The sequence below is a fragment of the Hippoglossus stenolepis genome, chromosome 12, assembly GCF_022539355.2.
Source record: "Hippoglossus stenolepis isolate QCI-W04-F060 chromosome 12, HSTE1.2, whole genome shotgun sequence".
Lineage (NCBI taxonomy): Eukaryota > Metazoa > Chordata > Actinopteri > Pleuronectiformes > Pleuronectidae > Hippoglossus > Hippoglossus stenolepis.
The window spans coordinates 23889625-24029738 of record NC_061494.1 but is presented as its reverse complement, the minus strand read 5'-3'; the positions used below and the strand labels follow the sequence as shown (position 1 = coordinate 24029738).

At 44.7% G+C, this 140114-nt stretch overlaps 9 protein-coding genes across 25 annotated transcripts in view; 7 read left to right on the top strand and 2 right to left on the bottom strand.

Moving 5' to 3' along the window:
- The window catches only part of slc8a1b (solute carrier family 8 member 1b), a 113946-nt gene extending 99426 nt beyond the window's left edge, over positions 1–14520 (top strand). For both annotated transcript variants that reach the window (XM_035172713.2, XM_035172714.2), the window contains exons 8-11: positions 1857–2042; positions 2387–2476; positions 7352–7455; positions 7659–14520. In XM_035172713.2, coding sequence (XP_035028604.1) covers positions 1857–2042; positions 2387–2476; positions 7352–7455; positions 7659–7931 — 653 coding nt within the window. In that variant the 3' untranslated portion in view covers positions 7932–14520. The remainder of the gene's footprint in view (positions 1–1856; positions 2043–2386; positions 2477–7351; positions 7456–7658) is intronic.
- A 5488-nt stretch (positions 14521–20008) lies between these two features.
- LOC118118599 lies at positions 20009–24836 on the bottom strand. Of its 3 annotated transcripts, none has more exons than XM_047342195.1 (7): positions 24751–24818; positions 24186–24458; positions 23209–23403; positions 22895–23061; positions 22611–22760; positions 21518–21693; positions 20009–21441 (listed from the first exon to the last, which is right to left on the bottom strand). In XM_047342195.1, exons 2-7 carry the CDS (start codon positions 24447–24449, stop codon positions 21008–21010), a joined length of 1386 nt encoding a protein of 461 aa, XP_047198151.1. In that variant the 5' UTR covers positions 24450–24458; positions 24751–24818; the 3' UTR covers positions 20009–21007. The 3 variants fall into 3 exon arrangements, with proteins under 3 accessions (XP_047198151.1, XP_035027626.1, XP_035027627.1); XM_035171735.2 differs by having other exon boundaries at positions 20010–21441; positions 22895–23064; positions 24186–24461; positions 24751–24836; XM_035171736.2 differs by having other exon boundaries at positions 20010–21441; positions 22895–23064.
- Positions 24837–30035: 5199 nt separating this feature from the next.
- thumpd2 (THUMP domain containing 2) lies at positions 30036–35868 on the top strand. The gene is made up of 11 exons (XM_035172818.2): positions 30036–30209; positions 31060–31198; positions 31477–32004; positions 32109–32245; positions 32745–32822; positions 32902–32954; positions 33257–33344; positions 33684–33755; positions 34084–34198; positions 34733–34853; positions 35419–35868. Exons 1-11 carry the CDS (start codon positions 30099–30101, stop codon positions 35735–35737), a joined length of 1761 nt encoding a protein of 586 aa, XP_035028709.2. The 5' UTR covers positions 30036–30098; the 3' UTR covers positions 35738–35868.
- Positions 35869–37118: 1250 nt separating this feature from the next.
- Positions 37119–73068, top strand: map4k3a (mitogen-activated protein kinase kinase kinase kinase 3a). 12 transcript variants are annotated; one of them, XM_047342252.1, is made up of 36 exons: positions 37119–37366; positions 48489–48546; positions 49280–49370; positions 49570–49634; positions 49759–49814; positions 50085–50132; positions 50587–50629; positions 50870–50942; positions 51478–51609; positions 51973–52035; positions 52174–52255; positions 52429–52545; positions 52991–53065; positions 54741–54819; positions 54945–55003; positions 56555–56617; positions 58817–58869; positions 59391–59429; positions 61062–61136; positions 62795–62846; positions 62968–63169; positions 64624–64730; positions 65104–65145; positions 65408–65492; positions 65605–65684; positions 66086–66146; positions 66250–66367; positions 66470–66528; positions 66723–66826; positions 66945–67116; positions 67203–67271; positions 67406–67498; positions 67589–67659; positions 68042–68097; positions 68197–68250; positions 68962–73068. In XM_047342252.1, exons 1-36 carry the CDS (start codon positions 37271–37273, stop codon positions 69047–69049), a joined length of 2880 nt encoding a protein of 959 aa, XP_047198208.1. In that variant the 5' UTR covers positions 37119–37270; the 3' UTR covers positions 69050–73068. The 12 variants fall into 12 exon arrangements, with proteins under 12 accessions (XP_047198208.1, XP_035028697.1, XP_035028699.1 ...); XM_035172806.2 differs by having other exon boundaries at positions 62968–63346; XM_035172808.2 differs by lacking the exon at positions 52991–53065 and having other exon boundaries at positions 62968–63346.
- A 207-nt stretch (positions 73069–73275) lies between these two features.
- Positions 73276–79240, top strand: LOC118119110 (galectin-related protein B). Its single transcript, XM_047342407.1, has 6 exons — positions 73276–73737; positions 74253–74333; positions 74452–74540; positions 75119–75305; positions 76491–76648; positions 79156–79240. Exons 1-6 carry the CDS (start codon positions 73705–73707, stop codon positions 79238–79240), a joined length of 633 nt encoding a protein of 210 aa, XP_047198363.1. The 5' UTR covers positions 73276–73704.
- Positions 79241–82035: 2795 nt separating this feature from the next.
- On the top strand, positions 82036–83995 carry LOC118119171 (zinc finger protein 184-like). The gene is made up of 3 exons (XM_047342406.1): positions 82036–82574; positions 82606–82733; positions 83082–83995. Exons 1-3 carry the CDS (start codon positions 82036–82038, stop codon positions 83897–83899), a joined length of 1485 nt encoding a protein of 494 aa, XP_047198362.1. The 3' UTR covers positions 83900–83995.
- Positions 83996–84475: 480 nt separating this feature from the next.
- LOC118119108 (aftiphilin) lies at positions 84476–92161 on the top strand. 2 transcript variants are annotated; one of them, XM_035172816.2, is made up of 10 exons: positions 84476–84625; positions 85504–86933; positions 87045–87223; positions 87435–87561; positions 87790–87846; positions 88278–88400; positions 88487–88547; positions 90649–90723; positions 91244–91367; positions 91487–92161. In XM_035172816.2, the coding sequence occupies exons 2-10, from the start codon at positions 85539–85541 to the stop codon at positions 91608–91610; spliced, it is 2265 nt and encodes a 754-aa protein (XP_035028707.2). In that variant the 5' UTR covers positions 84476–84625; positions 85504–85538; the 3' UTR covers positions 91611–92161. The 2 variants fall into 2 exon arrangements, with proteins under 2 accessions (XP_035028707.2, XP_035028708.2); XM_035172817.2 differs by lacking the exons at positions 88487–88547; positions 90649–90723; positions 91244–91367; positions 91487–92161 and adding an exon at positions 88691–90356 and having other exon boundaries at positions 88278–88382.
- A 351-nt stretch (positions 92162–92512) lies between these two features.
- LOC118118826 (actin-related protein 2-B) lies at positions 92513–104752 on the top strand. 2 transcript variants are annotated; one of them, XM_035172237.2, is made up of 10 exons: positions 92513–92669; positions 95453–95563; positions 96165–96179; positions 97413–97628; positions 97824–97896; positions 98971–99107; positions 99450–99599; positions 101190–101335; positions 101782–101914; positions 103197–104752. In XM_035172237.2, the coding sequence occupies exons 1-10, from the start codon at positions 92622–92624 to the stop codon at positions 103365–103367; spliced, it is 1200 nt and encodes a 399-aa protein (XP_035028128.1). In that variant the 5' UTR covers positions 92513–92621; the 3' UTR covers positions 103368–104752. The 2 variants fall into 2 exon arrangements, with proteins under 2 accessions (XP_035028128.1, XP_035028129.1); XM_035172238.2 differs by lacking the exon at positions 96165–96179.
- A 5434-nt stretch (positions 104753–110186) lies between these two features.
- LOC118119230 (sprouty-related, EVH1 domain-containing protein 2) lies at positions 110187–130703 on the bottom strand. Its single transcript, XM_035172985.2, has 6 exons — positions 130344–130703; positions 117374–117566; positions 117125–117293; positions 116733–116797; positions 112004–112162; positions 110187–111810 (listed from the first exon to the last, which is right to left on the bottom strand). The coding sequence occupies exons 1-6, from the start codon at positions 130367–130369 to the stop codon at positions 111022–111024; spliced, it is 1401 nt and encodes a 466-aa protein (XP_035028876.1). The 5' UTR covers positions 130370–130703; the 3' UTR covers positions 110187–111021.
- Positions 130704–140114: the final 9411 nt, after the last annotated feature.

The following is a 140114-nucleotide window of genomic DNA, read 5'->3' as shown; positions in this document are numbered from 1 at the left end:
TCTGAAAAGGGACTCGTTTGTTTTTAATTACCTCCACCACGCTACATGAGCCCCCCCCCCCCGAGGAAGTTTACTGGCCCTTTACTGCAGCACATTCATTTTTGTGTTAACTCATGCTAACGTGCAGTAATTGCACGAGACAAAATCTTGGCCGTGGTTCATGACTTGATATTTCAGTCATGAAATATCAAGTCAGTAACGTTTCTACTTACAACAGAAGGTCAGCAAAGTGTCTCTAAGCATCCTGGTTATAAATCGAGCTGAGGACGACTCAACTGTTCAACTGGCCTTTCTGCTGATGTGTTATTATCCTGTCTGTGATCTCGACTGTATTCCATCCCAGAAAGGACATATTTCAAAAGACTGTAATTTATCCATCTGGGAAACTGAAGGATGCTCGAGAGAGAGAGAGAGAGAGAGAGAGAGAGAGAGAGAGAGAGAGAGAGAGAGAGAGAGAGAGAGAGAGAGAGAGAGAGAGAGAGAGTCTCAGTTTGGTTCTTATTTAAGTTCCAGTTTCTACATTTTCAATTTCTTCACAGTAAAATTGTTGAGGGTGAAATTCTTTTCGGAAAGTTATCCAGTGAATAAAGATAAATATCTTTACTGGCGGTGCTATAATATAAAACCTAAAGATAAAGGAAGACACAAACTGGTCTTTGGACCCCAGCAGACCCGTAGACCCGCTTCAAGCCGAGTCATCGCTTGCCGTCCTGACAAGCGCCAGAATCTCCGTCCCTTCTTGTGGTGCCTCATCAGTGAAGGAGCCTGGAGGTTGTCAGATGGCTGCTGGAGGGAGATCACAGAGGCTGCTGGCAAAGACGAGCGATTCTGCAAGAAACTATGGAAAAACTACAGCAAATAGTTTGACAAGACAAAAAAGTTGCTCTTGGAGGAAACAAGCCAGAGCCCAAACCGTCCTGTTTGCAGTTCCTCTTCTTCTTCTTCTTCGCCTTTTTTCCGGGAGAGTTGTGTATTTCTCAGCGGCCTAACGTTTAGAGAAAGAATTCACAGAGTCACCTCGAGCCCAAAAGGGAGAGGTGTAATATTGTCTTCACAGTTGGCGACCGATCCATCAAGCATGGCCGCGGCTTCAGGAAGATAAACAGTTGTGCTGGTTGAAGGAGGTTCTTCAAACGAGGCCCAGTTCCCAGTGCAGGTGCCTGGTGGGTCAGTGTGGGATTAGAATGCATCGTCTGTTCTTACGAGGTCAGACGCTGGGGGAAGTCAATCAGAGATCAGGGCTCTCACTGGTTTCCAGCCAGTCAGCGCGGTGCAGGTGATCTCCTTCACTCGTTCACTGAACTCATTTAGAAGCAGAGCAGAACCACAGCCGAGCACAGGAGCGCAGGGAATGCTAATGATGTGTGTCTGTGTGTGTGTGTGTCTGTGTGTGTGTGTGTGTGTTGCACTTTCACTGAGTGAAAAAAGTCATTTGAAATTCATGATTCAACTATTCCCCGTGTTCCGTAGACATACGAGAATCAACACACAAACACACATGCACATCACAACAAACCCAAACAGGACGTTGTTGGCTGTTGTCCACGTCCTGAGGCTGTGATTACACTTTGATACTGACATTACACACACACACACACACACACACACACACCGTCTGTCAAAGAGAGTGTTTTTATCTCTGTATAAATGTCTACACGGGACATTTCTGTCCCTGGACTTCTACTTTCATTTGCACTTCAAGCGTCTCTGGTCGGTCGTGGACAGAAACATCAGCTGCCACCATCAGCTCCTCTTTCCCGGGAGGCTGGAGCTGATTTGGTCAAATCAACGGTAGATTAAACAGCTGCTCGGGCAGAACTCCACCTTTAACCTTTAACTCCTCTTCCAACCCGCAGGTGAGGACGATGACGACGACGAGTGCGGGGAGGAGAAGCTGCCGTCATGTTTCGACTACGTCATGCACTTCCTCACCGTGTTCTGGAAGGTTCTGTTCGCCTTCGTCCCGCCCACAGACTACTGGAACGGCTGGGCCTGTTTCGTCGTGTCCATATGCATGATCGGCCTGCTCACCGGCCTCATTGGTACGACCAGTTCACCAGTTTACTTTAAAGACCACAACAATCACATCTGAGACGAGCGCTTAGTGGAACTCTTTAACTGAGATCCGTACCAAATTACACACACTTATCAGTCCCCTGTACGTGTCTGATCCATGAATTGTTTTAGGAAAATTATGTAAAGTGCCTCATCTTACAATGTTAAAGAAAGAGAAACCAAAATGAACCTATTCCTCATCCTTCCAGCACAGTAGTCTGTTTGGACAGGGGTGAAAACATAACCTCCTCTCTGGAGGTCGTTACAGAATTATGTTTTTCATTTGTAAAATCTTTTAGCGCTCACGTTCCTTCCTGTTCTTTTGCTCCAGGGGACCTTGCTTCTCATTTCGGCTGCACAGTCGGCCTGAAGGACTCCGTCACAGCCGTCGTCTTTGTTGCCTTGGGAACCTCTGTACCAGGTAAGTGTGTGAGCACAAACACTACATGTTCAGATACATCTGATAATTCAGCTTTATCTTAAATATCCTGCTGCGTTCTGCCAGCTTCAATCGAAGACCTGTCTCTCTCCAAAAGGCCCTTATGAGCAGACAACACCCAGAGGTGTTCAATTTAGAAATAAATGTGCGTTAGTCAATGATCCCTTCAGGGTTCATACTCTGACATTTCCAATTCTTTGCTTCGGTTTTTAGAAGCTTTATTCGCCTCATTTCTTTTCTACAGTGTTTAAGCTGACTCACTGTTTATAAAATGCTCTCTAAAGTTAGTGTTCTTCTAAAAAACAGTCAAATGAAACAAATCAGCCGTGGTTTATAATGTAAAAAGGAAAAAGAAGGAAAGTTAAACTAAATGTAAACTCTCTTTAGCCAGTAAACTTTTACTGAACATTTTGTGGCAGCGGCCAAGTTGCAGAAAAGAACTAAAGTGAAATATGTTCAAAACTGAAATGATTAAATATCTGTGTAGAAACTAGTGACGCACGATGTCGCAGGCTGCAGGTGAGACGCGTCAAAAGGTGACCAAGCAGCACAATTACTGAGAGCTGAGGTTAGACTTTATACATCTGCTTTCATCATAACTTTATTAAGAAAATCCCCATACAGATAAAGATTAGTGTGGTTTTTATTATCTAGGAAATCGATCAAATAAGCTCTTTTGAGATTGTACGGTTATTATGGTTCATTTCTAATCTTTAAATTAAAATTTCTTGGACTTGATCATCAGATCTCTTGTGTCATGATAATATTCTAAATCTGCTTTGGGTGTAATAATCACTTAACTGCAGTTTAGTGGAGGCGAAGTCAAACCTACACAGCAGATGGAAGAAATAGTTTCACAGTGACTCCTGTTTTCAGGGAGCATCCTCTGGCCCCTCGGTTAGATTCAGATATTACACAGAACCAGTGGTTTTCAGTCCGTGCAGTGTGTTTGTATATGTAGGAGCCTGTTGGAGGAAGCAGCTCTGCAGACAGCAGCATGAATCATCCTCAGCTGCTTAAATGGGTTTTAACCTTGGCCCCAGTCTCCTGACTCACACACATATATACACATAAACATACATACTCTCATATACTCTACGTGTACGACTCAAAGCTTAACATACATAGGTGTACACACACACACACACACACATCTATACTGTGGCCACCGGGTGTTATTACCATAGGGCTGTTTGTCATGTCAGACTCCAGCGGAACACAGAAAGATGCTCACACACACACACACACACACACAGACTCACAACCACAATGTGTGCAGCTGCCGAATGGAAACAAAGTGCTTCGGCCTTTCAGAGGCTCTCAGCCTTATTAACACAACCTCCCGTGGCCCACACACTCACACAAAGAGTCCCACCTCCAGTTCTGTGGTTATTACGGTTAATAAAACCCATCCTGAGCTGTGGTTCCATGATGATTAACCTCGTTTATCACAGTTACCCTGGTGAACGCACACACACACGCACAGGCGCGGGGGAATGGGAAGAAAACAACAGGGGTAGAGCTCGGGAAACTTCAGCTAGAAGATCGGAGCTGCATCACTTAAAGTGTATTTAAAGTGGGACTGGTATCGACAAGGGAAGATCAAAAAATACATTTAGACTTTAGAATTCAACCACCCAGGATCTGGAGAACTCAAATGCACGAGTCAGACACACAGATACCAAGTCGCAAACAATTCATCTTTATTCAGTCGCGGCAAACAAAAGAACAAACAAAGACAAAATCCACTCGAGACAGGCAGAGATAGAAAAACAGTGGATCAGGAGGTTTCAGGACAACAGGGACGTTTCCAGAGCAGCAGGAGGCAGGACAAGACGTTTAGGTATCAAGGTATTTATCAAGGACTGATGTCCAACATTTGCTGGAACACTAGATCAAGAAATCATTGGTCGGATTGATCCATAATCTAAATAATCATTCAACTCAACCATTATCAGAGTATTCATTAACTATCAGATTTTTGGATTTGGAAGGTTAATAAGATTTGATTAAACCTTCCTCAGATTCTGGTGACTATAGTTTTTCTTTTCACCAACATAAATCCCTATCTATCAATATCATTTGTAACTATATTATAGGACCTGCTGAATATTTGCCCTCTGACCAACATGTTGGTGTCACAAGAGCTAAAGGCCACAAGTCGCCGGTTTTCTCACAAAAACAAAGATCCTCACATGTAGCAGGATGGTCCGATTTCCATCAATGCTGCACAGCAGGTCAAGCAAGAGACGACAGGATGGAGAGAGTAGAAGAGAGAGAGAGAGAGAGAGAGAGAGAGAGAGAGAGAGAGAGAGAGAGAGAGAGAGAGAGAGAGAGAGAGAGAGAGAGAGAGAGAGAGAAGAGAAGGGAGAAGAGAGGAAGAGAGAGAGAGAGAGAGAGAGAGAGAGAAGGAGAGAGAGAGAGAGAGAGAGAGAGAGAGAGAGAGAGGAGAGAGAGAGAGAGAGAGAGAGAGAAGAGAGAGAGAGAGAGAGAGAGAGAGAGGAGAGGGGAGGGAGAAGAGACAGAGAGAAGAGAAGAGAGAGACAGAAGAGGAAGAAAGAGAGAGAGAGAGAGAGAGGAGAGAGAAGAGAGGAGAGAGAGAGAGAGAGAGAGAGAGAGAGAGAGAGAGAGGAGAGAGAGAGAGAGAGAGGAGAGAGAGAAGAAGAAGAGAGAGAGAGAGAGAGAGACAGAGAGAGAGAGGAGAGAGAGAGAGAGAGAGGGGAGAGAGAGGGAGAGAGAGAGAGAGAGAGAGAGAGAGAGAGAGAGAGACAGAGAGAGAGGAGAGAGAGACAAGAGAGAGAGAGAGAGAGAGAGAGAGAGAGAGGGAGAGAGAGAGAGAGAGAGAGAGAGAGAGAGAGGGAGAGAGAGAGAGAAGAGAGAGAGAGAGAGAGAGAGAGAGAGAGAGAGAGAGAGAGAGAGAGAGAGAGAGAGAGAGAGAGGAGAGAGAGAGAGAGTGATTGACAGTGAGGCAGAGGAAAAGGGCAGTAAACTCTCGAGGGAGGCTGACATTCACAGAAGGAGCTGCGGAGTGGAACCTGTTCCACACACACACACACACACACACAAGCAACCATGCATTAACCCACTCAATCAGGCACACAAGCTCTCAAAGACTAATTGATGCACACACACACACACAGGACTTTGCATCACTCCCTCACACAAACAGACACACAAACAGAGTCTACACACCCAGTTAAGCCCAGCAGGCGGCTCCTCGGGGCTTTAAGGTGTTTGGGGAGATTTATCTTTTCGGGACTTGTTGGCACTTTGCCTCGTCCGTCCTCTCTCTCCTCCTCCTTGTCCTCTTTTCCACGGCCAGATCGGCCTCCACTTCAACAAAGCTCCTCCACCTCCCATTCTCCTCCGCTCCAGGTTTTTATCTCCTTTAGCTGCATCCGACAGCTAAAGGCAAGAGGACAGAAATCACTAATGACGAGTGGACGGCCAGAACGTTAGCGAGGGAGAAAGAGGACTAACTGACCATTGTGCTCTCAGCGAAGAGCCCATTGTTGGGACTTGGCTCGGAGTCCAAAGCTCCTTTCAGCCCGGTCCGGAGGAGCATCCCTTTGGAGCGGCTGCAGTTTGGCAGACATGAAACCGAGGGAAATTTGGGGCCTAAAGCAGCACAATGCTGATTAGTTGTCAGGCCAAGATTTGTTTGCCCCTGCAGACTGAGATTCAGCCTCGTAAAGTAACTGATCTCGGACCAAATCTGTCCCGTGCTGGCTGCCAGCGACGGATCTCTGAAACAGGATTAAAGATCGTGGTTTCTAATTTAAGGTTTTCAATCTGAATGTGGAAAACAGGATTTGCACTGTGTTGTGTATTACTGGTTCTAAGGGTTCTGCATTTATGAAGCGCATCCTTCAGTCCAGCTATGGTTCCACGTAACTGTAGATGTCAGCATGCCGAGTTCTGGAGGTCAACAAGAGTGAATCTGTTTCTACTTTCAGTCAGTAACTCTCAATCTACACAGAATAACCGTTTACGTTCATGGTCAGTGCTGCACTGGTTAAATGACAGTAATATAAGAAGAGTGTGGACTGATGGTGGCAGAGGCAGAAAGGCCAAGTTGTCCCCAGAGTCCAGATGTCTTATTCCTCTTGTCATCAACTAAGTGGTCCGGACAGGTTCTTAATAAGAATCTGGACTAATGTTGGCTCAGGAGAAAGGTCAACGTCTCAGCAAAGTCAAGGGATTCATTTTCTTTTAGAGACATTTTTTTAGGATAATTTTCGGACATTTTGCCTTTGTTGAGAATAATAATGAAATGAGCAGAGAGAATTAGGGAGGATACGCACCACAGGGCTCGGAATCGAACCTGTGGACTTAAGCCTCCGCTTTAGAGGTGCGCACTGGATTAGAGACATTATTGTCCTGAACAAATTTCATGCCAACATGTATATTACTACGAAAGAAATGTAAAGTAAAACTTAGAGGCACCGTGTTCGGACAAAACGTTGAGATGATATTTGGGTTCTGGTCGATCTCTTTGGCTCAGCTGGTTTTTTAATAACCATGCGTGAGAAAAGCTGCTTCTCACATCAGGTGCATCCGGTCGGGTTCGAACACAAAGAACTGATCGACTGGTTCGTGTCGAGCTCAGTTTGTTTTCTTTGAGACACAGTCGGCTGTAAAACATCTTTTATTACTTCAACCTTTTAAAAGTCACTTAAACAATCATCCCTTTCCTCTCTGTTGGATTCAGAAATTATTTTACGATCTAAATCTAAAACATGAAAATATTCTGACTTGAAAAAAGACAGTGATGCTGCTGATAATGTTTATATGACCTTTTGATCTGTGGAGTTGAATGAGTTGAATTGATGTTCTGATCTCCCTCTGTTCACTCAGATACCTTTGCCAGTAAGGTCGCTGCGATCCAGGATCAGTACGCAGACGCCTCCATCGGTAATGTGACGGGCTCGAATGCTGTCAACGTGTTCCTGGGCATCGGGGTGAGTAGCAGCTCGTCCACTGATCCACTGACCGGTGTAAACACAGGGTGGCTTGTCTTCCATAGAAGTAATAGCTCTCATGTGTATAAACATGTTGGTGTATGAATTCTGTGGTTGAGGCAGTGACTGTATATGAAGATGGACGACACGTCCCGTTGTACCAATGTCTCATTACTCACTCGTATTCTGTTGATGCTCCACAGGTGGCGTGGTCCATCGCAGCCATCTACCACCAAAGCAATGGGGAGGAGTTCAGGGTGGACCCCGGCAGGCTGGCCTTCTCCGTCACCCTCTTCACCATCTTTGCCTTTGTCGCCGTCGGCACACTGATGTACCGACGGAAGCCGGAGATCGGTGGCGAGTTGGGCGGGCCTCGGACTGCGAAGGTCCTGACCACCATGCTGTTCGTCAGCCTGTGGCTCCTCTACATCCTCTTCTCCTCACTGGAGGCCTACTGTCACATCACGGGCTTCTAAGATGACAAGGAGACGACGAAGGAAAGGAGAACATGGAAGGAGAAGCCAAGGGGAGGTGGGTGAAGGGATGGATTTGCAAATCAAGACTGTCTCATAGATCTATCACTCCCCCCCCTTTACGCAATAGATTGAATGAGGGATGAATGGATGGATGTACAGATGAAGGAATGGAGGACGCATTAAAGCATCTTATAGCAGAATCTGAAGGAGTATGGAGACATTGAAGGATGACAGCAGACAGGAGAATCGTGGGATCAAGAGAAATGGCTCAGAAGATGGAAAAATTGTTGGAAAATGAATAAACTAAGGAATACATGTTTTGTCTCAACCTATAAATCCAAACCAATCAAGCTGTCTTGAACCTGCCCCTGTTCGAGAAACGAATCCGCAAAGTCACAAACACAGAAATAAACACACAGCTGGTTCAACGTACTGAAATCGAAACAAGTCTTAATAAAACGAGGAGCGAGAAGAATTACCAACGTACTGACGCACCGGCGCGGCTCCCGGGAGGCGTGGCTTCAACAACGGCGTTCATCCTCTGTCACGGGAGCTGTGCAGCTCCCGCATCCCGCTGCAGTGAGAGGAGACTGCATCAGTGTGTACATGCATGACCAGACCAACCTGAAAACACAATCAGAAGAGGACGGACATATTGCCATAACTGTTTAATGACAACAAACTGTGAGCGTGCTGCTGTGTGACTGTGTGTTTCTGTGCTTGTGTGTGTCGTGGGAAGATGGTGAAGTACTGTGATGAAAAAAAAAAACTCCTCGTTTTTCGCTGTCTCAGCATGAGACGTGCTTTTCGTATTCGAGGTTCTTTCTGGCTCTCGCCTCAAGAAACGCTGAGTAATGCTTTGGGGGCACATTCGAAGAAGCGAACATCACTGAGGTTAGAGATGTAAATAAGAGCTGGACGTACGCCGCAGCTCCACGACTTTCCATCTGAATGTCTCGGTTCCGCCATGCGCTCCTGAACGGGCCCTTTTCCGTTGCTTCGTACTGTAGGTGTAACTGATTTAAGGTCTAATTTTAATCGAGAAGGGGTTAGTGTGCTTTTACCTTTAATAAGGCCGCGTCTGAGGACACAAAATGGCCGCTCTACCGTTTAAAACTGTTAGAGAAGCTATTATCATTGCATAAATATCTAGGTTAATATTACGTGTTTTGTTTTTTTTTAAACTGTGGAATTCTGTTACCTGGTTTTCCACCAAGGAGATCGCCACCATCATTGTCCATCGTAACATTGCAATAGACTTTTTAACGTTAAGTACCGCCCTCAGTGAAACGTCATCCTTGTTGTAGCTGCCTCTTGTCATCGTTTCTCTCACGTTGATGCCGATTTTCTATTGGTTCACTCGACAGCTTCGGTCATTACCCCAGTGTGTCTTAACCACCTCCCGCTGGCTGGTCAGTGGACCAATCAAAATCCTCAAGGGCTTTGTAAGAAACAACCACTAATCCCTTTTCCTGATCCCTGATTTATGATTCTTCGTACAGATCGAGCCTCGGTGGGCTATTTCACAGGGATTTGTATTCCCCCGACCTCATACATCACTCGCTTAGTTGGTAGGAATTTGCTTCAGTGCGGCTTTAAGAGAAAAATCTACAAAAAAAAACAAGACGATAAAATAAGTAACACAGCTTCATTTAGTGCAGACATCGACCGGCCAAGTATCCAGAGTTACACAAATATCAGAGCCGCAGACACAGCTTCTGATGGGAGAATTTCCCAGTTGATTACAAAGTCTGCTTATAAATCGCAATAAGCCTTATTCCAAATTACACCTGCTATGGTTTTCCCCCAGGCGGCCTCCACTACCTTTATATACAGGCCCTGGAAACCAACGAAGTATTGGCTGTTGGTGTGGAGGTAGTTTGACTAACCGATAAGGTACCGACAGTAACATGGGGTACATCTTTATTTATCTCTTTTTATAAACTCAGAGGTTTGACAACCACTCGTACACACCCGCCCTCTGTGACCTGTCTTACGAAGTGAGTTCATCCACTGTACGTTGGGCTCTCGTGATATCTGGCTCTTTATCCAGCTTTGAGCAAGTTCGTATGAAAGTGTCTTGACTTTTTATGGTGTAGTTTAAAGGCTCATTTATGCACAACATCAGATACAGAAGCAGATAGAGCCTGCTATCCGTCCTATCCATTCATTTAACACACATCTTCTGAAAGCTTACGGATACAGACCAAACAGCAGTACTACACGAAACCATGGGGGGGCAGTGTAGTCCATAGTTGAAGCGAGACGTGAGGGAGATACTTCTTCAGTTGTTCAGAAGGTTCCTTGTAGGGAGAACATCTAGATTCTCACTATGCCCTCGAGTGTGGGCAGCGACGGATCCTTGTTTAAAACAGACGCTTATCTCTTCTTACGTAAAAGTAGCATAAATGAGCCTTAAGCTGATGCTAATTCGTCGTGTAGCCAAGGTGATCTACGCTGGTGAAAAGTTAACTAAAGTGTAACTCACTTTATAATACAGGCCCACACAGGTTCTAAGATGAGTTCCCTGTAGTGTAAGTTATTCATTTGAGGTTTTAACAACGAGCTCTGTTTCTACGCCCTCTTCGAACTGACGTTTGAGCTGGGATGTTACGAAAGGTTTGTGCATGAGGGGACAGGGTCGTTCTTCCAGCCCGATTAATGTGGGGATGGTTTGAAAGGCAACTTGAAAATACTCAGAGTTCTGTTTTAAGACAAAAGATACCAAACATGATCTCACGCAACAGCCGGGTACCTTTGAAAACCAATTTGCCGAACACTAGACGAGCTAGGAAACATGAATCAATACTGGAACACTGGCAACACCAGAATATTTAACTTTCCAAATCAACCACATTTTAGTGCAAACGTAACCAACTGTCATTATCACAGGCTCCGAGTCACTGGCAAAGAAATACATCCAAAGTTTGTGTTTTTTTGCACAAATGAAAAGTATCAAGTCTCCTGAATCACGTGCAGAACTTAAATCTTCAAGCCTACAGCGACTATCAGAGAGTTCACGCTCCAGACTGTTAACTACTTTACTCGTTCAGCCAAAATACCTAAATCTCAATGTTCACAAACCTTACTGTATATGTAGGCATTCGAAAAGTCCATAGTTTAAATGGCACTACACTGTATGCATCTGAATTGGCCAGAATTTTCCTGCTGATGTTGTGTTTTTTTACTTGATGTATTATATAATAAGTAGTGTTTTAAATGTCATCTGTAGAGTAAGTAGTCTGGGCTCGATCCACAGACAGCTTTCAACCCCTGTGAGAGAGTAGAGCTGAGCAGAGCCCTGGATTGGACGAGTTTGGCAAATCCCGAGTATCTTGAAGAGGAAGATAACTTTAAATTCTGTCGCACCAAATCGTGCACTTGGGACTCGAGAACCACTCCAGGACGACCGGATAAAAAATGTCAGTGTCCCAGTAAAACATCAAATAGATTTGAAATGTGGCCGATCTCACAAATTCCAACGAAAACGTTCTAAATGCTGCAAATGTCGAGCGTTTGTGGAGGAACTCCAGAATGAAATGACCCTTTGGCAGCCGAAAACTGAAGAATAAGTGAGATGTCCGATTGCTTGCATTTGCCAAACACTGCACAACGTGTGGCTCTCCGTTAGAGTAGCTGTTCTCATGTGAAGGCCTTGGAGTGGCAGTTTACCCCTGTTTTGCCAAAGGGAAATCTTTCTATCACAATCTTAATATTTGCAGTCCGACCTGTGAAGGGTTTTATAACCAGTGGAACTTTCTTAAAACACCAAATATTATTCATACTTCATTACCACTCTGAAAGGAGACAAACAGACGCCTTGATATTGTTTAAGCGCTAACTAGAACCTTTCTATTTAAATTTGTATGCATTTGTCTCTTCACTGGCATGGGGCTGAAGGTTTATACACTGTAAAAAGTTAATGCTAGCTTGCGCAAAAAAAAAAAAAGAAATAATGTAGAAGCAGATTGCATCACTTTTTGAGTAACTCTAACAATTTATTATCTTAAATATAACTAAATCATGTTGGATTTACTTAAAATCGCCTGCTGCCTAATTCGTCAGAGTGAACTTGTGGAGGAAGTAAAAAGCTTCGCAGTAACGTAGTTGTTAGCATCGAGCTAGTTTGCTGCATAAATTTTCAAGAAGCTAACTTTTCTTTTTCAGTTATGGGAGTTAGCTCTTTCGCTACGCCAGCTTTGTTGCACCACCTCTCTCTACCTTGACTCAAAGGCTAGTCTTACGCGGCGCTAATGACAGGTTAGCCGTTCAAAGTGTTCGTACCAAGTTGGGAAGTTTGTCACAACTGCAACGTTTGTTTTTTCTAACTCGTCGAGGAAAGGAATTGCAAATGCACTTCGACTTAGCTTCCTACCTTGGTTGGGACGGCTCAGCGGTCAGACAGGCCATCGCTGTACATACGGTTTTACACTAAGACCAAGCGAGGAGTAGAAGAACAAGCTGTAGATCGCAGTAGTGTTTGATCTGATTCTTCTTTGGTGGGGTTTTGACGAAGTGGGCAGGGTTTCAAATGAAGGAAAAGCACTGGTTCTTTTCGCTTTGCGTGAAACGGCTGCTGCGTTGTTTCCTTAACAAAAGTTGCTTCTGGTGTTAACAGCAACAGAGATTTTGTTGTTTTTTTGGACTCACAATAATAATGTTGTACCTGATGTAAGAAAAAAAAAATACAATGGTGTTGAATCAGTTGTGTACCATTAGCGACGTTGCTTCTGATGTAAAGATTGATGATTCGTTCGTTGCCTCGTTCGCTTCTTGACCGACCGACTCCCAACAGACTAACGGACTAAAGGAAGGACTGACGCCGGTGCGAGCCGAGCGCCGCGTCAGCATTTAACGTACTGTTGGGGAAAAAGAAAAAGAGAAAACATTACCGGAGCTATTCTCTACGCTTAAAGTAAAAAAGGAGGATGATGAAGAGAGGAAGAAGGAAGACGAGGAGGAAGAAGATAAAAATTTAAAGACAAAAAAAAAAATGAAGTTACAGCCATACATTGATTTCTGGGTCAGTGAGACAGAAATGGACTCCTCCTGCCCAGCATGTGTATTGTTATGGTGTCTATCTGTCCCTCTGTGTCTCTAACCCGTCTTTCTCCGCTGCCACATTAACCAAACGGGCAGCAAATCCTTTTTGTTCCGTCTTTCTCCTCCCAGATGCCCCTCCCCCTTTTTGCCCTCCCTCTGCCATGTTTTCCATATTTTGGAATGTCGATGTGCTACTTGTTGATACTGTGCATGAATGATAACATGTCTGTATATAGTTATAGAGAATCGTATCCCATTCCCCCTGGAGTTGACAAAAAAAATGGTTTGAATGTTGTACAGATTCAGGCTTTTATTCAGTTTTTTGTTTCTTTATGTACGTAGAGCTTAACGACGGTTTGTTTTTAATTTAAACGAAGGCAGTGACGTCTTCTCGTTTCGAGTAACTTGCACATGACTAATTAATTAAGGGTTATTTTTGGTAAAAAGGCAATATCTGCTGTTATTGATTGAGAGATGAGATCTTTAAGGAGTTATATATCTTAAATAAATATTCTATAGGGGAGTTGCATGGGTTATTTGTACAAAAAAATAATAATAGACACTGCTTGCTACTTCAAATACCGTGGCTGTATTCTCAGAGAGAGGGCGAGGAATACTGTATGTACATCTAAAGGTTATTTTGTCATTAAGGAGATAATAATGATGATGATGAATATTGTGTATATACTGTACAGTGTTAAAAGTGAGGTGGACTACATGGCCATCTGACCGTAGAGAGTTACTTCTACATATTTATTTAAAGGAAACTAAAACACTCGCTACACTCAACAATGACATATATTGCCTTTTTTTTAGAAGTTGTTCGCTTGTTTCTCTCTCTCTCTGCCTCGCTCTCTCTTTTCTATCTGTTCATTTATCCGTCTCCTTTCTTCCCTCCATCGCTGTGGACGTATATCAGATGGACTTTTGTCAATCTTGTCACTGTTTAATTCGTCGGCTCTGTCCGTCTGACGTTCGTCCGTCTGACGTTTGTCCGTCTGACGTTCGTCCGGCAGCTTCACACCTTCTTGTCGTTTATCCCTCTTTTGTTTTTCCATCTTCATCCATCCATACTTACACTCAGTATATCTGCTCCACCATTTGTCTGCACTCGAATCCCCGTGTGTTCGATTCCGAACGTCCGTCATCTTTCCAAACTCAATCCCCTCTTTTGTTCTTCTTGATCCTTTCTTCCACCTCCACTCTTTGCCTCCATCCATCTCTCCCGTCTTTCTTTCCTCTCTCTCTTCTTCTCTCCGCTCTCACAGGGTGTAGTCGGGGGTTTCATGTTTGTCGATATGATTTGGTGTGTTTTCTTTTTGAATGGAACAATAACCACAAATTAAAATGTTGGGTATAATGAAGATTTTTTTTTTTGCCACTGTTAATTTTCTTTTTGTTTGGTTTTTGAATTGATTTGTGTTGATCAACATCTGAACGGAGGAACGTTGTGTGTGTGTTGCCACTAACTGTGACTGCTCTCCATGGTACATGGTACTTCTGATAAAACCAATAAAATAAAGTTTGGGATACCGTGTTTCAGAGACCCTGTGAGTCCGTGTGTGTGTGTGTCTGTGTGTGTGTGTGTGTGTTACATTGAATCTATAATGGAAAGCTTTAATGTAAAAGCTCAATTATTATGCAAATTTACAAGTTAAATCTTTATTTAAATGCAACCGGCATCGAGCTCTTGTCTCATCTCGCTCCCTCCGTCTTTCTCCCTTGTACAAACAAACAATTCATTTACTTTCTTACGTTCAGGCTATTGATGGTGACAATGACATTTGTCTGAATGACATCTCATTTACTGTCATCTTGTTCTGTCATTGTGTCGGAGACGCACACTGAGTGACGGCTGCATAGCTGCTGATTAATTGTCTATGAAAATAATAATTCATGTGCATTGCGTTTTCACGGCTGCTTTCCCCCTTTAACATATATAATCAACCCGTCTTTGTCTAAGAACATTCGCAGGAGATCAATTATTTAATTTGTATTAAAAGCTCATTTTAACCTCTCAAAGAAAAGAACATTAGAGAAAATTAAATGTTTGACGAATGGTCTAATTAAATCTGCTATCTGCGTCGCAGCAGATTCAAGAAGTGGTAATGAAGATCTCGTTTTCAGCAACTGCTCAGCTTTGGTTTGGAGCGGCTCACGGTTGTGTTGCAGCTCATCATGTTTATAGTTTGATGAAGGTTATGTTCCTCTGCACCTTATGGAGCACAACGACACTCAAGGCTTTCCAAACAAAACATAAAGGATGAGTAAAGTTCCACAGCTGGTCAGAAGAAAGCCGTCACGTCACAGCTGACCGACGGATGAGCGGCGTCTCCTCCTCCTCCCATGATGCCACTGGGATGGATCGTGGTCGTTCTCCGTGTGCGGAGTGATGGATTCCTCCCGTTCCAGTCGAACCCTCTTCCTGTTCACAGGCAGGACTTTCTTCTTTAATTATGAACAAGTTTGTTTTGTATTCGTTCATTTGAAAAGCAAGAAAATGTGATGAGATGTTCTTTTGTTCTAATATTTGCCGCAGCGTGTTTTATGCTGATATTGCTGTTGATGCTCGTGTGTGCAGGTGTTTGCTCGACTCTTTTCATTACCTGCCTTCTGCCGTTTCTGTCTGGAATCCCATTATGCTGTCACTTTTGATTTCCAGACAGCTTGGCGTGTGGAGGGCCTCCGCTCGCAGCGTGGCATGCTGGGAAATTAGTGTGGATTTATGACTGTGTATGTGCATGGCTGCTCCTGACTGCTGAGTAAAGCTCGGACTGTCAGAGAGTCTGCGCCGACTGTCAAACTACACACAGCCACTTAGTCTCAGACAACAGGAGCAGCCAGCTCTCTGTCAGTGACGACCACGGTCTATACATTCAACAGAAGCTCAGTGTATTCTTAAGAAGCTTTGGACTTAAACTATACTTGCTCTTGTCTATATTCAATGATATTCATACAACCGTACTTTAATGAAATGTGTCAATTTAAGACGGCAGTGGGAAGACATGTCTCTGCTCATTAAACATTCCTCACAAATCACTTTTTGCTTTGAAAGGAAAATGTCCGAGAGGTTTTTCTTTTCCCGATGAGCTCCCAGTCGGTATGCAGCTAGCGTGGGCGTGGCCTCCGGTTCCTGCTCCTCCCACCAGTCTCTCCACTCACCTGTTTCCATTCAACGATCCACCGCTCACCTGATGAAGAACTGAAGCTCGGAGCCGTCACCAGTCGCCTCTTTGCCAGAATATCATCTCACATGAAATCTAAGAAACTAATGAACAAGCTCCAAATTCGATCGTGTTCCCAGGTGCTGTGTTCTCAACATCTGACACCTTCTCTGTGTGGGTGGATTTTCCCTTTGTCTTCATGTGCGTCTGTTTGTGTATTTGTCTTAACGCTGCACAGGATGAATGACTCTGCTCTCGTTTCCTCTGGGCTCTTAGTGGGAAGCTTTGCCCAAGTCTACAACAAGGAAAATGTGCAGCGACTCTTTGTTCAATATGTCAAACTAACATTGTTTCAGTGTCTAGACAGTAAATTGTTGCTCATGCCACCTTCGTCTCTGTTTTTATTGTTCATGCTTTAGTTCTGTCTCTGAGTCAGACAGTGTTCCATCTCGTCTGGGAAGTCGTAGAGGACAGATCGGTCAGATCTGATATGGAAGGTTTGAGTGTAGATGGAAGAAAACCAGTCACACCAAGTTACTCTATTTTTAAGATTGAGGACGCACAACTCGATATAGACTATGATTTAATCTGGAGAGGTTCAGAGGCTGTTTGATAATATCTGGAACTGCACATTTTAATCCTATCTGCATGATAAAAGATTCAATGTCCATGAATGTTATGTATCTTAATCAGCCCTATTAATGTGTGGTGTGCCACAGGGCTCTATTCTTGGTCCCTTCATGATCTTTGCAAACAAGAGAATTTAATTTGCTATTTGGAAATCTATCAGTTGTTATTGTTATGCTGATGATAAACAGGTTTATCTCATCATTGTATATAAATGATTATATTAAACTAGATGCAACACAAAGCTTCATGATAAAATAATTAAAATAATTAGATTTCCACTGAAAATCCTAAAATATGCCAATGTTTCACTCATCATCACAATCTCAAAATGTCTCAAGGTTATTACTATTGTCTTGTTTCTTTTAAATTAAAAAACAGTCAAAATCTTAAATTCTACAAGTCCGCAGTGAAATTCTGTTGTTGTCCCTCGACTGTGAAAAAACCTCAACATGTGCTTGTTGTCGCTCACATTCGCCCTGGATGGTTTTTCTTCTGTGTTTTGACAAATCTCTTTAAATGATTCTGTGCCTCTGATATTCTGCTTTCTCTCTCCAGCCCTGTTGTCCCACATCCAGCAGATCAACTGGCATTTAAATGGTAGAAAGGTCAAGCATGTTGCAGAGCGAGAGGAAGAGGAAGAGGAGGAAGAGGAGGAGGAGGAGGAGGAGGAGGAGGAGGAGAATGTCTGGGTGTCTGGCCAGAGGTTAGGTTTTAGTCATGAGACTTTTTCCTCCTGACACCAAAGGTTCAGGTTGAATAAACACATAAAGTTCATGAACACAATCAAGTGAAGTGATTTTGTTAGTCAGGCATTTAGTTGTGATGGTTCAGGTTAGTGTCGGGGGGTGAGGGGCTGGCAAATGCATTATTCACTAAAATACAAGTGAATACACAAAAACCAGCAGCAAAATGGGTTTCACATTTCACTAATGTAGCTGATTTGTTTAATTTCATGTTACTAAGTATTTTTAATTTTTCACCCAGTGGACTTTTTGAGAGACAAAATAATCCTGATTATATTTTATAATCTACCTAAAACAAATCTGGTTATGACTTTGATGAAAGTTAATCTCAAAGTCTGTTGTCAGCACCTGCGTCTCAGTCTCTCAACTGTTGAAGCTGCACAAGTCAATGTTGTTTCCTGATGACTAATGTGAAGCTGGAACCCACAGAGACTCAGAGACTCAGAGACTCAGAGACTCAGAGACTCAGAGACTCAGAGACTCAGAGCTGTGCTGTCCCACTCGTCTCCACGGAGCTGGATGTGGAAACACAAGATGGATTTGTTTAAACTTTGATCTGATAATATTTCAGTTTTCAGTTTGCTCCATTGTTCCCAAGTGGGACAGATGGTTTAAAAATGAATTCAAGGAGATTCCTGTACAGGAGGTCTGGTTTCCTTCTGCAGTCGACCATGACATTGGGTGAAAGGATGAAGAATCGGTCAGGGGAAGAACTCAGGGAATTCTGGTGCAGATCCAGATCAGGAGGCAGATAATGGAGTTTTAATATTGAGTGTTTTTTAATTGATTTTCTGGATTCATGGATCTTGATGGATTAAAAAACGACATGTTCAGGGAACTGATATTTACGGGTGTTTGCAATTTGGTGCCGATCGAAATGAGAATCCAGATCTAGTGAAATGAAATGTGGTTTCATCGGGAGGAGGCACTCGGTGTCATTCTGCTTCTTCTTCTCTTCAGACAGCTGCTGTTTACAGAGCTGGATCAGCTGATTGATAAATAACTAAAACTCTGAGTACATCTGTCTCTTCTCTCACCCATTCTCTCCTTCTGTTGGTCTGTCACCTCCTCCCCTCTCCTCCTTCCTTCTTCATTTCTCTCTCCCTACACCTCCTTGTCTCTCTTTCACTCCCTTTCTGTTTCTTGTCTCTCACCCTTTCTCTCTGTGAAGTTTTTGACCGAGTCCTCCTCTATTTGACTTACGCACACACACACACACACTCGACAGCAGGTTACTTACTGTGTCAGCGACTGCTCCCTGCTGAGAGGCTGTGGGCGGCGTGATGATGTCGAGTTACTGTGGTGATTTTCTGTTGCCGCGGCGACGCATTCACTACAATCAACTGCAGTATCCAGGCACGCACACACACACACACACACTGTAACATGCTCTCAATTACACGTGCACATAGCTCCAGACACACGGGCTCTTGACTTCACCTGCACGTACACCCACATAATCACAGGCCATCGGGTAGTTAACCTTCTTAAAGGAGCTCAGAGCCTCGTCGGCTTTCTTCACGTGGGAGTCGTTCTCTGAACTTCTGTCCATGAACGTTCCTGAGGGAGGAGGACGGAGCGAGAGGAAACCAGGAAGACGTAAAGAGCTGGACATCTCACTCCAGCAGAGGATGACCCTTCATTCAACCCCTCACTTATATAAAAGCATGTCACAGATTTATAAAAGTCCATCAAGTTTAGTGAACACAGAACAAGGCCGGAACACTGAAGGTCCCATTTTCAGAGTTGTTCACGTCATCGCTCTGACTGTGTTCATGTTCATGTTGTTTATACAAATTGGCAATTAAATAAAAACTGTGATGAATTGAAATCACTTATTTCATTATGAGTTCATATAGCAGCTTGTTTGTGTTTAACTCGTGTTTTTTTTGTGAAAACCCACAAAGAGACGTTCACCTGTTTCCTCACAGTCCAGTGAAGCTCCTCTCAGTAGAACTGAAGAAGCTGTGGCTCGTATGTTTTAGTGGAGTTATACTTTTTCCTTTTGGATCCTTGTTATTCCGTCTTTTTTCGGTTTTGAAATGTTCTTTCTTGATGTTGTTTTTATTTTATTGATTAATCCATCTGAGTTTCTATACGAGTAATTGACCAGGACCAGTAATGGAGAGAGAGCAGTTTCTAAAGATCAGGAAGTAGATGAGCTGTGTGTGTGTGTGTGTGTGTGTGTGTGTGTGTGTGTGTGCGCACAAAGCCGGTCACATCTATGAAATAACAGTCATTTTAATCTTGACGGCCAGTGGGAGAGAACGGAGTGAGGGAGGAAGAGAATAAAAGAGTGAGAGAGTAATAACACCAATCAGACAGCATTAGCAGAGCAGAGACCAGTAATTGGAGCTGTGAAGTGTGACTCATCGACAGCAAGCAGGACCTCACACACACACACACACACACACACACACACACACACACACACACACACACACACACACACACACACACACACACACACACACACACACACACACACACACACACACACACACACACACACACACCATCTCCATCATCTCTTTTCTTTAAGTAACTCACACACTTCTAATTCACACACAATATTTCACGTCTCTTCACATGTTGTTCCTCAATTTTTTATTTCTCAAATTTAGACACCAACAAGCATGTGATCACACACACACACACACACTCTGACTCTCTCACACACTCACACCAACACACCCACGTGCAGAAATCCACACACACTGGCTTGTTATCCACACAGCGCTGCCAGCTACACCCTTTAGAGCTCCTTCCTGTGCCGCTCGCCCACCTGCTGCAACAGAACGCCGAGAGAGAAAGCATCTTTTCAACCTTCCTGAGGGAGACGCACTCTAACAGAAAGTGCAGACTCTCCTGTCACTCAGAACGTCCTTTCCCCCCCCACACACACAGGCGGGAGATGGACCCGTGCAGGTGATGGACAGGTCGTTGTCCTGCTGGTGACCTTTTCCAGAGAGTCAGAGGTGTGACTGGAGCACGGACACTGGGAGTCCAAGTTAAAGTCATTACCAGTGCAAGATGGCGGCGCCCGCATCCAAGGTATTCTAGCTTCATTTTTGCAGGAAGTGGCGAAGCTTCTTCCATCTTTATTTACAGTCTATGGTTATAACTATAAGATTCTTGGTACAATAGTTGTGAGCAAATGTACAAAAACGTTTCCAGCTGAAAATGAGCGACTCACACTTTGAGTCGAGTATTAAGCTTCTTTACAAATAAATACTTTTCTGACATCTTCTAAATATTTACCAGATATACTGACTTCACATGTTAACTTATTAAATATAAAGCTATTTGGGTTCATATGTGGACAGAGCTGATGTCATCCTGCAGTAGAGCTGCTCTTCACCTTCCCTCAGCCTCTCTATCTCGTCCTCAGTCCTCTGCTTCCCCGGTGATAAAAGGTTTCTGAGTTCCTCTCTTATTTCCTCTACAGTGCTGAACTGACATCTTTAATATGGCGGCTGGCCAGTGTCCATTGCTTTTATGTACTTGACGCTCCCTGATCGAGTCTTTCCTCCGGCTGCGTCTCTGTGATGCTCAGTTGCAAACTTTCATCTCTTTGATCGAGTTCCTTCATCTCCTCTCCTCTTCCTCTCCTCTCGGTCTTGTCTTGTTCATCACCTCTGGCCCGGTCCACTCGTTGCTCTCCATGTCCTCCCTCCGCCTGCTCTTTAGGTTCCCCCCCGTCGCCTCCTTCTTTCCCGTCCCTCACCCCGGGCTGGTCTGTGGATCCCGGTTGAGTTCTAAGTGATCGCAGATGGTCGCTGGCCTTGTTGAAGTAGCTCTGCAGCTCGGCCACAGGTCCCTCAGCAGAGAACAGATGCTCCACATAGACCTGGGCGTATTGATCTGAGGTGATCAGGTCCAGGTTCATGGACGAGGTCACAAAGGAACCGTCAGGTCTCCTCCTTCTCCCTGGAAAGTTCAGCTCAGTTCAGTTAAATGCAACTTGACAGACATTGTGAGAAGTTTTCTTTAAAACAACATCCACCTGTTTCTGTCTCCAAGGTGGACAGAGGCAGCGTCACACTCTTTCCTGTCTCTCTGTCCGTCACAGTGAGTCCCGTCATGGATCCGTCCTCTGGCATCTCATTGGAGGGGTCACATGACGCAGGGAGACCCCCCCCTCGACATTTCACCACACACACCGTGTTGGACTTATACCTCCTGTAAGAAGAGATTCAAAACAGATCAGAAACCATTTATTCATTGAGATATAAACCTTGATCATTCCAATATCACGGAGATAACATGTTACTGACAGACTGTGGATAAAGAACGACGTTGCGTCTCCACTTCCTACCGTCATCGTGCCCTTCATCAGTCTCAGCTGTCAATCATTATGTTTCACCTCATTTTTGTAAAGTCAAACCAAAATAGATCAAATACCAGTGTGATAATAACGACCTGAAATGACAGAAACCATCCTTGTATGAATGTAACCTGTACTTTGACTTTATACTGCAGCCAGCCACCAGGGGGCCATCAAGATGTTGTGGCTTCACTTTTGAGAAGCTGTCATATCGTCCATCTTTATATAACGTCTCTGTTTGCATGGCTTCTGTGTGTCGGTCACAAAATGTAAACACTCACTGACTTTCATGTATTTCCCATCTCATTCCCACATTGTGGATTATTTCCCGTTTGCAGCCGTCTCCTGTTTGACAGGATGTGTCCTCCGTCAGCAGCGAGTGGAAATGTGAGCGTGAGGTTTACTGCAGCACTTTTCCTGACAGGCTGATAAACTTTCTGTGTGTGTTCTCTGTCACAACCGGAGCAGACAGGGAAGCTCGTGGAGCGGCAGACAGCCGGGTCCTGAGCGGTTTCCTCCGTCACTGAGCTTTATTAAAGCAGCTTCCTGTCTCCACGGAGCTGCTGTGTGTTTGCTGTCTGACAACACGGCCCCCAGATATTCCAGTGTTTGCACTCGCACTGTTTTTGTTTGTATTTGTTCCACCTACACACGGCAGAACACAACGTACACTGCCTGCACTGTGAGTGGAATATATTTATATACATAAACCCCACAAAGCCATTATCCCGTGGACATGCAGGCGGGGGAGTTGTAGCTGGCTGGATGTTACCTGTAAGCAGGTATGATCTGTGTGAGGTCCTCCTTGTATTGCTCCAGCGCCGCCCTCGCAGCCCGGGGCTCCACCCGACCTTCCAGTCCAGCCAGTTGAACCAACATCTGGGTGTGAAACGCTGCTCCACTGGCCCAGTGCCTCAGAGACCTGGGGGAGGAAACAGCGTTAGAACCTGTCCTGCTACATCCAACTATACAGAACTTTACCCTCGTCTTCATTATTCTACTGTGGCCCCTGTGTTTCACTTCCTCCCCCCTGCACGATGCCTCGCCCTCACTCACCTGGAGTCACAGTCCCCCCCCAGCAGACAGGTCTTCAGCTGGGTGAGGGTGAGGCTGAGCTGCCCCTCCAGTCGGACGGCGTCCTGGATCAGCTTGTTCCTGTCGCTCAGGTTGATCCTGCAGCGCTTCAGGTACTCCTCCATCACCTCCTGCAGCTCCCCCACTCTCTGCTGCGGGAACAAGCTCCAACACATGAACTGACGAACAGCTCTCCCAGACCTTCTGTCTCACTTCAGCACTTTTTGAATCTTTTTAAAGACTTTTTTTAATGTGCTGGAGCAATAACTGTCTTTATTTGACATCAGAGGTCTCACCTGGCCCGACGATGACCCCGCTGACTTCCCTTTCACCCCCGACGCCTGTCTCGATGACGTGTAAGCCATATCCATCACCATGGTAACCACCAGTCCCACCAATCCAGCCAGGCGCGGCTCATCCGAGAAGGTTGTCAATCTGCCAATCAGATCCCTCAGGTAGGCGGGCGCCCTGTTCCCAATGTCGCCCTGCAGCTGGGGGGGCGGGAACATTCATGATGAAACGTAACCGAACTCCAGCTCAGCGTCTCTTATCATCCGTCTCTGTAAAAATACAAATGCTCAGCGAGGAGATTTCTCTTCTTCTTTCCTTCATCATCACGTTGGTCCTTGGTGACCATTGATTTCTTTACCAGCAGGAGTGAAACAGGACTGAAACAGGAGGAAACAGAGTGAAACAGGGTGAAACAGGAGTGATGCCTCATGTTGCACAATCACTCTTTTCTTACTGTCTCAAGGCAACGCCATCTACACCCCCACTGAACGGATGTAAAGGTGAAACCAATGAGCGGTTCATCCTCTCAGATCATCTCATGTTATGCACTCACTCTCCTCATTGACTACTGACCTTATTCTGAATAAGACTCTGATCATAATGTAACATGAGTTGCTAATTATGACTCATGTCAACATACGTGCACTACGTCATACGTGCACTACTTCATACGTGCAGCGTTCACCCCACTATTTTAAACCCCCAGCCTGAAAGTATAACTGTTGTATGTTGATGCCATAATGCGATGAAGAAATAAACCTGCTCAGGAGCTGATTCTCTACATGTCTTGATGTGATTATTATTATTATTCCTAGTTCCATATTCTGGTAAATCACAAGATGATATTTACATGAAAGTGTTAATCTGATTAATATTGGTGTCAATGTACACGTGTTATGTTTCCTCAATGTTCTGCTCATAACCAGAATTATCATCGCTCACACACACGGTCGTGCTTTTTGAAAATATAAATCTTATCAACCTGTCGCAGTTGTTGCTGGAGGCGGTCCTGGGGGTCGAAGCCCTCCTGGTGATTGGCCAAGAGGAGCGGGTGCACAACTCCCAGGTCAGGCACAGCGCCGCCTTCCAGCATGGCGCCGAAGAGGAGGGAGCCGAGGGCGTCCTTCACTTGAGAACACTCTTCATCTGAGGAGAACAGCTGGCCCATGATGGTGTGTGTCTGTGTGTGTGTGTGTGTGTGTGTGTGTGTGTGTGTGTGTTGACTAACCAGGAGAGAACTCTTCATCTATGGCAGCTTCTGAGGAAGAAGAGGAGGAATTAAACTGCAGTTCATACAGTGTAAACAAACCTCAGACATTGAGCTAATACTGAACCACAAACAGTAAATAATGCATATGATTAAACAAATGTAATTATGTGCTGTCCTACTTATGCACAACACATAATATGTAATAAGTTAAAGGGCTTTAACACAAGTGGTGAATCGTGGTCTGTACGACTACAAGCACGTCTTCAATTCATCATGTTAACATTAACCTTATAAATCCATAACAACACAAACACAACAACACAAACATAACACAAACCTGAGCCAACCTGCCACCTCTCAGTCTGAGTGAGTCTCTTCCGGCAGCTGGGTTCTTCACCCCTCCTCTTCCTCCCCTGCACATCCTGCTGCAGAGATGAATCAAGACAACACAGCAGAGGAAGAAGCTCAGCAGCAAAGCTACAGCTCCCTCTAGCGGCAGAGAGAAGCCAATGCAGCTGCTCTGAAAGAGGAGGAAGAGATTGACTGTGAGAAGCAGCAGGAATGAGACTGTTGGGTCGTATTTTTATTTTATGTCGTTTACTTTCTTCACAGCAGAGTGAAAATGTTGCTGCTCACAAATGTCGTTACTCATGTGAAATAAATCCTCTTCTCTTTTTGAAGATGTATTAATTTGAGCTAAAGTCGGATGTTCCTTCTTTCAGTTACTGTGTCAGCTCGTTGTAAACTAATCAAGTTTTCTTTTTCATCTGAAGAATCGTATTATTTCAGATAAAGATCAGTGGAGTGGGACTGAGATAAGAGCGTTTTGGCTCTGAACCCTCAGACTCACTGAGACTGGACCTCTGGACCCTCTGGACCCTCTGGACCCTCTGGACGGACCTCTGGACCTCTGAACCTCTGGACCTCTGGACCCTCTGGACCCTCTGGACCTCTGGACCTCTGGACCCTCTGGACCTCTGGACCTCTGGACCCTCTGACCTCTGGACCTCTGGACCTCTGGACCCTCTGACCTCTGGACCCTCTGGACCTCTGGACCTCTGGACCTCTGGACCCTCTGACCTCTGGACCCTCTGGACCTCTGGACCCTCTGGACCCTCTGGACCTCTGGACCCTCTGGACCTCTACCTCTGGACCCTCTGGACCCTCTGGACCCTCTGGACCCTCTGGACCTGTGTCGTCTCTTCTGGTCCAAAGACCCGATGCAGCCATTCGAAGGAGGCAGATCTCTCTCTGAGTGGGTCTCTGTTGCCTGTGTGCTGTTTGTGCATGAAGAATAAAAACCAGAGAATAGTTATGGTTTTGCACCTTTTTCATAATCTTTAAGTGAATGTGTGATAGTGGAACTGTGCGGGGGGGGGGCTCCCCGGAACAGGCCAGATGTCCTTTAGAATTAAAGTAGTAACTGCAAACTCTAATAACAGCTGTGTCAAACATTGAAGAAATAGGCCAAGGGCTTCCAGCTCTTTTATTCAGATAAATGGAGCAGTGGCCTCGTGTGATGTTGACTTTCTTCACTTGGGGATTTGGGATTTTGTGAAGTGTGAGTTCTTTGTTAACTGGGACAAGGGCTTGTGCACCATCAGGCCTCAGAGTATCTGGGCTGAATGAACCTGTTCCTCAGGTGAATGTGGATCTTCAGGGTGTTCATCATGTGGATTAAACTTCTGAGACCTTCCTCCACGTTGGAACCTGTCTTCCTCCTCTCCAGTGCTCAGCTGGGACGTAACGCTGCACCAGCAGCATGTGGCGTCTCCTGCGCTGACGGCTGAAGGACTGGAAGCTGTGCCAAGCTCTTCTGTGTCATGATGTCATGTTGCAACACAGATAAAGGTGGAAATGTGAAGTGGGTCACTTATTGTGAATCGTTGTGTTTCCCTCATAAGGTCGATGGTGATTTTAGCATCTAGCAGCTCATTGTTTGGGTTTTATCTAAATAAAGATGGACGATTAGACAAAAGTGAAGCCAAAACATCTGGGTCAGCCCCTGGTGGTTGGCAGAAGTAATGGTAATGAACTGTGCCTCCTCCACGTCAGTGGATGGGACATGGACCAAACTGAAAAGTCATAGTTGGTTGTTTTCTGTCATGTTAGGAAGTTCTTATCCAGTGAAGTAGCAGCAGCACACTCTTCAACACGTTGACAGATTTTGCAGCATCTCAAGCTGTTATGAAGACGGAAATATTGCGGTGAGATAAGCAAAGTGATGAATGTTTCCTCCTTCACGAGCCACTCTCTGGGCCACGGCTCCACTTATCTGCAGAGCGTCTTCGCAGCACTTAAGCAGATGAGCCCAACTGGCTGAGGACCAACCGACCGCACCACGGAAACAGAAGAGGATTCCTTCACGGAGCACGTTCTGACGCACGGCAGCAGAGCAGATGTGTAAAGGTAACGACGGCTGGATTCCATGTGGCTCATGGCAGCTTCAGAAATGGTCGTAGGAAGAGTTTATCATTGAAATGAATAAAATGAATCAGTGGATTATAAATTCTGTAAATTAAATTTTTGGGAAGATGGAATAAAATAATAAAAAATATAATATATTCTGAGAATTTCATGTAGGACTAAATCCCATTAAAAGGGGAATTATAAAAATTTTAAAAGTATAATTATGTGTGTGTTATGGGTTAGTTAGTGTTAATGATATACTGACGTTAAACACAGATGACGATGTCGACCACACACACCTTCCCTGGTTTCTGTCTCTTCATGCTTCTTCCTCTCCTCCCAGTCCCGTTTCCAGCCGGCTGCTCTTTCCCATTTCTCTGGTTATTGTTGATTTTGATAGCTTCTGTCAGTTTGATGCAGTGTTAACTGGTTTGAGTTCTGCAGCTGGGAGAGGATCTGTCTCTGTCTCTGTCTCTGTCTCTGTCTCTGTCTCTGTCTCTGTCTCTCTCCCTCTCCCTCTCCCTCTCTCCATGGATCCTGAGCCTGTCGACACACTTCACACTCCTCTGAGAGGCAGGAAATATTTCAATGTGCTCACGTTACCGACATGCACACACACATCAACACACAGTGATGGTTATTAACGCACACACATATAGTTAGGTGGTGGGAGTTTCCCTGCTCTCGCTCTTTCTCTCCCTCTCTCGTTTGCTCTGATTTCCTCTTTTTTATGCTCCGTCTCTTTGTGAAGGTTTAATTTCCATCTGACAGTGAAGTGTAGATGAAAGGAAAGAACGAGAGGAGAAGGAAATGATGGAAGAAGAGACAGGAAGGAAGAGAAGAGGTTCGTCAGACAGAATGACCAACCCACCGTGAGGTCATTGGTTTGTGAACAGTCGTTTTAAAGCCTTGAGTTTATTTTTCAGCCCTGTTTTGGTTTCTGGAAATCAGAAGTGACCATATTTGGAAGAGCGAAGGGTGGAGCCTGACACGCCCACCTACACCTGCCGCCTGCACCCATTGGACGTTACCTGCTGTCAATCACATGATATCAACGTCCCAGTGCATTCGGTGCTCCGTCGTCAAACTACACGTAGAATATAAATATCCTCAAAGATGGTTTCTGTCGTTAGTTCCTGTCACACTGTGGTATCTTGGTTTTGGACCCAGGTCATGTTTGTGTGTTGATCATTAACAGAACTTTACGTTATCGTCTCATTTAAAACTGATCTGAGCTCCAGAGAAACTCAGTGAAGCCGACTCTGCTCTGATTGGTCCGATGTGATGAAGCTGTTAAACAGAGCTTCTGTTTCTTGCCCTCCTCCAGATGATCTATTCATCCATTATTCTTACCTCCCTCTCTCTCTCTCTTCATGATCCCTCCTCCCCCGCCTCTCTCCTCCACCTGCCCCCCCTCCCTCTCTGTCTGCATTCATCCTCCTCTATCCGTTCATTTACGGGTGTGGAGGAGAATAAAAGCAAGTTTAATGTACAGTAATATATCATCCCATGGCCGGGCGCCAGACGGCTTCCATTTTGTGACGCTGTTGTGTTCACTTAGCAGCAGTGGGTCTAATTATTGCAAATGGCAGCTGTAGAAAGGAGTATTAATGTCTCCTTTCTACATGAATACATCCAATATTATGGGCTGATGAAAAGTGTAGTCGCAGGCGAAACTTTACAGAGAGTGAGAGTGAAGGGAAAGAGAAAAGCTGAAGTGCAAGGTAAGCCCCATAAATCCAACTTAATTTTGAATTAGATGTGTCCTGGAGTAAAGGTGCAGTAATCAGCATCCATCTCCCGGTACCACCTCTGATCGGGGTCATGATCTGACCCTCCGTGTGTTCTGACCGAGATGAACAGAAGAAGCAGAACTTTGTGGTTCTTTGAGTAATAACATGAGTTAAATGAACGATGAAGCCATTTTTCAAATGCATGTAATGTAGCGACGGATCATTTTCTTCTGTCAAACTGAGAATACCAACGACGCATGAGTGAAACCAAATATGACTCACAAAAACAATATCGTCACTGGAGCGACAACAGAAAGATATTTATGATGGCTTCCATTTTTAATCCATGTTCTGGATCTTGATTGAAAAGTTGCTGGTTCACGACTTTGGTCCAGAATCAGTTTTCTCAGGAACCATTGGATGGATGCCATGAAAGTTTCATTGTCCCCACACGTGGTTAATGATGGTGATATCATTTTTTAACTTGACTATTTAATTTTTTCTGAATATGAAGAATCCATTTGGCAAAAAGTTCAAAACAAATATCTTCTGCTTGACGGACATTTCTCTCATCTTTGGACGGAATGAAACGATCACTGTCTCAGATCGTGTGATTGTTGCTACTGTGAATATTTGTATAATAAATATGTAAATGTTGCTGTGACTTCTGCTGGATTTGAAACTTGGATTTGTTAAGAACAAATATATCAAAGTGCTGGTTTCCAGTTGTCAATTAGAGAAATGACTCGTTGATTCAAAGGAAATCAAATCCTCACTCACTGATGCAATATGACATCAATCTAAAATAATACCTGTGTTTGCTGTCACATCAATATATTCTGTGATCATAATTCTTCATCATTACGATGGAGCTGCTCAGGTCAGTGCAGCCCGTCAGCGTCTGTCAGGTTTACAGCTCAGTGCAACAGGCACAGAAACTGCAGCAGGGGTGTGTGTGTGTGTGTGTGTGTGTGTGTGTGTGTGTGTGTGTGTGTGTGTGTGTGTGTGTGTGTGTGTGTGTGTGTGTGTGTGTGTGTGTGTGTGTGTGTGTGTGTGGCATTTTGCTGTTTTTATGTTTTGTTGAAAGTTTAGTTTGTGATATTGGAATATATAACAAGAAATTATAATAAATACATTAAAAATACAGTATATAGTCATTTGTATGAGATCAACTTATATAACTACTATTTCCTTGTATTAAACGTTCAACTGCATTAATGTAATATTTAGTGATTGAAGCCACATCTGATCTTTTCTTGTTATACTTCTATTTATTGGCCTCTGTGCTCTGTGCTATTTGATAAACATGTTCCACGTCGTAATTCATGTGTTTCTGAATTTCATTTCTACATTTATTTTATTTCATGTTATTTTCATTGTATTCTTCAGATTGTTGCTGTTTGTCTCATGTTCTGGTGAGAGAGCGCCCCCTGCCGGTCACGACGGGTCCCTGCGCACACTGGAGACACACTTCCTGTTCCGGTGTCAACAAACGATCCAACATGGAGCCGCTCAGCAGCTCGAAGTGAGCACGAGGATCATCATGTCTGAGCCTGGCGGTGAGGGGGGGTGTGTTCGGTACTTCTGCACCGCCGGTAACGGGATGGAGCCTTTTCTGACGGAGGAGCTGCGGAGGAAGCTGGAGGCGGAGGATGTGAGTGACCGTCACCATGACAACCTCCTCCACGAGCCCAGTGTGTTCAGCCTCTGACTCTGATGCTGTTTAATACTTTATAATACTTTATAATACTTTATAATACTTTATAATACTTTATAACACTGATATGAAAACAGTCAGTTCCAGGGTCTGTGAGCTTCTTCTTCCACTAGTTCAGTTTCAGAGAAAGTTGGAAATAATGATGTGAACTAATATTTACAAAGGTTTTCTCTTCTTGCTCCTGCAACCATCACTTTATAACCTTTACATACAAACTACTACAGAGTGGACACGGTGTAGATAATGTTCATACTCACAGTTCACTCACAGAACTTCATCTGACCTGTGTGGATCAATAAAGTTTTATCTTATCTTATTAACGTTTTGTAGCTAAACGAGTTTTGACAGATATAGATATTGAACACAGTCTAGAGTATAAATACATAAACATACATGTATTTATAATTTACAGCAGACCGTAGTTTTCAGGATTTACTGTTGTGTGATTTTCAGTTACATTAGTTAAATATCTAAATATTTAGCATTAACATATTGAGCTGCAACAATTCCTTGATTGATTGATTAGTGGATTGACCATAAATTAACTTTTGGATCAATTTGTTTCGTCATTTTAAAACCAAAATTGGCAAATATGTTTTCATGTTCCTGTATGTGAGGATCAGTGCTGGACGAGTGCTTCTAGATAATTATCCCCATAAATGTCTCATTTTATTTCTCTTCAGTGTTATGATGACTCTGCGTCTGTAGGTCAAAGCAGTTACAGGCCTTTAATAATCACATGTGACGGACTCGTCCTAGATGGTTAGAATCTCTGTGCTGTGTCCAGGTGACCCAGCTCTCAGGGAAGGTGTTGTTCAGCTCGTCGGTGAGGATCCACAGAGTCGTGGAGCTGAAGGCTGCAGAGCGACTCTTCCTCCTGTTGAAGCACGAGGCGCCGCTGCAGCTCTGCTCCCTCACCAGCCCAGGTACCAGATACACACACGTCATAAAGTTAGTCTGGGATCTTAACACACAGCCGATTCTCATCTGAATCTTCTCTTGGACATTTAAAAACACCTCAGATGACTTGTTTCACTAAATATAACCAGAAATATGTGATTTTAAGTAGATGAACGTCCACAAATATCAATGATGAAGACGCTCTACATCACTTAAAGAAATCTCTCTCAGTGAATCATAACTATCTTGCAGTTTAAGCCCTGATCATCTTTGTTACGCTGACTTTTGATCTGTGATTCCACAGCCAAGGCCGCCGCTGTGCTGAAGTCCAGACTGCTGGGCGACAGGAACCAGTGGACCAGCGCCGCGTTGACGTGGAGTCGCCTGCAGGGGGAACTAGCTCAAGGAAGAAGAACCGCTGCCAACACGTCGAGCACCCCCCAGGGGGTGATGAGTAGGAAAGAGGAGGGGAGAGGGAGTGAAGAACAGATGGAAGAGGAGGGATGGTGCGAGAGTGGAAAGAGAGCAGGGGAACAGAGGGAAGAGGAAAGAGAGACCAGGGGGCTGAGAGGAGGTGAAGATCCAGAGGAAGCACAGACTCTGGAGAAGAAGAGGAAACGAGAGATGAGCAGAGAAAACTGTGGAGTTGAAGAGCAGATGCTGGAGAAAAGGATAAAGAGGAAGAACGACGAGGAGGCTGCTGAGAAAGAGAGACAGGATGAAGATGATGAAGAGGAGAGGAGGATGATAAGTAGCAGAGGATCAGTGCAAAGTGGCAGCAAGAAGAAAAACGACTTGGCAGAGGACTGCTCTGTGGAAAACATGGAACATGGTACAAATTACTTCATTATTTATATCAGGATTTAAGTCAGACATCTTTCAGTCGTTGCTGATTTCTTTCTTCCTCCTTTGTTTCTCTTGTTCGTCTGGATTCAGTAAAACCTGCAGGAGGAGCAGATCAGAAACCAGCTCAGCTCAGCAGGATCACACCAGAGATCACTTCCTCTGTCACGCTCTCGTTTCGGATCAGCTGCAAGTGCACGGGATCTGTGTCTCGACTCTTCAGCTCTCAGGTGCAGGAAGTTAAACACGCGTGACGAAGCCTGAACAGTCACAACCAGGGCCAATAAATATATCAAGATACAAATATTCATCTGAGTCCATATCCATGATTATCACCATAAATGTTGTATTGTTATTTATTTTAACTCCAAAGCCTGTTGCTCCTGAGTGAAGGTTGTGGTCTTATACTCACAAACAATCAATTCTTATATTGCTATTGATGAAAATTGTATTGTGGTAATTATTGGTAATTCTTTTATTACTCAGGCCTTCGTCAGATTATTGTCTCTTTCAGGTGAATGTTCACAACAAAGCACAGAAAACACAGTTAGTTTGATGTTTGTGTAGAATTATGAGAATCTGTGGACAAACCATCAGGTTATAGTTCACACAGAGAACACACCCACACACAGAAAGCATCCTCATCAACCAGAGGTGCAGAATCCATTAATAACTTTGTGTTATTCTACATTCAGATGAACATATATATGAAACTTGTGTCTCACGCAGGAGGTGAGCAGAGTGATGGGCGTGGGATTGAGCCGAATGATGAGCTGGAAGGTTGATCTGAAGAATCCACAGCTGGAGGTTAGAACAGAACCATCCTGCCTCTATCGATTATAGAATCATAACCTGAGTCAGATGGATATATTGTGTTTTCCTGCAGGTGAATGTTTATCTGAGTGACGACCTGTGTCTGCTGGGGATCCCACTGAGCAGGTAACTGGCTGGAACCCGTCCCCTCCACTTCACACTGTGTTTACACCATGACATACTAAGATTCTCTGTGTCTTTATGTCTTCTCTCTGCTGCAAGTTCAGCTTTGTGTCTTTGTGTTGTTTCTCACCGCCGTGTGTCATCGCCAGTTTCCTGGGATTTGTTGAGGTTTTGTTGCCAGCGTGACTTGGCAGCCTGAACCCAGACTCCCTCACCAGCAGAACCTTAAATCCCAGGAGAACAGTTGATTTACACCCGGTGCCGGGAGACGAGTCTGTTTCTTACTGTGGTTTCCATTCCTGCAGGTTACCTCTGGCTCACCGCAGCTACATGAAGACCACCGGGCTGAGGTCGACGATCGCCTGGGCCATGGCGTCACTGGCTCACATTCAGGTGCCGACACACACTCTGCTCTTTATTGTGTGACTTCTACTTTATTATCTCTGTGTTTTTGATTTTGTATGAAAATCTGGAGATATTATTAACTTAATACTACAATTAAGGCTCCTTATTTGGGTTATTGCAGCCATTTAAAGTTTGCATTAGTTTTATTAATCCATAGTAAAAACCAAGGTGACTGTTCTGCCTTGAAGCTGCTCCACTGAAGTCGTCCTCATTCAACCTGTATGTCCTCTGTTTGTTGTCCACTACTCGTCAGTCTGTGAAAGCTTTTAGTTAAAGTCCCAGTGAAGCAGCAGAGTAACTGTCCGTCTGTTCCCTCCTGTTTCTCAGCCAGGCTTCTGTGTGCTGGACCCGATGTGCGGAGTGGGAACCATCTTGATAGAAGCAGCGCAGGAAAACAAGGTGAGGACAGGAAACCACCCAACACTGTGAAAAGGGAACTGTTGGATTTTTTGGTTTCGTCCGCTCGTTGACCTGTGTTGGACGTGAATGGAGAGAATTAAGATCAGTTCACTTTAGTCTGTAGTTTATTTCCTCGTCGCAGTTAGTGCACATTTTATGTGATTTCATTCATTTTGATTTATTATTGATTGCTATGATTGGACAAATCCTCTGTGGCCTCTCTGGAAATATCAGAAGTTTTCATATCATCACCATAAAGAAGAATACACTCAGAGGAGCTTGCCGGTGGAATAATAATATTATAATATGTCTCGCTCTCCGTCTTCAGGCCGCCTGTTTCCTGGGCGTGGACATTGATGACAGACAGCTGCAGAAGGCCAATGAGAACATAGAGTTTGCAGAATTGAGGAAGAGGATACAGCTGCTGAAAGCTTCGTCTATGGGTAAGAAAAGCTGCAATAAATAACCACCAGTCGATTCTGCAGTGTAATGTACGGCAGTAATATGTCATTAAAACATCGATATGTTGTTTGACAGACCTACTGTGTGTTTGGACTTGTACAGAACATTTGTGTCTAGATGCTCAAAAGGTCAAAAGTCTGTGTTTGAAGTAGTTAAGTGAAACATATACAATGACATCATTTAATCTTTGAAATATGAAATGAAAAATACTTTCCCCTGTATACTCTTTTTCTATTTGAACTATTTTTCGTATAAGAGGAAACATGTGCACATAAACATACGAGTAGCTCAAATTTAAATGTGTTATTAATATTAAATGAGTAGCTGGGAAACAGTGACACATGAAATCTTGAGTGTGTCAGAGAGATGCACATTCAGGTGAAGATGCTCTTGACTTCGCTCTTTGTGGAGACAGAGGATTCTCAGTGTTGTGGATGGACTCAGTGAGTGGGAGGTGAGAGTGAACCCTGCTGTCCTGTGTTAAATGACTTCTTGGCTCCTCTGTGCTCCTGCAGCGCTGCCTCTGCCCAGCGCCAGCGTCGATGCCCTGATCTGTGACCTCCCGTTTGGCAGGAAGTTTGGCACCAAAACAAACATGGCTGCCAACCTGCCAGTCATTGTCGCAGAGATGGAGAGGTGTGTTTCCCCGTGTGTGTGTTTCTCTTCTTTCTTTCAGTGAATCACAAGATGGAACTAGTTTGTGTTGCACGTCACTATAGAAATTCAATATTCTGAAGACGTAAAAAGTTTTAAATTCGTTAAAACATTACATACCACATCTTAAATACTTCTAGGGAGGTCTTAATTATGTTAACACTCATTCAACTCGACTTTTAGTATTAGCACCCAGTAATAAAACTACTAATAAAACCAGTGTGGAACTGATGACTGTCTAGAAACCAGTGTCAATAATTCTGGGACTCCAATATTCCTTCATATCCGTCGTACTTGACATTGATCTTTAATTAATCTTTCATTTCATTTGTTATGGTCTAAAAAGTCTTAAATTTAACTTGCTGCAGAATCCCAACTGCTGCGTCCCAGTAATTCTGCTCATATCTATGTGTTTGAGTATTTAATTTGATGTTGACATGTTTGTGTTGTTCTTCTTTCTCGTTTTTAAATCCAATAAGCTCGTCTGTTATCACACTAACTGTCCAGATGACTTGTGGCTGAAATGACTGAATGCTTATGTGTCCAGAGTTCTCCGAGTGGGTGGATCCCTGGTTCTGCTCCTGAGTCCTCAGTTGTCCTTTCTCCTGAAAAAACTCCTGGCTCCAAAAGACCCGATGCCTCAACCTGGAACCAAAGACTGTCCGTGTCCTCCTCTGTCTTCTACAGAGCAGCAGACTGTCCAAACGCAGCAGGGAGTCAAACCCTCACCTCCCCAGGAAAGAGACACTCAGACTGGGCAACAACTGCCTCCACCCCCCTCCTCTCTGAAGCACCACACAACTCTGAGAGTCAGTTTAGGTGCCATAGACGGACTCATCCACAAATATGTTAAAGTTGATGCTTGATCTGTGTTGATGGAAGTCACATTTTTTACTTTTTTACTTGCCAGGTTTTATTAGAACTACTCTACGACACATGTGTATTTGTTTCCATGTGGTTTTTATTGTAAATTTCTTGAATAAATACATGTTTTTTTTTAAACAATGGTGAATTCTGATCTCTGTTTGAACTGTAGATCTGAACGTTAATCCTTCACCCATCTTCTTATTGTACATTTAACTTACATTCATAACTTTACTTGGAAGAAGCTTGTGCTGTAGGTCTAAACTTAATATTTGAAATGATTGTTTGTGAGTTTTTAATGAAAAACAGAACAGACAATGTTCCAGTTTGTCTCTCAGCCCTGTTTAACCTCATCCTGTCAGGGACACAGACCCAATCCTATTAGTTAGGATGGAAAACAGCTCATAAATATATTACATTTTTAAAAGGCTCAGTGATTTGAGGAACTGTAGTTTTTAGCTAACATTACACAAACATATGCATTTAGGGTTTTGATGCAAATGATGTAATGTCTTGTTGTTGTGCTCGGGGACCGTGACCAGGCGGTCGCGGTCCCCGAGCACAGAGGGAACTACTTTCTCTTCCTGCTGCGTCGAGGGCAGTCACATGATAAATGTAAAGTCTCAGTTTATAGCAGAACCCCCCCCCCCCGGCTGCATCACAATGTGGCCATCTGCCACAGTTCAGCCCTGCTTAGCCCAGTTCTGCATCCAGAGGCCAGGCAAGGCAACTGGGGGCTTAGTGTTTTCATTCACTTCATTTATCTGTAAACTCACAGCAGACCATCGCTGCTGCAAAACAAAACTCAATAACACAAACTAAACAGACATGTAGACTCACATTCTATCATCATGTGGTTTCCATCTGCAGGAGTTTTAATAAACCGGATTCTATGTGTTTCCATTTGAAGTAATTACACAGGCAAGTAAAACATAAACAATCATATCATTTATTCTTTGAAATATACATTCCCCTCTGTTCTCTAGATCTATTGGAGGTGAGGGGCGTTCAGCTGCAACGTGACACTTCACCACTAGATGTCACTAGATCCTACACACTGAACCTTTAAAGCATCGTCAGTGAATTACATTAGTAGCTGTTAGAAATTAAATCTTTAATGTCTCAGAGAGATGAGAGGTGACGATGCTGCTAATCAAACGTCTAATATTTATAAAATAAGATGAGAGATGTTACTCCTGTGATATTCTAACAGTGTTTGATGCACAAGCAAAAGATGGAATGATTCATTTGTCTTACTAATGTTATTGTTATTCATATTAGTTGCAGTTTTACTCCACACACGCACACACTAACACGCACGCACTAACACGCACGCACACAATGAAGCAGTTGAAGTGTCAGCCCCGGCTCCGCTGCGCACGCTCCCTGCGCAGCGGCAGCCATGTTGGAGCCACAGTGGAGTCGGGCTGGGATCTTCTGACGTCGCGTATGTTTTTCCTCACAAATCTGCTTCTCCTTCGTCGTCGGGCTTCGTCCAACGCGCGCGATCGGCGCCGCAGTCGCCAGTGGACACGATGAACTCCAGCGGGGACCTGTCGCGGCGGAACCCGCAGGAGGACTTCGAGCTGATCCAGCGGATCGGAAGCGGCACGTACGGAGATGTGTACAAGGTAAAAACTGCGGTGAGGGGTGAAGCAGCCGCGGGGTTCCATGATCGGACACCGAGGAGGGCGGGTTGGCCAGTCGCGGCTGGTTCACAGTTCGAGTCCGCTGGTGTTGACGCGACACGGGGGACTCGTTGCGGGACCACCGGGCGCCCGTTAGCCGTGTTGACGTTTCCCGATGCGGTGGGTAACCTGCACGGGTTCCATCGTCGGACACGCAGCCCGGGCAGGTCTGCTGCTCGGAGCCTGTTGTTGTTGTTTCACGCGTTAGCAACACGTCCCAACTGCTACACTGCTGCAGTGCAGGCACACAACAGACACACAACACGCACACACGGCTAGCGTTAGCTTTAGCGTCAACCTTCAGGTCGCAACATCTGCTGCGTCAGAGAGCTGCGATGAAAGAGGGGGGGGGGCACGGCTAGCATCGTGTTGTTATCGTGACGCCGCCGCGGAGCTGCCGCTAGCATCGCGGAGGAGGAAGGGCTTCCTCCCGCAGACGTGTCCGAGAATAGACGTCTAGCCGTTAGCCGTGCGACGGCGCTTAGCATGGCTGAGCTAGCGGGGCTTTTGTGCCCGAGTCGCGGGGAGATGTCCGACCCGAGCCGGGCTTCGGTCGAAGCGCAGGCAACATGGCGGGTTTATCTCTAATCCCGTTAAACGCAGCCGCTGCGGCGGGGTTCGTTAAACCTGTCCCCGGGTGCGAGGCGGACTGACAGCTGCCCGGGACCCGGGACCCGGGCGGCTCCCAGCGGCTCCACAGCCACAACAAGCCGCTCCGCTCCTCCTGCTGGTCCGGCACCAGTACGAAGCTGGAGGAGCTCATGGAGCAACTGGGACCATCATGTCTGTGCAGACTGGTTCATGTGGTGCTGTGGGTCTCATGCACTGATGGAACATGACGAGTTAGGGTTCATGTTCAAACCCAGCAGGGGTCATGTCATGTTACAGAGAGGTGAAGTCACCCTGCAGGAGAACACGTGCACCACAGGGAGGTCCCAGGGTCATCACAGAGGATTCCATACAACTATTATTATTATTATTGTGATGAAGATTTCGATACCTGGGATTTGCGTATCGCTCAGTGTGGTACACATACCTTTTTAAAAAACACGTATTTTAAAGGTTCAGTGTGTAGGATTTAGTGACCTCTAGTGGTGAGGTGTCATTTTGCAGCTGAACCCCCCTCACCTCATTAGGGGTAATAATTATTTTCATTAATTATTGTCTTTCCTGATCCACCACATCCTTCCACCAAGTTCTGTGGTGACTTGTCAAGTCGTTTTTACGTATTCCTTCTCACCAACGCACAAATAGTCGTGAGAACGTAACTTCTTCGGTGGAGGTAAAGCTCCGTATGGAAGTGATGATGGTTTTATGGCCTAATACAAGTGTTGTAATTAGCGACACCAGTGCCACACTTTGAAACGGAAGATTTACGTACGACACACGTCAGTGTTTTACTCGTGGGACTTTGATTGATGAGCTCTGGTTCACGCTCCACTTCTTTGTTGCTGCTCCATAACAACAGTTGCCCACTCACCCGTTTGAACTCATATTCTCTGAAGCCGTGGTATCAGATCGGGACATGCGTAGATCCGCATGCTCCCTGGTGTCCCTGAGGCATTTCCCACGCTGGACTTTCCATTTTGTCATGTAATATTTATAATATTGCATAAAACAGTGAAGTGATGCTGCAGGATTCAGGGCCTCAAGTCTCTCTTTAACATCATTTTATGTTATGTCATTTTATGTATGTTAAGTTCAGAAGAAGCAGAAGTTTGATAAACAAACACTTATTGAAATATTAAAGGTATTTTTCCTTCTGGATCATGATTGAGACGTTCTATCCACATCAGCCAGTTGACTTGCACAGCAGCTCTCTGTGTATATCAGTCAGGTTAAGTGGGTTAAACATCCTCCCTCTTTGCTCTGTGGCTGTTTGTGTAGCAATCACCCTGTTGTGGAATTTAATTTGCCTGTAGAGAGAGAGAGACACACACACACACACACACACAGAGACACTTTTCGCTCTGTGGAGATTCATTAAACCCTTAAATGGGACTAGATGATGTTTGGTTAACCTCCAGACTCTTTGTGGTAATTACAGGGATATTAAAGATCCTAAACAGTGGAGATGTGAAAGATTTTGTGTCTTCTTGAACACATTGCTGCAATAATTCCAAACTTACTTTCCACATACGACACAATTTGTCCTTATTTCTACAAATTTTGTGTCTTTTTTCCGTAGATGATTCTTCCCTGCTCCATGCACCCGTGTTGGTTTCTAATTTAGGTTTAGTATCTTGTCTGGCTGGAGACCGATAGATGGATCTGACATAATCTGCTCAACAGGTCAGCAGCTCCGAGTGTCAGCGCCTGCTCGGTCTGTCGCACTGTGCAGCTGATTACCGGGTGCTCTTATAAACTGTTGCAAAGGACACAACTCGTGCAACCTAAACACAACAGAGTTATAAAAGTTATAGCAGAGGCACCCATTGACACAGGCTGAAAAACTGTGGATAAAATTATTACGTAACCAATGCAGTTCACACAGAAATGAAAGTTTTGCTGAAGGACACTCGCGGGGCTCAAACCTGAAACCTCTGGATTAAAGGATGTGCTCCTGAGTACCGGGGCACTTTTGTAAACCTCAATGATGCCTATATTTGGTTCTACCGCTGTGTGAAAATCTGTGGCTCGTACAGGAATGTTTGAGCAGGAAACAAAGTGTGAACTCTGCGAGCTTGTTTTCTGCTGCTCTGTTTGTGGGCCTGCCTCTGTGTGTTGTACGAGCTCGACACTGAAGGAGGTGGATTGGCTGGTGGTGCGACAGGCCTCTCGATTCCTGGAACACAGGTTTAATCCTCCAAAGAGGGCGTCAACGTGATACCTTAGAGTTTTGTGAAAGAGCTCCTGATATGATTTCATGCTGCCAAGACCATGCGCTGATAATCTCCATCAACTGGTCCATTTAATTATTTAGTAATTTGCAGCAGGAATGTTTCCTGAGCAGGGAGTGAAATACCTGAACAGCATCGAGGTCAGTCAGGAGCATCAGAACCTCAGATTTAAACTCAGACTAATGAAATTCTCCAGCGGCTCCAGGGTTGATTTCGACAAACACCCCACAGGTGGTCGGGTCGGGGGGGGAAATAAAAGAAGATTGAGCATCTAGGGCTGTGCAATATATAATTAATATTATTACTTATTATTTTCCATCCAAATGAAGACAAATATAAAACCGGTTCCCAGGATTATTTGACGGAACCATCTGAGCAGTTTGACCTCATGGTTACAATCAGGTGTAAAAAAACACCAGCTACACAAGTGATTTAATATTCCTAAACACAAATCTTAAGTTATGTGTCGATACTATTAGAAAGAAACACAACTTTCCTTTCTCTGGAGGTGACAGAACCGAGTGAATCCTCAGTGACTCTCACTTTTCATCGGCTTCACTTCAGCCTTTCTCTCACCGTCGCTGGAGCACAATGACAAACTACACCGACGCTCGTGTTTACCCGTCTGACTCGTCTGTGTGATTTAAACTAAGTAAAACCAAACAGTCTGCAGAGAAGAATTATCAGACGAGCTGCTGAGCCCGGCTTTCGTTGTGGAAGCGGCCGGCTCCCTCACCGACGGTTAAGATACGATTTGTATTGATTTGTCACTTTCTCTTGGCGGAGCGGGGAAGCAGCAGCACCCTTTCTTCTGCAGTCCTGCTTTGTCAGGGTTCGCCATAAGAGATAAAACGTATTGGCTCAATTTATTACTCTGGAAACCTGCTCCATGGGTGTAAATGTAAAAACTGCCATAGCCGAAGTTACTCTTGTACTTTTACACTTTCTACATTGCAAAAGGCTTTTAGGTCCATGAGGTGTTTGGCCCGTCTGGCAAGCACCTGAGGTCTATCCACAGATTTCCAATGATGATGATTAGTTTGGGAGACTGTGAGGGCCAAGAAGCTCTTCTACTGGTGAAATGTTCCCCACGCCACCGGCTGCAGCACAACCCGTAGAGCCTGATCCATTCACCTCCGTGCTTCACATGAAACGATGCACCTGTTTCCCCTCAAACTTACTCTTGTTGATCGTAGCCCAGTATTTCTCTTTTAGCCTCAGCAGTCGACTGGACAGGCTTGTTTCACTGTTGCTTTGCAAATGTACAAATTTTTGTGCTGAGGTAGCAGGAAAGGATTTCTTGTGGTGACTCTTCCATGAAGGTCATATTTGTGCAGGTGTGGCTGCACAGTGCACCCCCCCCTCCAGTGTCTGCCAATACTTCCTTATGCTCTTTTCCAGTCCAAGTTAGATTTGCCTTGGTACAAACCGTACAAAGAGTCCTCTCGGAGGGTTCTCCTGGTCGTCCGGAGCTCAATGTGACCTCCTGTCCACAGCCATGTCTGAGCCAGCTCCCTGCAGCCCTCTGCCGAATGTGGGTTCCAATCAATTTCATTGCTATTATATACATTAGGCCTTTTGGCGACCAGTTCATCTTCTGATAACTTAACAGTAATAGATCTTTTTTACCAAGGGGTGTCTAAAAGTTGGCGTACCTCTGTTTTTACCAGTACACGGTCATTTGTTGGCTCTGTCAAGTTGACAGTGCTTGTGGCCTCGGATCGAGGCGGCAGAGGAAGACGACTGTCCTCCCTGGGGATAGAGATCAGTTCATGACAAATCAATATCAGTGGCCTTGTTGTGTCCTCTTGAAACGCTCCAGGCAACTGGGTATTTTTGGACTTTACGTCAGGGGCAAATACTGCTACCCGTCCCTTTGTGACTTTTCTTTTTGTGATCAGTTTAACAGCACAGCCGGCCCAATATCCCCAAGCTGACATGGCTATTGGAGGCTTGTAATCAACATAAATAAAGATAACATGATCAGACAGTACATTTGGCTGAATGTGTTGGATGCATTTCATGTTTGAATCCCCTGAAACAGCATAAAGATGTTAGCTATCTCACATTTGAAGTGGATGATATTCTTGTTAGCTTGAGTTTGGTACCAAGACAAACATTCATGAAAGTGAGGATGAAGACTATCGTCCGTAGATCTTGGTCAAAGTGTTTTTTTAATGTTTTTAAGACTTCTTTACAGTAACACACTTAGTGATGGTTACTATTTCCTCTGGTGAGACCTGTATGTGTGTGTGTGTGGGACAGCTGGGCAGCCATGGTCCAGGAATGCACGACTCCTCACTTCCTCCCTGTGTGATTGTGTGTGTGTTCATGCCCTATTGTTTCCCACATGCTCCAGCAGAGGAAGACGATGGAGCAGAGAGCTGCGGCACAACACACACACAGAACCAGATGATTGTATCGTCATACACACAAACACACACACGGACAGATGGCGGTGGAGTGGCAGTAGAATCTGCTGGCCCACAATCATCCTGTTTTTGTCGCTGGTCTTCCAGTAGTTTTCTGTCCGAGGTGGATACGCAGACCTCGGCCTGTGTTCAGGATCCAGAGATCCTCGCTGGCCTCGAATCAAGAGGGGACATTTAGTACTTGACAAGTACAAGTAATGTACTGTGCAGGGTTTTGTGTGTGTTCCTTTGGTGCAGTGACATATTGATAACTTGCCTAGTTACACAGTAGTTAGTGACACACTGTACTGGTATGGGACAAAACCAGATGTACCAGTGAAAACAAACTTCTGAAGCCACTTCACATGAAGTCACAGGGCTTTCATTGTGTAGTGTTTTGTTAATACAACAAAAGAATACTAAACACCGTTACTTTTTAAAAGTGCAGAACAGTTTTCTGTTTTTAATTTAGCTCTAAAATGTGTCGGATCATGCCGCAGTTAATTTTGAATATTTTATATTCATTAGTCTGAATTTAATGTCCCAGCTTGTTTATCTCCTGCTCTAAGCACTAAGTGTATTTAACAATGTCAACACATGACTGGGCCAGTGTGGTTCACATTATTTTGAGCCAGGGTGTGACCAGCTATTTAAAGCACCATGTTAATAAAGCTAGTTGACACATCCTGTCGCTTGTGTTTGCTCCGGTACGAAAGACAATTAACAAAACGTGTGCAATAGTATGATGCTGCTTTGGAAAGTGTCTTGTGTACAGGCAGTGCTGGTATGTGTGTTCTCTGCATGGTGGGTCAACACAAAAGAAAATAATGGTGTGACAGGTGAAGGAGCCTTCCCCCGCAGACACACACATATTTACAGCCTTGTGCTGTTGCTTCTGCTCAGCAGGTTTAACGCTGCTGCTGTCAATCACCACACTCAACATATCTAACGAATGATTAACTCTTTTAACAATTACAATATTTAAACTCCCATTAAAGCTCTCGGTCACATTAATACCTTTTAATATGCACCTGTTCATATTTTAAACTCTTTTTTGCATTGTGCAAACATACCAAAGTAAACTCAACACAATCTGTTCCCACACTTAAACCAGATACCCTTTTTAAATATTTGTCATTCCGCTGTTTCTGCTGTTCTGTAATGGTTAAGCTGAAGAGAGAGTTCCCTGCCTTGATTTGCCAAAGAGCCCCGGCAGCATGTGAACTCGTTAGGTTGTGAATGGGGCCGTTTGCCTGTAGAGCCCAATCGGAAAAGCTGCATTTTCTTGTTAAGTAAGAAGCTTGTCATGGTTCAATGCTTTGATTTCCTCAAAGGTCAGAGAAGTGTGGTTGTGTCTGGAAAGTCACCTGTTTTGAAACCTCAGATCTGTTGGAAAGATCTCATCCAAAGCAGTGAATAGCCGAGCTCTGTTGCAGTTAGGGCCCCGGGCGACGCCTTCACCCCCACGTTCACCACCAGGCTCTGGTCCTTGGGCTGCTCGGACATGGAGCTGTGTGTTTCAGAGAGTAAACCATTAGTGAGGGTTTGAAAACGTCAAGAGACAGATTGACGATGAGATATTAAATCAGCATAAGATTGTAATGTATATACAGTCAACAAACTAAATAAATCTCCAGGGCAGTTCCTGAACTTTTGCACAGATGAAAAGTAACGCATTTAATGGATCTGCCACATTTAACAATTTATGATTTTGTGCATAGATCTGTTTTTTAAATGTTTTTATGATGCTTGATGGTAGAATTAAACATAATGTGCTTCATTTTGAGTCGACCTTTGCCAAGTACTTGCTGGAGGTCAGCCACCACTGACACACTTGGTGTGTGTGTGGGTGTGGGTGTGGGTGTGTGAGTGTGTGTTTGTGTGTTTGTGTTTGTTGGTTCAGTGCTGGAACTTAGCGGCCAATCCATTGTGAGGTGAATGAAGGAGAGATTCATCATTTCCAAACTTAAAACTCATTGTTTTGCATCTTTAATGAACAGGTACTTTCCATACATGATGTCATTCAAAGGGATACTATTCTTTTTTACAGTGATGGTAGAGAGGCACCTGCCCTTATTCTAATTCATACAAATACAGAGATGCTCTTTCAATATCATAAAATCTGTATAATAAAATTAGTCAAATTAAGTTGAATTATAAAGTACTAAAATTCAAATCAGTACAGTAAATGTTAATATAATCTGGTGGTATTTGCTGACTGGCATCACCAGTATGACCATCACCAAGACGACCATCACCAAGACGACCACCACACTAACATGACCTCTGACCCCATGTGAGTTAGCTCATCACACCAGGAGTAGAATCACACTGACTGTGGATTAACTGTAAATCGTACAAGTCAGAGCTGCTATGAAATCAACAATAATTCAGTTTGAATGAAATAAAATAGAAAACATCCTTAAAGTGAAATCACACTTATTTACGTATGTATTTATTTCTCTATTGGTTCAGATTTGAAGTTTCTGAGTGACTCCAGCTGAGTGGGATGATTATTATGGTGAGCAGCTACTGCTGAGGTCACTCTTGTTTGTTTTCATGGTCAGAGAGAGTAGAGAGTGAAATGCCACACTGATCCTCCACTGAGCTGACCATATGCTGAGTGCACGACACACACACACACACACACACACACACACACACACACACGCTGCCTGATGGAGGTGTTAATGAGGGATGTCAGCTAAGTTTCTCCATTACCTCTGCTGATCTGCCAGCACTGTTCACTGAAGCAACTCTCTCCTCCACAGTTTCTCACTTTGTGTACATTTCTTTATTAATCGGCCACTTTTGTTGTTATGTCAAATTTCATAAGTAGTGCCGAGTGTCAGACACTGTTAAGCACGGGTGGGCTTTGAGACAGACGTGTAACAGGCTGCTGCACAGGAGCCTGAGCCGCCGAGTGAAAGTGAAGGAAAACGTGGATTGTGTGTCTCCTTGTATTTGATTTGACAGTATTTCAACTCCTCCTAGTTGTTGTTGTTGTTGTTAACCTCTCTGGGTTGTTTAGTGTCTCTTGGTGGTCGTGCTGTATATCTGCGTTGTTGTTTTGGGTCTCTGTGGTTGTTCTGTGTCAGCCTGTAGTCATCGGATTGACCTCCCAATGAGAAATGTCAACAGTCGCCTCATAGAGAGGCTCTGGACCCCCGGGCCCCCTGACCTCTTGGGCCCTGGCGACCTATTGAGTGATCCGTCCATGCTGCCAAGGTCATGTTTACACATTTAGGCCTTCAGGGAAGAGGGACTTACTTAAATCATCATTTTGACTATTTTAAGTGACTGAAAAATGTGTCACGTGTGGTGAGCGAGGTAAAGTTTGTGTGAAGTCCTCGTAGTGGTCTCTGATTGGCCCACGTGAGCACGGGGTCCCTTGTTACTGGGCTAGTTCCACTGGTCTTCTCATGCCTGTCTTTCATTTATGACTTTTGAATGTGCATGAATGCATCTGCCCGCCTAGGTAATGGTTTTCAGAGAGGAATCCAGGCTGTTGCTCCAGGGCACTTCAGTGCAGCAGGCGCTTTGGGTGACTGATGTTCAAACCCTGCACCCACTCAGTTACTCCAGATGGCATGCTTCAGCCCTTCAGCCAGTCAGGCCCAACAAGCAGTCAGTCAAGTCAGGCTGTGTGTTGTAACCAGTAACATCGTCTCTGAGCTCTGTGACTCATCTCTGGTCTGTCTGCTGACTGAAGACGCACTGTCTCTGCCTCGCTCGTCCTCTCTTCTCTTTGCGTCTCTTTGTATCTCGTCCCCCCCGTCATGGCTTTGTTTTGGAGGGGCCTGGTGTCTCGGTCCTTCCTCCTCTGCCTCTGCTCGTCTTCACTTGAGAGGAAACTCTTCCTGTCTCGTACAACAAACACTGGAAATCTGTTTTCACTGTGTGTAAATAATGTTTTATATAGTGTGTTTTTCATGTAGCTGTCCCTGAGTTTTACGGGGGGGGGGTATATATCGTCTCCTCAGTGCTGTTGCGTTGACAGTCCTCTACTGTCTTGTTTTGGAAGTCGATTTCTGTTTGTGCCACTTTTTTCGTTCACTTTAATGGTGGTCACTGCTTTTGCCGACTCTGCAGATCAGTTGGCACAGAACGCATCGCTGAACTGATCCTGAATTTGTTCTACGTCGACGCTCCTCTCGTCTCCTCTGCTTGCAGAGGCTTGAATCCTGCAGCGGGGCAGGTTCAGTTCCGACCTGGCTCTTTGCGTAATGACGTCACCCATTCTCTCTCTCTCTCTCTGTTTCACACTATCCTGTTAATGAAGGGGAAATGCTCGGAGAGAGTTCTTTAAGATCTTCTCATCTCAAGTCATTTTCTGGAATTCATTAATGTAGCCTCATTAGAAACTGTTGAAGACACTTATTTATTTAATCAATGTAAGTAATTTAGTTCTGTGTTTAATTCTAATAGTATAAAACAAATGAGAATTGAAAGAATTGATTTGGAGGGAAAAAAACAAAAGTCATGATGTGAATATTTAAAAGCTTTGATGAATGAACTGACCAGATAAAGTGTCTGTAACCGAGTTGGGTAAACATGGGAGCGAGGCCACAGCCAGGATCAGGGAGGACGGGGGAGTTTCTGTCAGACCAGAGGGAGTGAAACCAAACTACTGTGGTAGAAACTCTGCAAATGATATTGAAGCTCCTGCTTTGCCTCTGGTGTTGAAATTAAGTTTATCAGTTAACTTCAAAAGCTTCTCTCTCTCTCTCTCTCTCTCTCTCTCTCTCTCTGTCTCTCTCTCTCTCCTTGTGACACACTCTCATTCTCATTTTCTCACACGGACTTATGCAATATCACACAGTCATACTTGGACATTCTTGGCGTTGCAGTACTGAGCCGTTCAAGCCTCCTCTGAAAACCATGTCATGTTTTATTCATGTACGTTTCATATAGAATTCAACTCGCGCCCCGACATGCACCGCTGCTGCTAAAAGTAAACACAGTCCACTATTAATAGAAATCCAGCCTCTGTATCACAAAGACACACTTTTACACAAATGTCAGTTTTTCAGGAATCAGGGAAAACTGTGGATTTCCCGCTGTGGGCATACATTCTCTCACCCCTCCTTATCTGACGTTTGATATGTTGTGAACGAATTCTGCTGAAACTGTCGGCAAACAACATGTTGGGTAACGTTTAGTTTTTTCTGGTTGCATTTGTCACAGTCTGGCTTGTGAGGACATGACGAGTGCGAGACGAAACCGCTTTCAGCCGTCGAACAGAAATAACAATTAATCAGAGGACATTGGGATTCATAACTAAATACAACAGCCCAAGTGATAGAGATGCTGATGCAGAGTTAAAAAAAATCCAATAGGCCTCAAATAATGGCCGATGTATTTGAGGCCTATTGGATTTTTATTTTCTATTCCAGATTCAGATTCTGTATTTGATAGCAACAGAAATGCATCAGCTGATAAGAGAGAGGGGACATTTGGATTTACTGTTGTAGTACAGAACTATAGAACAGTTCCAAATGGGAAAAGTTCTCATAGTAGTTACAGCTCCAGCTTCACTGCAGGGGTCCAAACACTAAACTACATGTTATTCCCCTTTCTGATGTCAGGTAAACAGAATAAGTGTGAATGTGTACCAGCTTGTATCTGATTGACTGAAACCGTGCGCTGCCAGATGACGTCCTGTTCTGATGTCACTGTGCCAGGTCATTGTTTCTGCTTCTCCACCGAGGGCAGATGTAGGTTCTGTGCTGAAGTGTCATGAATAACTTTGACAAGAATGAGCTTTGATTCAAACACTCACTCCCCTTCTCTCCTCTGCCCCCCCCCCTTCAGGCTCGCAATGTAAACACAGGGGAGCTGGCTGCTATCAAAGTCATCAAACTGGAACCGGGTCAGTATTTCTCATCTCTTTTCTGTGGTCTTCTTGTTTTCTCCCTCCTCTCATCTCTTTTTCCGTTCGGCCTTTTTCCTTCATCAGACTCTTTTTTCACCATCCTGCACTTATAGAGACTTTTCCTGCGATCACTTAACTCTCCGTCCCTCCGTCTGTTTTCCATCTTCTGTTCCTGCTCATATTACTAATGAAAAGAAAACAAACAAAACAGTGCAAGTCCCAGGAAGTATGGAAGTTCCATCTAGCTGCTACCAAATAATTAAGGTCTTTAAATGTGGGATTTAAAAAAGGAAAATATGTTGAAACTCGCTCTGCTGCTCTTCATCCTTTGGCACCGGCTGCCACGAGTCTGCCCACCATCATTTAGCCTCACAAACACACACTGGTGCTACTATCTTAGTGAGGACACTCATTGACATTAACCATCACAACTAAAGGCCTAACCCTAACCTAAACCTAATTCTAACCCTAAAACCAAGTCTCAACCCTCAAACAGACCATTAAAACTGGGTCAGAAAGTGAGGAGCAGCCAAAATGTCCTCACTCTGTAGGTTCTAGGCTCAAAATGTTCCTCACAAAGACACACACACACTGTGGATACACTTAATTCAATACAAATCCACTTCTCTGTTCTGTGGCTTAGTAAATAATAACCAAATCAAGCATAAAGATGCCAGATTATGACTTTAATATGAAATGTGTGTGTGTTTAACACGTGTTGTCCCTGCAGGTGAGGACTTTGCTGTCGTCCAGCAGGAGATTATAATGATGAAAGACTGTAAACACTCCAACATTGTTGCCTATTTTGGAAGTTATCTCCGGTAAGTGTGCGTCTGCACTATTTAGTAATGGTTGTTATCAAAGTGCATGTTGTTAAGTGTCATTTTACTGTGTTTTGCATTTACAGCTTACGTGTGTGTGTGTGTGTGTGTGTGTGTGTGTGTTTGAGATGAACTGTTGCATGTGAGAACTTAAAGATAAATGTGTGTTGTATGAGGTGTTTTTTTTGTGTACGTGCAGGAGAGATAAGTTATGGATCAGTATGGAGTACTGTGGAGGAGGTTCTCTACAGGACATCTATCACGGTAACACACACACGCAGACACGCACACTTTGATATTAACTGTGTTGTTTATTTATTTATAGAACTCTGTAATATCCATCCTCCCTTTCCTTCCCTCTCTCTGTGTCCTTGTTCTCCTCCTGCAGTCACCGGGCCTTTGTCAGAGTCACAGATCGCCTACATGTCACGTGAGACCCTGCAGGTAGCGTATAGACTCTATTTATATCAGTGTTGGTACAGTTTTTATTAGGAGTAAACAGAGAAGCATATGTTAGTAGAGTGGTCCTCTGCTGAGCTGTAGCTCAAATACATCCAATCTACCAGGCATATGATTTTCATGGTTATTTAAAAATGTTAATATTTCCTTTTATAAGTATTTTAATATACAGTTCTGTTCAGTTTTGTATTTTATTGTTATTATGATTGTATGACTGTGTCCATGTTCTCTAAGTCACTGTGCTTCTGTCCTCAGGGTTTGTACTATCTACACAACAAAGGCAAAATGCACAGAGACATCAAGGTGAGTTTTGGGGTTAAATGTTTGGAATATGAGAAATACATTTTATATGGTTCTGTGAAGTCTACTGTGCTTCCTGTAAGTCGTATGTGTGGAAGTGGACAACATACTGAGAATTCTGACGTTGTGGTCAAATCCACAGAAAGTTTAAAAACATTTCCCTCTGTTACATAAGACCATGTATATGTGTTCTGTTAATTCATCAAACCGGAGTAAGAACACAGGCTGCACCAATATTAAAAATGTAACTTGATCCCCAAATACTTTTGGAGACACATGGGGATTTCATGGTGTTGGTGACCGGGAAATTATTATTGATCCACGGCTGCCGGCTGTCTCAATCAATGACAAACCACCTTGCAACACATCTGCTCTCCTGAATGTGCTGAATGTGAAATGATCTGAAGTGTGATTGTTCTGCTGTATCCTGACGCACGGCGTGTTTTGCCCCCGACAGGGAGCCAACATCCTCCTGACAGACAACGGCTACGTTAAACTAGGTGAGCGGAACATGCAAAGTCTCTGCCATTTCCTTCTGCTTCAAAAGACTGGAGCTGAATGGCCTCATTTACTCACTTGGTTTCCTTCTAATTTCTGTTCGTACCCTCCGATTTATTTCTCCCCCACATTCCTCCTTCATTCGTTTACTCCTTCCCCTCTTTTATTCTCAATTTCATTCTTCTTTCTTGTTCTCTTCTCCCCGTTTTTACCTCTTCTCTTAACCCATTTTCTCTCCCCAGCTGACTTCGGTGTATCGGCCCAGATCACAGCAACTCTCGCCAAGAGGAAGTCATTCATTGGAACTCCTTATTGGTGAGTTGTGCTCATTTTCCTCTGGCGTGCAAGATGCACATGCCTCCACTCGGCTGGAGAATGTGCAGGAAGTTGATAAATTGCAGAATGAAGGAATTTGTCTCATGGTTCATGCTACAGGAAGACACCAGACATTCTTCGTCCAACATGTTTCATGCATTTTTCGCATTCACTTCTGGATTTCATGCACTTATTGCATTAGCTGAAGTTTTCTTTTGTGCAGCTGTAGTGAAACCAGAGTATTCGCTTCTTCTCAAAACCTGAACAAACCAGGAATGAGTAGTATTCTGGGCCCCAGAGGGACTCCAACAGAAGTGGGGTCATGGAGAAGTCACAGAGTTGTACAACTGGGTCGTGGTGGGAACTCTCTCTGCCGCTGCAGGGAAATACTGTTGGAACATTTCCATTCTGCTCTTGTATTTAGCTGTTTTAATTAACCTGATTCAGTGCTTAATGGAAATGAGCACACGCTTTACTCCCATTCCTTCCTTCTTGGGATTTCATTGTCCCGCCGTCCTTCTGTCTCCCTCTGTAGGATGGCTCCAGAGGTAGCAGCAGTGGAGAGGAAAGGAGGCTACAACCAGCTCTGTGATATCTGGGCTGTGGGCATCACTGCGATAGAGTTGGCCGAACTACAGCCGCCCATGTTCGACCTGCACCCCATGAGGTGTGTGTGTGAGAGTGTGTGAGCGTGAGCAAGCTGTGGATCTGGAGTCAATGTGAAATATGTTTTATAGAATTTAATATAAGTGATATGTTATTATAAGATATAATTCACACCACACTGAATGACCAGAAACCCCTCATCAGTGTTTATATAAATTCTCAGAGGCATCACTCCATCATGTTTAATATTTTGGGGTCAAATTCAGAACCGTTCAATAGATCAGTAATGTCATTATTTACACTTTCCCTTTCCACAAGTCAGAGAGTTTTCATGTCCTCAGTGAAATGTAACTCAGTGAGTAGGTTTTGTTTCTGGAGTAACTTCACAGTTGTGCTCATGTTCTGATTCTCTCTGTCCCCACAGGGCTCTGTTCCTAATGACCAAGAGCAACTTCCAGCCTCCCAAGTTGAAAGATAAACTCAAGTGGTAAGAGACCAGCCTGTCACTCACTTGTCTTTCTGTGCTAATTCCAGCCATTGAGATGCATTTGCTGTAAACCTACTGTTGATGTTAACTTCTTCTTCTGTTCTATTCTCTGTCGTCCTCTCTCTGCTGCACAAACAGGACAAATATCTTCCACCATTTTGTCAAACTTGCTCTGACCAAGAACCCAAAGAAGAGGCCCACAGCTGAGAAACTGCTGCAGGTCAGACATTAAACTACATCGTCACACAAACAGATTTGTGAAAGATTAGACAGTTTACGTTTATGTATGTAAAAAACATATTTGAAAAGCATTGGATGCTTCAGTGGTAAATTATTCATGAGATATAACCTGATTCTCATTTCCTTCTGATTGGCCGTCTCTCCCCTGTCCAGCACCCTTTTGTGTCGCAGCCGCTCAGCAGGACGCTGGCCATCGAGCTTCTGGACAAATCCAACAACCCCGACCACAGCACCTTCAACGACTTCGATGACGACGACCCTGAACCTGAGGTAACCTTTGACCTTCTTTTGAGATTCAGCTTTCTCCAAAGAGAAGATTTAAAAGTGGCTTCAGAGAAATGATCATGTTTTTACTGGATCTCGCTTCTTTTCCTTCTTTTCAACATTGTTCTTCTGTCCTTGATAGTTTTATGACTTCACTCCCTCTCACCTCAGCCATAGTTCCTCTGTTCCCTGTCACATGTGACTCATCTTTCTGATCTTTGTCCTTCCTCCACCCCCTCCTTCCTCTTCCTCCCTTCCTTTGACTCTGTGCTTTTCTTCTTTAACTCTTCTTGGCTTTCATCTATGTTCTTCTGCTCCTCTTCCTCTTTCTTCCTCTCTTCCTCCTTGCAGCACTTCTCCTCCCTCCTTTTCTTTCTCTTCTCCTCCTCTCTCCCCATCTTCTCTCTCTCTCTTCTTGTCTGCGCCCCCCTATTCTCCACCTCCCCCTCAGTTTAAGTACAGGGGTCATTTCCTACCCATAAGCCCCGGCGCTCGACGCGCACCCCGTTTTGCGGCCCGTAGGAAGGTACCGGCGTGGGCTGCGGTGTCTGCAGTGATTTCATTCTAACAAACCAATGAGGATGTTGTGTTGCTTTTCTGTTTGTTGCCTTGGAGGAGAACCACAGAACTGAATGAATGAACGTTGATTTCATTCAGATGAGCTCCGACTGGCGTTGTCATGGAAACTGACAGTGGCATGTTGTGTTCAGACCGGTGATGGATTACCGTGGCAAGTGCATAATTACCTCAACATGCCAGTCATCACTTCATCAGCTCCTGAATCACACAAACACAATTTGACTTTCCTCAATTAACTATGGTGGAATATTACAGATTATATCCACAGTGATTAGTTAATTGAGTCAGTTCATCTGCATCTAGTGCGACAGTATGTTCGTTATGTCTGTCAGACGGATGTCATGTTTCTCTTTGTCACATGATGATAATAATACTACAACTTTATAAATGACACACACTTACCCTGCACACATTGTACAGAACTATGGTCACTTTCCATGACAACACTGTTTAGATGCCTTACAGCCGTATTGGTTATGTAGGTTTTCATTCTAGTTCTGAAATCCAGACCTGTCCAGGTTCATAAAGATGGTTTCCAACGTGTGGCAGATTATGAGAATGCAGCTAAGATACAACATCCACGTCAAACTGTACTGGAAAACTTATTCTGGTTTGTTTCTCTCCACAAGAAAGTGGAACAATCAGTGATACCGTTGAGTCTCATACAGTTTAAATTACTTCATCTCCTCATTTGGAAACACAGGATACAGGAGGCATTATGGGATGGGTGGGGCCTGTTCTGGAAGCCATCTTTATCTACCTCTGCCTTTACAGTTACTAACCATGAGTTGTGTGTTAATGGTCTTTATAACACCTGCAAGAGGTGGGTTTAGATTCACAAACCAGTTGGTGGCTCTCAGCTACAGATTTAGATTTTAGATTTTCTTTGTGCAACCTTGGTTTGTTTTCCCAGTCGCTCTACAAGCATGTTTTGAGGTTGCTGTGTTTTGAGTTTACATTTTATAATTAAATATCCAGGACATTCATTCAAAGAGAGATTCTGTTCTCGATATAAACCTAAATCTCTTTGTAGCACTGTGGTTTGATTTGTTTAAGATATAATGCTGCGTAATAAAACAATATCGATAATTATTGCAATAGAGTTTTTGATAGCAATATGAAGAAAGTCCAATATATACTGATATAAAGCTTATGCTCTACACAAAGACGATGAGGAGGTATAACCCATAATTGTTATACCTCAGATTTGTAAAATATTTTGATGCTTATCAAGAGTTTGTCTCTCTCTGCAGATAAAGAAAAGTTTTAAACCACAACCTTCTTTCATATATATACAGTCAAAGAGAATTCTTTATCAAACACGTCATGTTAGGAAGTCACGAGGACAACAACACGAGCTGTTGATGTTGTTGCCTGGGAAGTTTGTGTTTTCCATCGACTGTTGCTATTTTTTTTTGGGGTTGTTTCCTGGTTGCACAGTGCAGCTGACTGTTTTGCTGTGTCATCAAAATCCCACCCACAGGAAATAGCAGTGGGATTAACGTTTTTTTTTTTATATAGCGCTATTGTAATCTTCTGAAGTGCAGTGCACGCGGCTGCACTGTGTGTATTCTTTGAACAGCCACTTGACTGTGTGTGTGTGTGTGTCTCCTTCCTGACAGTCTCCGGTCTCTGTTCCTCATCGTATTCGTTCCACCAGCAGGAGCACAAGGGAGGGGAAGACGTTGTCTGAGATTAACTGTGAGTGTACGCACAATGAAAACATGAACACATTCAAATTTAGTGGTTTTCATGTTAGAAAACCCTCAGAAGTGACCCACACTCCTACAACCTTCACCTCTGTGTGCCTCTGTGTTCTCTCTCAGTCGGTCAGGTGAAGTTTGATCCTCCGTTGAGAAAAGAGACAGAGCCCCACCATGAGCCGGTGAGTTTTAATCTGTGTCATATGTGTCTATGTGAATGTGTGTGTGTCTGTGAGTGGGATTATATGGTTTGTGTGGTCGTCACCTCACCACTACCGGCATGGCTGATCCTCACCTACTCACAGGAAGCACCCGTACCAATCTATGTTGAACTGAACAGGAAGCCCGTCTACACAGTCCTCTCTGAGTCTACCAGTGTGAAGTGTCAGTAGGGAATCTGATCTCAGAACAGACCCTGGTACAGACCCAGGATGCTGGGGGATTAGAAAACCACCTGTTGGAAGTGATGGGCACGAATCTCGCTAAGATCTTTAGCAGGTGGATAGATGTAAAAGTGGTTAATTTATATTAGCCTAGTTTTGGCAGAGGAAAATGGTTGCAAAAAGTTTCAGTCAGTAAATGTGTATCGTTTGTGCCACAGTTGCTTGTTAGGCGGATTTTCTTAAAGAGACAGGAGCTGAGAGAAGTGTTTCAGACAGAGGCTGAAGAGAGGAGCTGCAGCAGAGGACAGTTTGAGGAAATGAGGTGTTTTCTGAACATTAGATAAAATAACACAAATTACAATAGTCTGAATATAAGTCAAATCTGTCTCCTTCAGAGAAGAGTGTTCCCTAGTGAGCGGGTGGGCTGGTGCAGGGCTCGCGCACATTCACGGTGTCTTGTTGAAATCCTCCGTTCCCTCACTGCCTTCCACATTTCCTACACTTTGTTTGCACCTTCACTACAAACTCCCTTTTTTTATTTCATCCTCCCACGAGATGATCAATCCTGAGATCAAGTCCAACCCTTGTTCCTCTCTGGCAGGATGTCCCTCCGTTTATTTACTGTTAAAACACAGTCACCTCTGTGACGTTCAGCGACCTTCATCCCTTTGTCCTTCAGTTTCTCTCTCATCCACAGTAATATGATAACATGGTCTCTCTCTGCTGACCAGTGTGCTCTTTACCTCTTAGACATCCATCCATTCAAGATGACAGTGCAATGTGTAGCGTTTTAAAATCAATAAATCATCAATTCTCCAATAGATTATTAATTGGCAACTGTTACTAAATATAAGTGTTAGCCGTAGCATTTTGTGGCATCTACAGACTTGAATGCAGAGTAATTTTCAGCATGTTTCCATGTTTAGTAATAAACAAAAACATATCCAAAACAACACTTTGGAAAAATGGATTAAGGTAATATGTGGGACTGAATTCAAAGAAATACTCCAAAGAATACATTTGATGTACGTCGTATAGCTCCTGTTTTTATATATTTATGTATTTTTATTAATGTCTGTCCCCAGTTTCCTGATTTTCAACCCCCATCTGCCGCAATTTATTCCAACATCCATCACCACTCGTGTAATCTAGCTCCCATCCATGCCCTCGTCTCTTCAGATTAATAATCCAGTATCTACCTCCGCCTCTGTCTTCATAGCCCATTTTTGGCCTTAATCCATTTTTCATTCGTCATCCTCACTCTTGCAACTGTGTCCTCCCCCCCGTTCCCTCCATCGGTCCAGGTTAATATATTAACTGAGGTCTCTCTCGCTCTGTCTTGCTGACCAGTGTGATTCTGAGCCCTATCTGGACTGTGTTGAGGAGCTCTACTATACCGCGAGATCTAATCTGGTAGTACTCTTTCTATCCGTCTCTCTCTCTCTCTTTCGGCGTCTCCCTCTGTCCACCTACACTGGCCTTTTTTCTTTCTTTTTACTTTCAACCTCAACCTGATGCCTCCTCTGTTAAACCTTTGTCTCACTCTCTCCGTGTTTCTGTGTCTCTGAAGGACAAACTCTTGTCCTTCGTCTGGCTCTTTCTGAGCCAAACTGTCTCACTCTCTTCTTTTTCATTTTCCACAGTGCTGATTGCTTTGGCTGCTCGGTGTCCAACGTGTATTTTTTGTTCCTTTTCACATATTTGTTCCATCTATTCTGGTCCATCCATCTGTTACTGCTCATTCTGTTCTTCTTTTTCCAGCCTTTGGTTTGTGTTTTGTCTCACTAACTGGTGTTGTAGTCGTCATGGTGACAAGCGTCCTTAGTGATGTTGTTGTTTTCATGTTTTCAGATAAACAAACATTAGAATCAGTCACATTTATATGAAGTCACTGGTTTGTACCATAGATGGTAGAAAAAGATGGACGACATCACAGCTCCCCACAGGCTAATCCCAATCATCTTTATCGCCTCCTGGTGGCTGCAGAATAAATCACAAACCCTGCCTCCTCCATGTTAGTGGATGGGACATGGCCCAAGTTCAAGTTGAATACATTTTCCTGTGATTTGAAGTAGTCCTTATCACACTGACGTTACTGTTCTGACTCTTCATTAGTCCAGCACATGTATCGACGGGACATCAACACCGCGGCTCCGCTCATGATCAGCACCGCGCAGACTCTGGCTCCACATGACGTCAACAGCGTTAGAGGGCGGCCCCCGTATTTCAGATGTGCAATATGTCGTCCATCTTTATTTACAGTCTATGGTTTTATTTTATTTTGCTGTTATTTTGAAATTTATAAACATACACTCACCTTTTTAGTTTTTGCAGTATTGCACTTGATGTTTTTTCCACGTGTATCTCTTCTCATATTTCTCTCTACAGATTGTGCCTCTCTCTTCTGCACACTACTGCTTATGTGTTCTCTAACCTCTTGCGTCCTGTAGTTGACCAGAGCAATGAGGCCTTATGTGTGTGTGTGTGTGTGTGTGTGTGTGTGTGTGTGTGTGTGTGTGTGTGTGTGTGTGTGTGTGTGTGTGTGTGTGTGTGTGTGTGTGTGTGTGTGTGTGTGTGTGTGTGTGTGTGTGTGTGTGTGTGTGTGTGTGTGTCTGTATGATGTGTGTGTCTCTCTGTTCTTCTGCAGTTTGTGTGTTTCCCTCTGCACGCTTGTTGCATTTCGTCATTATCTTTAAAAATGTCTGTGTGACACAACTCTGCGTTCACATTGTGGCTGTTTCCAGAGTTTTGTTCGTTTTGGCCCAAACGTGTTCGACCTGCAGCCAAATGAACCTGGTTTGAAATGTGCTGCAGGAACTTTACACTTTATCATCCAACACGTAATCAACAAGCTTTTTAAAAATGTGCTCAGCTTTAGAAAGGCTTTTTTGAAATACTTTACTTATTATATATATATATACTATTGCCCCCAAACAACCGTTTGATGACACGTACATAAGTCGATTTTAAATCTAGTTTTAAAAGCAACTTTTTTTCTTTTTATAATTTCATGTAGGAATTCGATAAAATCCTTTTACTCCTTTTGAATCCAGAAAAAGAGACACTGGCAGTTTGTTTTGGCTGAATTTCAGTTATTCAGTTCTCTTGCACCTATAATTTAATATAACAGGTTTAAAAACAGTTTTAAATTTATCTGCAAACCTTTGTAACCAAACATCGTCTTTATCAAAACTATGAACTTGCTGTTTCAGCTAACATCGTATATTTAACATCTTTCAGAGGCCACAATGTGAATTGCATTTAATCAAACACAAAGTGAACTTGACACACACAGTTAACCGTGGGCTCACTGTATTCAGCCTTGTTATGTCTGTGGTTATGAACAATAAATTGCTGTTACATGGGGATCATATTATTTCTATCAAGCTGTTTAACCGTCACTGTGGCTGCTGCACTAACAGCCACTGCAGTACTTTGGCATTAGAACAGTGTTTCAGCAGTGGACACTGTTTTAATGTAGTTTAGTGACACGTGACCAAAAGCTTCAGCTCCGCCTGTGGCCTCGGAGAAATCAATCACATAGCATCTTCTTTAATGAGCCTGTGATGAGATGTTGTGTCTCTGTTCTAATGTCCTTTGTCTGTCTCGTAGGACTTGCAGCTGGAGTATGGGCATGATTCACCGAGTCTACTGGGAGGAAACAAGTGAGTCTCAACTCTCTGCTCATGAGAAACTCTTCCACTGTTTGCTCTCCTGATCTTTTACTGTTGCATCTGTCATTTACCCTCTGGATTGAAGAAATGTGTGGACATAGAGACAGGTTGTAAAACAGGTAGATTTCATGTTAGCCTATCGACTTTGACTGCTTTCAGACCTTTTTTTTTACGGAGGGACTGTTTGTGACAAGGCAAATGTTTGAGTCAGTTGCCCCGGAAATATTCTGGAACTTTTCCTGCCAGCTCCCGAGTAAAATGTTCGGAAAATGGTCAAGTGAGAAAACAGCTGGAAAATGTCCCTAAATCTTAAGAGTGAGCGTCTCTGTTGATGATAAATGCAAAACTGGAAGAAACAAAAAGAATCAGAATATCTCAGGATGAGAAACAGGATCTATACACGTAGAAGAAACCAGCGAAGAAGCATAAAGATTTTCATTCTAACAAAACTCTGAAACTCTATTTTTTTACCTCCTTCTCAAACTTGTCTGTGCTTTTCTCTCAATTAACAGGAGTCTTCTCAAATCTGTGGAGGAAGAGCTCAAGCAGAGGTAAGTCAGACTCCTCCTCCTCGCACTCCGATCGACTCGGGGTGTCTTGATTTGCTGGTCCTCTAACCACGCCCACCCATCAGCCAATCATTGTTAACGGCAGGACTAATCAGGCCAATCACACGCAACTAACGCTGCTGTATTGACTCCAGGCTGTCGCGGCTCTCCGCTGTCTGGGTTTTACTTTTCCTCTGCGGCTTGCGTCACGCTTTGATGTCACCAGGAAAAGGCTGTGCTTCATAGGAGCTTCCTGCAGAGCATGGCTTACACACACTCTCATGTGTGCTTTCACACACTCACACACACACACACACACACACACACACAGGCACGTAAATACAGTTTCCTACCCAAAGCTGCAGTGGGTGAATTTAGCAATTTTACTGGCAAGTCTGTGTCCAAATTCTTCGCATTTGCCCCAAAAATAAAATGATGACCATCATTATTGTGCTTAACTATTTTCTATGATCTGTTACAACAAACGTGTTTCATTAAATTCTTTTGTCTGCATAGTAACAAAGATTAGAAAGAGTTTTAATATCTATAGACAAAGATTTAATAAATGTCTTAGGGTCTAAATTGGAGTCCTCATTGTTTTAGAGACCGATTTGTTGGATCAATGTTTCACTGACATGATCAAAATAATGTTGCAGTAGAAGTTGTGTTCTATATGATGTGGTTTCTTTAGTGTGTTTGCTCCCAGGTTTTCTCCCCTTTCATCTCCCTTGTTAAAGTCAGACAGGAGTTTACTGATCTGTGTCAGATGCAGTTCTTAGTTTGTTTTAGTGTCTCTGAGGTTTGTGTTAGTTCAGGATGCTACAGTTATTTGGCAGGTTGATCAAAGTGGGTTAGGAAAAAGATTAGTAAACAGTTTATGACATTTACCTGAAAGTTCTGGTTTGATGCTGGACAGTAAAAGTAGAATATAAATACTCAGTCAACCATCTTTCCACTTGTTCTTTGGATCAATGTTTCAAGGTCATTTTTGTGAAGATAGTCTAAATTAGAACAACAAGGAGACATTTGACTAAAATATGATTAAATACAAGTCAGTGTTTCTCTGATTTGACCAGTTTGAAGCGATGGTTCTTTATGTAGCTCTACACTGTGGATCAGAGCTGATATTTGAGGATGTACTGGATATACATTGCAGTAAAGTTGAACTGACCGATGAGAGTTTGAGTCTGTTGTGGAGGAGAGTGTGGATCTGAAGGACTGTTTGGGTTTGAACAGTTGAGTCTGTCTGCTTGTGTTTAAAGTCCCTTGTGGACCGGGCCTGTTGTAGATGTAATGATTGGTTGATCGATCTCAGTGTGAACGTCAGACTCTGTGTTTGAATCCATTCAGTCCTTTCAGATCTGCCCAGAGTTTAGAGCTTAGAGGTCATTTGTGGACCAAGCTTTACTCAGATCTCCCTCCCCTTTCCCCTCTTCCTCCCAATCCTCTTCCACCTCCTCCTCTTCCTCCTGTTGTCATCTCCTGTTCCCTTTGCTTGCTCCCATTCTCACTCTCTCACTTAATCTCTCTCTCCTCTGCTCCCACTACTCCATCCTCTGTTTCTACTCTTTTACCTCCCTTTCCTCCACCCCTTCCTCCCCCACCCTGCTCCTCTATCTTCACCTCCTCTCCCAGGGGCCATGTGGCACACTTAGGGGATGATGAGGATGAGGATGATGATGGTGCAGATGATGATGAAACTCACACTCAGTAAGTTCTCTCCCAGTGCTAGAAGTGGAAGCCTTTCCTCCTTGTCTCCTCCTCCTCCTCCCCCGACACAGGAGGAGGATGAGGAGCAGGACGAGGAGGAAAGCTTCGTCTTTCACAGTTTCATCCGAGCATCTTTACGCAGCACACCCCACCATCACGCCACATATGCCACCTGTGTTTGTGTGTGTACAGACTGTGTGTTGACCATGCTGTTACTACTTGTGTGAAGTTACTAACAGTAACCCTAACCCAAAATAACCGGTAGCTGTTGATAGAGATTTTTTTCTACAGTTTACAAATACACAGGGACAGGGAGTAACGTTTGTCATGTTCAGGACCAACAACCACAGTATTTAAGTAAATTAAGTGAATTTTAGATCCAGCTACAAGTCAGATTCTGGTTCATCACATTATATATTTTGTGAGACACAAAATATGTGGTCTGCGCGTCGTATTGTTTCATTCCTCATAACCTTGACATCTCATTTGCTGCTATCTTGTTTTGTTCTTCACTTGCGCCGCCATCTGTGTGCCTCCTAGCTGTGTGTGTGTGTGTGTGCGCCTCCTTGCTGTGTGTGTGTGTGTGTGCGCCTCCTTGCTGTGTGTGTATGAGTGCGCGTGTGTGTGTGTGTGTGTGTCCTTGCTGTGTGTGAGTGTGTGCTTCCTACTGCCTTCTCCCGCCCTTATAAAACTGTTTTTATGGCATCCTGCCTTGTTTCTCGTCATGAAAAAGCCAAATGTCTGCAGCACACACAGATATTTTCCACTGAAGTCAGAAAGTCCTTTCACACCTAATAATAATTTCAGCATCATCCTCAACTGATTGATTACAGAAACAGAAAGAACCTTTAAGTGTGTGTGTGTGTGTGTGTGTGTGTGTGTGTGTGTGTGTGTGTGTGTGTGTGTGTGTGTGTGTGTGTGTGTGTGTGTGTGTGTGTGTGTGTGTGTGTGTGTGTGTGTGTGTGTGTGTGTGTGTGTGAGATGGCTTCATTGTGGTCATTAACAAGTAAATCTTCAGGATATAAGCTGAAATCGATAAAGACTCTGTGAATAACGTGCTGCTCTATCCTCAGGATTATGGTTTTTATCATAAATCTGTGCTTAAAAACTTAAAAGATATGACGTCTATTGAATCAAATGAAAAACAATTACAACTCAAACCCTGATTAAATATTCTGTTTAACGAGATTAGTAAAAACAATTGTCAGAGAATAATTTGAAGTATTAAAATGTTTATAGTAATTTCAGCTCTACTATTCTCAGATACTTTACGAAAGCTTTATCTGTAGATTTTCCTCATCACATCACGTTGTATGTAGTTATTAACCTTTTTAAGTAGTTATCTTGTCCCAGTGTCGGGTTATGGTTATACTTTTCATTTCAGAGTCTACTTTAATGTCTGATCACATCTGGTTTCCATATCGAAGAAATTACAAATCTAAATTTATCATAAATAAATTAAATGTCTGTGTAAAGACACTGACGGTACAGTTTTTAAACCTCAAAATGTATAAGTATAAATTCTAAGTATGTGATTTTATGAAAATGGGAAGAGCGACCATAGCCTCGGTGGTGACATGATAACAATCGTCTGTATAGATTTCAGTTTAACTCGTGTTTTGTTCAGCAGAGCTTTAAACTGTCTTCTTACTCTTCAGTAAATCGAGCACTATCATGAGGCCAAAGGTCCCACCCCCGCTGCCACCCAAGGTATGAACAAGGGACTGTATCTTAAGAATGAAATACAAAAGGCAGTTTTAGTTTTTGAATAGTTTTTCTCCTATAAACTGAGAAATGAACCGACTCTTCGTCTCTAACTGTTTCTTCTCAGCCCAAGTCCATCTGCTCGTCCCTGCAGCAGCAGCAACTCAAACAAGACGACAGCCAATCCCACAGTGAGGACGACAGCGGAGGGGGGGGGACCATCAAGCGCTGTCCGGCCCCGCAGACGGCGAGTCCGGCCAAGGCCGCCTCCAACGTCCCCCCGCGGCCCCCGCCCCCGAAGCTGCCGCCCCACCGCCGCAGCAGCCTAGGTAACGAGAGTCCAAAGCGCACGGACGGCGAAAACTCTGCCCCCGACGATGATGGGAGCTTTAGGCATTTCTGGGAGTGGCTCCACACGCCTCACACAGAGGAGGAGCTGGAGGAGGCGTGGGAGGTGCTGAAGGAAGTGAAAGAGGAGGAGGAAAAAAAGGAGGAGAAGGAAGCGAGTAAGAGCAGCCGATTGGTAGATTGGTAGTGTCCACAGACCCTTTTGTCCCCTTCGACTGATTGTGTGGTCTCCCATCAGTCAGTCCTCGGAGTCTGGTTGATTTTATTTGTCCCATGAGCTCATTAATACTAGTGCCTTTTAATTTTTTTTGTTTGTAGTTCCTCCCGTCCATCAGCTTCTGCTTAATATGGTTGTTTGTCATCTTTACTGGCATCGGATTGGTTGATTAACCCCAATCAGTCAGAACATACCAGTCTGCTACCACTTACCCTCGCTTCCCAGGAGGAGGAGGAAGAAGGAGGAGAAAACATCGTCCTGACTCATCAGAACCAGAAACATACGTGTGACGCTGCACATAATGAAATGATCCTCTAGTTTCATCCAGAACTAAAATACACACGTCCTGCTGCTGTGTTTGTATTAGTGATTCAATGATACCGGCTCAGTTAGGATTCTGTAGCTAAATAATCAAATGCAGTTTCTTTTATTTTGAGATGGAAGCTGATCAGGAGCAGAAGCACCAGTGTAAAAATACATCAATTATGTCTATTATTATAATAATTATGATTGGGGAATACACGTTTTTGAAAAACAATGCAGCACAGGAGTAGTTCTAATATTTTCACATTTCAGTCCTGTTAAAAACTCTGGATAAGTTTAGGTTTTTGATTTTCATTTAATCTCAGGACTTTATTTGGATTTTATGGTTTTTATACTGAATTGATTCAGAACAGGGCAAGTTTGATAATAACTTCCAAGACATGATACATTCACATTGGATCAGTTAATTCATATTTCTCTTACGTTCTGGTAGAAAACTTTTTTTATTGAGCTGTCGTGAGGGAAAATGTATTTGTCCATAGCTCAGTCCCAGTATTGAGGTATTTAATTTGCCTACTCAAACCTGTCATCCCAGTCGTCTGCACACTGAGCTGACCACTGTCCAACCGGTCTGGTTCATTCACGCCTTCTTTTGGTCACGACCAGATTTGCTCCTCTGTCTTCTTCCTGCTGCAGCCTGCTCCCTCCCTCTCTGCTCCCAGTATTTCTTTGTTTTAGCTGAACTCTCCTCTGTGTCTCGAGTCCTGTAGATTAGACTGTACTCACTGAAATCAATGATGTCCCTGAGTGTCGGTGTGAGTGGACTGTTCTCGCAGGGGCCATCTGTACCGATCTGTCTCCCGCTCTGTCCCTCTCTGTCCCTCACACTGTCCCTCTGTCCCTCTGTCTCTCAGACGTACTGAGCTGTGGCTCTGTTGTTCTTGTTGGTTGCAGGCAATGGGCTGAACGCTCCACACAACGGAGAGAAGGACAGTCCGGCAGAGAGACAGTCCACCATGCCCCCTAGTGTCCCCATACGGAAAGACAAGAAGGATGTGGCGGTAAGCAGACTTTGCTCAGCAGCAGGGATTTGTGAGGAATTTCCAAAGGGTCCAAATAGATTTTCACTGACTTGTTAGTTAACATATTGATATAATTGATAATAATGCACATATTGCTGAGTCGTAGAGCAGAAAGGTTTGCACCCTGTTGAAGGCAGTTGGCTGTATTGTGTCCCTTTGCACTCAGGACACAGATTTGAATGACTATGTTTAAAATAGTTCTCACAAATTCCAAAATGTTGAGTTAATGTGAAGATTTGAAGCCTGTGAAGTTTCAAAATGATGAATTTTTGGGCCTCAAACAAGAGTCGGGCCAAAACAAGTGCTTACTGACTTTGTGCGTGTGTGTTTGTGTTTCTGCATTTCTCCCCAGACGCCGATCAGCAACGGTCTCCCACCCACACCTAAAGTCCATGTAAGTTACAGTTTGGTTCTGCTTTGTATACCATCATATCTATAATCACGGGCTTTACATGTTTGTTGGATTTCAGTAGATTCACTCTGTCAGAAGCAAATCAGATATTTAATTTAAACTGTGTTCTCCTCAAGAAAACCTTCATATCTCTGGGGAGAAGTTTATAATTAATAAAATGAAGACATCGTTATCTGCGCAGTCACCATGTTATCTGTTCAATTCTTCCTTTGCACCATATTCATTAACCGTCTCCTGTTGGCAGATGGGTGCATGTTTCTCCAAGGTGTTCAACGGTTGTCCTCTGAAAATCCACTGTGCCACTTCATGGATCAACCCAGACACCAGAGGTAACCAGCAGGAAACCAGTTGAACACCAGCTCACTCCTCTACTTGTTTGTTCATGTTGTAATCGGAGCTGTTTTGGCTCTAATGACTTTATTGTTGTGTTTCTTTTTCCAGACCAGTATTTGATATTTGGAGCTGAAGAGGGGATCTACACATTAAACCTTAATGAGCTGCATGAGACCACGATGGAGCAGGTGCGACTGAACATAAAGACTTTCACACGGAGAGGCCTCTGCACAACACTCACTTAAATTCATTAAAGCTGCTGCACGTTGCACAAACTCACAGATCTCAGTCCGTGAGTTGTTCCCTGGGAAATCTGTGAAAAAACAAACAAACCAAAAAACGCTGTATCTCACTATGTTAATTAAAAAACATCCCAGATCTGCCTTAAAATGTTATGGTTAGTTCTTGGCCCACGTCTCATCCAAGTTTAGTGGAAATCTGTTCAGGGGTATTTGTGTGATCCTGCTGACAAACAAGTGAGCAGAGCAGCACATAAAACAAAATAATAGTTATATACTTTATGAAAATGTGATCTAGTTGTGTTGTGTTAATTTGCTGCATCTTCATTTTCTCTCTCTTCTGTCTGCAGCTCTTCCCACGAAGGTGTACCTGGTTATACGTCATGAACAATTGTCTTCTTTCCATATCTGGTAAGCTCTAACATTTATCTACTTCTCTATCGATTGTCATAACAGGATTCGTACTTTTCTTTCTCATATTAAGAGATGTGTCTTCTCTTTATCCTAATTCCAGGAAAAGCGTCGCAGCTGTACTCTCACACCCTGAGCGGTCTGTTCGAACAGGCCCGGCAGTTACAGAAGTTACCAGTAGCCATTCCCACACACAGGCTGCCTGATAAGATGATTCCCAGGTAACGCTCCAACCAGGAGGCCAAACCACATTTACCTGTGATCCTCTGAAGTCTCGAACTTCAACATAAACCACAAACTGTCTCTGTTTGTGCCTTTTGCAGGAAGTTTTCTGTGTCCAATAAAATTCCAGACACTAAAGGCTGCCAAAAGTGCTGCGTAGGTGAGCAGGAGCATTTCATATGTCCCATAATACTGTAAGTTCAGTGAATAACGAACTGAAAGGTGCGTAACAACACTGTAAAACCACATATTATAGTTCAGTAACAAAGATAAGACGCATAGAGGCTAATGAACAACGTGTGTAGTGCTGCTGAGACACAAAACGTCAAAGGTAATAATGATGTGTTGTTGCAGTGAGAAACCCGTACACAGGCCACAAGTATCTGTGTGGAGCCTTCCAGTCCAGTGTCATGCTGCTGGAGTGGGTGGAGTCCATGCAGAAGTTCATGCTCATCAAGGTTTGTTTTGGTTTATTCCTTTCTGCTGTAAATCTCACTGACTTCCTGTCTGAGGTCCTGTCGTCTCTTTACAAACAAGCGACACTAAGGCAGCTTCTCTTTTTCCTCCACTCGACAGAACATCGACTTCCCGCTGCCGTGTCCGCTGGAGGTGTTTGAGATGCTGGTGGTCCCGGAGCAGACCTACCCTCTGATCTGCGTGGCCGTCAGTAAAGGCACCGAACCCAGCCAGGTGGTCCGGTTCGGCACAGTCAACCCCAACTGTACCTCGTCCTGGTTCACAGAAGAAGGTGTGAAACGGTGCTGACGTGTGAATGATGTTTGTGACGTGTTGAACATGAAGGTTAAACACCAACTCTCCCTCATCTTTGTGCAGACACACCACAGACGTGTGTGATCCACGTCACTCAGCTAGAGAGGGACACCATCCTGGTCTGCCTCGACAGTGAGTACAACACACACACACACACACACACACAGACACACACACTCTCTCTGTGCTGTGCAGCTCTTCACTACTTCAGGTCCGCGTGCACAGAGTTTTGCAGCAGATTCATCAGAACCTCTCTCTCTCTACAGGATGTATAAAGATAGTGAACCTGCAGGGCCGCTTGAAATCCAGCAGAAAGCTTTCAGCCGAGCTGACGTTCAACTTCCAGATTGAAGCCACGGGTAAATAAAAACACAACCGCACCCATGACTCAGGTCTCTGCTCGTGGGTTTTTAAATTACAAGCTTGTTTGTCTGTCTGCTTGTTTGCAGTTTGTCTCCAAGACAGTGTCCTGGCTTTCTGGAGGCATGGCATGCAGGGGCGGAGTTTCAAGACCAACGAGGTGCAATGTATAGAGAGTGTGTGAGAGTATGTGTGTGTGTGTGTCTGTGAGAGTGTGTGTGATATCCTATGGTCCGTGTAATGAGGTTCACTTCCACGCATCTAGACAGGATGTTATTTGAAGTCATGAAACATTTGATCAGGGTCCAGTTTAACGTGATTTGTGTCGGCCAGTCAGAAGAAAACTGAATTTAATCTTTAACATCTTGGTTTATGAGTGAAACAGGCTTTAAAGACATTTTAATGATGAATATCCGACTGATGATCATTAATCATCAGCCAGATCAGCCGTGATTCACTGGACCTCACACGTATCCTCCCACCGGACATTACACGGTTTCTCCTTGAACTCTGACCTTGACTTTGTCTCTTCCCTCGGTCAGATCACCCAGGAGATCTCTGACAGCACACGCATCTTCAGACTACTGGGATCAGACAGGTGAGAACACGCCAGTCACCAGCACGTACACACGACTTCTCACTTCATACACATCGTCACCCTCTGGTCTGTGTTAACTATGATGTCTTCTCACTGAAGACGTGCTGACTGTAGACATCCAGAGGCCGGGGACAGAGGCATCTCTCTGCCCAGGTACACCCACTGCTCGCTGGCCACACGTGGCCCAAACCTCTGCCTCTTTCTGTGGGAAGTCTGGAGGTCTGCTTGACTCAGGAGCTTTAGGAGGAAGGGACTCTGTGTGAAAACACACTTTATTAAGTCAGGACGGCATTGACACCAAAATCATCTTTGTATGGTCTGAACACTAAATTCAGCTTCACAACTTTTAATCAATTTGAGCTTCCGTCAACCTCTATTAGATTATTCTGGTGTCTCCTGCCTCATTGCTCAACGGGAGCCTGTAGGTTTGATGTGTGAGCCGTTGGGTTCCTGTCAAACCTGAGACTGTGTCTGAAGTTGCTCGACATGTTTCCAGAATCTCCCGTACATGGGTCAGTGCCACCATCTTGGTTGGCTTCACTTTTGGAGAGCTGTCCTGTCGTCCATCTTCATACACAGTCTATGGTTGACAGCTTTCTCTCTGTTTCCCTGCAGGATACCTGAGGTATTACTGTAGTTTCATAATGAAATGTGTCCCTGCTGTCGCTGTCTTCTGTTAACCGGGCGTTTACAGGGTTAGAGTGGATCCTGCGTGGGTTGCTGGTTGTCTCTACGTATTTTACTCCTTGCAGAAGAACTAATAACATGCTGAAACAGACTGGGTTGTTCCTTTATCAGGGATTTAAAGGGGAAAACATGATTTATGTCTTTGTATCCTCACTTGTGTGTGTGTTTGTGTTACAGAGTGGTGGTGCTGGAGAGCAGGCCCACTGACAACCCTACAGCCCACAGCAACCTCTACATCCTGGCAGGCCATGAAAACAGCTACTGAGACACACTCGCACACACAAACACAATCTGTAAACAGCGTACCACTGATGCAACCGGGAGACACACTCAGTCCAACGTTATCCCACCGGCCTCCACCTTCTCACTGGGCAGTGTAACTGGGAGACGAGCAGTTTGTGGGTGCAGACGTGGATTCCCACTCCGCAGTGTTTTTATGTGTATCAGTTGAGCATGTTGTAGAAGGACAGCGGGTTGTGGGCTGGTTTCTGACGGAGCGCGGGTTGAAGCAGCTGGTCTGAGGCCAGTCTGGGTCGCGATGGCTGGGGTGGGGGGGCGACTTCAGCCCAGAATCCTGATAGCATCCCACCTCCCCCTGCATACCGCACACTGGGAAAACAGCGTCCAGCACAGAAGTTCAACACTACTTCTACTACTACTTCTACACACATTAGTACTACTACTACTACTGCTACTTGCGCTAAAGCTTCACGGAACAGCCATCTTGCACAGAAAACCTTCCCCTCTCCCCTTTGTCGTCTTCTCCTCTGTCTCCTCCTCCCTCCTCCTCCCTCTCTCCCCTTCCTCCTTTTTTTTTAAACTACACCTTTATTTATTGTGGCATGATGTAACTTTAACAACCAGGATGGCTTTCCTGTTTTATTAATTTTTTTTTTAAAGGATAAAAAAGAGAAAACGGACTAAAAAAGCTTCGCCACCTCTGCTAGAATCAAATTCCAGTTCCATCACCACACCACACAAGTGCTTAATTGACCTCTATTTAATTGTTGTAAATATAAATGTAGTATTTTTTGACAGAGACAAACACTAAAAAGACTACGGTCGTGTAGATAGGTGTGTGTATAGTTGCTCTGTACAACCGTGGAGACAAATAAGAGACAGAGAGACGTGGAGGTGTGACAGGGCAGTAAATCCACTTCCTGTTTACCCCGGTCATGTGACGAGGTCCAGGACCCCCCCGCAGTCTCCTCAGGTGGAGCTTTAGTCGTCTGATGTTGTTCTAATAACGATCTGCAGCTCAGGGTCGGACTGAGCGAACACAGGAAGCACCACTGATTGGTCGTTTTCATCCTGCATGCGTCGCCATCCAGACTTCCTGCTTGTTGGCACCACAGCGACTGTCGTCAGGTCAGCGTACGTTTGAGTTCTGTTCATTTACGTTTCTGTTTCCTGTCTCGACATCATCTTCTTGTTTTTGTTTTTTTATTCTATTTTAATCAGAAAGCCTCATTTCTTTTCTTAAATGTTTTTTTTTTATTTTTATTGAACCACTGGTGTTAAGACTTTGCACAGAGAAAAAAAACCGTATTTGATAAACAAATGTGATGTCATTATATGACCTTGTTTGTATGCACAGTGTGTGTGTGTGTGTGTATATGTGTGTGCATAGACATATTAGTGCATCGTGTACAGATCTGATCAGATCGTGACAGTTTCTGCCTGAAGCCCCTTTAGCAAGCTGGATTTACACAGAAAGAAAAATGGTTTATATTTATACAGTAGAGCCGGTTTAAATGAAACATAATAAATATACAAGAAGTTTAATTAAAGTCAATTAAAATACAGTCCGCTGAGGAATCCACATTTAAATTCACCAATTATTTCCTGAAGATTGATAAAAAAACATAACCTCCCTGGATCTGCAGCAATATTTAATATTTCTCTTTTTTTTTGTCCCATCCTTCCACCAAGTTAATGTTCGAACTTTCTGTAGTTTTAGTGGAATCCTGCTGAGAAACAAACTAAAGGAAACACAACCTCTTTGTTGGAGGTAATAATCAAATCATTTGATAGATTTCTCTGCAGCAGAAAACCTCACATTGGATCAAACACATGTAAAACCAGGATAATAAGACTTATTATGTTTAGTCCAGATGAAACCTGTGTGTGAGGTTGGAAGATGAGACGACATTTAGATTTCTGTGTAAATCTTAGTTTTCAGCTGCTGGGACTCTAGAGGACGCCTCACGCATGCAGAGGAGCAGCGTGTGGTTGCAGGAGACACGTGGTCGTACGCTAACATCTTCACAAGCTGTGACACGAGAGGTTTCTCACTAGTTTAGATCAAATAAGAAAATCCTGAAATCTCTCCGAGCTGTAGCCATCTGGCTCCTCAGTCATGTGGAGACAGGTGTGAGCTGCAGGTGGTGAACCAATCAGATGCATTAGTCAGGTTACACACACAAGCACAGCAGTGACGTCACCACATCGATATGACACTAAGTGCTCCTGGTACAGTGATACAGATGTGATGGTCCCTGCTGGGTGAACTGGGATTTCTCTGCTTGATGGACACTTGAAACTGGAACCGGGCTGAGACCCTGTGAACAAAATCTGACTTCTGACGACACACGGGCTTAAAATCCTGCTTCCTGTGAAATCTAGTGCTTTAACATTCACACACAAACGAATTCAAGGCCACACTATGAATCCTGTCGTAGACCGAAGATGAAAACGATTATTACGTCAAGCTGAAGTTCAAGTGACACTCCAGACATCACACCTGTGGCCCTGCACGCTGTGGCCCTGCACGCTGTTCCACTGGTCCACTTACTGAGCAGATCCTCTCACTGGATTCCAGCTCCAGATTCGTTCTGTGTTGTTTTAAATCACCTGTGCACAAATATGGATCATACAAGACGTTAGGACAACATGCTGAACTGCCAAGGAGCGGATGAGGAGCAGAACTTCTCCTTCTTCCTTTGTAGAATCTCAATGCTGCGTGTCACTGGGGTGTAACTCATAGACTGTGTATTAAGACGATGTGTCTCCACCTCGTCCCGTTGTCTCCATGTCTTGGACACGGGCGTCACCATCCTGCGCTTTTGACCTCATCTGGAGTCTGCTCCGTTTTTCAAACAAAAGCCAAACCTGCTGAGCTCCTCAGGCGACTCTCGCTCGTCACAGAGATTTTCACAAACCAGAAAAAGAAGTAAACGTGGACATTTATTGCCGTTATTTAGATTTGCCTTGAAAGTGAGTGACTCCCCAAGTCGAGTGGATTAGCCACAGTCATGCTAATAGGTTAGCATCTTGCCAAGATCCGTTAACACGTGACAGTGTCGGAGCTGCAGCCAAGTTCAGTTCACACAATAAGCTTCTTTCACAAATGTTTTCATTCAAATGTTTTCAAAGAGATAATTCAGTTCAATCTATTCATTATTCACTTTTAATATTTAGCTCAGTTCATCAATTTGATCGATTGATTGAAACATCTCTTCATTTTAGCAGCGTTTCCCGTTTATCGTTCATTTGGAATAAATTCATCAAACTTTCCTTTTACATCTGGATTCATGTCAAAGAACAAACAGTTACTGGTTTTGATGTTATTTTTAATGTGATGTCAAAATAAGATATTATAATAATATAATAATAATTAGATAATCGTGCAAGATGCTCTCGTTCAAAGACAAAGTTAACGAGAGATTAAAAACTCCTCCTCTATCACAGCCGCTCATATAAAAGCATTAAGGTTATGTTTGTCTTTCCTGTGGGTTCATTCAGTTTTATTTTTGGGGGGGGAACTTCCTTTTTGCAGAATAACAATGTGTCTCCGTGGGATTGAAAGATGCTTCCACGATTTTCTGATTTTAATCTGTGATCCTCTGAAGCTGGAGCCAACTCGGACTTCCACTGTTTGTTGTTTCATGAGCTCAAGTTGCTCCCGGGTCAAATCACGTGTGACTAACTCATCGGGACGGTTTGGAGACGACACCAGATATGTTCTGGATGAAACCTTTAGCATTAAGACGTTTCCTCTGGTTGGAGGTAAACTCCACTTGGTTCCAGTCGAAACTAAACACATGAGTTCTTTAAAACCCAGTTTGATCCAGGATCCTCCCAACACACGTCTCCTCCGTTCGGTCGCTATCACACCACCTTTGTCTTTTTGTTTTCATAATGCAATGCACATGTTATGAAATGTATATAGTGTAAAATAAAAATGGGTTTGTTTTACATACTGTATAATTGCCTATATTTTGTTTCAGAAGTGTAACAGATTTATGAGATGACAGGTTAACACATTAAAAAGAAGGAACTCAACCCGCCGCTGTCATGTGGTCATTTCTGAGGAGATCATGTCCCCAGAGTAGAGGACATGTGTGGACACTGAAGGAGACAAGTGGCTGATGCTTGGTGGGTTTGTGTTGTAATGTGTGTAGATGTCCACTGAGGGGCAGGAGACAGGGGGTTGTGCAGAAGTGAATGGAGATAGTGTGAATGTCCAGTTCCTTCAGTGAGAAGCTGTTAAATCACAGACTCGTTCTACATTTAAAGATTCGTCCTCTGTCTGTCCCGGGTTGGTCTTTGTCCCAGGGAATAACAGCAGAGAGTCCACGGAGCCTAATTGGGTGAAGGGTTGAGGGACATCTGTCTGATTAGCCTCCTCCTCCTCCTCCTCCTCCTCCTCCAGCAGCAGACGGGGATTAAGCTCCTGCTCTGTAATTATTATAACTCATACGTCAGCAGAGATCCAGGCGGGTTCCCCGGGAGGCCGGAGGAGGAGGAGGAGGAGGAGAGGTGCAGCCGCTGAGGCTCCGGGGAGACGTGGAGCGACACGGGCCGGAGCAGCAGGAGGAGCAGGAGGAGCAGGAACATCCGCCTGAGTCAGCGCCACGACGCGCACACACACACACACGCGCTCCCCCGGCACCGAGCGCGGCGCTAATACGCATCAAGATGGCGGTGCAGGCAGCGGAGAGCGACGGGAGAGTGAGTAGATGGTGGAGAACAGGGGACACGGAGGTGTCTCAGTGCGTGTGTGCGTGCGTGTGTGTGTGTGCGTGTGTCACTGAGGCGAGCGGGTCGGTTTCTAACGGACCGTTATGTGGCTTATTGTGCGGAGCGCGTTCCGTGCGCACAGGGCGGCGACTCTTTCATGTGTGGCCGGGGGGACACGATACGGTGCGTTCACCTGGACCGAGCAGCCGCTGAGCTGCGGGACGCGCACCGCAACGTGCGTGAGGCCAATTTCAGATCTCACGCTGCTCCGACAAATAACATGACAGATCTGCTGCCAGCGTGTCATTGTTGTAAGCAGAGACCAGCGTGTGTAGTGTGTCTGTGTGTGTCTCTGTGCGTGCGTGTGTGTTTCTGTGCGTGTCTCTCTGTGTCTGTGTGTCTCTGTGCGTGTGTGCGTGTCTCTCTGTGTCTGTGTGTTTCTGTGCGTGTGTTCAGATCTGTAATTGACAGTTTCCTCCTGGTCTCTTTCTGTCCCGCTGCTGCAGAACGCGCAGCTCGAGCACCTGAACGACTCGCTGGGGAAGCCCGTCCTCATCTCACCTGACAAGGACCTGTCTCGTGTCCTGGTAGGAACAGAACCCCCACACACACACACACACACACTCACACTCACACACTCTCATGTGCGTCCTGCTTTGCGCCTCGGGACACGTGCGTAATGGATGAAATGTGCTTTTTGCGCAGACGGTGCCGTTCAGCGGCCGCATCCGGGGCGGCATGCGTCCCGGGAAGAAGATCATCGTGATGGGGATCGTGGACCAGGAGCCGGAGAGGTGAGGTCCCCACATGTCCACATGTCCACATGTCAGACACCCAGTCTGATCCTTCATGACTCAGAGAGGCTCTTTGTTCCGGGGCAGACCTGCTCAGCCTCTCAGGGACTGTGTGGGCAGCCATGGGGAGAAGAGTGGCTTCTTAAGTATGCAGAGACAGGGCGTTCCCCTCAGCAGGGAGAGAGGGGGGGGGGGCAGCAGGACCCAGTGAGGCTGCTGGGTTTGGGTGTGTCCTCCTTCCCTACATGGAAACTTGTGTCCAACTTGGATGAAACCTCCCCATGACCTCATCGTGTTCAGTGGCGGCTGCTGGCACAGGATTCATGGCAAAGTTCACACAAAACCCAGGACTGCTTCTCTGAGTCTCCGAGTCGAGGAACTTCCTGTAGTCATGTGTGTGTGTGTGTGCTGAGGGGGTGTCAGCAGGGATTATTGCTAATTAACACACAATGCTTTGCTCCTACACAGCAGCAGCAGAATTATGATTCATCCCAGATTAGCTATCGTCACATCTGACGTCCTGTCTGTCTGACCCCTCAATCCTCTGCCCCCTCCTCCTCCCCCTCCTCCTCCTCCAGCTTTGACGTGAGCCTGACCTGCAGCCGGGACTCGGACAAGGAGGAGCCGCCGTACGACGTGGCCCTGAAACTCAGCGCCCGCTTCAGCGACCGCCAGTTCCTACGCAGTGCCCGCATCTCTGGGAAGTGGACGGGGGAGGAGGTGTCCACTTCCTACTTCCCCTTCATCCCTGACCAGCCCTTCAGGGTAAACACTCACTTGTGCATTCATCTCCTGCAGGAACTGTACATTTCCCAAAACGTGCAAATCACAATGACATGTTTTTACCACAATGACATGTCCCAACTGCAAAGTGTAGAACATCCAGAGACAAACAGGAAGTGCATCTCCCTGTTGAATCCTATCTGCACTCAGCCGGTTTCCTGCGTGCTCGTCTGTTTACGGAGGATCAGCTGTTTGGGAGGGAGGAGGCCGAGCACATAATGCATGATGGGTAATTGTCCAAAGACCTGAGGACGTTTGAGCTCATGATGTCCAATTCCGCTCTAATAATCCTGAATGTGGCCTGAGAAGCAACATATGGTGTTTGTCTAAAAATAAACGACACAACCTTCGAGTGTGCGTAAATTTAAAGCTTCAAAGGTGTCGGCTTTAAATTTCTCTTAAGACAATAAGAGACACAACAACTGTTTAATCCTGCGTCTGGTTATGTAACGTCAGCTCCGTGATAACGTGTCGTGACTCAGCCAAACGCTCGGGGACGGAGATTAGGACGTTCTGCAGAATGTGGTCTTGTTGGCATGTGGACGGACACGGGACAGGAAGTGGTTTCAGATCACGCCGACCGGCCTCAGGCGCCGTGAACCCACCTGAGTCTGTTTGGTCCAAACCGCACAGAGGGAGGTTGTTTACACTGATGCATTGTGGGATTTGGTGAGTTTGGGTTCACAGGGTTTCAGATGATCTGGGAAAAGTTCAAACAATGAAATGGAGCAGCACATTGTGAGATGTAGTGAGAAGGGATTTTCATTCAGAGCCGACATCTGGAGTTTAGAGGCTCGACGTTCGGGAGTAAAAAGAATCTGATGGATTTATCTGCAGAAGTTTAACGTAGTCAACTTGTTTGTGCTTCTTGAAGAAGTCTCAGCTCCTCAAGAGGCTTCTTCAGCTCTGACTGACTAATGGGGGGGTTCAGGTATTTAACCTCTGTGGGTCTGAGAGTCGTTCTGTCAATCAGTCACATCGTTAACCCCCATTTGTTGGTTTGTTTTTGGGTCAGGAAAGAACCTTTTAGATTTAGTTCCACATCCCAAATCCCTTTAACCACTTTATCGTTCTTTTATTGCAGTTTGATGCACAAACAACAAAATGTAACTGTTTCTGTTTTTATTCTAAACCTGGATGATTATTAATTCTCTCTTCCTCGTGCAGGTGGAGATCCACTGCGAGCACCAGCGGTTCCGGATACTCGTGGACGGACACCCGCTGTTTGACTTTTATCACAAAGTGAAATCTTTGCCCTCGATCGACTCAGTACGGATACAAGGAGATCTACAGATCACCAAGCTCGGCCTACCCCCGCTCTGCAGGTCATGTGTGAAGACAGGACTTGATGCAGACGACCACACACACACGTTCCCCCGTCCTGTCCCTCCGGCTCCGGCAGAGACAAGTTAGATCTTCTGCTTCACTTCGTTCAGTCCCTTTGATTTGAAGCTTTGATCCCATGTGATGCTTCTCTGTGTGTTTGCTCAGTTTTCAGGTGTTTTTCCACGTAGCCTCAGTTCAGGGATCTCACAGCTTTTATACAGTGTTGATTAGTTCTGTTGAATCCTTTAGGGAGAGAGAGGCAGGTGGGGGGGTGGGGTGGGCTCGGATGTTACAGGAGCCAGTTACTCAGGAACATCTGGAACATCTGGAACTCAGCAGCTGCAGATTCAACTTCTTGTTCAAGGGTGAAAATGTTTTAATTTGTAAAAGTTGTGGATAAACTGAAAAAGGTCAAACTCTGCCGTGTTGACAGTCAGAATTTATAATCAGATAAAAACTGGTTTTACGTGGATGTAAAGTAATTGTTAACGTTTTTCTACTAAAACTCGCGTGCAGCGTTTCACCCTTTTCTCCGTGTTGGTGCGTCTCCAGCTCCGTCGCCTCTTCCCAGTCCTCCCTTGGGTTTGTTCCAGTCGTCATAGCAACACGCTGCAGTCTCACCGACCTAAATACCAGAATATGAGGATTATATCCTGACAGGATGTCGCGTCCCACGCTCGACACACTGATTTGTGGTGAATGCAGCCGTTCAAAAGGAGAATTGGTTTAGATGCATTCTGTCTTTCCTGTAAACTCCTCTGAATTGGTCTCTAAAGCTGTTTTCAGACATGAACTCAGGAACATGTCCAGGAAATTGAGTCTGGACATTTTCTGGAGTTTTCCTTTTACCTATGAAGAGCGCTACAGAAGTTTGTCCGGGTCAGACGTGTCCGGAACGTGTCCGGAACGTGTCCGGAACGTGTCTGGCGCCTGCAGCAGGATTCAGAACCAGTGTCGGCAGAAGCTCTCGAGTCTCGTTAGCATCACGTGTACGACTCCTGGTTTTCTCCTGAGACATTTGTTTCATCAGCAACACGCCCTCTAGCTCGCTGCAGGAAAAGTTCGGAAAATGTCCGGAGCCACTGACTCGGACATTTTCGTTCCCACTTGCAGCCGCTCTGGAACATGTCAGGACCTCGGTGCATGTCTGAAAACAGCTTCACACGATATGCAACTTGTTTTCCTGACTTTCCTCTCATTGTGTATCTGGGGGAAAGTGTGTGTGCGGTCAGAGTTTGCAGGTTTTAGCCGCAGCCTTGTTCCTCGGAGCCTGGTGGTTTTCTGAATGTAAATTATTCATGTTTCTATCGTAGTGTAGAAGATACAGTGATGCACCAAACTTTTTACCTAACGTCACAGTGTTTGTTTGGTGGTACGGCCGGTGCTGTTATATCCATGTTCAGTACGTCTGTAGTATGACAGTACGTCTCACGTGTTTTATGGCTTTTTACAAAGTGTTTTTCCAGAATCGTTCCACGTCTCGTCCACACTGAAGCAGGGAGATGTTATAAAACACGTCTAACGAGTCGAACAAACTGCTCCAGGGTTCGTCTCTGAAATCCACTGCACACGGGACATCTCGTCCTTCACTGAGGGACAGAGAGAGACTTAATAAACACAGGAACAAACTCAAGTATTTTATGTCTTAAAGTATCAACATCCACTTGTTCTGTAAAACACGTCAAACTAGATACGAGTCACTTTGTAGATTTCTGGATCACTTTCTAATAAAGGGTTGATAAGATGTAACGTATGGTTTTTTATAATGAGTAATAATTTATTTACTAATGCTTTGTTATAAGAAATAATAAAAACTTGGGTTTCCAGGTTGCAAAAGGAAAAAGAAATGTATTTGGTAATAATGTAGTAATTAACTAATGTTGGTTAACCATCTATTAAACATGTCTTTCAGGTACAAATGTTAATAAACCATAAAGAGTCCTGAAGTTCTCACTTTATTAAAATGTTTTTCACACGATGAGATGTTATTGGTTAATAAATGGATTCTGGTTTAAATAGACACAGAATACGAGGAGCAGTCGAAGGGATTTTACACAACCTGGCAACCCAAAAGTAGTTTCTTACAATGTTTACTTGACGAAATGTCAGTAAATGATTCATTAACCATTAATAAAGATATGTACAACTTATTAACTTATGAAAACTGATTTATTAGAAAGTGGTGTTGGTTTATGTTGGTTACTAAAAAGTTGTGGCTGATATCTGCTCACAGTTACCTGCTTCTGAGTTCATTCAATGTGCTCCACGTCTTTTACTCTCCAGACCAACTGTGATTGGTCAAACTAGAACAGGAACCCAGAAGGAAGCACCACCACATGTCTTAGATCCAGTTCAAACTACAATGTCCCGGTTTTTGCCGATGGCACCGTCCCTATGTCCTACCTCTACTTCCAGCACCAGTTCTCACACCAGACCCGTCTTTGGACTGGTTCTTCATTTTGATCCCAACAACACTCCTGTAAAGTTTCACGTGTGTATTTAACAGTTGTGATGTCACCACACCAGAGTACTCGAGCTCTGTGGTAGGTCCTCAGAAGGTGAGGCCTCACGCTGCTGTGAATCTGGATTAAGCCATAACATCTGTGCAGAACATCTGCACTGACCTCACTGCAGGGCGACGCAGACCCACATCTTTTCTTATCCTCTCTGCACCCGGAGCAGTTTGTGTGTCCAGTCATCACACCACACAGAGGACGTTGTTCCCTTCACTGGGAGATAAGCTCGCTGACTGGTTTCCTCCTGGTCGCTCAGACGCTCTCTTCTGCCGCCGCTACTCCTTTTCGCTCGACAGCAGCTGGTTTATTTTAGACACAAACAGGAAATGAGAGCAGTTTGGTATGAGAGGGCAGCGAGGAGGTCGGAGCGACGCTGCATCTCTCCAGTGGTGCAACGGAACAAACAACAGCAAATAATGTGTGACTGTGTTGACGGGTTGTGTGTCTGGATGCAACTTGTAGAGTTTTCATTCAACGGTAACAATGAAAACAGGCTGGTATTGTCTGTACGTAGAGACGAGGGTTTGTGGGTTCGGCTCCTCACACATTGAGCTGAACAATGTGAGCAGCTGTGTGTGTTGTTAGGAACCAGTCAGATGAACAGTTACACTTCCTGAATTCAAGGGCTCAAAGCAGGGGGCGCTGTTTGTGTGGTTGTGCCTGAAGCTGAGCTGGAAGTGTGTGTGTTTTCTCTCATCGTAGCAAAGTTGAACTGCTTCAGACTTTATTGTTGTGTGTTTCTTGTCGTCTGTGGTGCAGGTTCATGAGAAGCTGGAGCAGCAGCTGCACATTATTAGCATACGTCGTGTTTCGTCATGAAGTAAAAGATCTTCAGACGATCCCGTCTTCAGATCATAATAATAATTCTTGCTGTTTGCTCCTTTTTTAAATTGTTCTACAACCCTTTAAAAAACTGAATGTGATTCTCTTCCTGATTGTATTTTGATGATGATAAACTCCAGGTAGTTCCTACTCACCTCAGCTGCTCAGGACCTTCTGAGAATCCCCTTCCTGCCCTGAGTGGGTGAAACGGTTCACGTGACCCACGTCTGTAAGTGGCTCAGCTTCTGGACGGTGGATGTACAAAGTGATGAACTTTAGTTTTTACAAGACAAGTTGTTTTGCATGTAAGTCGGCATCTTGGAAAGATTGAAGTAATAAGTCAGTTTTCATTCCAGTCCAGCATGTGATTTTATTATACTATAACTATATTATAATTTTTTACATTTATCAGATATGTTTCAAGGTGAGATTTTCTTTTGGCCTGTTTTCTTGTATGACCTCATATTTATGAAGACTGAAGTTGAGACTGAACCTTGATGTTGAATTATGGGATTTAACCATTGACTGTATATAAAGATGGACGACGCGTCTCTACTTCCGCCATCTTACACTTCTGAGGTCATTATGAGTCAGAGTCTGTGCAGTGGTGACCGAGGTCCTGCTGACACACGCCCTCGACCAATCACAAGTCTCCCTGTCAGCTGTCAATCACAACGTTTGTGTTAATAGCATCAAAAAACCAATTAAGATTAAAATGATCGAAACACGAACACTTGATAAACATCAGTGTGATAACAACTATCTAATTGGACGTCTTTAAGAAAAATGTATTTGACGTGTGCTTTGACTTTTTAGTTTGGTCCATGTCCCATTTGCTAACATGGGGGAGACACTCATACTGCAGTCAGCCTCCAGGGGGCGATCCAAATGATTTGGCTTCACTTTTCGGGCGCTGTGTTGTCGTCCATCTTTATGATTTTAAAATGTGCGAAACAAGAACTTGGACTCGAGTAAATCTATTTGTTTTCCACGTGAGTTTAAACGAGTATAAGAAAAGAAATGGTTTCCGAAGACGTGTGAAAAACTACACAACAGCTACATGATGATCTCAGTGTATCTATGAAGTGTCCTCTGAGTAGAAGTAGCTTCATCTGTTGCTCATGTGTTGTGTGGTTGTTATCGTTTCTATCTATCACAGTGTAACCAGCAGGATGTGTGTGCTAACGTTTTACCGATGCTAATGGTAACATGCTAACTGTTTATATCGAGGTTTTCTTCAATAGAGATGAAAGTGTTTTGGCTCCGACACGTACAGACGTCCACACGGTACTTTACTGTGAGACATGAGGACGTGTGAGTCTGAGGATCACCAGGATGTCGGTGTTAGAGCTTCTCAGTCGTTCATGGGACCAAGCGTCTCTGCTGCTGAGTATTCACAACGAGAGTCCACAGACGCTGAATCATGTCTCATTGATACGTGATGTAAACCAGTGGTTTGATGACGACCCTCGTTCTCCACGTGTTCTTTTCTACTTTGCAAACCAATAAACTTCTCATCTTGAAACTGGCTTGTCCTCAGTGTCTCTGTCCTCAGTGTCTCTGTCCTCAGTGTCTCTGTCCAAAAACGCTCAGACGCTCAGCAAAAATATTTATAAAGGGAGGTGAAAGAAATGAGTAATTATTTGGTTTAATAAAAGGCAGTGAAAGTCTTTAGTATTGAATTAAAGGGAGCAACAGACCTGCAGCTTATTATCGTTGAATCAATATTTATATACTATGTTTCTTATCTTATTTGCTTTTATTATCTTCAGAACAGGCCTAAAAAGTCAGCAATAAAATCTTTAAATCAATTCTAATAAATTACTATGAGCCAATGAAGAGAAGCTAAAATCAGAGTCACATGTTTTCTTTTAACCGATTTTCATTAAAAAACAAAGAATAAAATGTGGATTTCAAAACTGTACACAGGTTAAAGACTCCTCCCCGCAGCAGGGGGCGCCAGTGAGTATGAGTCCTGCTGGTTCTGAAGGGGAACGGGAAGCATCCTGCAGAGTTCACGGTTTCCTGCGTGTCAGAGGTAACGTCCCATGGTAACGTCAGGGACGCGGGACCCCGTCATGTTGTCCGGGACGCAGCTGCTCAGGGTCCTGCTCAGCGAGCGGCTGGAGGCGGCGGCTCAGGAGATCTTCCGCCTGGTGGAGAAACACGTGTCGGCTGCAGGGGAGAGGCTGCAGGTGGACCGGCTGCAGGGGACGGGCTGCAGGGGGAGAGGCTGCAGGGAGAGGCTGCAGGGGAGCGGCTGCGGGTGGAGAGGCTGCAGGGGGACCGGCTGCAGGTGGACCGGCTGCAGGGGGAGAGGCTGCAGGGGAGAGGCTGCAGGGGAGCGGCTGCAGGTGGAGAGGCTGCAGGTGGACCGGCTGCAGGGGGAGAGGCTGCAGGAGACCGGCTGCAGGGGAGCGGCTGCAGGGGGAGAGGCTGCAGGTGGACCGGCTGCAGGGAGCGGCTGCAGGGGGACGGGCTGCAGGGGGAGAGGCTGCAAGAGGACCGGCTGCGGGGGAGAGGCTGCAGGGGAGAGGCTGCAGGTGGAGCGGCTGCAGGTGGACCGGCTGCAGGGGAGAGGCTGCAGGTGGAGCGGCTGCAGGGTGGACCGGCTGCAGGGGAGAGGCTGCAGGTGGACCGGCTGCAGGGGAGCGGCTGCAGGGGGAGAGGCTGCAGGGAGACCGGCTGCAGGGAGACCGGCTGCAGGGGGACCGGCTCCAGGGGGACCGGCTCACCTCAGCTACAGGTGATGCATCAGCAGCTCTGTGTCTCCATGTCTGAGCAGCATCTCCCCACAGGTTGCTAGGCAACTGATGATGGGGGGGGGGAAGGTGACGCCAGCATCCTGCGACTCCACAAGAGTCCAGATCTTTTATTTCACAACTTCAGGAGGGACATTATTTTTATCCCTTATTTGGATTCATGCAAATAATGCACCTGCCCTAAAAATACTTAATCTTTTAAAGTGTTTTTAGATCAGGTGCAACTTTTATTTAAGTAAAGGATCTGAATTCTTACTTGCAAAGATAATATTGTCAGATCTTTGTAGATATTTATTCAGCAGGTTTTAATTTGGCTCCTCTCTGTCCCTTAGACGCCCAGTTCGTCTCTGAGGAAGCGTTTCCCTCACAGCTGCCAGACCAGGTTCCCACTGTGGAGAAGACTGAGACCAGTGAACCTCAGCAGGTCAAAGAGGAGCAGGTGGATCTCTGCATCAAACCAGAGCTGGAGGCTGATTCTTCTGAGCCTGTTGAAGTCAAACTTTCTGGATCGAACACTCGGACAGACCGCCCGCTGTCGCCATCCCTCAGTGAGCTCACTGTGACGCTGGGCGATGACGGTGAATGGGAAGGTAGTGGCAGCTCGGGTTCGTCCTCCGGTGCACTTCCTACGGGTCGGGGACGAGCTCAAAAGGACAAGAAGGTTTGTCGTTTCTGTCGCAAGCAGTTCAACAGGGACTCCGCTCTGATCAGACACATGGAAGAGAGGCACTTGGGAGAGAAGGCCTTTAAATGCACCGACTGCGACAGGCAGTTTTCTCGTAGGGACCATCTGGCCGTGCATTTGAGAATTCACACCGGAGAAAAGCCGCACATGTGTCCGTTCTGTGCAAAAACCTTTGCTCAGAGTTCAAATCTCAACCGTCACTTGAGGGGTCACACGGGAGAAAAGCCGTACTTTTGCGAATCCTGCGGCGAAATGGTCGCCAATAGCTATCATCTGAAAACCTGTGGCACCGCAGATCCCAGAGGGGAAAGGTCATTTCGCTGTTTGGTTTGTGGCAAAAAATTTAAAACTGCAATGAAACTGAGGGGACACGTGAAGATCCACGAAGCCAGGAAACCACCGCACTCGACTGTGGAGCCTTCAGCTGATGATACGACGGAATTATCATTTCATATAAAAAACTAAAGCCTGACTGCTCGATCGGTCGGCCTAAAGAAAGTGGACAGATATCAGCCTTTCACACACACGTCAGTTATTATGTTTGCTGATATGAAAACTTTCACTAAACAGAATAAAAGATGTGGATTTATGTTCATATTATATGTTTAAAATATTTTTTTTACTTGTGTTTTCTTTTTCTTTATATATTTTATAATAAAGTATATTATTAAACCACTGGGTGGAATCTAGGATGCTGGTGGTTTGTGGAGATTATTAAAGTCATTCAAGAAAAGTGTCAATATTCCTAGAATCAAGTCATAATTAAAATATAAAAATATATATCATATAATATCACGAGAATAACGTAATAACTTAACAGGAACAATTTAATATTCTTTTGAGAATAAAGTCACGATTAAATCACGAAAAAATTGGAATGATAAAACCAGAATAGATGAAAATAAAACATTCAGGAAATGAGCAGCAACACAAATACACTTTATTAACATAATCACAATGAAGATCGTCTATTTTAAAGATGCGTCACTCCGGTCTGTAAAGTGGAGTCGGTATTTCCCCGAGGTCTCCTCCTTTAGTCCAGTGTTTTAGTCTCCTGTAAACGGGGCGTAGTGACACCTCGCCTCTAACCGCTCCTCTCAGTGGACGGAGGATGTGGAGGTGATGGAGTCGGAGCGAAGCTGCGGCACCGACACACGAGCACCGACGACCGGGAGAAGTGATCGAGAGTCGGTCTGTAAACCATGAACAAGGCGGGGCAGCGCTGTGCTGGTTGTTAGCTCGCAGTTAGCATCGCTTAGCTAGCATGTCAGCGGCTGTGGAGGCGGCAGCTACCGGCTGCTGCAGCTAGCATGTGTCGGTGTTAGCTAATCACTGGTTAACTCCACCGTTGATTAGCCGCTAATAGCTAATAGCTAATAGCTAATAACTAATAGCTAATAACTAATAGCTAATAGCTAATAACTAATAGCTAATAGCTTGTGTTGTTGTTGAGCTGTTCACGTCGCAGCTGCTGTTTCTCTTCATATTCCACAGACACGAGTCTTAGTTTCTGTATTATTTCTTTATTATTTCATCACGTAGCGTCGGTTCCGTGTGTTTGTGTTGGAGGTGTCGACTCAGACTTTAATCCTGATCCTGGAGCTGCAGCTCTGGGTCTGATCTGTTTACCTGAGCAGCTCCGGGCTGAGGATCATGTTTCCTGGATCAGTTTCTCTGTTTCCACCGCAGGTTCCTCAGCACCGGGCTCATCCGGCCACAGGGCTGTAAAGAGGACATATGAATTACAAGGTTCCTCATTGACTTTGTGAAAGTCTGCAGGAAATACAAACTGAAGAAGTCCCTCATGAAATCAATGTTCTAACCTGTTGCACGTGAAAACAATATTTTTATATTATTTCCTCAGATGCAAACAGATTTAAATAAATTATAGATGATGAGAGAGAGAGGAGCGTTACTGGTGTCCCTCAAACCTCTGGTGCTCATGGAAGTGAAAACATGTCAAACTATTTGGCAAATCCTGTTTGTCCATGTGAAGACAGACAGCTTCATCTGAGCAACCACCATCTTCAACACCCTGATAAATGATCTCCATTGTTCTCCTCTCCCAGGTGCATGAGGCCGTCAGGTGTCACCAGGAGAACCCATGGAGCCGTACATCATGACCTTGCACTCCTCCTCCCCTCCTCCACTGGATGATGATGGCGATGGGGAGGCTGGCACAGAGGACGACGAGTTCGGAGACTTTGGGGGGTTCTGCTCCCCCCGAGGCGTTGCAGATCCCACGGAGCCACCATCCAGCCTCAGAGAACCTTCTCACACCCTGAAGGCTGCCACCCATCCACCCACTGGAAGCTCAGGTTGTGACGGGGGCCAGATGGAGGCAGAGAGGAAGGATTGTAAAGCTGAATCCTCTTTGCACCTCACAAACGGATACGCTGAAGGAGACCACAACGCTGGGACCCATGGTGCTTCGAGTACTTTCTCTCCTGAGGAGGAAACAGGCTTTGCTGATTTCACTGTGTTCACAGAGCAGGCCGTTCATCCCTGGTGCTGCGGCCTCTCTCCCTTGAACAGCACCGAGACGTGGGCTCAACAGACACACGGTCCGGGTCAGGAGGTTGTTCTGGACTCTGAGCCCAGATCTCATTGTGCATCTGAGTCTAAAGGGAATGTTTGCACTAAGGTCGAGCACTGTGAGAACCGAGATGCATCTCAGGACCCCCCCCAGCCTCAGAGAGCTGCAGCAGCGTTTGGATTTCCATCTCCTCAGCCTCATTTCAGAGAGGAGGATGGAGGCGAGCGTGGGGACAGATGGAGGGAAACGAGGCATTGTTTGAATTATTTACAAACCTCCGAGGTGCAGGAGGATGGAGACTTGGACAAAGACAGAGAGGGGAGCGTTTCTACTGTCCCTCAAATAATCAGTGTGTATGAGTCTGCTGCAGAGGACCTGGAGTCTGTCGGGGACGACTTTTCATTTGAAGGTGTTTCTGCCGACTTGGAACCAATTGTTTCATCTCTGGCTTCGCAAGACGATCAGACCGACTGGGACCAGACCGATGCTGAGGATGAAGAACTGGGGAACAACTGGCATTCGGACTCTTTTGGCAACAGCAGCGGCAGAAAGGCAGATCTCAGCCAAACAGAGGCAGAGCAGGCTTTGGGTCACTGCGACCAATCTGCGACTCAGGAAACCTCAGCTACCTCCAACCAGTCACTGTCTGTAACATACACAGGATCCGGATTTGCAGACTTTGATGACCGTGGTTCTGAGCGTCACAGGGACCAAGACTGTGTCCAAGCTGCTGATGTGAGTGTGCAGAGTCTGGGGAGCCTCCCGCCCAGTGACAGCTTTGCTGATTTCTGCTCAGCACCCATACAGGAGACTGGAGAAGGGTCGTGGGCAGAGTTCCATGATCAGAGGCCTCAAGAGGAGGGAAGTCAGCAGCCGGACCGAGTCAGCAGCCTTCAGAGTGACGGGGAGGAGGAGCAGGACCGGGTGGGACACTGTGGAGCTTCAAGGAGAAGCAGCTGTCAGGTGGGAGACATTTCAGTTGTTTTCTCCTTATGATAATAATTAGCAGTGAACAATAGAGATGTACAGAGAAAATGGGATTCTGGAACTTGGTCTGATCTTTTTCCCAACCAGGTGTCGTTATCCTGCCGTGTCCAGCAGATCCTCTGTGCCATTTTCCCAGAGGTGGTGGTCCCGACTGTGGAAGGTGAGGAGGAGGAGGAGGAGGTGCTGAGCCTCTGTTCTCATCTTCACACCCGACACCTCCCAGAGAGTGAGGAGGAGAAGATGCCAGGACTCAGCGGTGCTCAGAGGTGAGTTCCTCCTGAATTAGGAAGATGGTGGATATATTTGACATTTTAACTTCAAAAGAACCCATTTACTATTTTTGGTGAAATCATACCACAGATAATAATTTAAAGTGTTAATAAACAAAAGATTTTCACATGTTGTCAGTAGTAACAGTCTGAAGTGGCTGTTAGGAATATAGACCATCAGTGCTGTCTCTGTGTGTTTTGTGCTCAGGGCTCCTCGGGGCCTGTGGTGGCCACACCAAGACGTCCACAGTGCGGTCGGCCTTCAGTTCCAGTGGAGCGGCTCCCACACCAACAGGACTCTGCTCAGGTGCCTCGGTGTGGACACGAGAAACATTGTGAGTTATGCAAAACACAAAAACTGCTGTTTACTGTCGATCCTCACAGCGTCTTCACCTGTAACTGAGTTAACAGCTGAAACTACTTCTTCAGTCATTGGACAATGCATCAGACTCCACTGATTCATTTCAAGTCTCCTTCCTCTCCAGTCACAATATACTGCACATTTCTACAATGTTAAATCTGTGTATTTTAACAACCTGCTTTCGTTGTGTGTCTCCTGAAAGTTGTTCATCGGCATGAAGAAGCAGCCGGTAGCTGTACCTGCTTTTGCATCCAGCCTGGTGAGTCCGCTGCAGGAGAAGATTATATTTATTTTAGTGAGAAGATGCAGAGTAATGTTCTTACAGGCTCATTTATATGTGTGAATCCAGTTCTATCGGTTCTATATCTTGTTTCACTGCTGTTACCCAGTATTAACTGGATATAAAGAATGACGACATGACAGTTCAAAAAAGTGAAGCCACATCATCTTGATCGCCCCCTGGTGCTCGGTTGTAGTATAGGTCATAAACCCTGCCTCCTTAATATTAGTGCTGGACCAAACTAAAAAGTTTAAGTACAGGTTAAATACCTTTTTCTTAACACATTCCAAATGATGAAGTGTGAGATGAAGGCGCCATACAGGAGAACGAGGAGACGTGTTGTGTCTTTATTTACAGTCTGTTAGTGTGTCATTGTTTTACATGTCCATCTCCTTATTGTGATCCTTCAGGGAATGCTTGAGCCAACCAAAGACGCTGTAGCAGCTGTTTGTACTTCAGGATACGCAGCGGTCACAGCACGAGAACCTGCAGGGCCACAGAACAGGCAGGACCCCTCGACGGACTCAGTGCAGGTAAACCCGTCGATTGGATTCATTTTATCAGAGTCCAGAGCATCACACCTGAACATCACACATGATACTACCTCCTCTCTCTGCAGGGGGCGCTCCCTTCCAGCCAGCGGGACTGGAGCAGCCGTGGCCTTAGCAGCTCTCAGGACGGTACGTCCCCTCGCAGAGCCCCTCACTTCTGGGGTTGGAAGTAAACTACCAGCACTGAAACGGCTTCCTCTGATAAGCCCAAACCTTTGGGAGTTTACTCTGGACTCCTCCTGCTCCTCGCCTCCTCCAGGGCTTGTCTGCTTCTTTTCATTTGCACCGTGTTTCCCCTCCACAGCAGCAGTGGGCGACCACAATTGATTTTCAACTCGGGAATAATTACAACCAGTGTTAGGAAATCATGTTTTGATCTATTTATGCAAACAAGAAAACTGTGAGAGGTCAAATATCCAACTGATCCAAAAACTGGGAACAAAAGTAAAATAAAACATTACCCATCAGTCCCAATTATTCCAAAACACTTCCAGGGGGAAGCACTGTCCGGATTTCCCTTCTCTCCTTCCTTCACTGACTCTAGTGTCTCATCTTTACCTGCTGCCACCTTCTTATTCATTTATCTCAGTATTTATCGGTCCCAGCTGAGATGGGAAAACCAGTTTGAAGTGTTAACACCTGATGTGGGTGAAGGTTACGATTTAAAGGAGCATTTTGATTCCTTTAGGCACCGTTGAGGTTTAACTGTTAACTCTAACCCGGTGGTGCCCAGTGCGTGGGGATGAAGCCTGTGGATCTGACAGTATCATCTGATTTTCTTTTTACATTTTGATGTGAATCATTTGTTATGTTCTTGTGGAGGTAACAAAAGAAAGACCAGTAGAAAACCACAGAAGACGAGGTCGCATTTTGTTAGTTTCCTTCTAAATTCTTGCAGCTACTCCATCAACTTGGAAGATGTTGCATAGTTAAAAAAGTGAAATCTTTAAATAGTTATTGGCACATGACACAAACTGCTGTGATCTGAGTTTCTTGATCTGTTGTGTGACAGATGGGGAACTTGGTGGTACTGTGTGTGCTGCTGCTGCTGCATGAGTGAGAAGTGTGTAACTACCTGTGTGGCATTGCATTGATTACTCATCAGACTGCAGACATGTCAGCTGATGATGAGCAGCATGTGAACGGCTCGATTGACACTTAGATGAGTCGAGTCCACTGAAGAAAGCCTGTTTCCATGACAACATCAACAGCACAAGCAAGACAAATGTTTAGTGATGAATCACATGAAACAGAATAGTGTTGCAGTGATAACGTGTGAACAGCAGGGGGCAGTAAATTGTCAGTGCAGAAAAAAGGTCAAAAGATATACTGAATAATTTACAAATGCAAAGAACATGCACCTATATATTTATTATATATATTTATTATTTGTTTGTAGTTATTTATTTCGTTATGTATCATTGTCTCATGTGTTATATGAAATGTGTCTTTGGGAGTTTGAGTTCTGTTTGGTTCAACATGTGCAGGTGACTGTCGACAGGAGATTTATTTTCGACATCACTATTCAAATAAGATGAAAATGGCGACACAGTAAAAGGAAGTTGAGATTTTTGCATCAGTTAATGCTGCTTTCAGTTTTTGGGGGGTTTTCTTTACTCGGTGCACTGAAGCACGAACTGTGTCCGCACGCTCTGCAGAGTGTTTGATTCCAAAGAAGTGTTTCATTACCAATCCAATGTGTTTGCACAACAGTTCTGTGGAACCGTTACAGTACGTCATCATGAGTTGTGCCTTCATGCAATTATTTTCTAAAAACTAATGATTTTTTTTCTCCAAATGGTACAATTCTCTTTGGACTGATAAATTGTTGTGGTTTTTTTTTTATTCAGATTTAATGCTCAAATCCAGATTTAATGCACTGCAATAAGGTCTTTGTGGGAAATCCTTGTAAATACTGAAATAAATCAGTCGATCCTTTCTCTTTGTTTTGCTTCTCTTCCCTCTGCTTTTCTCTCTTTGCCATAAGTGGCGTCACTTCTCTCTGTGGTTGAAAGCAAAGTTGGGGTATTCATCCAACTCCACGGCTCACTGGCGTGTGTCAGGTTTTTATTTTAACCACACAAAGAATATAAAACTAAAGATTTCCAATATATTGCTAAGCTCAACCTCACTTTTAGCGGTCAGTCGGGTTCGTGCTTCTTCTTCATTCTTATTTTATTCCTCATCCCCGCAAACAACCGTGACCCGTTGTCTTCCCGCGCAAGAACAGGCTGCTGTGCTCTCAACCTGGATTGTTTCGGTCCAGAGGAGGAGAGCAGATCCAGCAGCAGCAGTCCTCCACCAGGTCAGAGTGTGAAACGGAAGGATTGTAGATTTTGCACACACCAGGTTCACCCATAGACGTAAATAAAGATGAACAGGACATCTCCAAAATATCCTGGATTTGAACGCCGTCATCTTGCCTCTTTAACGTCATGTGCGCCTGAGCAACTGCAAGTCAGTAGCAGCTGTCAATCACCCTGTTTTTACAGCTTCAAATAACCCATTAAATCCAAACTTATCAAAAACTTTTACAGAAAGTTATTTGACTCCTTTCAGTTTGGTCCATGTCCCATCTGCTAACATGGAGGAGGCAGGGCTTAAGACTTACACTGCAGCCAACCACCAGGTGGCGATCAAGATGCTTTGGCTTCACTTTTGGGGAGCTGTCATGTCGTCCATCTTTAAATACAGTCTATGGGTTCAACATGACGATACAAATGTTAAGCAATTGCTCCTTTCAGCTCGTGTTGTATGTGAGTCCTTTGATACTCGGTGGTTTGATACCCGTGTTTTGTGTTTGTAACACGCACTCGCACGTAAAGGAGTCGACCGGGAACTGTACGAGTTGACCATCAGCAAACTGGAAACCAGCACCGACAGCTGCCACCTAGTGGACACTTTGAATCGACTGATGTCTGATGCAGAGAAGACGAGCACCTCGGTCCGGTGAGACAAGACATTAAGACATTCATCGGATAAAAAGAAATCTAAATCAGACACGAGGATCTTTAAATACCCATTGTGTGTGTTTGTGTGTGTGTGTGTCTGTGTGTTCTCTCCATTAGGAAAGCTCCAGAGGACGAGGAGCTGAGTGCGGAGGCTGGACGGTTGATCGCTGGACTTCCTGACTTGTCCTTCATGACGGCCAAAGTCCTCATGTTCCCAAGCGTCCTCGTACCTGCACTGTGATGACTTTTCTTTTCCACACACACAGAATGTAAATACTGATGAGGAGTTGTTCTCCACCTTCTCACCATCTTCTGTCTCAAACCCAAAAAGTCAAACTCCTCGTCACTAGTGAGGCGGAATAATAAATAATCATTCATGTCAGGGTAAAATAATCACTACAGGGCAGTAGGTGTTTCAATCAATCTTATTATTACTCTCAAGTGTTGTGGTTGTTTTCTGTTTAAACACGTATTTATTACATCGAACCCACTAAATGAAATTATGTTTGTGTTTGTGTTTATTTATTTAATTGTAAAACACAGCATTTTTGATGAAAATTCCATTGTAGACAAATTATAATATATTTAGCAGATCATAATGTGTTGAATGTAAAAGAATGTTTCCCTTTATTGTTTTCTCTTTTCATGTTGTGATTAAACTTTTAAGGTGTATAATTGAGTTTTTAAATCCACTTTAACTCATCTTTCTATCTTTTCTTTTTTACATTAATATAATTCCACAACATGTTTAGGAGCAAACTCAGCACAATAAAATAAAGCAATAGAAACTCCTGCATGTGTCGTTAGAGTCATTTCCCAGTTCAACTTCAGCCTGTCTTATAAATATTAATATCATTATTCTTTTTAACTTATATATTCTATGCCTTTAACTGTGTTTTCTTTTTAACATATTATTTACTATCCTCAGATATCCTCGTGTTTCTTTCCTCTGTCGTGATTTCAAAGCACTTTGTTGTTTTTCAATGAGCTTTATTAATAAATCTGACAGAAGATTAGTAGAGGAACACAGACAGCCACAGACACAAGACAACCGACGCACAGTTCCACTGACACCAGAGGATTTAATTTAATGTTATTATCACAGTTTGAATCACTCAGCCCACCGGAAGCGCCTGCCTCCGCCACCGGAAGTGCCCCGGCCCCTTCCTCCTCTCGGCCGGGTTGCTGCGTCTTCCTTCCGGCTCGCCGAAGAAAGTTGAGGGCGGTTCAGCGGCTTCTGGGCTTTGACACAATGGACAGCCAGGGAAGGAAAGTGGTGGTCTGCGACAACGGGACCGGGGTAAGTTCTCCGCCGCGGCCCGACCCTCCGTCTCCGGGCGTGTTCGCGCGAACGCCGCCGTTTGTGTCGAGCGATTCGCTGGAACAGGAAGTGGCGGTGTCAGCGTCCCCCAGCTAGCTAGCGTCAACTGGGTGGGTAGCTAGCCTGCCTGCTAGCATGCTAATTCTCATTCATCCGGACCCCTCGCGGAAATAGACCCCGCGAGTGGCTGCTGTTTGTCCGGATGAAGGATGAATCCGCAGCTCTGGGTGTAGCTCCGTTAGCTCACGCGCCCCAGCGTCAAGCAACGCTACATTAGCTCCTAACAGGTATTAAGCTACGGCAGCTAGCTAGCTCGTTAGCCAGCCTGCTAGCCCCTAACAGCTGACAGTCTGCTTTATCCCGTCTCTGATTTATCTGGGTTCTTCTGCTCGCGACGCCCAGTTCGTGGGTTCCCTGTTTATTTCAGTGCGTTTTCGATCAGTTAGCATTAGCATCATATGTCCTTTTTCTTGGACATGTTAGCCGGCGCCAGGTGGGTGTAACGTTAGCTAGGCCGTGTCAGGTGAATTGAGGAACCGCCGTTAAAACTGCATTTTCCTGAACAGCGAGAGAGAAATGTCCCGTTACCGTCTTCTAGTGAAGTATGCGGACCTGAGAGACCACAGGAAGCTCATTCAGGCGGGTTATGCACTGAATACTCACCTATTTATCACAAAATGCGGACCTGAAAGACCACAGGAAGCTCATTCAGGTGTGGTTATACACTGAAGTACTCATCTATTTATTAGTATCAGTACCTGAAATACCACACAAGTACATTCAGGCTGGTTATATACTGACGTATACATCTGTTTATTAAAGTATGGAGAAATGAAAGACCACAGGAAGTACATTTAGGCTGGTTTATATACTGAAGTACAGATTTATTCGTTCTCCATTTAACCAGGAAGTTCCCTATGAGATGAAATATCAACTTGTGTCTTGGTTTAGATGAACAAACCAAGTTAAAAGTTTCAAATGTAAATACAACACACACATTAAAAAACATACATGTGCATATATATATATGAACATTAAATGATTAAAACAGAACATACATAGAAACATGTAGAAGTCAGTGGCTATAATGAAATATGTATAATTAAAAAGTACATGTTAAAAGCACTGACATTCTATGAAAAAGGATTTTAAAGTATTTCTAAACACTTCAATGGGAAGGTAACGATTAAGTTATTTTAGTCGTGCAGCTCATTTCATGCATGTGCTGCATGGAAGCCAACAGGAAACATGCATTCATACAAATCAATGATACTCGATGTTCCATTTTCTAATATTTTGCATGGTATTTAAGTTTAATTACAGGACTTCTACATGTTCTGAAGTATTTATTTTCCCGATTTGCTATTGGTCTTTTTAATTAAGACAGCTGAATATTACTTCATCCACTGGGCTGCACTACATATGTTTTGCATATATGCATTTATCCATTCACTTTGTTTGTTAGGTTTTTTTTTTACCCATTTTTAATAATTTCATAATGTCATCATTATGACTGATAGGAACATGTTTATCTGGACTAAGTTTAGCTTTAAAACGCAGCCCGAACAGCCACCGGTGCAAAGTTGCTGCATCTGCACGATTGAGGGACAGAACTTTGCTATTTTAATTCACTTTATCTCAGGGACTTTCCAGCTTCTGTGGTTTTGCAAACTTGCCAAGTCTGCACTTTTACTTCATCCAGCGTTTATAGTACCACAGTCGTTTTTTGGTCTCTTGTGTTTTCAAATTATTCTTTGCTCACAGGTAACAGTGCCTCTGTTGGAGTGGAGGCACTTCCTGTCTCAACCTTGTCAGCAGTTAAAGAGGATGTTGGCTTCTCACGTTGCTGACTAATACGGCTTTTTTTTTGAGCTGTGGATCTCAAGTGCACGGTGTAGACAACAATCTGAACCTGTGTCAGGGTTGAAGTGAGAAGCTTAGAGGAAGTGATGGTCTCTGCACCAATCCGTTCTCAGGGACCTGGTGCATGTCGTCTCACACCAGACTGTAAAATCTGCAAAAGATAACTGCATTGTGTGGTTTACTAGTGGATCTCTCTACATTTCACTGTGTAGGGTAGATTCAAGCTGCTGTCCGTGGTGTGACTCACCAGTTAATGCTCCAAGCTTCACCCAGATTCCTTTGTGGGGGCAGGGCTTTACTGACGCTCACATTTTACTAAATTGTTAAACACAGTTTAGTGGGTCATCTGTGGAATTCACTCATTCACAATGTTGCTGGAAAAACCAACAAGCTACATTCTTTTCTGTTTGAGGTCATGACACAAACAGTACGAATGCAAAGTCTAGCATGAAGAGGAAGAAGAGGAAGAAGAGGAAACCACACAGTGTATATTCTCAGAGTGTGGCTCGATGCAGAAAACAGTCAATGATTTACTTCACCTTTATGTCCTCACAGCTGATAATTAGTCCTGTACTCAGATATTTGTTTAACAACGTTTATTGTTGTATTTAAAGTGCAGATTTGAAGTCCTGGATTTTTTACTTAACATCTTATATCTTATATATATGAATTACAATTTCAGATATTACTGCAGAGTAAAGCAGCTTTTGACCACAGATGGTGAATCACACATAGATGATTCTGGTATTAAAGCATGGATTAGATTTTTATCTCAGACTAAATCCCAGTTCAGTCCACTGTTGTCAGCAGGATGACGGTAATGGTGTCTTTCTGTATCGCACAGTTCATCAGGATTTAAATGTTTCTAATAATCACTTTCTGTGTACTTTTCCTTTTAGTTTGTCAAGTGCGGCTATGCAGGCTCCAACTTCCCCGAGCACATCTTCCCTGCACTTGTTGGAAGACCCATCATTCGCTCAACGGCCAAAGTGGGAAACATTGAGATCAAGGTACGGGCTAATCCATCTCCTGTTCCTGCAGGGGTGTGTTTTATTTCACCTGAAAGTCTTGATGTCAATCACTGGTCAGGAAACCAGCGATAAGACTAAAGTAAAGACTGCAGATAAAATATGAAAAGCGCTTTTGAATACAAGCACAATGTCAAAGTCACAGTCTTTAAAATGTCCCTGTAAAATATCTTTTGTAAGTTCTTTAGAGTAAAGGCTCATTTACATTAGATATATATGAATGAAGCATGTGGGCAGTGAAGGTTGCTTTGTTTCAGACGCTTCTCATCGCTTAGGGGAACATAAATAAGTCTGACGTCTGTGAGGAAACAGAATCAATCCTCCAACAACAAAATCCCCCGTCTGCTTATAGAAGTCTTGAGTATAAATAATCTTTGCACTAAATACAAAATCTTTAAGTCACTTCTGTAATTGGGGTGAAGCTCAGTTAATTAGTCAGCAGAGGTCTAAACGTTTCCCATTATTTTAGCATGAAGCCTTTCTCTACCTCTGTCCTGTTCTTTCCAAGTCCTTTGTTCATTCATCTTTATTTCATATCTACCTTCCTCTTCCTCCATGTTTTGTTCCCCCCACGATGAAGTAGAATGCCCAGAAGATGGTAAGTTAAGGTTGGTGTGTGCCTCCTGCTCTTGCCTGCTCCGGAGAGTCGTGTCATGTTTTAATCTCAACTGAGAAATGTTGCGCTCTTACTTCATTTTAAATATTAGTTTTGTGTCTTTTGTCTTTTCCTCATTTGTTTTCTTTCGTTTTTTCTTACTCACACAATGACTCCATTCTTAAACATCCTGGCTAGTTTGCTGATTGTAAGTGTCGGGGTTGAGTGATGTTGGTTGAATGAGCGGCGCAGAGTCCGACAGTTAAACAGCACCTTTTGTTAATGCACTTCTTTCTCCAAGCGGAGTGTTGCAGAAATGGCTGCTATGAATCATAGGCCAGCTGTTATCGATGGAGTGCTAAAAGAGATTTTGGATCAGTTCCATTTTCAGAGTGTCTGATCTGCTGATGGATCCTGACCGCCAACAATCCTGCTGCTATTTCAGGACTCCAACAATCACAACCGTTTTCAACTAAAACAGAACGTAAAATATCAGCAGCAGCTCTAAAAGCTCGGTGCCAAATGTTAAAGGCTCTGTATTTGTTCGTGCATATTTAATTTTAAGTCAAGCGCCGTTAAGCTGCTCCACTAATCTGCAAATGTTCCACCTTTGACGAGTGCGGAGGAGGTGTTCCCGTACGAGGATGCATGGCAGGCAGCTGAAGTTTGGAGACAGAGGCACATCTGTTTTTCTTTCTTTTTTTTTATTGAGACCACATGGAGACGATGCCTGTGACTGGTACTTGGTTAATGCCCAAGCACACAGGATGAACCCATAAAATGGCTGCCTCCCGTGGGCTTTTGATGTCTCCAAGTGGAACGTGAGATGCTTGACTGTGTGGCTAACACTGAGCTCTAACCACGCAGTTGTTTACACTGCCAGGCTGCCTTGCATGCAGCTAGTTGAATGGTGCGAAAACGAGTGGATTACTGTAGCTGGAGGGAAGTGTTTCCAGGTGTAGGTGCATGGAAAATAATGCCTTGTAATGCATGCTGGGTAACTGGGTTTAAAAGTGATGCATCAGACAGACAACTCGTCTTCAGGAAGGTAAAACATGAATGAACTGATGCAGCTGAACAACGAGCCAGGAGAAAAGTTAAAATGACTGTTTTTGTCTCCCTAACCAAAACTTGGTCCTCGTCATTAATGCAAGTGACACTGAACCATCCAATGTGGAGGGCTATGCTGTCTGTCTTCTAAATATGTCTGTGTTGCCGTCTCACCCGTCACTGCAGGACCTGATGGTTGGGGACGAGGCCAGCGAGCTGCGCTCCATGCTGGAGGTCAACTACCCCATGGAGAACGGCATCGTGAGGAACTGGGATGACATGAAGCACCTGTGGGACTACACCTTCGGCCCAGAGAAGCTCAACATCGAGTCCCGCAACTGCAAGATCCTGCTCACGGAGCCCCCCATGAACCCGACCAAGAACCGCGAGAAAATCATTGAGGTATGTTCAAACTAACGGGTTTGTTTTGCAGCATGAAGGTATTTTCATAGTGTGAGAGGGGGGAGAAAAGAAGATGTTTTCTAGTTTATCTAGTCGGTTTCATTGATCAACTGCAAAATGATTTCATGCATGTGCTGTAGTGCAGGTTTATGTATGTTCTCAGCAACAAACTGTATTTGCTGGCCTCTCCTGCAGGTGATGTTTGAGACCTACCAGTTTTCAGGAGTATACATCGCTATTCAAGCCGTGCTGACACTGTATGCCCAAGGTAAGAAGACCGCCATGTTTGATGAAGGCCTTTACACATCGGGGGCGTGAAGAATATACGACATGGAAATACTATAAAGAGGGTGGAGAAAGAGTGTGAAAGTTTCACTGCCTCATGCAGGAGCAGAGTTCGACCGTGACCCAGTTCTGCACTTAGTTTAGGATGTCGCTGTGACAGTGGGGGTGCCGCTGGGGAGGCAGGGGACTCTACTGGGATCCTGTCCACCCAGAGCCGTGTCTGGCAGTTGGTCTAATTGGCTCCAGTGATTGGCTTAAACCTCCATTCAGTGCAAAAACTCAGGAAGATCCACCTCCTTTCCGAAGAAAGTTCTGTGTGAAAATACACAGATCATAAATCTCGCTGACAAGCAGATTAATCACATGAAAACGCCGCCAGTGTGTAAAGAGCTCAAGGCTGCAAGTTGAAACACAAATTACTCATGAACACTTTTATATTGACTACTACAGCTTCCTCGTTGCATAATGTTTGTGGGTGTTGGCTTTTCATTTGAATTGTTTGAATATTCTTGTTCTGCAGAAAACCACACCTTCATCAAATAGTTTGTTACAAGACTTGTTTTCTGCGACTGCTCCGAAGCTCTTTGCAACATGAAGTCCAGACAGCTGCATGAACATATCTTAAATATGTCACAGTAACCGACACGATATCCTGTTGTGATCTGACATGTTGTAATGTGTTAGACTCCACCTGTGTGCTGCTTGAACGATTCAGCCGTGTGCGTTTTGTCCCAGGTTTCGTGTTTACGCTGCTGACAAGGTGAAGTGGCTGAAAACTCCCACTAGATAAACCTCAGATACAAGCACAGATTATTAAAGGGCAGATACTCTGATCATATCCAGCTCTGTTTTTAATTCTTTGATAGTAGCTTTGATTCAAAGTCCTTATTGTTTCTCAAACTGCCCCTCAGCCACTGACTGAACTAATTAAGTTAGGATTAGTTTAGCGTAAGGATGATGGAAGTAGTGGTCGTGGTTCGATTAAGTCTCCAGCAAATGAACGAGAGTAATTGCAGCGTCCTCTGAAGTCACTGAGACGCGTTTGTCTGTGTTGCAGGTCTCCTGACCGGTGTGGTGGTGGACTCGGGTGACGGTGTGACACACATCTGTCCGGTGTATGAAGGATTCAGCCTGCCCCACTTGACGAGACGCCTGGACATTGCAGGCAGGGACATCACCCGCTACCTCATCAAGGTATCAAGTCCCTGAGAACCCAGGGTTTAATTACACACACCAAAGACAAGCTTGTTGGTCAGAAGAGTACACTAAGCAAGTTTCATTTGAATTGACTTCAGAAATTGTCGATTCCTCTTCAGACTATAAGCTACAGCATTGGCTTTATTTTCATGCATTTAATAGGTTATAATCCTAACCCATAATTTTGGTTTTGTTCTTAAGAAGTGGAAACTTATTTAACAGTTATGGGGCTTTACTTTAACAAACTCCCGTCTTGCAGGACCACCAGTGCTTGTTTAAGTAAACATATCTAAAGTCTTTGCTGACCGTCCTCACCTTTCTCTCTGTGTTTGGATGCAGCTGCTGTTGTTGAGGGGCTACGCCTTCAACCACTCCGCTGACTTCGAGACGGTGCGCATGATGAAGGAGAAGCTTTGCTACGTGGGCTACAACATCGAGCAGGAGCAGAAGCTGGCGCTGGAGACCACTGTGCTGGTGGAATCATACACGGTACAAACTCAGATGCTTTCATATATAATGTAGTAAATAAATATAAGTCTATGTAAATGTATTGATGCAAGTAGCTTTGTCTTACCAGAAACACGTGTGGCATTAGTGCACAGGTCGTTGGTTCATTCTATAAATACCTACTCGGGGGGGGCTGTGGTTTCTCTGTACCTGTTTGAGAGAGAGGCTGATAGTTCATTATGTAACCTGGTGTTTGTGGTGGTTATTTCATCAGGTCTGCAGATACAGGAGCCAGAGAGAACACGGATTATTACATTAGCTGCTGAGCTCTCGTTGACTCTGTATGATTCACTCAGTTCATTAAATAAGGAGGAAAAATAGAGGAAATATACAAACACCTTGTCCCACGTTTCCTGCTGTCACCAGTATACAAGTATTTCTGAAAGAGCAACACCACGTTAAAGACCGATGAGCTGAATCAGAAACATTAGATTAATGAAGACAGTGCGACTGAATGAGAGGATGAACGGGACAAAGAAGGTTTTAGTTTGTTGGTTGTGAAATAACTTTGCTTTACTTTAAAATGGGGGAATGTTGAGCAGCTGTTTTTCATGTTGGCCGGTTCCACTCTGGCACACAACACATCGTCAGCCCTCAGGGATTCTCGCTTTTGTTTTGTTTACTTTTTTTTTTTAATGAGTTCTCTTTACTCATGCCACATGCACACAAGTTTCACATTTCTGCTTAAAATAGCCTCTTGTACAAAGACTCCCTCCCGAAGGGTTTGTTATTCACAAGTGGCAGCATTTAAAAGTAGTCAAAAAATAATGGAGTAACTAAATCTGTTTCTGCACGGAGCTAAGCAGACGACCACATGCCCGTTGTTGGCAGTGTGCGACAGGGCCGTGCTGCTGACTAACTGTTTTCTCTGGGACTCGCACACATGGGGGCGCAGCGCTCCTCCACCAGGCTTGCTTTTCTTTCCAAGGCCTCTCCCCCTCGGAGGGAACCACAGAATCTAAACGCAGGACCCAGGTCTGCGTTACTGCACGCCTTGCCGAGCACATGTTGTGTCTCGGAGCTCACTGTGACCATGTGTGTTTGGGTTAGGGTGGGTTAGGTGAGTGTGTGTGTGTGTGCGTAGGCGTGTGAACATGTATGTGTAAGTATCGTTTTGTGTGCGCCGAGACAAGGAGGGCAATGTAACTGTGGCCGAAGGGCCCTGAACTGCACGTTACATCATTTCCTGTGCAGCCACATTGCGGCTGAGGCTGGGCTCCACTTCCTCCCACTGCCCTCAGCTGAATGAAGCCTTTTTATAGTCACACACATTAACTGTACTCAGCTCGGAGCCCACTCTCTCTGTCCGTGCTCTCACTCGCTGAAAAACATCATCAGACTCTTGGAGGATTTTGTTTTCTCACTGCAGAAAACACACACACACACACGCACACTTAAAAAGGTGTTCCTGTCACACAACACAAACACAGTTGCTCCCTCTTGATTCATCCATTCAGGGTTTTCACCCTTCAGCACTTTCTGTTGAGTCATACATTAAATCCTACCTCCTCACTGGTGCCATTCTTTCTTTTTTCCATCTCTTTTCATCTCCCGCCTCCCACACATCTCCAGCTGCCAGATGGTCGTCTGATCAAGGTGGGAGGAGAACGCTTTGAGGCGCCCGAGGCTCTGTTCCAGCCACACCTCATCAACGTGGAGGGCGTCGGGGTGGCCGAGCTCCTCTTCAACACCATCCATGCGGCCGACATAGACACCAGGTGAGGCTCGTGAAAGAGCCAGGAAACAATGCAGCGTGGAATAAGATACGCAGATTTATTCAAATGTACTTTACTGAGGGCGACTCAAACAAACGGTAATACACAACACTAACAGATTGAAGCGCACACGGAGAAATGCAAAGTGACCGTGTTGGCTGAGCCCGCTGAAGAAATAACACTATTTTAGAATAGTTCTTCCAAGTTCTTTATGGAAAGTAGGAAAATTGATCTTGGATTTAATAAGTGGGGAAAATATACAGTTGGAAACCCGCTGAAGGAGTTTCTGTCTTTAAACTTCATTTTCAACGATTGTGGGCTTAAAATATATAGAATATGATAGTGTCCCTGTTGGGGGGGAAAGAGAATCATTACTTATATGATTTTTAAGATGCTTCTCTTCCTGTCTACATGTTGCAGACTCTCACTCTTCCTCTTCCTTTCCTCAGGCCTGAGTTCTACAAGCACATCGTGTTGTCCGGAGGATCCACCATGTACCCAGGCCTTCCCTCTCGGCTGGAGAGGGAACTCAAGCAGCTGTACCTGGAGCGCGTCCTCAAGGGAGACGTGGACAAGCTCTCGGTGAGAAACCCACATTTAACGCCTCTGCTGTGATTCTACTCTCGACTGTGTCCGAGCATCACGGAAAGAACTGTGAGCTGCGTCGTCTCACATGTGGTTTGATTCACTTTGAACTGGAGCCCGTCTGATGTGGATATAAGAGAAAACCAACATATGGGCCGATGTGTGTTTATCAAATGATTCTCCAGGTGTCGCTATAAAACCCTGACGACAAGGAAATGTAGTTGAGGCTTCATAGTTTAGTTTCACTTTAAACTTTATTATAAATAGCTATGAATAAAAAGAAAACACAAATACAACTGAATGTATAGAACTTGAATTAAGAAAATAAGCCTAATATTTTATGACTAATATAGATAGAAAAATCTACATTTATATGCTAAAATAAAACCTCATTTCCATCTGGTGCATTGTACATAAATGACCACCAGGCGGTGCCAGAGACATAGACGTTAACCACAGTGAAGTCTCAACCTGTTTTGTGGTTCACTTCCAATCATAAATATTTGTTTTGGAAAAATATCACGACATTACATTTGGACCTGAGTTTCCTGAAGACACAGAAGTGCTTTGTAAACAAAGGCTCGGTGGTGACTCACTCTGTTTCACAAAGTGAAGCTCAGATAGATCCAGAGTTTGGTTTCTACTGGATTCTCTGTTTCCTCTGTGGACGTGAAGCTGCAGCTCTTCGTAGAGAGAAGTGCTCGGCTCCGGTTGGTTACTGGATTCTGGCAAAGCTTCACTGGGAGAAAAAGAGAAAACGTTTCTGCTCGTTCCTGCAGCGTTTTCCACAAATGTCTTTTAACGCAGACGCTCAACATGAGGCTCGATGTCTCGATCTGCACCTTCAGCTGTTTGTGTGTCGCTGCACTTGAGTTCAGACCCGTGAGCAACAACCAGGAGCTGCGTCTCTTTGCCCTATTTGGTGAAAGTTTGAGTGTTTGGACATTCTGATCATACAGAGAAGTGGATTGTGTTGCAGGAGCAGTTTGAGATGTTCACATGTTCACATGACATGAAGTGACGCCGAAGTCATTAAGCCTCATTTCAAGAGGATTTTAGGTTGAGCTTCACTTTAAAGCTGCACTAATGAATAGTTTGTACATTAGTATATTACTTTTTTTCTGCAATTACAAACTGGTACGTGTCCGTTTGGCTCACACGCTCGCACTCGGTGGAAAAACAATAAGATCTGTGTCGTACCCACGTTGAGTAAAAACCAAACAATAGGTGTCCCCTCTCTGTCTCATCTTCTAAGTGTCTTTGTCCCCTTGTCTCGTAGAAATTCAAGATCCGCATCGAGGATCCTCCCAGGCGAAAGCACATGGTGTTCCTGGGCGGAGCCGTGCTGGCCGACATCATGAAGGACAAGGACAACTTCTGGCTGACCCGGGAGGAGTACGAGGAGAAGGGCGTCCGCGTGCTGGAAAAACTTGGCGTCACCGTCAGATAAAGCCCTGAACGGACAGACCAGGCAAACACACGCATACAAACACACACACACACACACACACTCGCACGCATACACAACATGCACACATTCCCCTCCTTGCCCCCATCGCAGAGTATATATCTATTTATCCCTCTTTCTTTCTCTCTCGGCTCTCGAGGCTCCTCAGACACCGGAGAGACTCGAGCCGTCGCCTCCTCTCTCGCTCTCTCTCTCTCTCTCTCTCCACTCGGCCTCTATTCTCTCCTGGTTTGGGATTGGTTCACACTTTTCCTTGCAAGCCCTGATTCCCACTGACACCCCCACACCCCTTTACTTAAACTAGGAATAGAAGGGTTAATGTTGCCCTGCTGATAATCAAGGTTAAAAACCAGCGTGGAACCTGCAGATTCATTTGATTTGAATTAAATTCGATAAATGCACCATGATGCAGAGTTTCTAACTAACTCGTACGTGTGTGTGTAGAATCACGGTCGGGCACAAACCGCCACGGGGCCGCGTTCAGCATCTGTTCCAGGCGAGCGAGAACTGATCATAGTTTTCTGTCGGTTTTTATAAATGAAATCATGACTTTTCTGTTCTGGGAGAGGGATTCCTTTGTTTGCTTTTCCTTTTCCTGTTGGATGTACGAGCTCATTTATATCTTTAATTCTGGTTTACTTTTCCTTTTCTTGCTGTGCACTACTACCATTGTAAATGGAGTGTATAGTGGTAACAGAAGTTCCTCCATGTTTTTATGAAGAAGAATTGATGGTTGATTTAATAAAAGGGACAAATACACGAAGTAGAGCCCCCCCCTCCTCCCCCCGAGGTTGACATTGGTTGTGCGACGGTACATTTAGAGTTTGTGGTCGATAGGATGATGAAGATAGGACGTGGGGGGGGGGCGTTGACTGTTTGTTCCTCATCAGACCGACTCGCCTCTTCCTCGTCTCCGGGTGTGAAGCTGAACGAACGAGTGAACACGCCGCTCGCCGCCTGTCGCGTTCCTTCAGACCCTCCGGAGCGCGGAGGCAGTCGCAGGCCGACGATGAGATCGATTTTGAATCTGTAACCGAAAAAACTGGGAAAATGAAACGGTATTTTGTTTTTCTTTCTTACCTTGAAGTTGAAATGCTGTCGAGACCATATTTAATTTCTCCAGTCCTTCACTCCCAGCGGTCGACTTGATGATTACTGGAGGCACTTCTATTTTGAGTATGATAAATATGTATATTTTTTTTCCTCTTTCCATGAACGTCTATCCAGTGCCAAGTGCAGTTAATGTTAACTGGATCTCGTGTTTTAATGTCTTTCTTTTGTCACCGTTTTTGTTTTTATTTTCCTGTGTTGTTCATAGCATAACTGCCTAACGCTGATTTAAATAAAGGAAAGTGATTTATAAGGATCATTGTGTGACTGTTTATTTGAGTTTTGACAAGAAGCAGCTTTTACTTGAGTTCAATAATCCACAGTTCATTAGCAGGATTATGCAGAAACCACCAAACCCACCAGCACAGAACCTGGTGGCAGGAGGTGGTGCAGCTCAGGGAGGAACACGTTACATCTCCTGGTTCTGCTCGTTCGTCCAGATGATCGTTCCTCTGTCCTCTGGGTCATGTGACTGAAGACGCCTGTTGGATGAGACGTCTTCAGGAAACACAAGCGAGTCCAGCTGCCTCAGGCACAACTTCTAAACATCGGTCCAGATTAAATGGTTTTTATTTCTGGCTCGTGTCTCAACCTTCCACCAACTTCAGTGGAAATCCGTCAAGTAGCCTTTTCTCAATCCTGCAGGAAACCAAACCAACTAATTAACAAACTGAGTCATTCTAGCTTTGACCTTTTCTCGACCTCGCTGGGTCTGGACTGTATTTCTGACATCTGGAAATTCTGGACCTGGTCTGGACTGACATGCATAGATGTATTTTTACATTTTTTCGTCTGTGTTTTGCTTTATCTTGTCTGATCTATATTTTCTTGGTGCAGACGATAATTGTCAAACTTCCCATGAGGTTAATTTGACTTATTAAAAGGTCCATAAATCCAAACTATTGAATTTATATAAATGTGAGACAATGAAAAGCAGCAAACTCTCAGAAACTTGAACTATGATGCTTGGAAAAAGTCCTGAAATTAACTAATTATCAAAATAGTTCCAGTCTGTTTTTCTGTCAGTTTCTTGTCCCCAGTGTTTTGCAGAGATCTGGAAGTGAAGTGCGATGTGTGGAGAACCGGACGGGAGAGGATGGAGGTGTGAAGGTGACCCGGCTCCGGAGGAGAGGAGCGGTGCACCGAGCACAAAGAGGAAGAGGAAGTGGAACAGTGGCAGAGGTCTGGCGCCACCAGAGGAAGAGGCTCTCTTTCCGTGCCTGAAATAAAGATCTCTCCCAGACTCTTCCGGCCTTGTTCCATTTTAATCCCTCGACTCTTCTGCCACTTCCCTCTCGGCCCTGAACTGTTACCTCTGATGTGTCGCTGGAAGTTTCCTCCTCGTCGCTGCGGCTCAAACAGACGAGGCTGGTTTCAGCAGATTTACTCAAATCCTGAACATTAGAATCGAGCTGAGGACGTAAACCTGAACTCAGATTCAGAAAGAAATATTCCACCTTTATCTCCGCTGCATTTATTTATCTGCAGCTGTGTCGAATCCTGACTTCAGATTCATCGTGACACGTTACATAAACTCTGCTTTTATCAGATAAAAATCAACCTTTTCATCCAAATATCAACTTCTCCTGATCTGCAGTAAAACACAGCTTTGATTCAGCCGGTTGACACCGAGCATTTAGTCCTGAATCTGGACATCTGGGTTTTTAATTATCAATAACTGCTGATGAAGATCATGTGATAAAGCTCCACATTCTACTAAATGGACCTGAGGTTGTTTTTTAAACAGTTTAACTCATTTATTTTTACCTGTGTTGGAACATTAGAATGAAAGTATCTATATCTTATTGTTATTTGACATATTTGTGTGAATGATGCACAAGTAATTTACTCTGCTTTTGAGGCTTTAGTACATTTCACTGCCTAAACTTTGACTTTTAAGGTATTTGATGGACTTAAGCAACATAAAGTGACTTTTAAAAGTACTTGTCTTGTACTTTTCAGATTGAACAGTTCTGTAGCTCAGTAGTTTTCAGGCTGGAGCCTTTTCCACCGGGTGGGAGTAGAGGGAACTTTTCCTCTGGAGTCGTGAGCAGAGTTTATCTCAGGTACAGAGTTTGAACTCAGACAATCCTTCACAAAGTATGCTGAAGCAATTTTCTGCTTCCTTGTGATCTGTACCGCCGCGGCGTCTGTGCACGCTGCGGGTTGTTCAGGCCCGAGACCGACCCACAGCTGCACAAGTACAGACCCAGGACCAGGGACAAGGTCTGAATCCTGCCTATCTTTGGACATGAGACCGCAGCACTGGTGCGGGACAAGCCACCCATTCCTGTAAATTGCAGTGGGAAGTGAGCGCCGGTGCTGTGCACCCGGAGAGGGGCCACGCTGACCCCGTTACACAAGCAGATATCTTAAATGTTTGCACATGTGGACTGTGATGCTGTTTGCAGCCGTTGAGCTGCTTAGCAGGCCCCCGAAGCCCTCAGGGACCTTTTCTTCTCGTTCTCCCTCCCCCTCTCCGCTCCATCATTATCGCCCACATGCTTTTCCAGAGACATCCTGAGTGAAGCAGCTCGACGTCCTCGATGGCTATCACATGTTCCTGCTGAGGAGGGAGAGACATCTTGAGGAGAATGAAACAGGCCAACGAGGCCCAGGGATTCTTCTTTCCTTTTTCTTTGTGCTTTTCTTTCTTTACAGACTTTACAGAAAGTTTTGTGCAGCAAAGTACGGAAGTTATTAAAGCATAATGAGAAACTTCAGGCCTCCGCTGACATCTTTTCATCCTCTGGATCTCCTCTCAAAGTCCTGGGTGGCATCCTGTGCCTGGCAGCTTTATTCCTCTCTTAAGATTCTGTATTTGGTTTTAAAAACTGTTGGTGACTTTATGTGTGGCTTCAAACTGTTTGTTGTCCTGGTTCAAAGTCTCAATAAACCATCTGAGATGCTGCATGAGGGATTTGAGTCATGAGGCGCGAGTGCAGACTAGTTTTCTACCGTAAATTCATTTTTTTGGATGATTTATTACATTTATTGTTTCATGTATAACTCAGGAATTCTTTTGCATTTTGTTTCTTTAAATGAGCTGAAACATGATTTAACTCCATGATACAGTATTCAAAGGGGAGGATCATTGAAATAAATCTGAGGTTTGTCACTGAAACATAACGCACTGGCTGTTACGTCGATATTCATTAAGTTTTAAGTTAGCAGGATTAAGCGAAATCTACTGGATGGATTTCCATGAAACTTGGTGGAAGGATGAATGTGTCAGAGAAGAAGTCGTTGATTTATGGATCACTGCCAACGTTTCGAGGGCGTTTTTCAACATTTTCACTGATTTCCCAGAGAATAATAACTGGATCTTGATGAAGGGGACTCATATTTCTGAGAGTGTGAGATGTGGTGCAGCCTGGTTCACGGGGCTGTCGGGCCTCAGCGGAGGTTTGATCTTTGAATGAAGCAGCCGACTCGTGTGGTTTCACTGTTTTCTCTCGTTTTATTGGAGGCGGAAGGTAAGACACACGTTTCACTCGAGTTTCCTCACGGACCCGGCCGACCTTCAGTATCTACAAAGTACTTCCTGTTCCTTCTCGAGAAGCAAAGAGCTACATCCATCGTACATGTTAGAAACAGTTATTTTAAAAAAACAAAATAGAAATAAAAATGTACAACATACACTTGATATATATATAATATAATTTTTGCTCTTTTTTTTTTTACAGAGGTAAAAATACTAAGCGTAAAAAAATGGGTCTAATTCATTACAGGGAGTTGTTTCTTTAAAGTTTTCAATTTAAATACACAAGGAGATAAAAGAGGACGCGCTCAGGCACTTGTAAATGTCTCTGACATGTGAGGACACACTCAAACATCAGACAGAGAAATAAGACTTAACGCCTACACACAGACACACACTCACAGACACACACTCCCTGATACGTCACATCATCGTCAGGTGTTAGCGTGTGATGGAGGATTCAGCTGATCCCAGTAGCTTTGGATCAAGGAGCAGGAGATGGGGGGGTGGGGGGTGGGGGGGGAAGTGGATGTGCCACAAACACACAGATTCAAACTGGTACACGGGACAGGACGTGTGAAACAGACACCACCAGGGCAGGAAGGAGGACGAGGACATCCTCCAGCGTCCTGAACTTCAACCACACTGAATAAGTGACGTTTCCTCGGCTCAACAATCAGCTGGATGTTTACGGGGTTTCTGCTTCTTCTGGACGTTCTTCTCCCGCGGGACCCGACCGATGTCCTGCTGGGTTTTATATTTCATCCTTTTTCCTTTTCAATAAAGCTAATTGTGATGAAACCAACAACCAGGGCAGCTGCGGTTAGTGTGCTGCAGCTGTGAGGCCGTGATTGGTCGGCTGTAGTGTCACTCAAACAGCAGGCGACGCCGCTTTAGTTTTCTCCTCCGACGCTTTTAGTTATTTCCTATTCGACGTCTTCACTTGTGAACCAATAAACATCATTTGAGCTCTAAATCGTAGCTTCGAACCCGAACTGTCAAACTTGATCTTCTATCTACAGTTGAATAATTTGACCTTTAAGGAACTTGAGAGTTTGAGAAGTAGCCAAGATTAAAACTAGCTTAGCTTAGCTGAAACGTCGTCTGGACGTTTTCTAACCAGTTTAAGATATTTTTGCTCGGTGGACTTTTATTTACACTTGGAGAGAGCCGAGCTAGCTCCTTGTGTCCAGTGTTTATGCTAAGCTAAGCTAAAGAAAGTGCAAATTAGCCAAAGTTAGCTTCTTTTTTTTAGAGCAAGTTTTGCTCTGTTGGCTTAGTGCGAAAAAAGTGTTGTGGTGACATTAAACACGTCAAAGGTCAAACATATTTATTTTAACTTGGCGATATTTTCTTCCAGGAGCCGATTTGATTGATTCCAGTTGTTGAAAGGCGTTTCTCGGCTGTTTGTGATTCACTGAACCAGTGAACCAATCAGGCCGGACGCTGGAGTTCCACATGTGACTGGTGGCTGCTCCTGGAGAACTGGGCTGGACGAGGGGAGCTGATTGTACATCGCAGGCAAACCAGAGTCCGTAGTTCACTCACTTGGTCAGAACCGTATTAAAAGTTCCTTATTCATTACAAAAATAGTTTAAACCAAGTTTCTGAGAGTGTACGTGAGGCCGACTGCTCGGAGCCGTAACAATTAGCGCAGACAGGGAGACGTTCGAAGCCAGGCTCCAAATCTTAAGGCAAAACAGGCACCAGCGCTTTCTCCGGACGAGCTTCAGTCCTTGGTGTGACTCGGACTCGGGCTGAGGTTCTGCAAACAGGAAATCAGAGCCGTAAAATCTCACAATGCTTCAAGTGGTGAAGTAAAATCAGCCCAAAGACTGACGGGAGTTCTAAGCTTTGATTCTGAGAGAGTTCCTGGTTCAGGTGGTTTAGGCACTGTTAGAATAACGTGAGAGAAGCATGGAGCCGGACGCTGGAGCCGAACGGAGCGGCCGAAGGCCGAGCAGCCGAGCGGGCCGAGCGGAGCGAAGCGGGCCGAAAGGGCCGAAAGGAGCCGAAAGGGCCGAGCGCGGAGCGAAAGGGCCGAGCGGAGCCGAGCGGGCCGAAGCGGGCCGAGCGGGCCGAAGCGGAGCGAACGGAGCGAAGCGGGCCGAGAGGAGGCCGAGCGGGCCGAGAGGGGCCAGCGGCCGAGCGGGCCGAGCGGAGCCGAAGCGGGCCGAGCGGGCCGAACGGAGCCGAGCGGGGCCGAGCGGGGCCGAGCGGAGCCGAAGCGCCGAGCGGGCCGAGCGGGCCGAGCGGGTCAGTGAGTAAACCACGAATCAACCACTGAATCAATTCAGTGAGAAAATAAATAGGATAACAATGAATCTTTGGGATTTTAGAAGAAGATTAAGACGAGTACCACGTTTGTTTCAGGGAACAAAGAGGACGTCGAGGGTGGAGCGCGACGTGGACGACATGAGCTTCACTGTGAGCTGCAGCACAGACAACAGAAGGCCTCCGCACACATTGTAAGCATGCGCGTACACAATCCACACACTCACACACACACACACAGAGTCGCACATGAAGAGGTGTAGTGTCTGATTTCTCTGGTAGCTGGAGCTGAGCCGAGCGGGCCTGATATTGGAATAGAATATAAACAAAATGGCCACGCGTACATTAAAGAAGAGAAAGAAACAAAAGAAGAAACAATTCAAGTTCTTTGACGCCGAGTCAGTGTACAAAGTATAAAGTACCTGCATATGTGATACATGACATATAGGTCAGCTATAAAAAAGGCCCCCTGAAAAAGAGTGCTCTCTCACTAGAAACAGAGCATGAAATGGCCACGTGAAGAGGTGAGAGAACTGTCTGCCGTGCGGGGGAGCTTATCTTCCCAGGCCGTATAGAAAATGCACCAATAGTTTTTTTTGGCTTATTTCAGTGTCTGGAATTTGTAGAGAAACCCAGAGAAACCAAGGCAAGAGAGCGAGCGGTCGGGCCGCTGCTCCTCTCTGTGCATTTCCCCATCCTTCCCTTTCCCTGTGCTTGCGTTGGGTTTAGATTTTCGTCGCTTCCTCCGAGAGGTTCCCGGGCACCGGCGGCTCAGCTCACTGCTTTGTGTCGGCCTCCGCAGCACCCGCACGTGAGCCCCGCCCGGTGGCAGGCGTGGAGCGGCGGGTAGAGGCAGAGGCAGGGCGCCACCAGAGACAAGCCCAGCAGCGCTAACCAGCGTGTACCGAACCGGCCTCCCCCGCCGCCCTCGCCCCCGTCACAGGAGCAGGGGTCTGAGTAGTCCCCCTCCGGGTCGGACATGCAGTGGTAGAGCATGGTGTCTGCCAGCCACATGCAGCTGACCCGCCGGACGCACGCCCGCACAGGGTCCGGAGCATCCTGGCACCGCCCCCTTCGGTTGTCTGAGATGTAAAACGCCTCGCCGCAGTGCTCGCACTGTGAGCGCTCCACCCCGTCCTCCTTCCGACCCTTCCCGCCGTTGGTGGACGGGGACGAGCTCGGGAGGAAAGAGCGGGGCTGGTTATGCACAACCGAGGAGAAGCCGTGGCGATATGAGCCACAATGGCCCTTATTGGTCAAGGGTCCGAGTGCGGGGTCAGAGTCTGATGGCGACAGGGCCGGTGCCAGAGGGTACGTGTAGTCGTGCTTCTGCGACTCGGTCTTGGCGAAGTGGACGTAGGACTCTGACTCGTCCATCTGGATGAACTTGTCCCGCACGGTGGCGTGGCGGTAGTCCTCGTAGCCCCCAAGCCAGGGGCGGTCCGACTGGCGTCCATAGTGGCGCTCTGTGGTTCGCTCCCAGCTGCGCTCCCGAGGGTTGATACGGACGATTTCCTCGTCCTCCTGGAAAGTGACGTGGCGAGGAAGCCGAGACAAGGGCTGAGGAGGAAACAGAAAAAAGCTTTAACGCAGCTGGAAGTTGAGCCGTCAACTAAATATAAGAATGTTAAACAGATAAAATGATAAACAAAAATGTATTTGTCCAAGTTTTCATCTGACTCATGTTGTAGAGAGCACCTGGTCCCCCACTGTCTCAGTGCAGCTGTGTGGTTTCACATTGACGTTGTCTCACCTGGTCCAAGAAGTAGTGGTCTGAGAGCCGGTAGGGGTCGTGGAGGTCGTGGCGATGTCCCATCACGCACTTGTGTCTCTGCGGAAGGGGCGAGGACTCGAGCGGCTGCAGGGAGCTCTCCAGTTTCTGGGAGGAGTTGGATGAGCTGTCTGTGGTGTTCTGTGGACGGGGACAAACAAACACAGGATGCAGGCTGAGCGTCGCTTTCTGATTGGATTCACCAAACAAACAGTTACTGCGAGACGACGCCACGATTGGACAAACAAAAACAGGAAGCATCGGCGCGGCTCTGATCGGGAAAACAGGAAGCGCGAGTTCTGTTTTTCGAGCCACTAGAGCCACATTTGGATCATTGTGTGAGTTTAACTTTTAAATAAACAACATCTGCCATAAAACCTCAGCGACGCTCAGGAAACGTAGAAACCGTCTGACCCTCAAGTGAGATTCAACTTTTAAATCCAATTAGCCACTAACATAGGTGGAGGCAACACGGAGCCTTTGATGATCCCGTGTGTCTTCAACATTTCCAGTTAATAACGTTACGAGGCGACGTCATGTGTCAACGCAGCTGACATCCGGAAAAAGGCCGATTATCAAATAAATCAAGTAGTTATTGTTTGCTGTGTTTGAAACGGGGACGGACCTCAACTGACCCTGCAGCAGCACTTTGACATCACAACAGTTTACAAACTAACAACACTGATCTTCAACAGTTTCAACACAAACTGGACGTTATGACCTTCACGAGGGATTCACTGCAACACTGTTGTGTCAGATTATATCAATGAAATAAAACACATTATCTTCACATTAGAGAGGACGAAACAGGAGAATCATATTTGATAAGAGACGTAAAAGACCTTCACCTTTTGAATCCTCTCCGTGCTGAAGGAGAGACGAGTTATTCAGACAGATTCATGATCATGTTTGTGTCTCTTTTCCCAGTATCACCTTTTTGTGGCCTCTCCCCTGAGTCTTCTCCCCTTCTCCCCCCCCAGCAACCTGCCCTCTTCCCCTCAATCTCACTTTCTACACATTCCACCTATCCTATGTGTGCGTGTGCATGTGTGAACAGTATCCTGCCCCCCTCCATTAAAGGCTGCGAGGGCTACACTCCAACTCAAAGCTTGGCCAGACACGAGGCAGTCAGGCCGCTCAGATAGACGGGTTTCAGACAGGCACACTGGGGGGCACGCCTCCTGTCTCTTGTCTCTTGTCTCTTCGTGTCATCTTGGAAATGTGAGTTGCACATATTCAGGTGTTTTTGTGAGAGAGAAACACTTGAGCGTTTGGAACGTGAGAGACGTGCCCGAGCTACGAGGCCTCAGTGTTTTGAGTGTGAGAGCAAACTGAGTCACAGAAACTTCTATACTCAATAAATGTTTCCACGGACTTCCATCAAAGAAAAGTTTGGCCCCAGCTGAATTTCACATCCTCTCCCAGCAGCTTTCAGCAGCGGTGGGATTTCTGAGCTGCCTTTCTGTCGGCGCTGATGTGATTTCATTTCACAAGCAGTTCCACCTGTCAGGCTGAAAACAGACAGGAAACCTAACTCCAGGTGTTTGAATGTCCTCAGACAAAAGCACGTAGCTCAGGTGGTTCAGCCGGGAAGCTGTTACTGGTTTTAACTTTCTGCATTCAACTCAGACACCAACCTCATGGTGGGCCTCCAGGAAGTGTGAGGGGATAACCAACGCTATTAGTAAATGTTGAGATGTTTCAGTCTGGCAGACCAACTAACCAGCTAACCATCCTCCCTTGGAACTCAGGGAAATGTAGTGTTTGCATAATCCTGCTGAAAAACCAACAAACAAAGAGTCAGGTGGAATAAATATGTTTGCATTTATCAGTCTGGTGTGAAGCTCCTGAGTTTGAAGTCCTTCCTCACCCCCGGTGTTATTTATCGTGGTGTAACCACAGGTCAATGTCAGGTAGCGCATCGCCCCTCGACATCTTGAGACATCGACAACATCTTCACCGCACATGCAAACGTCCGACGCTCCAACCAACCTTAAACCCACGCCATGAATTATTTGCCAGAGTTATATGACCCAGATCTGGTGTGTGTCTGTCTGCCTCCTGAAGCTATCCCTATTATATCCTGCTCCCCACATGGAAACCACCATGCTGAGAATTTCCCCCAGCTTTCTTACAAAGCCCTCAGAGCAGCCGGCCAAAAATAACATAAAATGCTGCCTCCGCTCCTGGCCCCACCCCCCTGGAGAAGACATTACCGGGAGGAGGAGCCGATACGGTTTAAAACCAGTCCGACTCTGGCCTCCGCGGCTGCAACTAATTCAAAACACAGACCAGACCTTCTGCTGCACATGAGGAGTCAGGGACAGACGAGTCGAGGGGGAGAGTTTATATTTCTGGAGATCCTCTCTATATATTTTGGCCCGGGGCTGGACAGAGGGCATTTCAAGTTATTTTCTGACACAAAACATGTCCCGACTGAAAGCTCGGGAGGATCCATCCTTCAACAGGCCCGTCTCGCGCCCCTGGGACCAGCCCAGAATTGCTTCAATAGCTTTCACTCCCCCAGTCGTGAATGAGCCAAAATAGAGGCAGAGAGAGGAGCCGGGGGGGACAGAGGAAGGGTTGGGTTAAGTTTAGGTTTGCCCAACGAGGAATAATTTAGGGAAGTATGTCCATCCTAGCTGTCCTCCCTCCCTCCATCCTCCCCCTGTCCCCCCCAAAGGCTGTAAATCTGCTGCAGCATTTCCCTCTGTCCACGACGACCCGCCGTGCAGACTCTACCGCTAACTTTAGGAAAGCTCTTTAAAACGGGCCGAGAGGAACGAGCAGAACTGAATCCATCCATGTTGCACAGTTGTTAACCTGGGACTCAAAGTGTGGTGCTGCCCAAGATCGTGTTTAATTACTTCTGGCAAAATGGTGAAACTTTGTTTTCCCCAAAAACAAGAACTGCTAGGACAGATTATCATGATCAGATAGAAGAAGACAGCAAAACCACGGACTGATATAAAGATGGACAACATGAGAGCTGCTTTAAAGTGAAGCCAAAACATGATCGCCACCTGGTGGCTGGCTGCAGTAAAGGTCATAAACCAGGACTCCTCCATGTTAGTGGATAGGACAAGAACCAGTGTCCTGGATATTTAGGCTTCACTTTGTACAGTGAGATGAAATGGAGACACATCGTCTTTATCAACAGTCAGCGGTTGCAGCGTGTGAAATGTACGCAAGCATGACTCATCCAAAGAGAGAAATTACACAATGAAATACATATGAAAAAACACTTCAGAAGTATATCTCACAGTGTTTGTTTTATCATGAGCTTCTGTAGATATTTGACCCAAAAGGAAAAGAGCAGATACGACTTTGCGAGCAACACTTCACCAACAGATTGCCTCAGTTTCAACTTTCCTGAAAACCTGATGCTCCCCCGACGGGGCCCAGCCCCTCTCGTCCTCCTCGTGTGTTTTTATGCGTCTCCGTGGTGGCTGCACACTCCCAGCAGAGCACCTATTAGTCTTGGCCCTTACAGACAGCTCAAGTCAAAGATGAACCATGAGGCACTTCCTCTCATAAATCACCGGCCCTGCACTAAGCTGGGAAACAGCTGCTAGTTTGGTAGCTGCTCCGTTCTCAACTAGGAGGGTGTGTGTGTGTGTGTTGGGGGTAGTGTGTGTGTGTGCGTGTGTGTGTGTGTGTGGGGGTGGTGAGGGTCACCAGGAGAGGGAGGTGGTGGAATACAGGAAGTGACCTTGTGACCCTGCCTGCTGTTCCTGGTGTCACGTTACAGCATGGGGGGAGGGGAGGGTCCATGCTAACTTAAGGTAGGGAGGCCCCCCCGACACACAAACAACACACACTTCACTCGGGGCAGGTATCTGTGACAGGAAGTGGGTCCCGGGCTGAAATACCTTCTGCTAAGTGGATGAAATGAGGTCAGTTCGGAGACGTGCTGGACTCTGGGGACTTTGACTGATTAGTTGTTCGGTGTGAAGTGGAGCCACGGTTCACCCCCGGGGCCTGAAACCTCCATTTCACTGATGTTGAACAAGTACTGGTTTAACTGAGCCACAGTGCAACCACACAAGAGGCAACTGCAGCAGGCAGGGGGGGCTGGTTGGTTAAGGTAGATGAAACCTGATCCAGGAAGTCCAGCCGGTGTAATGTATTCATGTGTTTAAAGGATTTATCAGACACCAGAACACAGTTTGTACGACTCACTCACAGGATTTCACAACTGATCTGAGGTGCTGCTGCTCTGACGCTGTCTGAGCATGACTGAGGAGGAGCTAGGAGGAGCTGAGAGCGTGAACTGAGGAGGAGCTGCTCCTGCTGCAGAGGAGTGGACCAGGAATGTGCACCTGGACCATGCGAGTGTCCGACAGCAGCTCAGAGCATGACGTCACATTGTGCTGCTGCAGAAATCAACTTATCTTTTACCGGATTCCAGAGAGTTATTCATCCATTTTCTAGTTTTCTTACTTTATTCTTTATTTTTTTACTTTAGTATATTACAAGGTGTATATCGTTTTAAATGGTGCTGTTTTCAGAAAAATGTTTGAAGTAGATTGGACAGAAAAGAAAAGAAAAGTCAGTCAGGCATTTAACTTCTGTCCACACAGGGTTTAAATATCTAACCCACCTGGACCAGGATTTATAATAAGACCACATCAGGTGATAGCACACAGACAGGCCTCCATTACCCATAATTCAAACTGCGATCGTACGTGAATGTAGGAAAATATCTTACGGTGAAGACGTCGTCGTCCCCCAGCTCGCCCTCGTTCTGGAGTGCTGTAGAGGAGGTGGTGGAGCCTGAGGAGGAGAACAGGAGAAACACTTTACTGACGGAGCAGAGCAGCATCAGTCCACCTCATGTTCTCCACAGGACCAAGGGACTACACCTGGAACTTATATAAAACCTCCAGCTTCTCTGTCCTCATCTTATTTCTTGATAAGTTAGTTGTTATCTTCATGCACAACATGCTGCACCTGTTAATTTAAACTTCTTTAACATTACTGGAACTATGGGAAAGACATCAAGACACAGTCTAAGCCTGAATGTCTCTCGTCTGTAGCAGCTCCTCTAAGTCGTCCCTGATCTGTGACATCATCTATCTCTAACACTTCAGGCCAGCGCACCTTCTGCCAGGTCCTCGATGGCTTTCCGCACCCCCCTGTCGAAAGCCCTGGCATCGGCTGGACCCTGGAAGGACAGGCCGCACTTCCTGTCCTCCACCCTCCAGTGATGAAACGTGGGCGTTGCTATGGTGTACACCAGGTCCTTCCTCAGGGGACAGTCCAGGATCACCTGTTTGTTGGACACACATCGTCTTAGCACCACACGCATGTTCCACCTCTGCACTGAGCTGTGAGTGTCGTGGGTTTTACCTGTTTGTCCCGTAGCCGCTCACCGCGGATGAGGAACTGGGAGCTGCAGGAGGCCGGCACGGGGGCCAGCTCCGGCGGCAGGAGGCGGCACACCCCCACCCTGCTCAGAGCGCCCCCGTCCTGGGCCAGCCAGCCGCCGCTCGAGTCGTCCCGCGTCATCACCACCGCTTTCACACGCACGATGTAGCTGTCACTGGAGAAGAGAGAGAGGATTTATCAGAGAGATGACTCTAATGTAAATGTGATTTATACGAGTTGGGACTGAAACACTTCACACTTCAACTGAAATGTGAATAAAACCAACACTGAAGATTAAATAACTTTACAATTTGACCATTTGTGTGTGTGTCTGGTTTATGAAGCACAATCACGTTTGTAACTTCTTCTCCATCAACTGATGTCATTCGTTTCTGGGGTCGTTTAAAAGAATATTGAAAAATTAAAAAAGCAAATGAAAATATAATTTCCCTGTTTGTATTTTGAAGCTGGGGTCCAAGAGGAGCCTCAGTCACATGACCTGTGAAACAGAAATGTTTCTAAAGAGCCACAGGCAGAGTTTACTGTACATTTATTTTTGACAAACTAAGTTTAATATTATTTCCACGCAGCTCAACTTCTTAGTATAATTAACAGAAGACACATCAATCATCTTTTAAAAGCATATAAATCATGTATTGTTGCAGATCATTGCACCACCAGCTTCGACTGCATGAAGACACTTCAAACCTTCAGCTGAACTTATAGAACAACTGAAGTGATATTAAAAACAGATCCAGGATCAGATTCTTGTTCTTCTACAGTATGAACCAGTTTGTATCAGGTGAGATGCAGAGAAGCAAACTCATCCTTCCACGTTTATACAGAACAAACAAACAGAAATAACTTTCTGTGAATTAATGTCGATCGTGTTGATACCAAGAATTCGTAAGAACAAACGTGCATTAAAGGAGGCGACGTGTGTAAGTGTGTGTTTATGCCTTCAAAATAAAATAAACACAATTCTGTAGGCAACAAAGATTTTTCACTGGGCCTTCAACTTCCAGTGAACTCAAACTTTAGCTGTAACTCCTCCGACAGACGTCTGAGGGTTGTGTTAATGCCACAGCAGTTTATTATAGAGCTGGATTCACACACGGGCAGAATGTTTGAGGGCGTCTCAAGTCACGACTCTGCCCGCCGCTCGCTGCTCGCTGCGCCGAGGTGGGAGGTGTTGGGACCAGTCAGCACAAACACACCAGCTTCACATGTAAATGAAGCTTTGTGTTGTTTTCTCTTTGCTGTTGTTAAAAAACATCCTTGAGAGAAGAATTCCAACGTGAGACGATCGTTTGGTTAATAAATAACGTGACCAGGAGATTAATCAATGACTAGTTCTGATAACTGAGTCTCCTGTGGTGTTTATAGCACAGGCACCCCCCCGACATACAGACATGGACATCATTTTGAAAAAGAAAACTGAATTTCTATTTAAAATAGTAAATTACATGTATTTAATAAACGTGGTTGCTGTCTAAACCGTCATCTACTGAAGTAGAGAAGATGAGTCATGGGCGACCACCTCAGCTTTCCCTGAGGTGACCTGTGAAGAGTAGGGTGTTGGGTGACCTGCTGGTTTCATGGAATCACAACAATCCCAGTTTGATTCCAGTCAGAGATGTAGTTCTGTTTGTTTGTCAGTGTGTCGGAGAGTTAGCAGGACTACACAACAACTACAATATGCTTTTACCACGCTGTATTGACTCATATAAAATATATCAGAGTCAGTATCGGCCTAAAGAAAAGTAATCCACTATCCTTCAGTCTGTTCGTACGTTTTAATCACTTTAACAAAGCAGTTAATGAACAGATGGATAAAGTAAATCATGATGATTTACACCGGCAGGGAACAGTGGAGCGGAGCAGCCACATCTTATACACACTCTCAGATACTACTTCAGTCTATATAACATAACAAAACAATACATGACAAAAACTCCCCCCCGCAGTCAACTGGGTCCTCAGTGTCTTCAAGATGAGACGCAACAAAGGAGGCAGGACACAAGACTTTCTCAGGCATTAGCATGACAGCAGCCGTCCCCACAGGGACAGTGAACGACCCGACAACAACAGGATGTAACTGTGTGTGTGTGAGGAAAGAGAAAGAGGAACATAGAAAGAGAGAGGAGGGAGGCCGGCCGAGTGGGAGTGAATGAGAGAGGTGTTGTTATATAATTAGCTTACAGACAGTCCCAAGGATTTCACACACACACACACACACACACACACACACACACACACACACACACACACACACACACACACACACACACACACACACACACACACACACACACACACACACAGACCCACACACACACACACACACACACACACACACTGAGCTGGCAAAACCGGTTCACCAGCTCCCGCCCACACACATTCATAAAACTGACTGAATGACAGACTGACTGGGTGACGGCAGACAAACAGCCCGTACAGAAAGGAACCACAGGTTAACCCACAAGATGTGTGTGCTGCTCGCGTAAACACACACACGTACACACACGTACACACACACAATCCTTCTTTTCCATTCAGATTTCAAAGGCTTGTTGTGTTTAAAGACACAAACCTGCCTAAATAAGCATTTCTGAGCACGTATGATTAAATGCAGACGTATAAAAGACCTAAATGAAATAGCTGGAGGAGTAAGAATGTTGTCGGACTGGAGTTCACAGGAAGACGAGCGTTTCATGACTTGTGCCAAACCACAAGAAAAGGAGGTGAATAGTCGCTCGGTCGCTCCTCGGTCACGTGGAAAACCTGAATGGCAGCAAAGGAAATAAAAGGAAAATCAAAATAGAAATGTCAGTGATCTATTTATATTTTCCAGCACTCACTGATGTTACTGGTGCTTTTACTGGAGTTGAAGAAGTTAAAGCTAAATAAATAAATATGTATATATATAAAGAGTATAGGCTTGACCTAGTTCTGTGCTCACTGATGTATCTGCAGAACTAATGTGCTGGTTATGCAGATACATTTTCCTCATACTGAAATAAGCTGGAAAAGAAAGATTATCTTTTGCACAGTTTTGCTAAATCTTTAGTTTTATAGACTAATAAACCAATGTCATAGGTTTAGTGCAGGTGAGCATAACTTATTTAGAGCTGACTTTCCTGGAGGAAACGTGCTATACGAATAAAGATTATTCTTATTAGTAGTATTTGGCACATTGTCTTAACCTGAAGCACAAGATGTTGAGTTCCACACAAAGGTTCAGGAGATCTTTGTTAGAAAGTGCGTTTGGATGAATTGTTTCTCGATCATCGTCCGTCACTGTTGAGAAAACAGTGGAACGATCTTCTCCAATGAGAGAAGCCTCAGTGCCGCTCTATGCTCGTCTCTTAATGAAGAGTTCAGCTACTGGGGAACTTACGCTACAGCAGCGTCTATGCTAACATCCTTGGGAGCCGCCATTGTTGTTTTAGGAACACGGTGAATGGTGATTGGTCTAAAAAAACTGTGGTTCGGACAAAAGTAGATATCTCTGGTAAAATGGATTCTCACCGACAAACAACCCAGATGCCTCAGAACGTGTTTGAAAGGTCTGAGAGGAAAACTCACGACGTGCTTGACTTTGCGACAAATTATCATCTGTTGTTAATACGCAGGTTTTTAAAATCCATTAAAAAAAATAGCAGTTGCAGGAAACCCACCAACAGAGGGTGACAAAGATCAGAAAGCTCTAAACCAAACGTCTTCCAATGAGATCATTCCTGAAACACTGAATCATATTTAGTTTCTAAATCCACAGTGTAGGTTTTATATCAAAGCTCCACAGCGGTTCATCATGACTCAGAACATGCGTTGGACACGTTCACGCACACAACCACACACCCCGGCTGCCCACACACAGGAATAACACCAAATTGTGAACTGCATTAGCACGTGTGCTTTAAGATACACACCACGGGCTGTCGGCTCTCTGGGAGGAACTCGTCACATTTGTCTTGTGACCCGTGTTCAGAACCTCGCCTGCCGACAGGCCCTGTAATCTGTGGCTGGAACACACAGACGGCCACAACCAGCAGCAACAAGCTACTTTAATACACTTGGGAGTGACCGCACATTCTGGCAGAAATACACACAGACACACACAGACACACACACATACACACACACATACAGTACATTTGGGAACTGCAAATCTAATTCTGTCCAAACGAATGTTGCATGAGGTGCCGATGCTGAAAAAGGGACTGGGACGCCTATTTTGAGAAAAGGTGGTTTATACTCTATTTATAATTCACATGCACAATCTTTAATTATATACACAAACACCGTGGTTGCTTAATGTTTCAAAAAAGGGGATTTTAAATCATCAGGTGCTTAAACTGCAGCAGGTTTTAGACTGAAAAACATGTCTGAAAGTCTCTTCTTCGGTGGGATGAGGGAGTGAAGCTGCAGAACGATGACTCAGTTGGGAAGAAAGATCGGGAAACTCAACACCTCACTGATAAGGAACGAGCAGCAACCCATGCATCACATCCTCTTCTGATTTAATACGAGCTGTTTACAACCTGCAGGTGAAGGAGCAGGGTGTGTCTGGCCTCCGCTCGTCCAGAGGCAATATACTGTGGTTGACTGCCAACACTTTACTATTACCTGTTTTACATCTTTAATCCACGTGTCTGATTAAACGCCTTGTGAGACTTGTGAGCTTTTACATTTGTGTTTAACAGAACGAACCCTCGACGCTTCATTGAGCTCACTGCAGCCTCTATATTCATCTCCCTCCAGATGATAAAGCTGTATCTGCATCATCATGGGGGCAGCGGAAACAAGCTATTATCATAACACTGATGCATAACAACCTTGTTGAGGCCAATGTGTCAGCAAACTTATCTCGTTACACATCCGGCAGCCACAAGAGCAGACGGAGCTTTCGCTTTGTCTCATGCTCGGCGTCCTGGTCGCTCTGCTTTGTTCTCCACCGCCTGCTGAGCGCTTCTGATAAAAGTGATAAATATCTGTGGCTTCATCTTTTGGGAAAATCTATTTCACCAACAGCGTTTTGTTTTGTGAAACTAACATTTTGATAATGGCTGCTTTAATAAAAACTAGGCAGAATACAGGAGAAGGGATGTTTACGTTTTCTCAGGTTTTTCTTTATTCTGATCGTCACTACGAGGAAAAAGCTTCTGTTCATTGGAATTCAACGTACATCTGTCACATTAGCTCAAATTAGCAGAAAGTCTACATCTTTAAAGAGGAATAAACATTTCTCTATCATCTCATAACAGATGTCTTGGTTTCTGCATCTTATTGCCGTACTGAAATTTAAAGAAATAACCCTAACCCTTTTCAAGTTCTATATATTAGGTTTTATTCACAAGGCTTTGATAAATACCAAAACAAAATATATTGGCCAATATATCTGTATCTCTAATCTCATTTTTTAGGCCCCAATATCGGCCCACAAAAATCTGTATAGGCCGGACTGTACTTTGTATTTGTATGCCTCACCACACACATTGCAAACAAGTGTGTGTCATGATCAGGAAATGAGGTGTGGGTGGAGCACACACACCTGTAGAGTCGCTGCCAAGCCACATTAGTGCTCCATCAATGAACTCTTAAGTTCCATCTGTTCCTTTAGTTTGCCTGTGAGCCATGTCAACATTGGTTTTCTGTCTACAAAAAAAAAAAAAGGAAAACACCACGGACCTGCAGCTGAGACAAACAGTGTTTTTTACAGCGTTTTGGGAGAAACTATGAACAGATTAGTTGGATCCTGCAGAGGCCTGATGTGGACTGTGTGGAGCAGTGCTGCAATGAACCAGTGAAGGGGGCTGGGAAGCGTCTGGACATCAGGTCTGGAATCCAGCTCATGTGTGACTGATAGAAGGGTCAGTGAGGGCAGCCCAGCCATGTGTGATAAGGGCGGCTATACTTCCTCTGATAAGGAAGGACTGGCCACACCTCTGCCTGATCAACAAAACCACACACACACACACACACACACACACACACACACACACACACACACACACACACGGTCCGCCTCTCCCTGGAACTCCACACACACACACACACACACACACACACACACACACACACACACACACACACACACACACACACACACACACACACACACACACACACACACACACACACAGACAGACAGACACACACACACACACAGCACATGTCCTGTCAGTAGAGATCAGGAAGTGACTGAGGTGCTTTACAGTCGTGACTATTTCAGCCTTGGTTAGTTTGTTGGTTTCTCTTCTGAATGATGACACATCGGATACTGGGACAACAGAAAATACACAAAAAGATAGTGTACATACACATATCTTAGTAGACAGGTTACAACACTAAAGTGCAAACTCCAGCCACTCAAAAATGTTGCTGATTATCTCTTAATTTTTAATTTAATATCTCTGGGTGTCTTAATTGTTTTGATTGCTCAGAGTAATAAGCATGTGTGAATGTCCACATCAGGTTAACACACCTTGCACGTGGATTTGCAGGTGTCTGTCAGAGGTGAACCATTGAACCCATGAAGGCACGTTTTCCACATCACGTGACACATTGAAACACACAAGAAGGTAAAACACAGATTTTTCAGTCAAGTGAGCAAAGCAATCAATAGATATTTTGTTGGGCAACAATTGCTTTGTCTCCTGTTGCAACCATATTTGACTTGAGACAACACCTTGTCACAATACATGCACTACCCCAGTGAGTGTACTGTGTACACATTGTACTACATGGAAGTGTACCAAGTGGAGCACTTCATTGGGGACACTACACAAGACTTTTCAGTCATCAGTATACATTGTGGATTTGCGTATTTACAGATCTGTGTTTACATTAACAAATCTTAAACACGTGTAAATGTAAATTAAGATTTGAACAATTTTTTTTACACCTTCACAAAGTCAGATTTGTGAAGGTTTTGTAGTAAAGGAAAGTCCCATAAGACAAATCAAATCAAAACAGTGTCACTGCAGTAAATCATTTTGAATGAATTGTGCCACAGACAATTTTTCTCAAATCTCAAGCAATTAAAACTCACAGTAAAGTGAATCAAGTCTAATTAATCATGGATCTAAAATGACTGGGATATGTGAGTTTGTACGAAACTGTTCAGATCTTAATCGTGTTGCGTCCCCACATGATATCCATCGTCTTTAAGGCGACGCTGCCGCCCCTGCTTCTCTGTTGAGGTGGAAACCAAACAGAAAATAAGCTGATTGGTTGTAAACCTCTTACAGGCGAGTGAAAAGCCAAACAAGAGCCTCGATAATGCCTCGTATCCTCTTACACTGTGTAAGACTTAGCGCGCCGGGTCAAATGTAACCGATGAGGGGCTTTCCAACGCTCTCTGTGATCAATGTCCGCCGCAGCGTCAACCGCGGCATGTTTGATCAGGTATCTCACCATTTACATAAACTGTTGGATGTCAATGGTTTCTGTTGTAATTGCGCGGCCTGTAGTGCGGCTCCGGGGCACCAAACCAACTTAACACGGTTTGCATAATGAACACTGGGAAGCCTGTTCTCTCAGGGCTTCCCTTGTTTAAACATACCGATGCACAGTGTTTACCACTACACATGACGGGCTGCGACGCTTCCTGATGCCGTTTGATAGCCGGCAGTCCTTCTGCATGATGTGATGATTTAAAACATGGAGCAATGATAGTGGGGAGACGTTCTCCCAAGCACCGATCTCTTTTCGTAACCTTAAGCTTCATAAGAAACACAAACCAGGACAAGAGAGGAGCAACTTTCTAATGTGTCCTACATAATTTCATTTAAATGTAATATGAGGTGGCGCTGGTGTAAGATGAGCTGAATCATATAAGTTACAGACGGATTAGAAAGGGGTCATCAGCTACAACGACAGGGCACATAACGCACAGTACAGGAGTATTTGTACACATACAACCTATACCAAGCATATCATATACGTAGACTTACTATAGGATAACGTCAAACTGAGTATAAGGCCTGAGCGTGTTACTACAGATGAAGTAAAAGTTCACAGAGTTCATTCACTGAAGAGCTGGAAGAGAAAAACCACCCAGTGCATTGGTGTGACAAGGGAAGAACACACTGAGTGAAGTGAATGAAAACTCAGGCTATTATAATCTTGGTCATCCAGTCAGCTGATGAGCAGAGATTAGTAAAAAAAAAACAGGCAAACAATCCGGCTCCATTGTTTGGTCTGCAGATATAAACAGCACAGGCCATTATATAAAGGCTCCGGATAGCAACCAGTGATGAGCTGCTCTGTAAAACACAGGAAACACTGTGAACAAGGATCTGTTCCACATGATGTGTGTGTGTGTGTGTGTGTGTGTGTGTGTGTGTGTGTGTGTGTGTGTGTGTGTGTGTGTGTGTGTGTGTGTGTGTGTGTGTGTGTGTGTGTGTGCGTAGGGGGAGTACAGAAGGAGAAAGAGAGAAAATGCCAAGGGTCTGAAAGGGAAGTTCATCTGTGGACATGGAGTGTGTGTTGATATTCTTTGTGTGCGTGTGCATGATTAAATGTTTGTGTGTGATGTGTGTGTTGCTAACAGCGTACGTCACGCTAATTATCTGTGGTTCCATATATATCATCATATGGATATATATATATATTTGCATATATTTATCAGATGTATACACCACTGTAACTCTGAAAACATTGGAGAAGAACTCAGCCTTTTCTATAGTTTGCTTTTTATATATATATATATATATATATCTTTTTATTTTTATTCCTTCTCTTTGCCGGTTTGCCCTAAGACTCCATTCATCTCTTTTCCCATATTATCAAGTCGGATTTATCACAATTATATACTCTCTTTTTACAGTATATGCAAACACTGTATACAAAGAAACACAAGTTAGCAGATTTGACTGTAGATAAACCAAAACAACAACAGGACATGTCAGCTGTTTAGACCAGTCCCTCAGAATAACCAGAGAAGACACAGGTAGGACTGAAACCCCTGTTTGGTTCTTATTGAGATCCATCTGTTTACATACATGTACTAACAGATGATTATTATATAACACAACCAGGTCCTCTGGAAATATTACGATACCATTTTCCCTCCTGATACTAATCTAAAGGATTATTCTGTTTTAAGAAACTAGATCGAACCCTAAGAGTGAAAATAACAAGTTTCCTGACCAATGAGACGATGTATTGAAAACAGAGAAACGTTTTCCAGTGTCTCAAATATATTCTGTTTATTATGCATCGTTTTGACAATGAGCTTCTCCACTGTCCCACGATTCCACACCTGTCAGGTTTATTATCGTCTCACTATCAAATCTCCCAACAGAGGAGAATATGTGTGCGGGGAACAGAACGCTCCTGCTCAGGGAACATGCAGACCTGCGAACGCCTCGCTGCTGTGTGAGCCGGCTGATGGCTGCTCTTTGTTCAGCGATGGATTATGTTCCGTTGCTACGTTGACCTTAGCTGAATGTCACCGGGCATCTCCTGTCCGATACTGACTGTGCACATGCTGACCCTGCAGCACCACTCACCAGATCAATACATCCGCTGCTCGGGTTTTGACTCTGCAGTGAATGTGTGTGTGTGAGAGAGATCCTGTACTTCTACAACAGGCAGTGAATGTCCTCAGAAGGACAAGAGGCACATCCTCCAAACTGTGCACACGACGGCTGTAGCTTTGTTTAGGAGGTACACTCCAAAAAAAGAGCCACACAAACAGATTGAATGTGTGTGTGTCAGTAATTGTGTTGCCTGCTGAGAGCAAACTGACAAATGAAGTGTGATTCAGCAGATGAGGCCTTCGAACTGGTGCATGTGCCTCAACCTCTGAGCCTCATGCACGAGGACATAGAATTAAACTCCACACTAACACGTTTTCTTTTAAAACGCAATTTTTTAAACTAAAACGATCTCTGTCCAGATGAGCATTTTAGTTTTGCATCAGCAAACAAACACACATGAAGACACACACCACTGTGCGTGTCGGTGTAAACAGGAAGCAGGTTGTCTTCTCTACAGTTGGTTGCTTAATTACAGACAATACAACCAACAAAGAACAACAACAGTGAAGAGAAAGAGCATAAATATCTTTTCCTGTACCGACAACGAGGTGGAACTGTAACCGTTAGCGGCCCTTAGCATCCGCCGCTGGTCGTCGAGTCACGACAGATAAAACACAATCAGTTAACAGAAGCCGGTGACTCATCCTTTCCTAATGACTCAGATGTTGCCGTTCGACAACAAAGCCCCGGAGTTGAAAGGTCCAGTGTGATCGCTGGTCATGGAGGTAGCCAGTGTGGACGTAGCCACGGTGTGGACGTAGCCACGGTGTGGACGTAGCCACAGGCAGCTCTGCCGCGGCCCAGGCGACCCATGCAAAGGTCTACGGTTGACCCTTTAGTGGGACTACTTACTGACTTATATCCCCAACTCAATTTATGTGTATTTTCATATAAATATGTTGAAAACACATTTCAACTTGTCATCTCATACCTCACCCCCCACTGATCTGGTGGAAATGGTGCGGTCGCAACACTCGGCCAGCCAGATGTGCAGAACGCACATGTGCTGAGAACTGAGTTCAAACAGAATGAGAGAATGAAAGGAGCAGAAAGTAGACAAATTTATGAGCAATAATAAAATGTGGATAAAGTATAAAGAGAAATGTGAGGAGGTGGAGCGGTGGCGTGTTGGTATTAGATCTAAAGGTGGGTGGTGGGGGGGGAGCATGTGTGGATGAGGGGCCCCATGCGGAAACTTCTGCCCCAGATCCATAATCAGAAAGTTTCACTGCTGCACCTTTCACACGACACAAAGGGTTTTAAGGAGTGTCTCTCATTTCCTGACCCCATCTCATTCCGTTAGTCAGGCTTTTATTACAAAGAAAACCACAACACACCAGCTAGCAGATAACGACCTGATTGCTTCCTTCCAGTAACGTCTTTAAAACTTATATAGACGTGAATTCACTGTCCTTAAACTTCCCACAGCTGCACAGCTATGACCAAAACCTTATGAGAGAATCAAGAGATAAACTGACATGTGTCTGTCAAGAGTTATTAGCATCAGTGTGCATTTCCAGGTGCTAGCAAAGCATCTGCTAGAGGCTTCTCAGCCTATTCTGTCTTCACAATAAATTCAATAGCAATGAGTTAAACTGGTCTGTGGGAGATGATGATGGAATTCACTTTAATCCAGATACCCTGCAGAACCTGTACCTGAAGGTAGGTGGTCTAACTGTGGATACGTGAGCTAGCTAAGTGAGCTAGCTAAAAAAAACAATCATGTAAAAGCTGCAAAGGTGTTTGCAACGTGTTTCTGTATCTGTGTGTTTCCTGTATTTGTATTTTCATGCTTTGCAGCGTTTTACTTTCACGTTGTTCACGTTCTGTCAAAGAGGTGAAGAGGTTTCCTCCACATATACATTTTAAATAACCCAAAAACAAATAGTTTATGATTTAAATGGGTTGTAAACATGTACTTGAGCCTCTTTAAAAGCTTAATTGTGTCTTTTTTGGTCGCCATTAATTTTTTTGGGTACGTCGTGGGCGTGGCCAAAAGTGACCATACACGTTGTCACCATGGAAACGCTTCAGGTCAGAATCCGGGTCTGACGCAGCAGCAGCCGCTCGAGGGACACGTGACTCACAGGAGAAGACCACACAGACAGAAAACAGGAAGTGTCTCAAACAAAAGATCCAGGTCCTGTCCTCCTCCCGCTGCAGCTGGGGGCTTTAACCCGGGTCTGACTCGGGTCTGACTCGGGCTGGCTCGGCGGGGACCCGGGCCAGACGCACGGCCCTCCCCTCCCCGCGCCCCGGCCTGGCAGCGGCCCGTGGCTCATGAATGGGGACGCGCTGAAGGTTAGAGGCTTTTATGAATGAGCCAGCGTCACCAACACCCCTCCCCTCCTTCCGGTGCCCTTCGCCCTTCCACCCCCGCCGACGGAGACCTGCGAGGCGGGCGTTGCTACCGAGCACAGCCCCGCGGAGCCTGACGCGCACCGGAGCGGGCTCCTGAGACCGGAGGCTGGATCCGAGCAGCTCCACCATGTCTGCACGAGGCTCTTCTGCACATTGAACACCCGCCCCTGTATTTAAAGCTCTGAACAACAACACGACTCGCATGAATCCGCAGCTCCTTCTCGGTGAAGCTCATTTTAAGCCCGGGCCCATCGGTACCACGCGAGCGGGTCCGCGGGCCTCGCACGGTGCGCGGCTCCGAACCGGACACATTTCACCCGAAGGCACCAGCAGCTCGATTCCCCCCCGGACCACACGCCACTGAGCGCGGGTCGCGTCCACACAGAAACTCGCGTTAATGTCTTTTCCAGGACGAGTCCGTGTGTTTTTTATGAATGGAGCTCGGCAGCCTATGCAAATGAGGGCGATTGAGAAAGAGATGGCGGATGAGGCATATCGGATATCTCATATCCTGTGAGACTTCCCCCTTCGGTTGGAAGCAAACACACAGATGTGGCCTCGGCCGGCTGGTTCCCAGTGGCCTCGGCCGGCTGGTTCCCAGTCTCCGGGCTGCGCGCGGCACGGACACGCGGTGTGCGCGGCCTGTGTTGATAGAAGGTGGACCCGAGCAACAGGCCCTGCGCCCTCACCTCGGGTCCTTTCACAAAATGTTTCCGATCCACCCACGCTTCTCCCCCCCCTCCTCCACCTCCTCCCACCCCTCTTCATTCTCTCTCTCCCTCCCGAGGTGGGGGGGCCGTGGCAGAAAAAGAAACCCTGTCAACGCATTGATCCACCAGCAGCGTTAAAACACAAAAAACACACACACACACACTATCCGCGGAATCACATTAAAAGACACAAACGTGCAGATTACGCACGAGAAGCAGCAGCTTTGTGGAGTGTGTGTTTTCTCCGGGCTGCACATTCCGCCAAGTTCCCTCAATCATCTGCAACTTGTGGAAGCGCGAGAGCGAAAAGCAGCAGGAATCTGTGGTACTTACTCGTTTGGGTGTGTTTCTTCTATCATGTTCTCGTTTCACCTCAGGTGAGGGACCACGGCGGTTGCATACTTTTCGCTCGTCATTCTTTCGCCGCGGCTCCTCGGATTCTGTCTCCAATTCCGCATAAATCCCCCCTGCGCCTTTGTGCGAGTGTCGGCTCTTCGGCTTCGCCTTCGCCCGTCTCCTCTCCCACCTTCCTCCTTCTGTCCTCCTTCCCGCTCCGGTGCCTCCGAGTCTGGGCCCGGATCTCTAAATGCCCCCTGGATTTCTGCCCCTATAACTTTAATCAGCCATCGCCTTCACAGCCGCCGATACAGACAATTTAGTCTCCGAATCCAGCTCTTCTCCTTGCGTCCCCCTCTCCCCAAACACACACACACACACTCACACGGACACACAAGTGTCACGCACAAACACACACTCTCCGGTTTTAAGTCCTCGGGCGCAGGTTTTCGCCGAGGACTCCGGTGCCAGTTGTGCGTAAAATAGCGCGATGTCGCTGCTGCTGCTGTTACCGAGGGGTGGCCCCGCTAGAGCCCCATCTCTCTCTACTCCATGTTGGATTGCAGGCAGCAGAGTAGCTCCAACGACGCCGGGGGAGGGACGGAGGGAGGAGGGAGAGAGAGGGGGGAGGGAGGAGGGAGAGAGAGAGGGGGAGGAGGGAGAGAGAGGGGGTGGCAAGGCGGAAGCAGTGACGTAGGTCTACATTTTGGCTGAAGGGCCCACAATAGCTGCAAGCTGTAGGGGCCCTAGCTTGATACATGACAGCCCCCACCTCCCCCTCTTTTATTTTCCTCCTCCGGATATGTCACCTCTGTTCTCTTATAAAAATCTGACATGTTCCTGTTGGAATAGCTCTTTTATTCTTATTCCATCCAGGAAACTTTATCTTCCAGAGTGAAGTGCTCACTGGGAGCTCCACACCCAGACGGTCACACACGGTGGGATGATGGTACCAGGCTGTAAACACTGTAATAACATGATTATAACGAGTGTCCCTCTGAATGTGATCAGAAAATAAGATGCAACAATACACTGATTCACATTCCAAAGGAGCAGGAGGAAAATATTACATGTTGCATATGTATGATATTGATAAACAGTAAAACATTATTGCACATATATGATATTGTTATTGATTGATATTGATGGTCATCCCCTTTTCTGATGATCTTTTCTTTTCCACAAATCACATAACAAATCAATTATTAATGATCAATTACCAATAAGAGTTTTAAGGCAACTACATTTGAAAGTTTCAACACAGTCTGTTCGCCTGCATGGACCTGGTTTAAAGTCTTACTGCTCTTTGTGTGACACATACAAGTTAACTTTACTTTATTATGTTTCCATCATGTGTGGTGAGTGAAGAAAGACTAAAGAGGGTTTGTGGATAATCTTGTTAACTTCTTTAGACTTTCAGGTGATCCACTGCAGCTCCTCTCTTATTGCTTTGAGAAGTGACTGAGTCTGCAGCATGAGCTTTAACGCCTATTGATCTCCTCAAGTGTGTGTGTGTGTGTGTGTGTGTGTGTGTGTGTGTGTGTGCGTGTGTGTGTGTGTTTGTGTGTGTGAGTGAGTGAGTGGGTGATTTAGATGATTAGCCACTTTTGTTTTAGTTGAGTGTTGCCAGATTTGTGCTCCTGCTCGAACAGTTGCCAGCTCAGTTTTTTAGGTTCATGCTCCAACATGTCTTGACTGAAACCTTGGTCATGCAGCGCCACCAGCTGGTGGTTTCTACATCCTACACATGTAGAGTTAAGGTTGTGACCTTAAGAGTCTTAACTGCTCTCTTTCCTCAATCATCCTTATACACTACTGCAACGAGTGAACCACTACATTTATCTGAGAATAATAAGATGACATAATCATTTCAATAAACCCATTATAGGGTAAATAAATAGGCTATAAGTGTTTTATTATAAAAGGTCTGACATTAATACACATGAGTGATGTGGATATGTATATATAATATATATATATATATAAGGTATTAAAGCAAACACATTATGGTTGTGGCATCTTGATCAGAGGAGCATCAGAGTGGATCAGTAAATCTTTCCTCACATCGTTCACAGTGAGCACCATTGATTTATTCAAACCAGCCTTCAGAACTGATTTTTATATGTGATTATGGTTTAATGTGTGAACGTGTGTACTTAACATTTGTATTTATATTTATTTAGTTATATGCTTTTATTTGTAACCTATGTAAAGTGTCTTTGATCATTATTATTATTATTATTATTTGAACTATTGACTCCCTAATATTGGAATTGGCCCCAAAATACCCAAACCGGTCTCTAATTCACAAGTGTCAGGATATTTAAAGTTCACCCTCAAGTTGTTTTTCTTATATTTTTATAAATAAAGCATCTTCTCAACATATAACAGAAAAGTGGCATGATACTCCCACTCATAGCTGCATTTTCACTTTATCTATTACAATCACACTCTGTGATTTGTTGACTTCTCAGTGAGGAACTTTTCCTAGAATTTGACCATCAACCCACCAGTGTGAATTCCTCAGTGATTTTATGATCTGATATTTTGCAGCAAAACAAAATACTTGCACGTGCACACTGTGTGTGCAATGTGCAGTTTAGTGAGGTTATATAATGGGGGATTTCTGGGGGGTATTTACTGGAGCTGTGTTTTTAGGAGAGGAGAACTTAGTGAGCAGTTGAGACCCAAACAACCGTTTTTGTGTCCCACACAATTTCACATTTTACAGTTGATGGTTTAAACTAATTTATTTTTGTGGTCAGAGACATTTGAAGAATCTCACGCTCTGAAGATCTGGATGTTGGAGCACAAGGATTCAGAGAAATCAGTCAACTTTAATACAGGTGATTATGTCCAAAGGTTTTCTTCATGCCATCAATTATAATTTTGTAAAAAAGCATTTTTGAGACAAGGTACGTTAGTTCACATTTAATTATATTTATTAGAGACCAGAAGTTGTAATAATGTGTTATAGAGTTATAACGTACATTATCAATATTGGAATATTGACATGTTATTGACATTTATACATTTATGGCATCAAACAAGCACATTGAAGATTAACCAGCATTACTGGTTCCATGTGAATACAGTCATGTGAAAGACTGCCACCGTGTGGTCTAACTCTGAACATTCACTTTATACACGTCCCAAAGAACAGAGCTGCTTATACACAACAGCTGTTCCTCTACATACAGATAGACATAAAATAAAACTGAAATATGAACATGAAGAATCGTCTTTGTTTTCATTTTAAGTACATATTACCTGGTATATTTTCTAAAATCTGTTTTTTACTCAGTCTGGTTTCTTGCTTGATATTCTATATGTACTTTATACTACATAATTCCTCTCGGCGTATTGAAGGGTCATTCATACAAAGCTCCCTTGTGTACACACACACACACACACACACACACACACACACACACACACACACACACACACACACACACATCATCAGTGAAGTAAACATCTCATTATTCTGTTTTTGCAGCTCTGGGAAAATTACTATTCGTAATATCCTTATTTCACAATCATAACATAGCATTAAAACTAATTTGATGAATAGTTTTCCAACGTGCTCGTGTGATGTGGAAAAATAAACCTCTGGTGCATATATGCATTCAATTGACTAATATAGATTAATTCTATATTTCTTTTTAAAGAGGGAAAAGTAAGTAGATCTACATTAAACCTTGTTTAACCAGTAACTTGACATTATTTAGTGGGGAAATTTAATGAGGAACAAATTATTATTATGTTTCTCCAGTAGATTTGTCCTGATTCTATTTAATTAAAAGTTCCACCCACAGGTTCAGTTAAAGACAGGAGGTAGATAGTTATAGATAAGGACCAGATGGAGGAGGTAGTGTGATAGTCTCCAGCTTTCAGCTCAGTTTAATAAAGATGTTATAACGGTCCAGGTGAAGTCATGTGACCTGTTTCAGCTCAGTTTAATAAAGATGTTATATCAGTCCAGGTGAAGTCATGTGACCTGTTTCAGCTCAGTTTAATAAAGATGTTATATCAGTCCAGGTGAAGTCATGTGACCTGTTTCAGCTCAGTTTAATAAAGATGTTATATCGGTCCAGGTGAAGTCATGTGACCTGTTTCAGCTCGTGTTTAATAAAGATGTTATAACGGTCCAGGTGAAGTCATGTGACCTGTTTCAGCTCAGTTTAATAAAGATGTTATATCAGTCCAGGTGAAGTCATGTGACCTGTTTCAGCTCGTGTTTAATAAAGATGTTATATCGGTCCAGGTGAAGTCATGTGACCTGTTTCAGCTCGTGTTTAATAAAGATGTTATAACGGTCCAGGTGAAGTCATGTGACCTGTTTCAGCTCGTGTTTAATAAAGATGTTATATCGGTCCAGGTGAAGTCATGTGACCTGTTTCAGCTCAGTTTAATAAAGATGTTATATCGGTCCAGGTGAAGTCATGTGACCTGTTTCAGCTCGTGTTTAATAAAGATGTTATAACGGTCCAGGTGAAGTCATGTGACCTGTTTCAGCTCAGTTTAATAAAGATGTTATAACGGTCCAGGTGAAGTCATGTGACCTGTTTCAGCTCGTGTTTGGTGCGTTCACGGTCAACGTGAGTTTCAGCTTCTCACATCGTCTCGCGTGTTAAAGATGTAAGTTGGATCTCTCATGACGTGTCTCACTCACAGAAGTTTGAACCGAGGGAAGCTGATCTGCTCTCCTCCATTAGTTCAGTTACATGTCACCCTGCTAAGAGTTAGCTCACAGCTAACTGACGGTTAGCACTGCTGAGGCCGGCTAACGCTAAGCTAACAAGCTAGTTAGCTCGAGGAGGAAAGGAAAAGCTAAAGGAGCTAAAGGACCTGCTAGCTTCAGTCTACACCGTCCTCATAGGGTGAGACAGCCCCCCCCCACACACACACCATAATTCCTGGTGTATTACCCTAACCTTAACCATCACAACTAAGTTATTAGCCTTAGACCTTAACCCAACCTAAACCTGAACTAACCCTAACTGGGTGGATTTAAACCTGGTTTCATGGAGGTGAAGGTTTTCTCTATGTTAACTAATCTAACCAGAAACCTTTAACTGTCACTACCGTGTATCTGAGTTAATGAGACGTGTCCTGAGCTGTACCACTTGTGTGCATGTTGGACTGTAGGGTCCCTGGTGGAGGCGCTCGCTGTCCTATTTGTCTCAGTAGCAACTGAATAATGTCTTAATTCTTCCTATGAGACGTCCTGAAGAGGACTCATGTTGCTTCTCGTACCTCTGGGTTCGAATCTGTGAGTCAGTTTAACTCTTAAAGTTCCTTCCCTTGTAGTGAAGGGTTTGATCTACATGCTTGATGCAGTCTTTAGTGATGGCGATGCTTTAGAATCACAGATGTTTGGTTTCCAGCTGGACGTTTGACTCCATGTTTGAATCCCCGTCTCCCTGCGTGTCCTCTGAGCTCGTGTCCGGGGCCGCTCCAGTCACAACAGTAAACACACGGACGCTGTTCTTTCAGTGTGTCTCTAATTCAAACCACACCAGGCGGCGCTCCCCTCTCGCAGCGACCCCTCCTGAGTATCACCGAACATTCATCAGCGGTGACTCCGTGACCTCCCTGCATCCCCAGCCCCCCCGGCCAATCAGAATCCAACCAGACAGCGTCGCTCTGTCTGTAACTGGTGTACACGCACATAAAAGCCTGCTCTGCCTTCAAGAGCGCTCGCACCCCCCAAAGCCAAACAGCCCTTTAAAAACCAACATGGGCACTGCCCCGCTCACTAATGACCCCTCTGCTACCCCCCCGCCTCCACCCCACACCCCCCCCTGTTGCAACACTCCACATCCAGGTGATAAATGAGGCTGCCCCAGTGTGTGGTATCGGGTCAAAGGTCGACCTAACAGTTCTTGTTGGGACTTGAGGGCAAATGGAAGTCACTGGGACGTGGGTTACAGGTCTGGTTAGACTGGTGCCTCACCATGACGACGCTGTGCCGGTGTCCTCCAGGAGAGGGAGACAGAGACTCATGTACTCGCTCCTTCACAAACAATGGAGGTGGTTTTTAGACAGTATACAAAGTACTATGATGGAGTACTTTAGGTATATATGCTTTTATATTTTAATATTGTATCACATTCCACCTCATTAGCACCTCTCAAGTTTGCTCTGTCAACACATAGTGAATTTAACAATAACTTATTTCTTTTTATTACCTGTTATTATCTTTTACTTTCACATTTCCTGTTGTCTCCCTTGTTTTGACAATCTGCTGAATTTCACTGGTGTGTGATCAACAGTTTATCTTTTCTAAATTACAAACTTGTTTTACCTTCTGGGAAACTTCCACAGGTTTTTATGGCCAGAAGAAGCAGAGAGTTTTGTTTGATTAGTAAAAATAGATTTGACCAGTTTCTCGGTTGTGGGTATTTACGTCTTATAAGTGTTAACAAATTGATAATTTGGTTTTGAGTTTTAGGGCAAAACAAGCTGCTTCAAAAAACATGGACAGGAGAATGAATTTGTTGTTTTTTATGGTGATTTGTGTCCTGAAAATTAAATGATCAACCACTGAATTTAATATGTTAACACTTCACTGGCTTCAGCACAGAGCCCAAAGATTAATGATGTGTTATTTCTGCTTTTGATCCATGAAAGGTCCATTTACATCAACTGAACCAGCCCGTTAATTGATTGTTGATTGACAGAAAAATAAACAAGCCACTATTTTGACAATAATTTAATTGATGATGTATTTAAAAAAAAGCAGAAAGTCCAAAAACTCAGTGGTTTGAGCTTTTAAGATGTTTTTCTAAATGGAGAAAATAATTGATGATGAAATTAACCTTTAGTTAAAGCCCCGGATTTTCTGCTGCTATACTAGTGAAGACAACATTTTAGCTTGAACCTAGTTGGTCGGAAATGTGTGTGTGTGTGTGTGTGTGTGTGTGTGTGTGTGTGTGTGTGTGTGTGTGTGTGTGTGTGTGTGTGTGTGTGTGCATGAGGTCATAACTGGGGTCATCAGTGTTTAGTCTGTGGGCTTCACCACGGTGGCGACTCCAGCTTCCTGTCCACATTACCAAGATTTATAGTTATATACCTGTTCAACTTGGATCTTCTTAGTAAACATATACAGGACATACACACTCACATTTCCAGATTAATTCAAACATACAAACAAGCTCACCATTAAAATAAATGATGCTGTGTGTGACATTATAAACACAAATGTATGTGAAATAGATTTTAGCAGCTTAGTGCAACTGCAACTGTTGAACTTGAAGAACTTGATACAGAGAACAAACCCAAAAGACCCAGAACAATCACATCACAACCTGTGAAAAGTAAGATTGTAACAAAAGAGTCAAATTTAATAACGTTAAATATTTATACACACACACACACACACACACACACACATGCACATACATGTCCAGCTTCGCCCCTAACATCATGCAGTACTATCCAAACACACACTTCCACACACAGCTTGGCCTCCACGGCTCCAGCCGGCACAGTAATGGTTCTGGGAGCCAGACTCCGTCTCCGTCGCCAGGGCCCGGCTCCAGCCCCTGCATGTGCGACAGCAATTTCCTAAAGAATCCACAGCAAGCGCAACACTTCTCCTTTTATTTTTACAAAAACACCACTGACCCCCTCTCACACACACACACACACACACACACACACACACACACACACACACACACACACACACACACACACACACACACACACACACACACACACACACTACCACTTCTGAGAAACACAGAGCAGTCACTTGCAATTACAACTCATCCAAGAGTATGATATACAGTCCTGTCAAACAGCCAGCGGGCCCACAAGGGAAGCACAGGGCTCTTGTTTGACCAGACACAGTCCGTCTGGATCTGTGTCTGCAGCAGTACGCACATTGTTTATGAAATTCAAGAGAACGACGAATTGATTTTTACCTTAAACATGGATTTTATTGTTACACTCTCTTCTGCTGTTGTTCACCACGTTTGGATCAATTTGTGCTTTTGTTCACAACTTGCACCAAATCAAATTGCAAAGTTCAGAGGCTTGTGATCACTGCTTCTTTCCCTTTGCAGATTCAAACACGTACAATTATCCATTATTTTCAAGAGAAAAAGAAGCAATAGGAAGAGAGTCTGGAAATTATGGGTTGTAAACGGTAAAAAGGATAAATGGAGACAAAAGTAGAGTAAAATAACAAGAGTTACGTTTGTTTGAAGCAAATAAACTTTAAAAGATCCACATGAAGCAGCTTCAGAGCATCAGTGCAGCCTTCACCTATTTGACTGTGACGCCTCAAACCACATCTGGATGAAAACCTCTGTAAATATTAATGCTGCACAGGATAAAGACTTCACTCCATCTTGATCATTTTTGCCGATGTCCCACTGGGATCACACTCACTCATCAGCCCCCAATGTAACATTTGAAGCAAAACAGTTTTTTGTTAATTTTGTCAATCCTGACATTTCACTTTGTTTTAATTCATCAAATAACAAATTAAAACCACACTTCTCAAAAGACGTTAATATAAACCAGTGTGATTTGAACACCCTAAAATGACAGAAACCATCTTTGAGAAAACATTTTTTATTGTTAATTGTGACAATAACCCCCCACCACCACCACCACTCTAGTTAGAGTCTGATATTGAAAAAGATATATTGTAATGATGCATGTACTCTTCATTTAAAGGGACAAATGGTATTAAAAGTAATTTTCCAGTCTGATTTAGAATTTCTTGTGAGGAAAAGGCTCAGTGACGTCGGGGATATCGTGTTGCAGAGCTCAGAAAGACCCAAACATTTGCAATTATTCATGACAGCTCTGACATAAACAGCTTATCATCTCTGTCTAAAGCCTGATGTCAACAAATCCACTGGTGATCAACCAACCGCACTTAATCTCCCACTTAGATTTCCAAACAGAAACCAGTGTGAACACATGCACACACACACACACACACACACACACACACACACACACACACACACACACACACACACACACACACACACACACACACACACACACACACACGAACACACACATGTTTGTACCTCCATCTCAGTGAGGACACTCAGTGATATGATGGATTCCCTGACCGTTTACCTTAACTATCAAAACTAAATGCATCTGGAATAAAAGAGCAAACAGGGATTAAAAGTCATTGTTATTTTTTTAAATTTTTCTAAGAAATCTATACAGTTTATAAACATATATAATACATGTCTGAGGAGGGAGGGAGGGGCTAAGGGGTAAGGCAGTGGGGGGAGTCAGGATGAGGGGGTGGTTGAGGAAGAGGAAGGATGAGAGAGGAGATTAGAGAGAAAACAGGAACCTCTTCCTCCTCCTCTCTCTTCTTCAGTTCTTTCCTCTCCTTCTTCTCCTCCTCTCTCTTCTCTCTCTTTCTCAGTTCTTTCCTCTCCTTCTTCCTCTCTCTTCTTCAGTTCTTTCCTCTCCTTCTCTCTCTTCTTCAGTTCTTTCCTCTCCTTCTCCTCCTTCTCTCTCTTCTTCAGTTCTTTCCTCTCCTTCTCCTCCTTCTCTCTCTCCTTCAGTTCTTTCCTCTCCTTCTTCTCCTCCTCTCTCCAGCTGCTCTTTCCCTCTCCTTCTCCTCCCTCCTCTCTTCTTCAGTTCTTTCCTCTCCTTCTCCTCCTTCTCTTCTTCAGTTCTTTCCTCTCCTTCTCCTCCTTCTCTCTCTTCTTCAGTTCTTTCCTCTCCTCTTTCTCTCCTCTTCAGTTCTTTCCTCTCCTTCTTCTCCTTCTCTTC

What these genes read in the sequence shown, in the direction of transcription:
- LOC118118599 (XM_035171735.2), bottom strand. Translation starts at nt 24,449, where the DNA reads ATGAAGAGTTCTCTCCTGGTTAGTCAACACACACACACACACACACAC. An exon ending in CAGATCATACCTGCTTACAG is followed by an intron (nt 21,694 to 22,610) that starts GTAACATCCAGC and finishes CTCTTCTTACAG; the next exon opens with GAGGTATAAGTCCAACACGG. An exon ending in CACCTTGGAGACAGAAACAG is followed by an intron (nt 21,442 to 21,517) that starts GTGGATGTTGTT and finishes TGAACTTTCCAG; the next exon opens with GGAGAAGGAGGAGACCTGAC.
- thumpd2 (XM_035172818.2), top strand. Translation starts at nt 30,099, where the DNA reads ATGTCTGAGCCTGGCGGTGAGGGGGGGTGTGTTCGGTACTTCTGCACC. An exon ending in TGTGGAAAACATGGAACATG is followed by an intron (nt 32,005 to 32,108) that starts GTACAAATTACT and finishes GTCTGGATTCAG; the next exon opens with TAAAACCTGCAGGAGGAGCA. An exon ending in CTGGGGATCCCACTGAGCAG is followed by an intron (nt 32,955 to 33,256) that starts GTAACTGGCTGG and finishes CCATTCCTGCAG; the next exon opens with GTTACCTCTGGCTCACCGCA.
- map4k3a (XM_035172806.2), top strand. Translation starts at nt 37,271, where the DNA reads ATGAACTCCAGCGGGGACCTGTCGCGGCGGAACCCGCAGGAGGACTTC. An exon ending in CAGCTGAGAAACTGCTGCAG is followed by an intron (nt 52,256 to 52,428) that starts GTCAGACATTAA and finishes TCCCCTGTCCAG; the next exon opens with CACCCTTTTGTGTCGCAGCC. An exon ending in CTGCCAAAAGTGCTGCGTAG is followed by an intron (nt 66,529 to 66,722) that starts GTGAGCAGGAGC and finishes GTGTTGTTGCAG; the next exon opens with TGAGAAACCCGTACACAGGC.
- LOC118119110 (XM_047342407.1), top strand. Translation starts at nt 73,705, where the DNA reads ATGGCGGTGCAGGCAGCGGAGAGCGACGGGAGA. An exon ending in CAGCGGAGAGCGACGGGAGA is followed by an intron (nt 73,738 to 74,252) that starts GTGAGTAGATGG and finishes CCGCTGCTGCAG; the next exon opens with AACGCGCAGCTCGAGCACCT. An exon ending in TCCCTGACCAGCCCTTCAGG is followed by an intron (nt 75,306 to 76,490) that starts GTAAACACTCAC and finishes TTCCTCGTGCAG; the next exon opens with GTGGAGATCCACTGCGAGCA.
- LOC118119171 (XM_047342406.1), top strand. Translation starts at nt 82,036, where the DNA reads ATGGTAACGTCAGGGACGCGGGACCCCGTCATGTTGTCCGGGACGCAG. An exon ending in CTGCAGGGGAGAGGCTGCAG is followed by an intron (nt 82,575 to 82,605) that starts GTGGAGCGGCTG and finishes GACCGGCTGCAG; the next exon opens with GGGAGAGGCTGCAGGTGGAC. An exon ending in CCGGCTCACCTCAGCTACAG is followed by an intron (nt 82,734 to 83,081) that starts GTGATGCATCAG and finishes TCTGTCCCTTAG; the next exon opens with ACGCCCAGTTCGTCTCTGAG.
- LOC118119108 (XM_035172816.2), top strand. Translation starts at nt 85,539, where the DNA reads ATGGAGCCGTACATCATGACCTTGCACTCCTCCTCCCCTCCTCCACTG. An exon ending in GGACTCAGCGGTGCTCAGAG is followed by an intron (nt 87,224 to 87,434) that starts GTGAGTTCCTCC and finishes TTTTGTGCTCAG; the next exon opens with GGCTCCTCGGGGCCTGTGGT. An exon ending in CTGCTTTTGCATCCAGCCTG is followed by an intron (nt 87,847 to 88,277) that starts GTGAGTCCGCTG and finishes GTGATCCTTCAG; the next exon opens with GGAATGCTTGAGCCAACCAA.
- LOC118118826 (XM_035172237.2), top strand. Translation starts at nt 92,622, where the DNA reads ATGGACAGCCAGGGAAGGAAAGTGGTGGTCTGCGACAACGGGACCGGG. An exon ending in GCTGACACTGTATGCCCAAG is followed by an intron (nt 97,897 to 98,970) that starts GTAAGAAGACCG and finishes TCTGTGTTGCAG; the next exon opens with GTCTCCTGACCGGTGTGGTG. An exon ending in TCACCCGCTACCTCATCAAG is followed by an intron (nt 99,108 to 99,449) that starts GTATCAAGTCCC and finishes GTTTGGATGCAG; the next exon opens with CTGCTGTTGTTGAGGGGCTA.
- LOC118119230 (XM_035172985.2), bottom strand. Translation starts at nt 130,369, where the DNA reads ATGATAGAAGAAACACACCCAAACGA. An exon ending in GAAGAAACACACCCAAACGA is followed by an intron (nt 117,567 to 130,343) that starts GTAAGTACCACA and finishes TCTCTTCTCCAG; the next exon opens with TGACAGCTACATCGTGCGTG. An exon ending in ACCACTACTTCTTGGACCAG is followed by an intron (nt 111,811 to 112,003) that starts GTGAGACAACGT and finishes TTTCCTCCTCAG; the next exon opens with CCCTTGTCTCGGCTTCCTCG.